This window comes from Malaya genurostris, chromosome 3 (assembly GCF_030247185.1).
Source record: "Malaya genurostris strain Urasoe2022 chromosome 3, Malgen_1.1, whole genome shotgun sequence".
Lineage (NCBI taxonomy): Eukaryota > Metazoa > Arthropoda > Insecta > Diptera > Culicidae > Malaya > Malaya genurostris.
The window spans coordinates 178,460,105-178,585,641 of NC_080572.1; the positions used below are offsets into that span (position 1 = coordinate 178,460,105).

The 125,537-nt window shown below is 37.3% G+C and overlaps 9 protein-coding genes across 15 annotated transcripts; 4 read left to right on the forward strand and 5 right to left on the reverse strand.

Annotated features, from left to right (window-relative positions):
* The first annotated feature begins 10,752 nt into the window (after window positions 1-10,752).
* On the forward strand, window positions 10,753-18,943 carry LOC131436896 (UDP-glycosyltransferase UGT5-like). The gene is made up of 4 exons (XM_058605870.1): window positions 10,753-10,977; window positions 11,043-11,130; window positions 11,199-11,384; window positions 17,546-18,943. The coding sequence occupies exons 1-4, from the start codon at window positions 10,816-10,818 to the stop codon at window positions 18,670-18,672; spliced, it is 1,563 nt and encodes a 520-aa protein (XP_058461853.1). The 5' UTR covers window positions 10,753-10,815; the 3' UTR covers window positions 18,673-18,943.
* Window positions 18,944-24,559: 5,616 nt separating this feature from the next.
* LOC131438458 (protein SHQ1 homolog) lies at window positions 24,560-26,098 on the reverse strand. The gene is made up of 4 exons (XM_058608509.1): window positions 25,861-26,098; window positions 25,630-25,807; window positions 24,876-25,571; window positions 24,560-24,815 (listed from the first exon to the last, which is right to left on the reverse strand). The coding sequence occupies exons 1-4, from the start codon at window positions 26,013-26,015 to the stop codon at window positions 24,570-24,572; spliced, it is 1,275 nt and encodes a 424-aa protein (XP_058464492.1). The 5' UTR covers window positions 26,016-26,098; the 3' UTR covers window positions 24,560-24,569.
* An 11,185-nt stretch (window positions 26,099-37,283) lies between these two features.
* LOC131436130 (peroxisomal membrane protein PEX14) lies at window positions 37,284-39,904 on the forward strand. 3 transcript variants are annotated; one of them, XR_009230585.1, is made up of 7 exons: window positions 37,285-37,492; window positions 37,554-37,779; window positions 37,846-38,163; window positions 38,880-39,103; window positions 39,170-39,367; window positions 39,450-39,609; window positions 39,681-39,904. XR_009230585.1 is itself a non-coding variant. In XM_058604635.1 (6 exons), exons 2-6 carry the CDS (start codon window positions 37,696-37,698, stop codon window positions 39,454-39,456), a joined length of 831 nt encoding a protein of 276 aa, XP_058460618.1. In that variant the 5' UTR covers window positions 37,285-37,492; window positions 37,554-37,695; the 3' UTR covers window positions 39,457-39,904. The 3 variants fall into 3 exon arrangements, 2 of the variants coding, with proteins under 2 accessions (XP_058460619.1, XP_058460618.1); XM_058604635.1 differs by having other exon boundaries at window positions 39,450-39,904; XM_058604636.1 differs by having other exon boundaries at window positions 37,284-37,492; window positions 39,170-39,904.
* A 403-nt stretch (window positions 39,905-40,307) lies between these two features.
* LOC131436129 (probable tRNA N6-adenosine threonylcarbamoyltransferase, mitochondrial) lies at window positions 40,308-46,165 on the forward strand. Its single transcript, XM_058604634.1, has one exon. The coding sequence runs from the start codon at window positions 40,972-40,974 to the stop codon at window positions 42,163-42,165; it is 1,194 nt and encodes a 397-aa protein (XP_058460617.1). The 5' UTR covers window positions 40,308-40,971; the 3' UTR covers window positions 42,166-46,165.
* Window positions 46,166-52,413: 6,248 nt separating this feature from the next.
* On the reverse strand, window positions 52,414-76,134 carry LOC131435557 (CTD nuclear envelope phosphatase 1 homolog). 3 transcript variants are annotated; one of them, XM_058603574.1, is made up of 5 exons: window positions 75,458-76,133; window positions 62,338-62,586; window positions 56,633-56,815; window positions 56,371-56,565; window positions 52,414-54,195 (listed from the first exon to the last, which is right to left on the reverse strand). In XM_058603574.1, exons 1-4 carry the CDS (start codon window positions 75,560-75,562, stop codon window positions 56,374-56,376), a joined length of 729 nt encoding a protein of 242 aa, XP_058459557.1. In that variant the 5' UTR covers window positions 75,563-76,133; the 3' UTR covers window positions 52,414-54,195; window positions 56,371-56,373. The 3 variants fall into 3 exon arrangements, with proteins under 3 accessions (XP_058459557.1, XP_058459555.1, XP_058459556.1); XM_058603572.1 differs by having other exon boundaries at window positions 62,338-62,595; window positions 75,458-76,132; XM_058603573.1 differs by lacking the exon at window positions 52,414-54,195 and adding an exon at window positions 55,596-55,996 and having other exon boundaries at window positions 62,338-62,595; window positions 75,458-76,134.
* A 595-nt stretch (window positions 76,135-76,729) lies between these two features.
* Window positions 76,730-78,019, reverse strand: LOC131435790 (charged multivesicular body protein 6). The gene is made up of 4 exons (XM_058603988.1): window positions 77,797-78,019; window positions 77,631-77,740; window positions 77,086-77,516; window positions 76,730-77,022 (listed from the first exon to the last, which is right to left on the reverse strand). Exons 1-4 carry the CDS (start codon window positions 77,869-77,871, stop codon window positions 76,982-76,984), a joined length of 657 nt encoding a protein of 218 aa, XP_058459971.1. The 5' UTR covers window positions 77,872-78,019; the 3' UTR covers window positions 76,730-76,981.
* Window positions 78,020-81,218: 3,199 nt separating this feature from the next.
* Window positions 81,219-87,420, reverse strand: LOC131436402 (esterase B1-like). Its single transcript, XM_058605111.1, has 4 exons — window positions 87,082-87,420; window positions 82,920-83,057; window positions 81,976-82,857; window positions 81,219-81,917 (listed from the first exon to the last, which is right to left on the reverse strand). Exons 1-4 carry the CDS (start codon window positions 87,220-87,222, stop codon window positions 81,456-81,458), a joined length of 1,623 nt encoding a protein of 540 aa, XP_058461094.1. The 5' UTR covers window positions 87,223-87,420; the 3' UTR covers window positions 81,219-81,455.
* A 10,237-nt stretch (window positions 87,421-97,657) lies between these two features.
* LOC131435873 (esterase B1-like) lies at window positions 97,658-99,830 on the forward strand. Its single transcript, XM_058604125.1, has 7 exons — window positions 97,658-97,923; window positions 97,988-98,125; window positions 98,185-98,335; window positions 98,407-98,798; window positions 98,856-99,200; window positions 99,260-99,514; window positions 99,572-99,830. The coding sequence occupies exons 1-7, from the start codon at window positions 97,780-97,782 to the stop codon at window positions 99,770-99,772; spliced, it is 1,626 nt and encodes a 541-aa protein (XP_058460108.1). The 5' UTR covers window positions 97,658-97,779; the 3' UTR covers window positions 99,773-99,830.
* LOC131435872 (uncharacterized) lies at window positions 99,746-112,384 on the reverse strand. 3 transcript variants are annotated; one of them, XM_058604122.1, is made up of 7 exons: window positions 112,141-112,384; window positions 105,210-105,382; window positions 104,631-105,150; window positions 104,250-104,576; window positions 103,943-104,193; window positions 101,475-103,887; window positions 99,746-99,885 (listed from the first exon to the last, which is right to left on the reverse strand). In XM_058604122.1, the coding sequence occupies exons 1-7, from the start codon at window positions 112,178-112,180 to the stop codon at window positions 99,815-99,817; spliced, it is 3,795 nt and encodes a 1,264-aa protein (XP_058460105.1). In that variant the 5' UTR covers window positions 112,181-112,384; the 3' UTR covers window positions 99,746-99,814. The 3 variants fall into 3 exon arrangements, with proteins under 3 accessions (XP_058460105.1, XP_058460106.1, XP_058460107.1); XM_058604123.1 differs by having other exon boundaries at window positions 112,115-112,384; XM_058604124.1 differs by having other exon boundaries at window positions 112,102-112,384.
* Window positions 112,385-125,537: the final 13,153 nt, after the last annotated feature.

Sequence of the window (125,537 nt, forward strand, 5' to 3'; positions counted from 1 at the left end):
AAGTTAGGTGACTTACGCCATTTTATTACACTCCAGCTAGAGAAATGGATGATGCTGACTAAGGTAGGACTTTTTGGTTCGTTTCCAGCGAATTTCAACAATTTATACTGGAATTATAAAAGAACTGGTTATTTACTAGTTCTGTACATACGAAAAACTTGAAGATTTGAATTTAAATATATCAGTCATATAATTTTTTTATTTATAAATAAACTGAAAATCAGCGCGAAAAAAGGGAAAGAATAAGAAGAAAACGAATTGACAATTCAGTCCGCATCTTCTCACTCAATTCCGACAGATTGTCGAATCAACCGGTTGTAGGCGAAATTCATTCGGAATCGGTTGTGGAGGTGGAATTTATTCGGAATTCCACATGATTCCCATATGGAATTCCGAATGATAATTTTTCGCCGATTGGGAATTGATTCGGAATTCATTCGGATCTGATAATGTGGGTAGCAGCTGTAGTCCTTTACTGTATCAAGGTCACGTCTTCAACTAACGCGGTCCATGGCTGCTCGTCGCCAACCAGTACGGATACTTTGTAAATCACCCTCCACATGATCGATCCATCTTGTTCTTGTTTCAACCGGATGGGATTAAAGAACCATTTTCACTGCACTGTCGTCCGAGAAACTATTGCAGATCGTGATTGGTTTTTCATTAGATTGAGATTTTTGCGCGGCATGTTTTTACTCTGTTTCCATTTTAAAACTACCAACCATTTTTTTGTCGAATTTGAGAGTAATTTGGTGAGTTCTTGTCCTATGGAACGAAAGTAATATTTTTGGAGGAATATAAATCTACCGTTCATTCCGCGTAATAGTAAGACGCAGTATCTAGTTAGAGGGCAGTAGGATCTATGCTGGGCCTCGAAGGGTAGCAGTCGTTGTTGTCCGCTACGTGTTCCATTTGCACTCCGCTATAGATGTTCCGTAGCACCTTTCTTTCGAAGAGCGCGTTCATCCTCGTCCAACTTAGTCCAGATCTTGTGGTCATAGAAAACAACCGATCCAATGAGCGTATTTTGTTTTCGACCCATTTATAGCCAGATACACCGATACGCCTAGCTTTAGCTTTCAGTCTGATGTATGTTTCCATCAACTTCTCAAGGTCGTCAGCGAAACCAAAAATCTGTACGGACTTTCGAACGATCGGACAACTCGTGTCGATCCTCGCTCTTCAAATCACACCTTCCAAAGCAACATTGACCAAGAGACAAGAGAGTCCATCACTTTGCCGCAGCCTTCTTCGAAATTCGAAGGGACTTAAGAGCGTCTCAGACACCCGGACGTAACACATCATTCTATTCATTGTTGATTTGACCAATCTGGATAAACGTATTCGTGCATAATCTACCATAGCTGTTCTCTATCGATAGTGTCGTATGCCGCTTTGTAGTCAATGAATAGGTGAAGCGTGGGTACATTGTATTCACAACACCTCTGGAATACTTGTCTTATCGCAAATATGTGTTTCGTAGCTAGTGGTGATAGAGGACGGCAAAGGATTTGAGAGAGTACCTTGTAGGCGGCGTTCAGCAATGTGATTGCGCGGTTACTGCAACACTCTATCTTATCACCCTTTTTTGTAAATGGGACATACCACTCCTTTCATCCATTCCTGCCGTATAATCTACTCCTCCCGAATCCTCGAAATCATCCAGTGCGGCGCTCCAACCAGTGCCTCTCCTCCATGTTTGAGCAGCTCGTCTGGCATTTGGTCATTGTCCGCGGTTTTGTTGTTCCTCAGCTTGTCGATCTCCTCACTTATCTACGACAGATCAGGTGTAGGGAATCTGTCGTTTGCTTAGCGTGCGCCCAGATTGACTCCTATTCTCTGCATCTTGTGTTCCACCATTCAAATGCTCGTCGTAGTACTGCTTCCACCTGTCAATCAACTTACAATCGTTCGTGAGAAAGTTACCACTGATATCTCTGCACATTTCGGCATGTGGTGTGTGACCTCTACGTGAGCGGTTTACCTTCTCATAGAACTTCCATGTATCATTTACGCGATACAGCTGTCCCATCACGATCTGTTGTCCGCTAACAATAATTTTTATTTCACTATTCAGTTGTAATTAAGGACTGAGAAATCTTTCCGCAGCCACAAATACCTTACCAGACTATAGCGTTCTTGCCTAATTTCACGACTTGACTCGATGTTTCGGATTGGCTCAGTTCTTGCCCTTTTCGCATCGTATAAAATTGTGGCGTCGTAGGTTTCGTCGTCCATTAATATAAACTTCGAATTTTCAGCAAGCATCGCTTCGCACAACTTTCTAATTCTTGGCCTGAACAATCCTTTGGCTGCTTCTGCTGTTTATAGATTCAAAGATTTCAATGTTCTTCAGCACTGAGAACATTTGACTTCAAAGTGACAACATTTTCGGCCACATTCCGTACCGAAACCAGTACCTATGAATACTTCCCACGACGGAGAACGCCCGTTTACCTTGAACTAAATCTCGGTGACTACTGTCTATCGAGTCTACTGTAGGTTGACAATGGCTCAATATTGGCATGACATGCAGATGGGAAATTTAGAGTTGAATATCATTCCCCTAGTTCAACCGATCGCCAGTTTCAGGAAATTCTATAAAACTGGTGGGAAAATTTTGTAGATTTTAGTAAACTTAATAATATTGCGAGAGATTTCAACGTTTATTTGCTCTGTGATCAGAGTTCGAATCGCTTGAAACTGTTAGCAGAATTCTTCAGTTTCAAACAAACTGTGAATGAATTTACAAGAATTTCGAAACATAGCAGAACTTTGATAGATCACGTATATTCCAATTTGGACGGAGTTTTATCGTGTGCGGAGACCGAATGATTGGATGGCAGCCGATCAATGCTAGGATGTGTAAGTTGAGAATTAAAGGCCGTTTTTTCAATTACAGTATCATCAACGTGCACTACCCACATGAAGGGAGACCCGATGACGAGAAAGAAGCGTTCTACGTGCAGCTGGAACAAGCCTATGACGGCTGCCCAGGCAGAGACGTAAAAATTGTCATCGGTGACATGAATGCCCAGGTAGGGAGAGAGGCAATGTACGCGCACTAGGTGTTTTTGAACGGAAGGTGTTGCGAACCATCTTCGGCGGAGTGCGGATGGAAGACGGTACGTGGAGAAGGCGAATGAACCATGAACTGCACAAGTTGCTGGCAGGACCAACCCTCGTCCATCAAATCGATCAAATTGAAGACGACCTGCGGACCCTTCGCAGCTGCCAAGGCTGGCGGCGAACAGCGATGAACCCAGTTGAATGGAGACGCCTCCTGTATACAGGAGAGACCCGCGTGGTCTACGACTGAAAGAGTAAGAGTAAGTGAGGAGACCGATTGCAAGATTTCAGATCATGAGGAAATGCAAATTACATAGCGAGTACCCCTAGAGATGGGAAAAACACAGTGAAAATTAAATGTTGGAAAAAATATTCAAAGCAAGCCATGTCTCCACTTGTGTCAAGAAGCTCGTATTGTACGTAGTTGACTGAAAATTTGCATCGCAGGGCATCTGTTCTTACGGACGTATTAAAAAAGTGTACTAATAAATTAGTAACTGGAAAGTACGTTAGTTTGAACAGCTCGAGTAGCTGGTACTCAATGCATCTCTTACGATTAAAACGAGAGAGGGATAAACAGTACAAGATGTTCTGTAGAACTAACAATGAAAGTCACTGGCGTGCCTATACCAATTCACGAAACATTCATTCACGGGCCCTGAAGAAGACTAGATGTGAACATGTTCAGAGGAAGATCGATCAGAATCAGAAAAACAGCAAGGAGTTATGTAAAATTCTTAAACAATTACTAAAACCTACACATAGCTCAGCAAAAACCTTAACATTTAAAGGTATAGAAGAGCACTCAGAGCAAGTGAAACCAGAAAAATTGAACAGTTATTTCATAAATAGTGTACAACAGATCAATCAAAGTATTGATTTGGTGTGTGAACCTGTTGAAATAACACAGCTGATTAGTAATTATTGGAAATTTTTTGAATTTCACCCAATCACTTTTGAACAATTGAAACATATTTGTTTTAATTTAGAAAAATGCTGCTCGGCCATCCATGGAAGTTGACCATCAATGTTAACTTCCCTCTCTGAGCAGCCTAGATAGCCGTGTAGTGTCGGTAGCGGTTTCCCAACTGGCTAAGAATAACGCTACGGTCCACCTGTACCGGTGGTATAAGTCCACCAAACAGGTAAGCCGTGTGGCATCCGGCGGAATTATTTTTTACCAAGAATTGATCCACTGGTTTCCTGTTCCATGTCGTAAAAGGCCACAAAAATAGGAACTCCTAAGTCAAGGTGTATTTCCGTGCCGATGGCTGAATGGCTGCAGGAGGTTAAACATTGCAGTCGTGAACGGAATATCTTGGGTTTTTCCTCAAGGTGGTTTACTATCCCCACTTTTATGGAACCTAGTCGCTGATGGTTTGTTAAGGAAACTTAATAATCTTGGATTTCCGAATTATGGTTTTGCCGACGATTATCATATATTGATGACCGGTATAAGCATTAACACTCTCTTTGATTTAATGCAGCAAGCCCTGCGATCTGTTGAACAATGGTGTTGTCAGGTTGGATTATCTGTAAATCCGGGCAAAACATCAATGGTGCTTTTCACTCATCGTAGGATAATTACAGGAGCTCGTCCGTTGCAGTTCTTTGGTTCAGAGGTCACTGTGGTCGATCAAGTTAAATACGTCGGGGTTATTCTTGACTCAAAACTGAATTGGTCTGCTCACATTGACTTCAGGATTGAAAGAGCTTGCATGGCTTTCGGCCAATGCAGACGAGCTTTTGGAAAATCATGGGGACTCAAACCCAGATATATTCATTGGATCTACACAACTATTGTTAGACCAATTTTAGCATATGGATGTCTTGTATGGTGGCAGAAAGTAGAAGTCGCGACAATTCAGTCAAAGCTAAATCATCTCCAAAGGATGGTCCTAATGGCGATGACAGGAGCATTCACGACAACTCCTAATGCTGCTCTAGAGTGCATACTGCATACCGTCTTAGGGTTACAGGGCTTTGGAACAGTAACCCATTAGATTATGCTACCAGCCACACTCGCTTGTGGTCTCAAATGGTTACGTGGGATGAGTATTTACTCGCTCCTAGTGACCTAACTCTCACATGCAGTTTTCCTTTTAAAACATTCAATGTGAGCTATCCTCTTCGTTAGGAATGGTTGTCTGGTTGTCTGGAACGACAACTTGATGAACACACAGTTTGTTTTACGGACGGTTCTCTGTTGAATGGTCGTGCTGGTGCTGGTGTCTACTGTCGTGAAATGAGGCTGGAGCAGTCTCATTCACTTGGTAGATACTGTACTGTGTTCCAAGCAAAAATCTACGCAATTATGTGTGGAGTACAATCGGCACTTCAGCAGAGGATCTGTGGTAAACGTATTTATTTTTGTTCCGACAGTCAGGCAGCCTTAAAAGCACTCAGTTCGAATGACTCACGGTCGAATCTAGTGATCGCATGTCGAACTCAAATTGAAGACCTCAGCATTTCAAATGCTGTTTACTTCTTATGGGTACCCGGCCATTCTGGTATTACTGGAAATGAATGGGCTGATGAGTTGGCTAGAGCTGGTGCAACGAATGATTTCGTTGGTCCTGAACCAGCTTTACCACTTTCAACTAGTTGGATAAAGCACAAGATACGTTCTTGGGTTGCATCCAAACATGCCAGCTACTGGCGCAGCTTGCAAACTTGCGCTCAGACAAAAGCATTTCTACCAGATTTAAATCTGAAAATGTCAAAGTGTCTACTGCATTTCTCCAAGTATCATTGAAGTATTCTGGTCAGAGCTCTGACTGGACATTGCAAACTCAATTATCACATGGCTACTATTCAACGTGCTGAGTATTATTCGTGTACTTTGTGTAAATGCGATTATGGTACTTCATATCATCTGATATGTAACTGTCCCGCATTGACGCAGCTACGTATCCGGGTTTTTGGTTCTCCATACATGGTTGAGTCTGTGTATGCGGAGCTAAAATTGAAGGATATTCTCTCGTTTCTCACCCAATGTGGTAAGGAGCTATAGTCAGAAAGGTTCATCGTTCTTCCTGGAGTGAATGAATCCCTTCTGTATTCACCTTAAATAGGGTTTAGCAGATTGTTTGGCATCCTTTGGGGGGTGCCGAATTTACTTCTGCTCGTACATACTGCGAGTCGTTCTGCATTCTTCCGGGAGTGCAGAATGGTGTCGCTTTTGTAAGATCTCTAAATCCTCTCGGGGGTTGGAGGTTTTATTAACAGCAGACTGTTCGGGACCTCGTAGAGGTTCAGAATTTCCTTCTGCTTCCACTAAATGTGATCCTCAGCAGATTGTTCAGCATCCCTTAGGGGTGCAGAATTTACTTCTGCTTTTATGTGTTTTTGTGTCGTCAATTTTTCTCATCCTCCTAGTCCAACCCTTACCATTTCCTTTCAATCCTTCCCTCTTATATATCGGGAAAATGATGCTAAACACAAATTTATGGCAAGGCACAAATCTCCAAATATCAAGGGGAACGTGCCATTTGAGCCAATTTGTTCTGATTCCTGATTCCTGAAGCAAGCCATGTCTCGACTTGTGTCAAGAAGCTCGTATTGTACGTAGTTGACTGAAAATTTGCATCGCAGGGCATCTGTTCTTACGGACGTATTAAAAAAGTGTACTAATAAATTAGTAACTGGAAAGTACGTTAGTTTGAACAGCTCGAGTAGCTGGTACTCAATGCATCTCTTACGATTAAAACGAGAGAGGGATAAACAGTACAAGATGTTCTGTAGAACTAACAATGAAAGTCACTGGCGTGCCTATACCAATTCACGAAACATTCATTCACGGGCCCTGAAGAAGACTAGATGTGAACATGTTCAGAGGAAGATCGATCAGAATCAGAAAAACAGCAAGGAGTTATGTAAAATTCTTAAACAATTACTAAAACCTACACATAGCTCAGCAAAAACCTTAACATTTAAAGGTATAGAAGAGCACTCAGAGCAAGTGAAACCAGAAAAATTAAACAGTTATTTCATAAATAGTGTACAACAGATCAATCAAAGTATTGATTTGGTGTGTGAACCTGTTGAAATAACACAGCTGATTAGTAATTATTGGAATTTTTTTGAATTTCACCCAATCACTTTTGAACAATTGAAACATATTTGTTTTAATTTAGAAAAATCGGCTGGTATCGACAATGTTAACTCAAAAGTGATACAAGATTACTTTCATGTTATCGATCACGATCTGCTGGACTTGGTAAATCAATCGTTATACACGGGGTATGTACCAAAAGTTTGGAAAGAATCGCTGGTGGTTCCTATCCCCAAGGTTACTGGAACGGATAAAGCAGAGGAGAGGGATGGAACTCCTTAACATGTTGCCCAGGTTGGAAAAAAAATTTGGAACTTTTTGTTAAAGATCAGCTGATGAACTATTTGAACTCTAACCGGAACTATCGGGATATGGATATGGTTTTAGCAAAATGGAAGGAGAAAATAGAGATTAGAGAGACTGTTTTTGCAGTGTTCTTGAATCTCAAACGCGCTTTCGAAACAATTTCTAAACCTATACTGTTACAAACACTACAACGCTTTGGTATCGAAGGAGTAGCATATAAGTGGTTTGAAAGCTATTTATTGGATAGAACCAAGAGAACTGTTTTCAACGTTGTGTCTAGTTTCCAAGGTAATTCACTTGGTGTGCCACAGGGTAGTGTTTTAGGACCGATTTTGTTTATTATGTACATAAATGACATGAAGCGAGTTTTACGGTTTTGTGAAATAAATTTGTTTGCTGACGATACTGTTCTGTTCATTACAGTTAAGGATTTGGATGAAGCGGTTGTACATTAGAACGAAGACCTACATGCTCTGGCTCAGTGGTTAAAATTCAAGCAATTAAAACTGAATGTCGCAAAAACTAAATGTATGGTTATTTCTTCTTTAAGCACTGAACATGAAGCCAATATTGAAATTGATGGAGAGATTACTGATCGCGTTGGAGAGTTGAAGTATCGTGGAGTCATAATTGATGAAAAGCTTACATTCAAATCTCACGTTAACAACGTCGTCAAGAAGGTTGCTAAAAAGTACGGTGTCTAAAAAATGATTTAACGACCAGTAGTAAAATTCTCCTGTATAAATCAATAATCTCTCCTCACGTTGACTTCTGCTCATCGATTCTGTTCCTTGCTAACAACACGCAAATATTGAGACAACAGCGATTGCAAAATAAGGTCATGCGATTGATTTTAAAATATAATAAAAATGCTTCCGCTAATATTCTATTGATACTTAAAAATCTTAAATGGAATGCAGCCTCGATATTTGTGTGATCGGATTGAAAGAGGAAGTGACTTGCATAGGTACAATACTAGAAATGCTTCTGATGCGAGAACACCAAGATCGCAAAACTCGAATATAAATATGACTGGAACTGGATATGTTCTCTTTTATTTTTGAGAGCTTTAGCATTCTGCGTGTCAAGTTCTCATCTTGGCTTTGTAAGATTTCATTAATGATTAATTGATTATATTTCGGAAATAATCGGGATCGGAAGTTGTTGATGGAATTGGGCTTGGCTTGGCTCATCCGCAGTCTCGTTACTCCATCGTAGCTGATGTTTGTAGCGTGTGAGCGTTCTGGTAAAGAAAGTATTAAACTAATATTGAGGGACGCTGATGTTCCGGTGGCGAATCTATGTTTTCACGAATCAATCACAGCACCATCTGGTTTCTCTAGCACTCGGCTGTCACAATTTCCATTTTAGTCGATGGCTTCCTGCAAACGAAACAGGTAGCTTGTGTAGTAAGGGGATGACAAAATTGAAAAGAGTACTGTAATCAACTTATCCATTACTCAGCAACGATTGAATTGGAAATTCTGTCTAATTTCGATTCCAAGCGTAATTTCATCGTGCTGCGTTCAAAACCCCTACTATTGAGACATGGCGGAAAAATCGCCTACACAAAAATATCCATATCTCCGTTAATAATTAATGGATTCTTACAACCTCCCACTTGAGCGCGGCGGCCAGATTTCCCTCCAGACGACTGGCTATGTCTGCCAGCCATTTTTGCCGGAATTCTGGCAGAATTCCGGCAAAAGTCTGGCAACAATGCAACAACCGTTTCCGGCAGAGAATCTCGCCTAGCGGTTATTAACGGTTCTTTTTCTGTCGGATTCTTGCCATACAAGATTGGCAGAACCGTTTTGAATCGGTTCTACATTTCTAGCGTCTTGGTTCTATTTTTTCAATAAAAAGTACATATGAAACATATGAAATATTGCCCTTCATATATACTAATTATGGAAAATGTGATTGTCAATAACATTGCTTTCTCACTAGCAAACATACCCATAATTTAATCTTATTTACCTCGTCTCTGGATTCGTTTTTTGTATGTACATGCAGGATTGACGAATATCAAATGAAGTCGAATAAAAAAATAAAAAAGATGGAGGAGAGAAAAAAACAAGACACGTACGTCGAGATAATGACGCAATTTCGCCTGGACAATTTTGACAGCAGCCGGAATGCAGCCAGCCTTCTGACGGTTTCCAGAATTCCTCACAAGCGGGCTATGGCTCGTTTGATTGGTTTTACGATAAGGTATCTAAATTTAAAATCAGTTTTAATGTTCAAAGACGATTGGGGCAGATATTATCAAATCTAAAAATAAAAACAATAGCGTGCATACTTTCAGGAAGACCTCTTATTAGCAACTAGTTTGGTCAAAAGCATCGTCCCGGGTTGGCGGTTCAATGCATAGGGCGCTGGTCTTACAAACCAGTTGTCGTATGTTCGAGCCCCGACCTGGAAGGATTCGTAGTGTCAGTAGAATCGTAGCACTAGCCATGCAATGGTTCTGTACATTCTGAATCGACTGCGAAGTCTGTTGAAACAGAAGGTCAAATTCCACTACAGGAATGTAATACCAAGGCTTGGTCGAAAGCGGCCCAGCCATCGCTGAGAAACATGCCGTTAGTTTTGCACACACATACAAACACACAAATACACAGACATTTGCCAGTTATGCTCGTTATGCTGAATCGATTGATATATGAAACTCGGCACTTTTTCTAAAACTTGAGCGAATTCTATACCGAAAAAATCATGATAACATACGGTGATATTTTGTTATGTAGTCAACTCCGTTAAAACACAGTTAAAAAAATTTAACATGGTACATAACTTAACACTGAAACAAGTGACACCGTGAATCAATCAATCAATGTCTGAGAAACGAATTAGTACTTTGTAATGCGGTTACGGTTCCAGTAATCATCTCAGCTCCAGTAGTCATATCATATACGAAATATATTAGTTAGAGTGAGAACTGCTGACCTGAGATGCATTCACTTCGAGTTTTCGTGTCGCAATAACAGCAGTATTGAACAATTTTCGATCTATTGTTGCTGCGGTATTGCTTCTTACAATCGAAGCAAAGATATTGTATCCGATTTTAACTCAATTCGTTGATTGAAAATCGAGTAATCGGCAAAATAATATGACGACACTGCCAATGAGCTGACAATTGGTACAATAGCCCTGGATAAAATTGCAAAGAATATTTCTGGCGACGTCACAATCTTGCACTTTCCAGATTCAAATTTGAAACCAAACACCTACACTTCGACAGCTTTGGTTCTCTAAGATAGCATATCTTGGCAAGGTTAATCAATTTGGACTCAAAAATAAAAATAAAGGAACAGTTATCGCATAAGAGCTTCGCTGGCCTGTTGTTTTTTGTTTTGAGCTCTGAAATATATCGCAAATTAGAAATGAAATTATTTCAATTAATTGTTTTGTTGACCACAATTGTCATAATCCAACACACAAATGTTGAAGCGGCGAAAATTTTGGGAGTTTTTCCTACTACTTCCAAATCTCATTATACAGTAGGATCTGCACTGATGAAAGCCCTTGCTAAGAAGGGCCACGAGGTTAACTGCCGAAAAAATTTGCTTATCATCCGAGAAATAATATACTATTCGTTTTCTATTCAAAGGTAACTGTAATCAGTCCATTCCCACAAAAGAAACAGTTGAAAAATTATCATGATATTACAACTACTAATGTTTGGAAAGCAATGGAGCGTAAGTTGATCACAGTATAGAAACCGAATATCATTGAATATTTAACGATATATCATCTATTCTGACAGCTTTTACTTCAGGCTTCCTAAGTAATATCAACAAGGGACCAATAGAAACAATTTTGCGAATATATACCTTCGGAAAAGTTTTGACCAACAGCACCTTGACTGATCCGGCTGTAACGAAGTTGATCAATTCCAGGCAACATTTTGATTTGGTCATACTGGAGGTGTTCATGACCGATGCGATGCTTGGTAAGTACGGGAAAAAGAATGCGGGAATATTTTTCTACGATTAATGTCCCTTTCACTGCTGGACCCAAAAGTTTACGCGGAATTCTTCTCTTTCATCCGCTATCACGCTAACCCAAGGAGCTCGTATCTCTGAACGGATATCTAACAAAATGACGGCCGTCTTCAGTGCACATAAAAAACGTTCCTAAACTAAAACCGGTCAATCAATCTTCATCGTTATTGTTCGATTTAGTTTGTGTCGAAAACTCAACTCTTCGGCGATTCAAGAAAGATCATACAATGCGGGTTGCGCGCTTTACGTTATTGATTTGTACTTTGATTTGTCCATTTCCCATGAAAAAATCAGTCCATTTCCCATGAAAAAAGCTGCTCAAGAACCTAAGGCATTTGGCAGGCCGTAGAACGTAAATAAGATCTTCCGTGCTCCAGAATACGGGAAAATACTAAAAAATCCCCGACAAAACTAGCCGTAGAACGTAAATAAGATCTTCCGTGCTCCAGAATACGGGAAAATACTAAAAAATCCCCGACAAAACTACCCCTTCAGGAGTGAAAAAACAGCCTGTCCCATACATGGGGCATTGTGCATTAAAATATCTGAAAATCACGAAAATCAAAAGTTAATTTTTTTTAATGTGGAACACATTTTTGTTTTCTATATAGCGATGCAAACTAGTGCAAAGTTACGTTACCAGGCAGAAATGGTGCCACCATAGAAACGTACTTACCATTACAAAAATAGCATTCATTTGATTTTTATCGCAACAACATATATGTTTTTATGCGCTAATCGTATCTAAACTAAATTATCTAGACATTGTCAGGATAGATTTTTGATCCATGCTTTTGAAGGCGAGATATTCAATGAACAAATTGAAAGTTGCCGTTTTCAGCTATGCAAAATCTTCCTTCAGAAAAAAGACTTTCCCGACCAAATAATCATTCTGACATTTTCACAGAATAATCTAAACTATTTTTCTAAGAGATTTTTAGTTGGGTTTTTTTATATTCGTCACCATTTCTGAGAAAATCAGATTTGAAACGTGAAAAAAAGGGCTAAAACGTCCTAAAACACACTGGCCTCAGCCCTTAATTGGTATGCTCTGATCTTGTGTCATGCAAGCTCGGAATTCCATGTTATGTCGTTTTCCCATGAGAAATTGACAGCTACCCCTGGATAAATTTTGAATGCTTAAGATTAATTTCTAATTTATATTAGATGATCTCGATTGATAATGAGAAATAGTTTATCGCTTCAACCGAAATCGCAGAATGGTAGAGAAACTTAACGCTAAAAAATCTGCTTGCATAAAAAACTTGAACACAAGCTTGGCGAAGAGAATCTTAATTATCGAAATCGCAAGTATGTACAAAGATATAATTGCATATGTTTGGGATAATGGTGTAATTTCGTCGGTCATAAAACAAATGCAAATCAAGACAAATGATGTTCGGTGTTGGTTCGGATTGATTCAACTTTTTGATTGAAGATTTTGGTTGCCTTGTTCCACATCAATGGCTCGAACAACCCCATGTGGCTGATCCTTGTAGTTTTTATTAATAGTATATGGTAGTAACCAAAATATTTTTTTCAAGTTATTTCATAAGTATAGAGCGCTCCTGGATTTTTTTGAAAATAGCAGAAATCAGCTTTGTTCGAAATTCTCGTTTTGTTCGCTCGATATGAAGAGAATACTATGAAATTTTTTTTTGTGAGTTGAGAATGCATCCCAAATATGGAACATCATGCAATTGGTGAAAAATATACATTATAACGCTTTGCAGAATTTTTTGAAATGTGTGTCCCATATTTGGGACTCAATGCAATTAAGGGTTTTTTTACAAGGTGAAATGCATTTACGCACAGAGTGTGGGACTCTCCATAGAACTATCCACTGAAACACCTTGGATTTCCAACTCTACCTCTCCGGAACTACCGTTAGGTATTACTTCGGGGTGGAAGGCAATCGGTGCTCAAAGCTCCCTTCCCGGACTTATGTATCGTCATGGACGTCTGCGTCGTTCTCTCCTACTTTTGGGTCATTTATCACTCGACTTTGAGTCACTTGTTTCGCTACAGGGGATCGACCAGGAGGATGTCGAGGTCAGTCCGGCGATTCCGGTCGGAGCTTAGCTTTCGGTTCGCTGGCGCATTGACGACCCAGGGCTGGTCTACGTCACGAACTACTCGGCTAATTCCTGACGATGGAAGTTTCCCAGGGACCGACGCTCCGGTTCACTGGCGCCCCGACGATCTATACCGGAGTTACGTCGCAATCTACTCATCTAATCCCCGTCGAAGGATCTAGACTACGCTGACGAAGAGCTCCCCGACGAAAGAGTTTCTCCCAACACCAAATCTTGTGTTTTGCCACACGGGACACTCGAATGAGTGCCGAGGTCGATCCTGTGATTCCGGTTGGAGCTTGGCTTCCGGTTCACTGGCGCCCCGACGTTTCAACTTCGATGCTGTGGCTTCTACTCGACTAGTCCCCGGCGAAGGATCTAGCCTACACCGACAGAGAGTTCCCCGGCGAAGGAAGTTCTCCCGACACTGACCATTCATGTTACGCCACCGGGACACTCGGATGAGTGCCGAGGTCGATCCGGTGATTCCGGTTGGAGCATAGCTTTCGGTTCACTGGTGCCCCGACGACTCGACTTCGGTGCTTTGGCTTCTACTCGGCTAGTCCCCGACGAAGGATCTAGCCTACACCGGAGAACAATTCACCGGCGATGGAAGTTCTCCCGTAACCGTCGCTTCCGATACCCGTAAACGGATCGATCGGCAGGATGCCTGGGTTGCTCCAATGATTCCGGTTGGAAGATGGCTTCCGGTTCACTGGCGCCCCGACAAGCCATACCGGAGCTACGTCGCAATCTACTCGTCTAATCCCCGGCGAAGGATTTAGACTAAACCGACAGAGTGTTCCTCGACAACGGAAAAACTCCCGAACCGACGCTTGTTTGCTGACCCCTCTTTAGCTGCCGGCAGTCGCGGCTGCCTGTTGTTCTACACTCCAATTCCACTGCAAGATGCCCGCGTCGACACTGCGTTCCAGTTCTCCTCGCTGTTGCCCATCCTCTCGACTAGGTTCTCTGGTGTAGTTTCTCTGCCACATACATCAGACCATTACTTTGTGTCGCAAAGCCTGGACAGGCAAACAGGACGTTTTTGCCGTCTCAAGCTCATTTGGGCAGCCAGGGCAAGCAGGAGATGCCGCGTGGCCGAACCTATGGAGATACCACCTAAAACAACTGTGACCCGTGAGGAACTGCGTCAGGCCAAAGTTTACTTCGCCGTGGAATCTGTCGATCCATCCGGAGACTCTTGGAATGAGCCGATGTGTCCACCTGCCCTTGGTTGAGCTGTCCCATTTCCTTTGTCACTCGCATAGGGAGGCTGCGTTGGCAGTCCTACGGGCGTTCCTGTCCCTCCGCGTAACATAGCACTCAGCGTCCTCCTTGATGAGCAGTCCAATAGGCATCATGCACGCCACCACGCAGGCTGCATTTCCAGATATCGTACAATACGCACTGATCACACGAAGACATATCAGATTGTGCGTGCTCTGCAATTAAGAGTTAAGAAAACATAATTGTATGGGTCACCAACGCAGGGGCGGCAACTTGGGGAATTTATTGGAGTGGCCTGCCCTCCCAATATTTTGTCAACTGGAATAAATATTTGAAAATTTACTAGAAATATCTTACGATATAACACTTTTTTTTATCCCCGTAGTTCGTCTCCTCCGTAAACGTTCATATTTTCTAGTTACTAAAATTTTTAAACTAATCTACTACAATGTGTTCGATACCGAACGCATAATGCAGGGAAAAAATCACTCATGTCTTGTCTTTTCCCAAAATGATTGTTTTGTCATACATTCCCGTTCCCATATTCCCCACTGAACTCAAATTTAATCCAATAGCTTGTATCTGATCCCTAAAATTCACACGCATTGATCATGTCCATTCATGTCCGCACAGGAAAGTCTCCCCATACAAGCATTCTCTGCTAACACGCAATTCGTGTTGTTGTATTGAAAGGGGGTGGGGCTTAATCCTTGCTGAATGAATGCACACGCCGAACTGAAAAATAGTATATAAGAAATCGTTTCACGCACTAAAATTCATTATTGTTGTAACCATTGTACAGTAAACATCGCGAAACAAAATTAAAGAGTTAAACCTGGAATTTCTTTTCTGCCACCGAAAGAACACCATTTGAGGTTTGGTATTAGAGACGTGCAAAACAGCTCATTTTGGTGAACAGCTCCGAACCGATCAGCTCACCAAAGTGAATCGATTCGATGTATCAGCTCATCAGCTCTTTTAGTTTGAACTTAAGGTTAATTTTGTGCGCCGTTTTTTCTTATACACCGGTTTTTTTTCATATGCATGATCGAAATTGAATCATTGATTTGCAATGATGCAATGAATGCAATGCGAATTAGTTTATCTTTAATTGATGTCGACTAAATTGAATCTCTTAAAGAGCCGAAGATCCGATCAGCTCGTAGCGTGTTCCCTTCGTCATAATGCAGTGAACTGGGTAGCAAATGAGTGAGCTGATGAGCTGCGGTTCTTTTGAAAAGAGCTGTGAGCTGTCAGCTCACTTCAATGATTCGATTCACTGGAACAGCTCAGGAGCGAATTGCCCATCTCTATTTGGTATGCGCTGCTTGAGTGAGAATTCCGATTGCTGCTGCTTTTGAGCCTGTCGCCATCGAGTATAGTTCGTTTCAGCGTTCTGAGTCGCTATCGAACTTCGTCCATCCGTTCTGGAGCACCGCCGAGAGAACCACAAAAATTTGTCTATCGATCCGATCCTCAATCAGACCCTACCCAAGGTAATCTGTTGTGGACACCGGTTCGAACTGTACGGACAATTTTAATTCTCTGGTGTGTTGGTGTTAGCCGTAGCGGAATTAGATTGCCCACTGAAGAGATTTGTTCCTGTGCCATTATCCCTACATTGTACGCCGTACACAATGTGCAATGTGCTATATTTTACCACTTTCGAATATTGATTATTACATGAATCGTAAGGAAAATGTTTGTGATCGTGTCTATTTATTTGTTTATTTGTTTGTTTGGAGCAGGGTAAAGCCCGCTGGAGCTGAGATTCTTTAAACCTCTTTCTCCAACAGGCATAAAACTTTCTCGTCTTTTGTATCAACAGATTACAAATATCTAACAGATACATTTTTGGCTTAAAAATACAACTATCGCTAATCTTTATCTCAACATAATAAAATTAAACAATAGATAAATAAAGTAACATAAAAACTATAGCTGTGAGTATTCAGGAAACGTTTTTTTAGCAGTACTACGCGACAAGTGGAAATCGAAAACATCAGAACAGCGATTGAAAAGGCGACACATGCTGAGGAACGGTTCATTATATGCATAATTATTCTAGCACGATGTAACCTCAGAAATGGCTGGTATCGAGGACTGCGTTGATGGATGTCGAAATTCAATTTTTGTAACATATCTGGACAATCAATTCGTGATAATATCAAATCAGAAACAAAGACTGCTTTTGAGACATCACGGCGAACGGATAGCAGGTCAAGATCAATTAGCTTACAACGGTCCTGGTAGCTGGGAAGGTTATGAGCGTCGTTCCAAGGAAGACGACGAAGTGCAAAGCGAACGAAATTGCGTTGGATAGATTCAATACGCTGGATGCCGGTATAATAGTACGGTACCCAAATAACGGCAGCGTACTCGAGAGTAGATCGAACCAAAGTGCAATATAGCGCTTTTAAACAGTATATATCAGTGAAGTGCTTATTTAAGCGGAATACGAATCCAAACATTTTAGAAGCTTTTGAGATAATGTATTCCATGTGTTCCTTGAAACTTAGTTTACAATCCACAACATTCGAAAGAGAAACTAAACTTGATTGCTTTTTATTTGCTCTAGCCTCTCCGTTTCCTATACAAAAATGTTTTATATATTGCAATACATTTAATGATCTGTAGTAATAATTTTTTGTGCCGATATTTTTTGCAACACGACTACCCCCCTTGTGCACATAGTGAGAGCGATCAAAAACATCATTTCTGAACTCAAATGAAAACTTTTACCCATCCGTCACACTCCCCAGATTTGGTCCCTACCAAATAATTTACTTCATCTCATATTTCAGGTTTTGCGCATCATTTCAATGCACCATGCGTCGGTATATCGTCATTCGGAGCCAGCAAATGGACAACGGATTTGGTTGGAACGCCAGCCCCTCCGTCCTACATTCCGAACCCATTCCTAGCATTTACCGATCATATGAGCTTCAAAGAACGACTGATGAACACTTTGATGAGTGTAACGGAGTCCCTAGTGCTCAGATTTGTCGATCAACCGGTGCAGATCGAGATCTATCAAAAAAATTTCCCCGATCCAAAGCCTACGCTGAATGAGTTGAAAAAGAAAGCGGTATCCGCTGTGCTGTTGAACAATCACTTCTCGCTCAGCTACCCAAGACCGTATGTCACTGGAATGATCGAAGTCGGTGGAATGCACATCAACCGAAATCCGAATCCACTACCAGTTGATATTCAGAGTTTCATGGACAACGCTACAGAAGGAGTAATATATTTCTCAATGGGTTCCAACATAAAAAGCAAAGATCTGCCATTGGACAAACGCGAAGCTTTCCTGAATGCGTTCTCGAAGTTAAAACAAAAAGTGTTATGGAAGTGGGAGGATGAGAACATGCCGTCTAAGCCGGATAATGTTCTTATTCAAAGTTGGTGGCCTCAGAATGACATTCTGGCTCATCCCAACGTGCGTATTTTTGTAACCCACGGAGGTCTTTTGAGTACTATGGAGGCACTTTATCATGGAGTTCCGGTGATTGGTATTCCAATATTCGGCGATCAGCACCTAAACATGGCCAAAGCTGAGCGCGGCGGATACGGATTAACTGTGCCTTATCTGGAGATTTCCCAAGAACGCCTAACTCAAGCAATCAACACGATTCTGGGAGACAAGAATTATAAACAAAATGCCCAGCTTATTTCTCAACGATATCGAGATCAACCACAAAATCCATTAGATTTAGCCGTGTATTGGGTCGAATACGTCCTTCGACACAAGGGTGCCGCGCATATTCGAACTGCGTCGATGGATCTAAGTTTTGTTCAATACCATAACCTGGATGTGTTAGCAATCCTGCTAGGAGTACCTGTGCTGCTGGCGCATGTATTGGTTTTGATGGTGTGTAGAAAAAAGTCGAATAAGCCTAATCGCTATGGAGATGACAAAAAACGTAACTGAACAAAGTCGCCGTGTATAAACATAACGTATGAACTACGGAAAGTGGAACAAAAATGGAACAGAATATGAATCCGTTGTATTCAAACGGGCCGTCAGTTTGCTAGCTATTTCTGGCATGTACATTTATATTTACTCTAGTATTCAAAGAACTACAAAGATTGTTTATGCCTAAAATGAAAAATGAATAAAGTTGCTGTGAAAGCAACGTTATTTTATCTTATTTGATATCAAGAATAAAAAAAATTGCTGTCGGTGTTAGTCAAAATGAACATTGGAGCTGCAAATCCAAATTGGTTAAGAAATTACCAACATTTCGAATAAAATTTTTCGAGTTACTACCAACATTACCCATTGAATCTCATCACTCTCCTTACTCCCATTCTGGTCTGAAATAAAGCATGAAGTATAAGTATAATCTCAAATGCTAGTGCCAGTATTCATTGTGGCTCAGTTTCTCAGCTTCAACCTTGTCCAAATGGCCTCTACACATAAGTTTCTAATTTTTTCAAAGTAGGTGGAAGGTTAGATAACTATGTTTTCATAAGTTCCTATCTCATGCCTCCCCGTGTGCCTATGGTGATATTAGTTCAATAAAACGGTTTTGATTAGGTGCTATTACCTTGATCGATAGCAGCCGAATGAGAGGGTGCTGTTTCTTTTCTTGAAAATTGGACCAAATTTAGTCAGACCACTTTTTGTGTTTTTATAAGATTCTTCTTTGACATTTCTAGTATTATTTATTGAAGATACGAGCGCGTCCCACCAATCTTGTTCTTATCTTTAATGAATTCAATAATACAAAATACGTATCATTGGTAAAAGTATCTGTTTGGGTAGAAACTCTGACAATAAAAAATGCCACAGGATCTGAAAAAAACTCTTCCTTGAAGCTTAAAAATACACATGGAAATTTTGAAAACTTGAAGGTACCCCGCTTGTGAGGAATTCTGGCAACTGTCAGAAGGCTGGCTGCATTCCGGCTACTGTCAAAATTGTCAAGGCGAAATTGCGTCATTATCTCGCCGTACGTGTCTTGTTTATTTCCCTCCTACTTCTTTTTTCTTTTTTTTTATTCGACTTTATTTGATATTCGTCAATCCTGCATGTATGTACAAAAAACGAATCTTGAGACGAGGTAAATGAGATTGAAATATGGGTATGTTTGGTAATGAGAAAGCAATGTTATTGGCAATAACATTTTCCATGATTAGTATATATGAAGGTGAATAACTTATTGCCTTTCATATGTATATTTTATTGAAAAAATAAAACCAAGACGCTTAAAATGTAGAACCGATTCAAAACGAGGGAAGTTTTACTTTTCTGTTACAATTCGAAAAAAAATGCAACTGAAGCGCATCGAATGTTTTCAGAAACTTACGGTGATGCTGCTCTGAGTAAAAGAACGTGTCGGGAGTGGTTTCAACGTTTTAAAAATGGTGATTTCGATGTCGAAGACAAACATGATGGTGGAAGAGAAAAAACCTACAAAGATGAATAACAATTTACTACGAGCTCTTAAAACCGGGTGAAACCATCACAGGAGATCGCTACAGAACGCAACTGATGCGCCAAAAGACAAAAAACCACAGTATCAAGAGCGACATGACAAAGTCATCCTCCAACACGACAATGCTCGGCCTCACGTCGCAAAAGTGGTCAAAAAGTACCTGGAAACGCTGGAATGGGAAGTCTTGCCCCACCCGCCGTATTCCCCAGATGTCGCCCCTTCTGACATCCACCTATTCCGTTCGATGGCACACGGCCTGGCAGATCAACATTTTCAATCCTTCGAAGAGTTGGAAAAATGGATTGCTTCATGGATAGCGTAAAAAAAGGACTCCTTTTTTCGAGCCAGATCAACATTTTCAATCCTTCGAAGAGTTGGAAAAATGGATTGCTTCATGGATAGCGTAAAAAAAGGACTCCTTTTTTCGAGCCGGGATCCGAAAATTTCCGGAATGGGAGAAAGTTGTCCGAAAATTTCCGGATGGGTGAAAGTTGTCGACGGACAATACTTTGAATAATACATCTGTACGCACTTTTTCGCTTCGCAATAAAGGCGGAGTGCAGATGGAAGACGGAACGTGGAGACGGCGTATGAATCACGAATTGCAACAGCTGCTAGGAGAACCACCTATCGTATGGACAGCTAAAATCGGACGTCTACGATGGGCTGGGCATGTCATAAGGATGTCGGACGACAGCCCAGTGAAAATGGTTCTTGAATGTAATCCGACTGGTAGAAGAAGAAGAGGAGCGCAGCGAGCAAGGTGGATCGATCAAGTGGAAGGTGACCTCAGAAGCATCCGTGCCTTGAGTAGCTGGCGACGAGCAGCCATGGACCGAGTTATGTGGAGACGTATGCTTGATACCAGGCGCGGCAACTATGGGGGGGGCAAGGCACTTTTTGCCCCCCCCAAAAGATTTATTGGAGAGGCCATGTCCCCCCAATATTTTGACAACTGGAATAAATATTAGAAAATTTGCTAGAGATATCTTATGATATAACACTTTTTTCTGTTATCCCCGTAGTTGGTCTTCGTAATCCTTCATATTTCTTAATTAAATTACTAAAATTTTATAATTAATATACTGCAATGTGAAATGTGCTATACTTTACCACTTTCGAATATTCTTTATTACTGGAATAGTAGGGAAAATGTTCGTGATTTTTACTTGGTTGCTTTTTATTTGCTCTAACCTCTCCGTTTCCTTTATAAATTTTTTTTATATATTGCAAAGTTCAATGATCTGTAGTAATAATTTTTTGTGCCCCCCCAATATTTCATGGAACTTACCGCCCCTGCTTGATACAGCAAAGGACACTCCAGGCCTATAGCTGTTAGGTAAGGTAAGGTAAGTATTTATAGACATTATAAGCATAAGACATTGGCTCCCATAACTCTGTAACTTCGCATAAAAAACCGCATAACTCTGAAAATTCGCATAAAAAAGATCGCATAAAAAGGACCTTAGTGTATAGATATACACTACACTGGAAATAATCATGTGCAAAGCATGATACTTGTAGAACACATGATATTTATAAAAACATACACTTAACTCATAAAATTGTAATTGTAATTGTAATTTATCAGCCCACAACCTGGCAGACCGTGTCCGCCCATCTGCTTGAGTGAGGTTCACTTCAAGCTGGCTGTGAGCCTACTAAAGCCTGACCGTTGATATGCACTAGACCGTATAGCACACCGGCTTCCTCCACCAGCAGGCGCTGCTCTGAGTCCCACTGGTTTCAGATACATTAGGTTAGGGATAGTGGAGATAAATAGGGAAATATAGCATTTAGAAGTTTACTAACTACTACTAACTACTGTCTTTGTGGCTGAAAATAAAGCGTACGGAACAATAATAATAATTACAATAATAACAATAATAATAATAATGGTAATAATAATAAAGTGACATTAAAAACAATAGTGCACTTACCCCTCTCTCCCCACCTTACCTCAGCTTAACAAAGGTCAAGTTATCACTCAGTTACCACCTTTTCGTCGTTCTCTGGAGACGCCCCAGGGTTCTTCTTCCTAAAATTTCCTTGCTCTTAGGCCTTCGATGACAGTTCCTTATTTCAACATTCCCGTTTCATTGCGCCCCCACCATGAAATGAAATAAGATAAAATAAAGTCAGGTGTTAGTAAGTCTGTTGGATCATATGATGCAAGGTAAGGATGCGCATTCAACACCAGATTGTCCAGGGAAGCCACAGTATGTACACAATGGCACGATTGCTTAAAATGTCTTCACACCTGCCCTGATCAGTTTCGCCGTCAATGCAACCTGTATAACATCAGTACCGATATCGAACCGGATCGGAAGGTTTGAAACTTCCCCAACGGTTCATAAGATGTCAATCCGCTCCTATTCCTAATCAGAGATGCCAGAACCGCAGATATGTCTGTAAATCTGCAAATTTTACAGACTTTTGAAATTGTCGCGACCTTTTTTCCAAGTTCGTTTAGTTATAGATCATAGAGAAATTTCTGCAATATTTGCTAACAGCAGATTTGTTTTCAGATATACAGACTTTTGCAACGCTGTCTGAAGATATTTGAAATTTTTTTCTGGCATCTCTGATAATAATAAGTCCACTTTTTGAATTTAATTCACCTGTTCCGGACGAATGTGATATATTAATCACCCCCATTCTGCATCCCGATCGAGTCGGACCCCGTCAAACGAATGTAAAAACCTGCACTCTGTAATTCGATCGAGTTATGCCTTTGTATGGAGAACTCGATCGAGCTACAGAACGCAAAACTTCACACCCGATCGAAACAATCCGACTCGAACAGAACACAGAGCCGGGGTGAATAAGCATCCCAATTGCATCAGTAATGCCTGAAACAACCCAATGGCCCATTGTCAATTTCAAGCAGTATCAGTCATGTCAACTCTGTGATAAATACAGATGATATAATAAATTCGTTTTACCGTTTTAAGCGAACGATCGATCTCGGTATGATCCGACTTGGTCAACACGAAGTGTAAATTGACTCCCACCCTCATCCGCCAAGCAGGGTACGCGCCCTGTAGTTTATCATCCTAAGCTCAGGGCAATAGGATAGTTACTATTAATAATATAAAATTTATAATTTTTTTAATAAAAGTTTACATGTTGCACACTTCCCACGTTAAGAATATTAGCAACAGTCACAAAGTGGGTTGATAATCGAGACATCTATAGTAAGATGTTAGTTCCTTATCAACAGTTGCACTCTGTCCCACCGCTTGCTAATACTCCGCACCTCCTCATTCTGCTAAAAACAGGAGTCACCAGTCATCATTTGACACCGTGTAGGCATGAGGTCGGGGCTTGTGACGACCAGAGCTAAGTCAATCAAACTGCCGATACAAACAGTAAGATATGATATTTGTCGCTCCTTCCAGGATGTCGTGCACCTTTGACCCCCTACACTTAACTCATAAAATGAATGTAAAATCTGTTGATATTAAATGGTAATCATGCTACATTTATCTGAAATGCACATCAAAACGATAGGATATATCGTTACCTCTAGATTCTCTATGAATTTCATATGAATGTCACTTTAGTACAATATGCAATTCGGATTAAACGTCGATTATCGAATATGTTGGGTTACGCGTCGTTGAAGTTCTTCGACATAACCTGTTATGACTTCTCGACAGAGAAAGCAGGATCTGGAAGGAAGCTTTCTACATATAATCAACACGTCTCCCTCTTGGACTAATTGATTTTTTCTAATGACTACCAGAAATTTTCTCCGAAATATTTCGTCAGAAAATAATTGCGTAGTTCTAAGCAAAAATGTAAAACGTAAATGACAGTTGTAAAGCCGAATTTCGGCAAACGCATTTGCTGGTCTCGGGATAATTGTTAATCAGGGGATGGGTATAGTGTGATGGGTAAGTCCATGCCTTTCACGCAGCCCGCCTGGGTTCGATTCCCAACCCCGCACATAGGGTCAGAAAGTTTTTCTGATCCGAAGAGGCGAATGACCTCAAGGTTAATCTCTATAATCGAAACAAAAAAAAAATAATTGTTAATCACCGATAAGTTCAGCACAAAATTTTGCCAAATCTCGGCAAATAGACGTCCTTTGCCGAAAAATTAGCAAATTTACTAAACAAATCTCGGAAAACATAATATTTATTTGTCTTTACCGAGATCGAGAATTGGGTTTAAGTGTGTAAATGCTTCTTAGAGCTGAAGCGAAGATATTTTATTCGATTACGATTCGAAAATAACATACCGACTCTAATGACTATTGGTACAAGAAAAGCAAAAAAGTCACTTTTGATCACAATCGAGAGAAATATGTGAGCCAATATGCTAACGGCAAACCGACCGACCCCCAAAGTTACACTAACAAAAATCAGTCCACACGGTTTCATTAGGGTTTTAATTTCAAATTTTTTAACTTATCAAGTACACTTTCTTCGGGCTGATAATGAATGACCTCATCATCACTGGTTGTTGTACTGCTGTAATCCGACTCGGTTTCATCATCCTGGTCTGAATTACTAGTGTCATCGGAGTCGGTGGATTCATAGTCTTCTTCCATTACTGATTTTATAATTCTGAAAGCAACAGACATCCTTTCCAGTCCTAATGAACCCCCACGGATTGATGTAGACAGCTATAGTTTAAAGAAAGCACATTGCAGACAAACATGATGTAGCATTTGTTAAATACTCACCGCTGCAATATCCTTAGTAAAAGCTCGTAAAGTATCACTCACATAGCAATATTGAATAAGCTTCACGTAATCTTTGATATAGTAATGGTTGAGCACGACCGTGTCATGCGATTTGAAAGACTCATAGCAATACAAGAGTTTTTCCAGGATCCATTCATTTGAATCATCTTGTTTTAAAGCATTTTCCAACATGGTAGTACAGGTATGGGCTAGATTCTGATTTCGGTACAGCGGATAGATACAGCATCTTCGATAAAATGCTACGAGTACCTCTTGAATCGAATCAAATTTTTCAAAGTAAGACAGCGTGGCCGATATCCGGTGAATGTTGAAATGTGAAATCGCTTCGTTAAGCTCGTTGTGGTTGATCAGTTTATCGTAAAGCACCGCTAGTAAAATATCAACCAAGCTAGTAAGGATGGATGGTTGCTCATGTAAACCGCAGTAATCGTCGATTTTATGTGATTTTTCCTCCATAAGTAATTTGATGCAGTATCTTTGGTTATCCGTCAGTTTTACATCCAAAGGAATAACAACCGATTCTAATCCGAACCTATCAATAACGTATTGAACATAATCCATGCCGTAATGCTCAGGATTAAAATCGTCCTGCTCGTCTTTAATGCGCTTAGCTCTTCTTTCTTCAAATGAAACATTCTCAGGGTTTGTCAATGTTTTGAAATCTTGACTGTTTTGCTGTGTACGAAATACTTTTTCAACTTTGATGAAACTCGAAAAAAAAGTAAGAACTTACAATATTCAGCACGGAACAATAAAAATCGCCAAATCCATATTTAAAAATATTTTGGTTTGATTTTGTGGGTTCGTCACTGACTGTTTGCAGTGGAATGTGATAAACGATGGAGGATTTCTCATAATCTATGCTTTCGGGATACACATCTGTTTTCACAAGGTACTTGTCGGATGATATTCTGAAACATGATATTTTTAAATCTAAATCGCTTTACATATTAGCACATGATACCTCAAATGATAGGGCGGTGCGGTGAACACAAGCTCCTTTTCGTGCACTTCAAGATTGATAGAATCTTCATGTTCCACATCTACATTTGGTGTAGTAACAATCAAAATTGCATGAGTTTCACTGTATTTCAAATTGTAGGAAACTACGTCGCTCATTTTATGAAATCACAGCAACAAATTCACCGCCATCGTAGCATGCTTACTCAAAGCTTTGTTTTGGACCTGATCAGAGTTGCCAGGCCATTTTTTCAAAAAAAATTTTCCAACCCGAAAATCTTTCCCAGAATCTCTACACTGCTAAAAATCGACACCTTATTAAAATATGTTTCTCTACATACATTTCAAGTTCTACCCGCATAGCGTTTTGGCTACCTGGGCAGCCATGACCACCAGACGGCTACCAAAATTGATTCAGTGACGGTTGTCAAATCCAATTTGACAAAACAAAGTCGCCTGTATCTAAGTTAGCCGAGCGTTTTCATCCTCTCAACTTCGCTGAAAATGTCAAAGATTTTGATGTGGAAAAATCCTTGTGGATACGGTTGTATCGTATGGGTTGTATAGCTGGCAGCGGTGAGGCAGTCGGTCACCAGAATGTCTAACAGCCATATTTTTCCAGCTGGTAGCGTTTAGTCAGCCATCTGGCAGTCATGCGTATGCGGGTATAGACTCACTAACATATCAACGCTAAATTTATTCTTAAGCATTCTAGCGCATATAAGTAAAGTGTGTCGTAATATGGCTCAATCAAATGTCATCACATATTAATATTAAGTGCAGACATGTTGATATAGAATGTCTTGTACATGAGATTAAAGCGTGTTGCTTTATGACAGAGATTAATGTTACTACATGTCAGTTTGAAGTGTCGCTGTATTGATGTATATATGTTTTACTAATAATCTTTATATTCCCTGACAATTACGGCAATACTAAGTATCAAGCATATAATATAACGGTTTAGACCAAAATGACTAGAAGAATCTTCGTGATAGGGTCAGGTTTTCTATCACATATGCAAGAAATATTACACAGTAAGTATATCCATTACATTTTCGGTTACTTTTCAAAACATCGTACCAGCAAGTGACAGTTTGTTCTTATTTTCACTTCTCAACTTCATCCATGAAAAAAAACAAGAAATCATGAACTAACAGTTGGTATTTGAGAATAATGAACAAATATATAATCGCATTGCAGTAATGGAAAAATATCCCAACTTTCATTTGTTGATACGCCATTTAAAAATTCCCCATTCAATATGGGTTTATTTTTATTTGTATGACTTATAAAATTTTCGTGTTTTCAGGTAATGGAATTAGAGATTATCATGATAATTAGGGTAACAGAGGTATTTTGGCCACTTCATATATTTTGGCCCACCTAACAAACTTTATCGATTTTATCCATGTTAAGTAACCCATGTTGCATCAATTTGATGCCTATCATATTAAATTACCTATTGCGGAAGGGATTTTCAAAGATATCACAACATTTGGTGGATATTTGTACAAAGTGGGCCAAAATAAAATCAATCCTAAAGTGGGCCAAAATACCTCTGTTACCCTATAGGTATAAATCTGTTGAAATTTAAGCGTTTACAAGAGCTCACATTTATTTGTGACAGTTCGATTGTAAGTGTCGAACGTATGTATTCAGGCATACACTCAGGCAAAAAATATATGGAATTTCATAATGATTTCGTATGGTTTTTAGCCACAAGAATATCGTAAGCGAATCATAAGACCGCCTTATGAAATCACGAAAATTGGAATTCCAATAAAACGCCTTATGAAATTAATACGAACTTTTTAGGAATATTGTGCGAAATTTCTATAACAAACATAACTTCTCTCATATATTGTGGAGTTCATAAGTTGTTCGTATGAAAACTATTATAGTGATAGATGAGATGTATGTTGCAGAGGTATATTGTTCATATTAATCTTATGAAATTATGATTTTGGTGATTTTTGATGCATCATAAGATTTGCCTTATGATTTTCACTACTCAATTTGCTTGAGTGTACATCTGAAATAAATCAGCTGTTTGTTTGATGGAATTCAAGTGCATTATCAATAGAATCAATATTATTTGATTTGAATCAGATTTGAATCGACTTACACTTACAATTAAAGTGTCGAATCAAATGCGCCGAAACTAAGTATAAAACACATCAGTCCAGCGTATCGATTTTTATCAGTGCAGGTTATATTTACCTACACTCTCATTGAATATAACTCAAAATTGAGTGACACACCACTCAAATCCATTAAAAAGTGCACGTACTCTGAACTTGAGTTACCATCTATCTACTCAATTTTGAGTAAGGGACGAATGTAGCAAAATTTGAGTATATTTTACTCAAAATAAGAAATAAATAATTTTTTCACAATTTAAGTGAATTTAACTCAAAATTTGAGTTTTTTGCACTCAAAATAAATACAATCTTTTTCGTTAATGTTTATATAAAAGGATTCCCTGATTAAAATCATTCTTCTCTCTTTTGAATAGGAAGGGCAAAAAATGATTGGAAACCGTTCAATTTGACAGCATTGGAGTCAAAATTGAACGATTTGGATATCTTTATGTAGGATCTCTCACTTAGCATAATTGAAACCACAAAATTACTATTGAACACATCTATGATTGATGATTCGTGATTTCAAAAGCCGGATCTAGAAACGGTAATGAAAAACGACGTTTTCTTGCATTCTTAAATTCGATAAGAATATTCCGAAAATGAAAACTCACTGAACTGCTAGAAGTATTTTTTTCACTCAAATGTTTGAAAACTCAACGCTTACTCTAATGTATGAATAAATGCGAGAGAACTCATGACCTTAGTAAATTTTACTCAAATCCATACTCAAATTTTGACATGGACACGCTCTTTGAACATAACTCATGGCTTGAGTTGCGATTACTCAAATTCATAAACTGGAACAATATGTCAAAATTTGAGTATGGATTTGAGTAAAACTTATTCATATATTAGAGTTTGAGTTTTTAAACATTTGAGTGAAAAAAATACTTCTTGCAGTTCAGTGCTTTTTCATTCTCGGAATATTCTTATCGGAATAATAAATGCAAGAATACGTCGTTTTCCATTGCTGTTTCTAGATCCGGGTTTGAAAAAATGAATCAACGTCAATAATCGATGTTTTGTGGTTTCAATTATGCTTAGTGAAAAACCCAACATAGGGATATCAAAATAATTCAATTTTGACTCCAAACCATTCAAAAGGAAACGGTTTTGAATCACTATTTTGCGCATTCAAAAGAAAGAAGAATAACTTTGTATATGAAAATAACGAAGAAAAATTTCTTCATTTTGAGCGCAAGGAACTCAAATTTTTAGTTGAACTTACTGAAATTTTTTTTATTTTGAGTAAAAATTACTCAAGTTTCGACAATTTCGTCCCTTAACTCAAAAATGAGTAGATAGGTGGTAACTCAAGTTTAGAGTACGTGCACTTTTTATGATGTTGAGTGATTTGTCACTCAATTTTGAGTTATGTTCAATGAGGGTGTACTGTCTTGATTCAGTATATAGTTTAAAGCGGCAAATTTCAAATGATACATGGAAACTTCAAAAATTGATAATGAGTAACTATTACTCTAAATTTTAGTTTACGTAAGAACTCGTTTGTAGGTTACTATTCGAGAGATCAGTCATAAAGTCGTAATAACCTTTTGTAGCAACAGGCGCCATTTTTTGTTAGTGGGATCGCGTAGTTTTATTTAGCTGTTCATCTGTATCTGGATCTGCAAGAGTGAGTCGCTTAACATAAACGGTGTTTTGTTTGCAAAGACTGGAATGATAAACTGTGCCCTTGGTTGTGCCATCACCGCAGATATTGTATCCAGGAGTGCTCCGTATTGTGCTTCAGAATGGAAACGAATTATGCTCTAGTGTGTCATTTATGAGGAATAAGTGTCTGATTGATGCCTGAGCATTACTGATATGTGTGTCAAGGCACATACTAACAGACAGGACACTTAAATTAGATTCTTTAATCATTTTAACGGTCATTTCGAATATTCCTTCAGTTGGGACAGTACTCGCATATGTCACGATGGCGCCACGTAACCCTATCAAAAACATCCTGTCTGTCATCTAGACTGTGTTTATTTTTTCATTTACATACAGAGTTGCCATTCATACAGATTTGATTTGTATACGTCCATGCGAATTTCATACAGGATACAGATTTAATACATATTGCCAAAACAATATACAGAATTGTGCCTACTTACTTTCGGGTGAAAATTGCCAACACAATCAAAAATAGTCTAGATGAACTACGTTGAGAAAATAAATGGTTACCTTCCAACATCGCTAAAAAAATTAATTATATTATCAACGTAATCTAATAATTTATTGTGACGATTCATTTTCAAATATTATGATGAAATCAGGCATCCCATACAATTGCATATTGTACAATATAGGTGGAACTAGTGCATCACGAAGAATTATTTTTATTAGAATTGACTCATACTGTCATGTCTGTTAGTCTGTGGTCAAGGTGCGATTGACACACTACTCCAAGTGACTGCCACTTGATATGATGTCTCGAATTCAGAAATCAATTGTAAACAGAATAATAAATAAACACAGTAGGGTTTTTTTAAGTATTGAGTATCAATTACTTAATATTTAAATACAATAAATTCAGAAAAAGAGCAATGTTTACGCAAATTGGATGCATGTGAAATAAAATTTGAGTAACTAAGGAGTTTCTATACATTAGATTTCTCGGTTGATTTTCCAGAAGGCCGTAACAGCAAGTGACAGTTTCTCTTTGTTCACTCTCTCTTTCGATTATTGTGATGTGATCTAAAAAGAATTTCTTGGATTTCAAAGTTCTGTTTGGAAGTCGAACGTTTTGAGCATCATTCTATGCAAAGAGTTAAGTGATAAACATGTAAACCGCTTGGTAATTAATAGAAGAGAAAGTAAACAAAGAGAAACTATCACTTGCTGTTACGACCTTCTGGAAAATCAACCGAGATTTGTTCCACTTTTTCTATAGATGAGAGGGGTCCTACTCATTTTTGAGTAACTATTCTTAAGCGTGTAAGTCAATGATACTGCCCAGGGATGCCAGGTTCACAGATTAATCCGAGGGGAACGACACATCTGAATTATCATAGCTATCAATGCAAAATTGCATAAAAATTCATATATACGATCGAAGCACCTTCTATACAAATTACTAGATTCAAATACTTGTTCATGCATTGTTTATACGCTACTATTCACGATCTATACGTCTCATTAAACACATATACACATCAAAGCAGCCAATGTTTCTATAATAAATAAATCTAGAATTACACAAATGTCAACACTATTTTCATTCACAATCTGATAATATTACAACTAATTATGACGCAAAGTTTCAACAATTACAAGATAACAAAATACAAATGTGAAAAGACTTAGCATAGATTATCAGCCTTTTTCTAAATTATTATTTAGGTGAATGATTAACAAGATAGCAAATAAAATTAGATGAGCTATGCTCCCGGCGAACGAATTAGTTATCGGAAAATCTTTTTCGCTGCTCTGGAACGAAACATGAAAATGATTCCAAAAATACAACACAAATCATATCACACCGAAATGAATAAGATATATCATTTCACAAACAGCTTAATAGTGAAAATTTTTAATAGGGCTTTGCTCAGTGGTTATCTATTATTGTAAGAGAAATAAGAACTCAACAGAACATATTTTCTAATTTTTAATATTTTGAATATATGAAACAGTTACTCCTGAATAATATAGTAAAGCGGAGTTTATCGATGGTTGTATTAAATGCGATACATAATTTTGTATATCAACAGATTTACTAATGCTAAATAAATCTAAATTGAGATCATTATCAAATTGCACAATTTCAAAAAGACTCCCCAGTAATTCCACGCCTTTAGATCGTGCACCCTCAGGAGCTTTTACTGGAATCGTAGCTAATGAGCACGAACTTTTTTTCCTGTTGAGATATCTGAATCCGTAAACCTTACAAACAAGGAAACGGTTTTTTAATCTTAACAAAATGAATTCTCCTACTGAAATTTCTGAATATACTTCATTTGAATCTCGTACTTTTTGAATCGTGGTAGATCCTGAAATCGAATCGTGAAATCGATACAGTCGGTCCGTCGAACATTTTTGTAATCCAGATGTGATCATCCAAACAAAGGTTGTCTTCTTTACATGCACTATTTTTCCATTTCTATTTCTCACTTTGAAAACACGTTTGAAATTTCTAGCATCTTTCAAATTCATACTTTCTCCAATGTTGGGAAACAGTTCAGTCGAGTCATGTACTTCATCTTCATTATAAGTTCTCAGTTCATCTGGCACAGTGACGAACTCAAACTCGTATTCTGATTTTTGTTTCGGCTGTCTTAAAACGATGCTTTCCTCGAAGGAAATATCACCAGAATCAAATCCTATTTCAAGCGCTAATTGTAAAGCTGCTTGCCGAGCTTTTTCTACAGTAGTAACAATTTCATCGTTATTAGGAAGTCTGTTCTCGTAAGTGATATCTGAAGAGACCTTTAATCGTGGAAACGCAAGATTTTTCTGTTGTCTTACCGTGATGTCTCTTTTAGTATGTATTTTATTGAGACGAGCTTCAAACCCTTGCATCGTGAAATTCACTACAGTAGATTTTGTGGACGTGAAAGAACGAGCGTCTCTGAAGATTCCTTCGCAGGTTTGGCTTTGCAGTAATGTTATAGCGAATTCCAGATTAGTTGTTCTGCATAGAATGACAAAATTTATCAATGTGTGTGCATTTATTTCCAGTCCCCAGTAGGCATTCGTTGTTATACAGTTTTGTATATTGTTATTTTTTAACATGCACCAATTGCGCCAGCACCTTACAAAAAAGAGAGCTTTCCTGTGGAATTGAAAAATCTTTGGAGTAATTTGTTAAAGTTTTTCTAGTTTGTGAAAGAGTTTCATGAACGCATAATATAGAACTCAAGTAACTGCCATTTAGAAGGAAATGTACTAACCACACATTGTAAATTCGCTGGAGCGGCATCAGCGATGGGTCCATGAACGATGACAGAATAGGGTAACATAGGTATTTTGGCCACTTCATATATTTTGGCCCACCTAACAAACTATATGGATTCAATCGATCTTAGGTAACCCATGTTGCTTCAGTTTGAAGCTAATCACATTAAATTACCTATTGCGGAAGGATTTTTCAAAGATATTTAAACATTTGGTGGATATTTTTACAAAGTGGGCCAAAATAAAATCGATCCTAAAGCGGGCCAAAATACCTCTGTTACCCTACACGAAATTAGTCTCAAATACACCACTGTTCCGTTAGAAAGAGGAATAAACTTCTGTAGACTTTCAATGACTGGATCTGACGTTATTTTTAGAACAGGTCGAAATTTCATTTTGTCCTTGTCACTAAGATCTCCTTCGGCTAATCCATGTTGATCTTTGGACACATTGCGTATGAGTTCTTCCAAGTGTATTACAGATACTTGGTATCTGCCTGAAATGTACCAAATGTGTTGAACTAGGATTCTAGCACGAAATAACAAATATCGAGTTTTATACCGAGTAATAATTGTTTACTCCGATTAACAAGCCGGTTTCGAAATTTATTTGCCAAATGCGTTGGATCCTGAATGCATAAACATTCATTATTTGTGTTGGATACGAACCAAGTTCCAAAAGTATTATTGTTACGACTAGGCAGCTCCATCTTAATCAACATTGATCCAATGAAACGACTATCACCATCAGTAGCCTTGCAAATAATTTTAATGCCTTCTTTATACATTTCAGCATGGATAAAGTTCCACTTGTTTAGGACATCAGTTGTGGAAAATCTGTTATTTGTACAATAGTAAAGTGCACAAAACGGAGCTGCGTTCATGCAAATGGGTTGAGCCATGCATAATTGTACGTTTCGTCCGATTGGATAATCTTGAATATCTTGTATTATTTTACGCGGTGAAGAACATGTGAATAAGTCCATGATAGGCATTCCATTAGCACCTAGTGGGGCTACCAGACCAGAGAGTTTGTCCTCAAAGGAATTGTATTCAATACCACCAGTTATTCTAGTCGCGTCTTCACTCCAGCAAATTACGAGGGGGTATTTGTTTCGTTCCAAGTATTCTTTCAACTCCTTTACCATTAGCCGTCCCTCTTGAAAATGTTCTGACGTCTTTTTCAAGTTACGTTGAATGGTACGAATATGCGGTAGAGGTGTGTTTGCGCGATCAAACTCGTACAGCTCTTTGCCTCCTTGTATGTATCTATAGTGATATTTTTGAATGTATGTTTATGCAGTCGATATGGATATATTATAGACATATTACCTGTATGTGCATAGATCTTTTTCTAACAATGAATATCGCATGCCCTGGCAAGGAGTATTGACGCTACGGGAAGCAACATTTAAAATTATCTCGATCATGCTTAAGTTTTTCATAGTAGTGGCCTCTATAGCGCTGGTGCTGCGGTTGGCCGCTCCGTAGCACGATACGAGTTTAACGTCTCTACATCAGTTGATCTTGAAACGACTGTGGGTTCAAGAACGTCGTCGGATTCATCATCATTGCAGTATGTTTTACTAAGCTCTCCAGTTGAACAATTAACTTCATTATCTGATGTTTTTATCAATTCATGATTCACTTCATTTGGTGCATTTGTCCATTCAGTAGATATATCATCCAGCAAGTTTTCATTTAGAGTTTCAATAATTATGGATTCAGTACGTATTTCGTCGGTCATGCGTCGTTTAGCTATTTCGGGCTCAGCATTTTCTGAACTCAATATGTCCGACCATGCACGCTTCTGGCTACTACTATCAACCACAAATTCTACTTTGTGTACGTTTTTGATGTGTGCAAAGAAGTTCGAAACTCTCCATCGACCAGTTTTCTCGGGACGGCAAACAATATAATTTTTGTCGTGAATACGACCTACTTTACTATGGGGCGCCTTTTCAAAATTTACCCTCTGACAGAGTGATAAGTTTTTGATCGTGAATATCTCTTGTTGTATCTACCGAATCAACATAATTTTTGCTACATGCCATCGGAAATGTGATCACAATTTTATGATAAAATTTTCAGTTGTGTGACATAATCTCAAATAATTCAAAATTAAACTTTTTTGAAATGTTTGGTATAAACCAGTATCAAAGATGATAATTCATAAGGCGCGTTTGCCTTTCTCGTATTTTTAAAGCTCATAGCTCAGTGATCTGTGAAAGGATTTATATAATCTAACTACCAATAGAATCGAAGTTTTTCAACTTAAACGTGTATAGCAACAACATTGAAGAATTTCAATAGTACACTATTGAAAAACCTGTCTCATTTGACCCATGTCAACACCAGCCAATCAGCACGCGTTCTGAGGAAGAGAACAAAATATCTGCTTCTGTACAACAAATCGTTCGGGAGAAATGCTCCGAAGAGTGTTTAATATCGTAGTGAGTTCCACAATTTAGTCCTTCTGAAAAGCAGGAATGAATCCCGTACAGCATCCTGATAGTTTCTTTCAATGAAATGCAAATCCGAAATGAAATAATCGACATTGAAATTCTGTTTGCGGTTTTTTATTGCCGTTAGGACCGCCCATTAGTGAATAAGCTACAAACGAAACCACGTAAAAAGAAACCAGCTAACAAAAATTGGATCAGTTTGGATTCTATCGCCAATGCGAGCACCAGTTCTTTGCATTGGTGAAAGCCGCCAGTTCTTTGCATTGGTGAAAAACAACGGAAATAGGACAACGGTGGGGAGTATCGCATGAAATCAGCCGTTCTAATGTCTCTGAAAGTTTTCTAAAGAACTATTAGGATTTCTTGCTCGCAAATCGAAGGGAAAAACCTTCAGTTTAGTGAAAATCTAGAACTGTTTGATAAGATTTGTGCACTTTTCGCTGTGGGAAATTTACAGTAATCGAGATCAAGTGAAGCCTTCTTTGTTTTTGCGAAAAATGTTAAAAAGGGGAATGCTTGCATAATTCATACAATTGATCAACTCATTGATATTTGGAAGTGTTAAGGAACATGTCAGTTGTTTTCGCATTCACGACATCCAGTTATGTCTCTGACATTACCCACCCGCCTTTTTTCTGTCACATAAATGACATTGAATTTCTCCGAGAACTCCATTATCGTCTATACTAATACGGATGTCTATTGAAGCAAGCGAATTTAGAAACAATTCCTGGCCTGTAGATCCACCGAATCTAAGAAATCACATCAAAATTAAAAATTTTCTACATGTATTGATGTTTTGACCATTTAACCTTTTCTGGTAGAACGCTATAATTTTCTCGCGCACAGAATTCTCATCACCTATCGTTTGTGTTTTCCCAATTAAAGAATGGTTTCTCTGGCTTCGCTTAATGTAGAAGTCAATGCCTTTCTTTTTAACGGCGTTTGACACCAATTTAATGATGGCTTTTTCACCAGCCATAAAACTGAAATCAGCTGGTTTGCCATCGAATCTTTGAAAACAATGACGTAATTCAGCGCTAGCTGATCCAAGAGAAACACGTCTCATGTCGTTCTCGATTTCTCGTATTTCGTTGTCGTCTATATTACCTAATGCGGCGGTGATGTACTCAGAGTACTCCAAACAAACCCTAACTGTTTCTGGTATTGGCCCGACATCTTTTTGAATGTAATTCCAAAAATTATCCTGATAATAATCAAACTTAGTTTTCCTTATCTATAGTAAAAGCGATAAAACTTACCATGATAAAGGATATCAAAAACAATGCACCGAAACTTGATTCGAATCCCGGGCCTAATGAAGATCCTGGTAAAATATGCTTTGAGCTCAGTATAGATTGACAGAACACACAGTGCACATCGCGATGCTTGCTATGATTGAAATACGTTTCAATAAGTGCCTATCAATCTATCTATACGCGACAATACGTATCATATTGATACAGACTACTATATCAAAAAAATATTTCGTTCAATCACGTGCGATACTTCTGTAAAGTTGTGTTATAATATCAATAACAGGTTTAACCAAACTCATTTCAACGGTCAATGCGTATGTGTCGTTCCCCTCGGATTAATCTGTGTTTCACAGATTTTCAACTTTCTGCACAGATTTTGAAAATAACACAGATTTTCACAGATCTCTGAAAATGATCACAGATTTTAACAGATTCTGAAATTAATCGCAGATTTTTGAAATCGATCACAGTTTAGCACCAAAAAGTACAGAGCGGTTGAATAAAAAGGTACTGAGCGGTGTCTGTAGTGAGATCTTTTTTTTTGCTCACCAAAATGATTCCGATCTGCCATTATGGTACGGGAAACGTGCACAGATTTTCACAGACTGGTTTTTGCGATTTTTGGCTTGATCACAGATTTTTGAAAAAATGACTTGGCATCCCTGATACTGCCAGGCCAGGCGAGAATAAAAACAAAAATATTTCATCCCATTTGTATTTAAAATTCTATTGATTTTCTACGCTAGCTTTTTTGAGAGAAATTTTGAATCTTCAACGAAAACTCGAAATTATATTACGTTTACTTGTACACTAGTAAAAATAAGAATATACTTCAAAATAATTTCATTAGGAATTATAAAAACAAGTGATGTAAGCTCATTGCATTTTTTTTATAGTTGGCTCGTAATCTATGTAAGATCATATTTATCAGTGTGCTACATTTAACAAACTGACTGATAACAAGAGACTGTTGAGATTAGTACGCAAGGGGTAGCGTACTTGCCAGAAAATTCAATTTGACGCTTGGTAGCATTGATACTCATCTCAACATTAATCTCTCGGTGGAAATCAATATGAGCGAAGGCGAAGGCACTCCACCTGCTGCATTGATTACGGAGCCGGTGGCTCCGCCAATTGTGCCACCACGAGAACATTTGGTAAGTTTTAGAACATTTGTTGTGCCGACAGCAAAATGCAATCGTTTAATTAACTATTCATGACAGATATCCACCGCAATTAAGTTCCTCAATAACCCAAATGTATTGCGTAGTGCCATCAATCAGAAGCAAGCGTTTTTAAGGTCCAAAGGTCTCAGCGAAGAAGAAATACAACTAGCGTGTGAACGGGCAGGAGTTTTCACTAATGATCCGAGTATGCAAAACCATAAAACGGTGATTAATATGGGTGTCGGATCGACCGGCTATTCCGCGGCACATTATGCGATTCAGCCACATCAGACGTGGTTCGGCAAGATCAAGGAAGTGCTGAGCTCGGTAGCACTTTTGAGTGGAGTAATGTACGGAGTTTACCTATTCTACAAGGTATCTAGGAAAGCTTATTTTACACAACAATTTCTTCGCTCATGGTGATGGGTTTTCAGAGGTCGACTAGTTTATGCTTTTTTAAGTATGTTGAAATATATAAACTGTGGTGTACTTCCAAATCTAGGTGGCTTTTGATTCATGCATGGATATTTCTCAGATTATGTAAGTGCATGGGAAAATAAGCTATTCTAATCAGCAGCAAAATAAGCAGTGATTGATTTAGATTAAGAACTTTTTTTGATCAAAATTTTATGTATAACACATGTGCACTTCAGAATATTTAACTTTCGATCAGTTCATAAAATATGCAAACGCAGCTACATTTCTGGAAACATGAAAATGAAATTATGTCTATTATAAATTTCTATTTTAAATGGTATTCGTTGTGTTAGTCAATGTTTTAGTGAAGTTTTCGAATAGATGTAATTACAAATATTGCTCAGAGCTGCACATTTAAATGAAAAACAGATGATTTGATTCGATTCTCATGCTTATTGAGGCGTGTTAATTCCGCTTTTAGTCTTTAAGCACATGAAAGCATTTTCAAAACTAATCAGAAAAGTTTTACACAAAATTACTACATTGTTAATACCTCATGATTATTATTATTGATATTTTATTTACTAATCTGTGGCACTAGTTTTAAACTTACGATAAAAAATCTATAGTAAAATTTATATCAACTGGTTATATGTTTTTGCCTTTATCAACAGAAATTCGTAGAACCTGTGATTTTCCGAAACAAAAAGAAAAAACCGGTTGATGAACAAATCGCTGAGCTGAACAAAACCGTAGAGATAAAAATAGACAAACTTAATTCAGAGTTAATAAAAATCAAAGACGAGCTCAACCGTGTAAATCAGTCCCAGTCAGCCACCAAAGAACTTTCAAATTTCAAAACAGATCTAGATTCCATCAAGGGACTGCTCTTGAACAGGTACATAAGTTGAATGTACTCTAAAAGTATTATTGATTAAAAACTATTCGTTTTTTTCGGCCACAGGAAACAATTTGCATCTCCCAATCTTCCAGTGTTACCACCTTCTATCCCGGCATGGCAACTTCAATCGCAGTCGCAAGAACGAACTCCTAACAGTGAGGGCGAACCGGATAAGAATGACGATAATGACACTGGCTCAGGATCCGGTTCCAGCGAGCACGATGCGGTTCTGAAAAACAGTGACAGCAGTCTAGAGATAATGTAATGTTTTGCTCCGACAGTATGCTTACTGCTCTGGGGCAGGTGCAGGAATGAATTCTTTTCTTTCTTTCTTTCTTCACAGATCATAAATTTTGAAAAAGGGAAATGTTAAAAGGAGCAGAATAATGCTGCGTAGAGGTGGAAGATATGGATGGTAATTTAGAAGAACGGTTTATTTTAGTTAGATCAATAATACGATATTCCGATTGGTAGAAAAACAAGTGTTTTCAAACCGCATTCAGGTATAGTGTAAAGTTTTGTATTTCGAATTCGAATCCCCTTTCGTTAATTGTGCATTTAATTTGAAATACAGCCAGGAGTGGTACGATAGTCTAGTATAAAGATGGTAAAATTATAAATATGAGTAAAACCCATAGCAGTTGAATGACAAGAAATAAACTTACTCGTTAAATTCCGTATAATAACCGGCTATTTTCATGTCTACGACTACAAAGTAGTGCAAAAAGGATAAGTTTTGCTTGATACAAGCCAATTATTCCAATGCTGAAATAAATGTGTTTTTTGAGCGATAAATAATTTCAATTTTTCATTTTTACTTTACAGTTCGATTTTCTATGATTTTCCAGTCCTACACAAAACATAACCTCCATACTTTGAGTATTGTGTCAGAGCAGTTCTTTTGGATGTTTTCAGATGATTTAATTCAGCCTCTAGCCACGGCGGTTGGTAGGAATGCCGGACGGATTGTCACAGATTAACAGACAAGACACTCAAATTGAATTCTTTAATCATTTTAACGGTCATTTCGAATATTCCTTTAGTTGGGACAGTACTGGCATAATATGTCATTATGTCATGATGGCGCCATGTTGCCCTATCAAAAGCAATCAGTTATCTAGAGTGTGTTTATTTTTTTCATTTGCCAACATACAGAAGTGAGCTGTTTTTCAAAGAGAGAGTAATCTAACATTGTCAGCAAATAGAGAAAAACATCGACCTTTTTTGATTTGTTTACTTTTATGCTTCCTGCGTGAATTATGAAGTTTCATGAAATTGGCTGCTTTCCGCGACTAAGACAAATCTGCGAGTAATTTTATTGTCTCATTTACTATTTCCAGTAGTAAAAGGTTCGGAAATCATCTAAAAGAAAATAAATAGTTTCGCCCCTCCTTACTAGCACTGGAACACGGAGGACGAGACTTACGTAAACAAATGGAATGACAGTGTCGTCCTTTACAGTTCTTTGTATTACTAAGATTGAGATTTTTGTAGAATCCGCTTTCTTACGCAAAATTATAGGATTTTGAAGCATTTAGGTATTGGTAGGAAAGAGAGAGACTCGATTGGTTTACTTTTGTAAGATTCGCCCTTCCTTGAAAACCAGCTGATCTCAGGTAAGTGAAACAGTAAACTTGCATCTTATGATGTCTTTGATCTTACTGAATTTGCACATGAAATCTTAAAACAAATAACTTTTTTAGATTGAAATGAAAAAGCAAATTAAATTAAAATGCTATTAACATATAAATCTATCGGATCTATTTTTGATTAGTGTATATAGGTAAATAACAGAAATAAACGTCAAACATCCCGTTCAAAGTTTACTTGCTACCGGCGAATTAAAACAAAATTGTGGTGTCGTGATGATAAAATCAGTATTCCAAATACACAGGAAGTGTGTTCGAAGATGGTGCCACAATACGGCACGCCGTCCCTATATTCTTGGTATAGAATCTAGTTGCGATGATTGCGGTGCTGCGATTGTTAGTAGTGACGGCAAAATCCTGGGCGAATGTGTGATGTCGCAACAAAATTGCCATTTAAGATTTGGTGGAATTATTCCTCCTGTTGCGCAAGATTCTCACCGAAATCACATCGAAAATGTTGTCAAACAAACATTCACTCAAGCTGAACGAACATGCGAGGGAATTGATGCAATTGCTGTTACAAATAGACCAGGCTTACCCTTGAGTTTGTTAGTTGGAGTTCGCTATGCTAAGTATCTAGCAAGAAAGTTTGACAAACCCATTATTCCTGTTCATCACATGGAAGCACACGCATTGATGGCAAGAATGACCAACTCCGTTCCGTTTCCATACCTTTGCATACTACTAAGTGGCGGGCATGCTATTATCACATTAGTCAAGAGTACAAATGACTTTTACATCTTAGGAGAAACAGTCGATGATGCCCCAGGAGAGATGTTCGATAAAATAGCAAGGCGCTTGAAACTTCGTAATATACCCCAATATGCCTGGTTGTCCGGAGGTCAAGCGATCGAGCAAGCATCATCCAAATGTCACAACCCTGCAAGTTATGACTTTCCAGCACCGCTTTCGCAATACAGGGATTGTCAGTTCAGTTTTGCAGGATTGAAAAACTCTGCAACACGACAAATTATATTGCAAGAAAGGGTCCTAGATTTACCACCGGATGTTGTCATTCCAGATTACGAAGATTTTTGTGCTGGTTTAATGAATGCTACAGTCCGACATATTGCTCATCGAACCAAGCGAGCTATACGGTTTTGTGAAGGCGAAGCCTTTTGGCCTACCGGTACCAAACGGTGTCTTGTGATTTCTGGAGGTGTTGCGAGCAATAATGTTATCTTCAACGCGATATCCAACTTGGCTGCAGCATATAATTTCGAAACAATTCGACCCAAGCCAGCGCATTGTACAGATAATGGAATAATGATAGCATGGAATGGAATAGAAAAATACATTACTGGTCAAAATATTACAAAAGTCTATAATGACATTGATATTTTTGGTAGAGCTAATTTTGGCACAAATCTTATTCAGAAAGTCAAAGATGCTAACATAGCCTCCCAGTGAAACCAAACAAATTGTTAGGTAATTTATAGAACGTAACATAGTTAAAGGTTAAAGTCTATTTGTTTTTATCAAATAAAAGTTTATTTTTTTTTTCAAAATAATACCCACAAGTTTTTTTCAGAATTGCCCTATTTGCTTAAATCCAACCAAACCATTATTAGTGAAGTTCATTTTAATTAGAAACATCATATTGCCTTTTCACACACAGCAGATGAATACTTGTATACTCTCCGACCCAATCAGTGCTTTAGCAGTTTATTTTGAACTATCAACATTACCATACGGTTTAAACACAACCGGCTAAGACCGGATGGATACTATTCATCCATCAATCGATCGATTTTTCCGTTATATGGTATGGCGTACGTTTGTGATTTCAGTCTTTAACTCTAAAATCTCAAAATATTACGCCAAGTATAGAAAGCCGAGAACTCATGCAACTGGCATATCTCGTTCAACAACTGGCGAAAGATGATGATCTTGTCGGAATTTTCAAATTAAAAAAACAGACGAATTAGAAGAATTTATCAAATTGAGAAGAAATGAAGAGCTCATGTCTATGTTTAAGCGAGATAATGCGTTGAATATCTCAAAGAACAAGTTGTGGTTATAAATAGAGAAAAAATCTGTTTTAATCCACCTAGTGGTGTGATGACGCCTTTCTCATGTGACTTGTATTCTCAGAAATATTACTATGATACACTGAGGTCTTTTTTTACGCGGGGATACGCACCGCGTAAAACAAATCATAAAAACCATAACTTCGGAAATATGCGTAAAAACCGCAAAACTAATTAATTTTTTGATTCCAAATATCTTAGAAATGCATGAAACGTCCAGATCTGGGGTAATCTAAAAAAACTGCTCATTGAATATAAATAGGGAAGTTTGTTCTCAACTAGCATAGTCTTAAAATAGAAATAGTTTTGAGCCAACATTAGAACATTTTTCAATACTTTGCAGCATCGGACTAAATGACGGTTTGAAATTTTAAACATATTTCTCGCTGTATTCGGAACGGATTACTTTTTTTGCTTTTGTTGGTGAAAATCGGTAGAACCATCGCGGAAATAAGTGAGTGTGTGCTCCGTCAGTGCAGAGCAGTTCAAATTGGCCTGCTTAGTGCAAAAACTTAGACAGCTCAATTTGAACCGTGTCCTGTTTTTGAGCTTATGGCTACAATTTCCGGTACTTCCGGAACCGGTACATCCGACCCAAACAACCAGAAGTTCCACAATTCCTTAAAAAATCCACTCTCTTGCTGTTTAACAGTACATGTGGAATTTTTGAGAACTTGAAAGTACAGATCAAGTTCCGCGTGAACTTTTTCGCTGCATAGAAGCTGAACAATGTATTTTATAAGCAGTTTAGAAGTTCGTTCGGTTGCGTCGCGCGAACTTTCAAGTGTGGATAATTACTTAAAAAATGGGCTGCTTAGAATGCTATTGATGAACTTTGAGAGCTGTTTAAGCCAAATCAGTCCCTTTTAGCCGAACTTTTGGTTAGTTGGGGAATTCGGTTCATATGGTCAGTAACTAATATGATCTACAAATTGGAGGTTTTGGGCACAAGTTAGATGAATGTTTCCTTTTTTGCATCGTCGCACTGTTCGACGGCTTGAAAATTCCATTACCGGAATCCAGATCCAGATTAAATTCAGAAATTCTGAAAATGACCGTAATGCCTTTCATTTGATTCTAAGTTTGAAAAAAAATCAGTTGAGGCCGTTGGAGAAAAGTGCGCTAGTTCCATTTTGGAGTTTTTTACCACTATTTCCGGTACTTCCGAAACGGATTCCAGTGACCGGTATAACAGAAGTTGATTTATATGGTCAGAAACTTACATGACCTACGAACCTACATCGTCACCCTGGGACGCATAGCCATACGCTACAACTCCAGGCACTCAAGCAACAGTTTCGGACAAATCTTCCATTCCGGTGTTATAACTAATTGTATGAGAAAATATCAACACAATGAAACGCATTGTGTGAGAAACCGTCGTGGGCCGAATGTGACAACTTCTAGTAACTTTACTATTGCCGGTTCGGACAGTAAATGGCAAACGACCTTTGCTTTTACTTTCTGACATATCAGAGACTCGGATGACTCGTATCGCTAAGATGCCTAAGTTCGACTCCTCCGGTAGAAGGTAAAAGCACAGACTAACAGACAGGACACTCAAATTAGATTCTTCAATCATTTTAACGGTCATTTCGAATATTCCTTTATTTGGGACAGTGCGCACATGTGTCATGATGGCGCCACGTTACCCTATCAAAAACATCCTGTCTGTCATCTAGACTGTGTTTTTTTTTCATTTACCAACAGAGTGGCCATTCATACAGAATTACCTGTAATGTATTGATTTGTATACGTCCATGCGAATTTCATGCAGGATACAGATTTAATACATATTGCCAAAACTATTTACATAATTGTGCCTACTTCTCATCCTCCAACGCAAGACAAAATCGAACCCGTTTTGGTACATTATTTACTTGCTTCTGGTCTGCCGCCACTTAATTTCGGGTGAAAACTACCAACACAATAAAAAATAGTCTAGATGAACAACGTTGAGTCAAATAAATGGTTACCTTCCAACATCGCGAAAAAGTTAAATATATTATCAACGTAATCCAATAATTTATTGTGACGATTCATTTTCAAATATTTTGATGAAATTAGGCATCCCTGCAAGCAGCTGATCGGTGTTGACAAACGAGGGGAAACCAACTAGTAAAAAAACTTTTACATAACACAAGGGGTGTACAGATAGTAAATAGTTCGCGCAGTACAATATAGGTGGAGCTAGTGCATCACGAAAAATTATTTTTTATAAAAATTTACTCATACTGTCATGTCTGTTAGTCTGTGGTAAAAGTTTAGATACGAGAAGCCTTCTGTTTACTCAAATGACCCTTGTCACGTCTCACTTTTCCGCACTTTATTCTTCACATCCTTGCTCTTCCTTGAGTGCTATGGCTCTATGATTTCATATTCTTTCTCCTCTTATAATCTAGTTAGTTTGATATCGTTAAAAAACCGAAAAAAAACTACATCGTCAATTTCAAACACTCATAACCCTTCAATTCCGGAATTCACTTCCAAGTGATCTTCAGCAATTTCATAAATGACCGTGAGTAGGGATGTCGAGATTTTCGAATTACTCGATTATTAAATAATCGAGTATAATTTTAAAACTAATCGATTGAAATTTATTCGATTATCTGGTTTATTAATCGATTACTCGATTATTTATTCGATTATTACTGTGAGATTTTTTTTAAATATTCGATTAGTTCAATAATCGAATACTAGCAAAGCCTTGGTATTACATTCCTGTAGTGGAATTTGACCTTCTGTTTCAACAGCCGATTCAGAGTGTACAGAACCAGTGCATGGCTAGTGCTACGATTCTACTGACACTACGAATCCTTCCAGGTTGGAGCACGAACATACGACAACTGGTTTGTAAAACCAGCGCTCTATGCATTGAACCGCCAACCCGAATACTAGCTTAAAGCTAATCGATTAAATATTACTCGATTATCTGGATTATTAATCGATTACTCGATTAATCGATCGATATTACGACATTCCTAACCGTGAGCCCTTTCATTTCATTCAAGGTTAAAAAAATCGAATGAGCGTCGCGATGAAATGTGAGGTCTGGAACTCCATTTTGGTGTTTTCGATCACTATTTTCAGTACTTCCGAATCCGAATTCCGGGAATATGTATATCTGATGTGAGTTTGTGTGGTCTTCAACTTACAAGACCTGTAAACTAAAGGAATTAAATTACTATTTTTGAAAAACGAGATCATCATTACATCCGGGCCTCGGTTCAAAAGTCGGTTTTCACAGAGATTGCATAACATTTGAATGTGAGAAAGACAAAAGGAAAGGTTCTAAAAATCGAGGATAGCTCGAATACATCGCAATGAAAAAAAATATTTTTAACTTGTAGGATACAGAAGTAAAAATAATCAAATTAGGGTTTCACGCAACCATTTTTTTAATTGAAATAGTGACAAAAGAAAACCTGATTTGATATAGCAAATATTGTTGCTTGAAACTACAAAATATGACAATCAATTTTTCTCAGCCGATGAGTTTGTCTCAATCAATACTGTGATAAACATAATCAATATTTTACTCGAGCGTTCTTGTAAATAATTCAACATTAAATTGTATTTGAAAATTAGTTGAAAATAAACGAACTTTAGACAAAGTTGATAATTCACAAACATTTTAACTGATATTACGAACATAAATTTAGTTACTTCAACGAACGATTTTGTTTGCTAAAGTCATATGTTTTTGTTGATTTTTCAAAATTAAATGGTTTCTTTCAATCTAATTTTCAAGGTAATTTTTGATACTACCCTTTTGTCGATTTATATTTGTTTTCAAATTCTTGAATTGTTGAAAACCCCTTAGGAAAGTAAAGACGCAGATACAATTTTACCTGTGTTATAGGTACAAACTTTATTCGCGAGGGAAAAACTGCTTTGGTTTATTCGCAGGGGAAAAAATGAACTGTTTTATAAGAAATAAATGTAATACGGTTAATTTAAACAGTAAACTTAGTTGTATCATTAAGCAAATAAGATCATAGATAAATTGAACCAATTTTTTTTCTTGGTATAAAGGTATAGTATAATAGAATCAACATAGACATCGCCGATAACATCAACTCAACTTTGGTTGACATGTAATAAATAGTTAGTTTATTGCAACAACAAAATGAGCCGAAGCATTTTTTTTTGTAAGGTTAGACAATTCAAATCAAACAGAGATCATTGTTGATGTTGAAGGAAGAAATTATTTAATTATATTCTAGCTTGAATTCAACATCAATCAAATTTCAAAATCTACTAACTGTTTTGTTATTTTACCAAATACCCCATTTCTCTGCGTGTTTAACATCTCGATAAAATATTCCATTTTGATCTTGTAGGATCAAGACATCTAGTTTTCACGTAGAACTACGTCTATTTTGATTTTTCTCAAGTGGATGCTTTTCAAAATTATCACGACACGAAAGTATAACAAAATAACTACAAAACTGATGTTCTAATGACGTATTCCCCGTTTGAATATTTTCTTTAAGGGTTTTGTTATATGAAAAGAAAAGACTATATTTTTTTTTTATTTAAAAAATATTTTTATTCAGGCCGATTTGCGTACAAGCTTTACGTGGCCGAATTAGCCGAATTTTTAAATAAAGAGTTTTTTGAAGTGGATCTCGTTGTCCCTCTTTTTCTAGGAGGAGAAGAGCTTCCATTTCCCTCCTGCGAGGGTTGAGGGGCACTTTGTTCGTGGCTCGTCTCGTCCTCCATTGCCGCATCGGTGGTTTTGTTGTTGATTTCTTTTCGTTTTCCTTGTTGTTCGCAGTCTTGAGCTCGTTGCTAGTTGCTGTAGAAGCGCCTTGTTGTACATTGGTTGCAGTTGTTGGTTGGTTTGATGGTAAAACAGGAGTACTACGCTCACTAGTTTTCGTTGTTGAACGGTTGACCTTGTCTTTGGTTGAAGATGTTATTTTCGCAGTTTCAGTGTAAGGTTTACCGTAGTGTGCAGGTTGTTCACAAAACTGACATGTAACCAGCTGATTTTCATAGGTAATCAGCGTTTTACACGGATGTGTCCCACCTTGACCACAAATGATGTAAGATGGAATTGCCTTACGTAGTTGCATACGTACCATTCGCACGCCATTCCGGATGCCGGGGAAAAAATTCCGCCATACTTCCCTTTCGGTGTAAAGAATTTCACCGTACTGCGACATGATCTCTCGAACGGACTGATCGGTGGCCTGCGGGGGAAGGTCATGCACGCGTACTTCTATGGCATTGTCCACCATGTGCACAGGGATTTTGTATTTAATGTTGTCACACTCAACGCTGTGCACCTCGTTGTTAACCGAAGCGAAAGCAAGTGCATCGCTTTCACGTTTAAACATAATGTACACACAGTTAGACGCCTTGTTGAATTGAATCTCACTTACATTATTAGTGTCTAGATGCATTCGTTCTTTAAGTAAGATTTTAATTTCTTTTTTCTTGCTGGTCTAACTTTGCAACGCTTGAAATCTACACAAATTGAATTCGGTCTTGCAGGCCAAGTTTCTGGCTTTGTTAAATCGTATTTGACCATTCCGTACACTCTATTGTTCACTGCACTGTATTGTCTTTGTTTCTTTTGCTTCGACCGCAAACGATTTTCGACTGTGTTGGGTGAGATGCGAGCACGAACTGAGTCGAAAAGACTATAAGATTGTTGTGAATATAACGTTTATTAAGTGAACGTTGTTTAAAATAGCAAAAAAACAAGTCTAAACTCAAAACAAAAAAAAAATTAACTGAATCTATAGAAAAAAATTGACGAAAACACATGATAAATTTTGAAGGTGTTTCAACGCGAAATTCCGAGATTTTTTCGGTAGCTGGCACCATAAACCAGAAGTGATATCAAGAAAACTCCTGTTTTGCCAACCACTTTCCACTATGCAAAATGGGCTTCCCCGGAAACTAACCAATGCACAGTGGTCCGAAACGGGAAATTAGCGTGACAAAAATATTTTTGCTATCGAATATTATTTTTTGGGGTTGTTTGTATGTAACTGGCGCATCTTTTGATGTAAAATATCATCAGGGTGGGCCATGATTGGATTCAAATCAGAATTCTAACTTCCTTAATTGAATTTGAAAATTCACACATCGCAGCAAAATTGTAGAAAATTATATTTTGAGCAACTTTGCTGAAGAAGCCATCTTCCTACCACTTTTGATCAAGTTGCATCAATTTTTCGAAGTAAAAGTACGGTGGCTCTTAAAAAAAACCTAACATTTTTGTGAAGTTTCACGAAAAAATTGTGTATTTTGGAATGGGTTCGACGAGTAGGTTTCAAATTTGATGGTTAAAGTCACTATTAAACCCAATTTATTAGTTGCCAAGACTTTATCGAGGTTATTACAATACTATTATTTTTGGTACGGGTATGAAGAATTGATGCCAAAAAGTTTGGTTTTGAGATATTTGCAAATGTAAGATGGCGACTTTCTTTGTTGTCAAGGATTTGAAAATTGATGTTTTAAGTTATTCCAAGAATCTAGATGGTGATTTTCGGCTTGTCCATATTGATCATATACCTAATACAAAAAATCTGCATCTCCAAGTTCCATTAGCATGTGGTAGTAAACAATACTATATACAAACCATTGTGTATCCATGTTGACCTTGCACTATTGTTTCTGACATTTCCCACCGTTAGTTTTGCTATAGTCGGAATGAAACGACTCGTTAGATCTTTTATAGTGGTTTTCAGCTGGACATAGAATGCGACGGAATCGTCGCAGGATTGCGAAATAATGAGCGTCAGAACCACTGATGCCAGGTTTGCAGATTGGTATGTAAATTTGCAATTTCGTTTGTTAGCAGACTTTGTAATTAAGTCAACTTTTTGCAGATTTTCGAAATTTTTATAAACAATGGTCCATTTTAATGACTTTTGCTATTACTGTAGGGTTTTCGTTTGATTTTTTTGTCATACTTCTAAATATTGAGGTCGCATAGGACCATTTCTAATACGCAGACGCCTAAAATTTCACCTGGCATCGCTGCCAGAAAATTGGACAGTTGTTTTAACCCCTTCGCTGACTGTTGTATTGAAATTAACTAGAATTAGAGCTAAAAGAGAAATTAATCGGCTGTTGCATTGAGGCCAATTGCATTTTCAACTGGTGAAATTCCTTAGCGACAATTGTTATTTCATTGTTCATCGAAAGCATCAACAAATGTATATCTGTCAAAGACGACCACCTTTTTAGAGTAGACAAATAGCACAATCGATTAAAGCATGAGCTTTTGAAAACCAAGGCGTCGATTAATACAAAATATAAATTAAAAGGGAACATACTAAGCACAAAATAATCATTATGTACGATTCAGACGATCCGTCTTCTTTTGTCACAGTCAATCTCCGTCACCGGCACCGTCAACATTAATTACATGCATTCTTATGGAGCCATTCACACGTAACGTCACCGTCACGGAACGTCTTGACGGACGGAACGTGTGAACGTTTCGGTAAAGAAAGTATTTAACTAATTTTGACGGAAGCTGCCGTTCCGGTGACGGTGACGAAAGGATGCGGATCGTCAGAATCGTACATTGTGTCAAATAAATAGCACACGCTTAAAAAATCCGTGCAAGTTGTAGCCGTAATCTGCCACATACGCATTATCAATATGAATTAATTATGACTGAAGTTTTCTTAATAATAAATAAAAAATTAGTTGTTGTAACGGTCAATTTAAAAAATATTTTTTTCTGGCTTGTGGTCTCGAAGAGGTTGAATCGATGCGAATGACAGTTTCGCTATCTTTGCGGCATTTTATCGCTATCTTATCGCATCGCAATCTTTTCTAGTCAACAGTAGAGGTGTGCGAAACAGCTCATATTGGTGAGCAGCTCCGAACCGATCAGCTCACCGAAATGAATCGATGCGATGTATCAGCTCATCAGCTCATTTAGATTGAACTGATGGTTAATTTTGTGACCCGTTCTTGCTTCGTGAGAGGTAAGATTTCTTACTGGTAATGTCTCATTCAATCCGTTAAAGAAGGATAGATGCAGGCATGATAGAAATAGCGAAACTTGGTGCAAACATTTTTTCTCGTTTAGAGCTCGCTCTTCAAGAGCCGAAGATCTGTTCAGCTCGTAGCTTATTCCCCTCTTCAAAATGCGGCGAACTGGGTAGCAAATGAGTGAGCTGGTGAGCTGCGGTTCTTTTAAAAAGAGCTGTGAGCTGTCAGCTCACTTTTATGATTCGATTCATTGGAACAGCTCAGGAGCGAATTGCCCATCTCTAGTCAACAGTGAAAATCACTATATTCAGACAAATCAGAGTAGCTTAAATAGAGCTTCGAATATCGTACAGCATCAGTGATTTCAGTTTTTTATCTGACGTCAATCTGTATTGTATCGCAATATAATCGGAAAATATTATTATATCGTTTAAAACTCGGAAAATACAGTATAAGACAATGGTTCGTCACGTAGTACTTATTTCTAAGGAATAAATGCAGTTAGCAAAAAGTAGATAAAAAAAAATCGAAATATAAATATTTTTCTTTAATTTGGGATTCAAAAACAATAATAATTGATAATTGAATAGTTCTCAATTTTAATTTTTTGTAGTTTTCTGAAAAAATAAACCAAAATACATAAGTTCTAATCCGTAGAGAAAGCAGAAATCGGTAGCAATGCATTAGCGTTGGAAACATCCACAAAGGTTTTTCGGAAACACCAATGTTTTGTGGACTTCACGTACGACCATTATTCAACTTTACTTAATAAAAGGCATCACACATAGCAAACAAATAATCGTTGTCGTGATCAGCAATCTCTCTCTTAGCACTTCGGTGCTTATTACAAGTGTGTTGCAAATAGCAATAACTTTACGTCTGCTTAGCGGTTCAAATTGAATTGTTTAAGTTCGCAGTAAGCAGTTCAGTTTGAACTGCTCTGCACTGACGAGTCTAAGACGAAACGTAAAGATAGTGAATCTCTATTTATCAACGGGAGCGGAAGTTTACAAAACAAACTTTTGCTATAAATATTATTCTAAATACTTTTTGAACGCACTTGACGTAAGATATTGGTAGCTGAAGGTTCTAAATTCCTAAAATTAGCTTTAGAAGCCTAGATAGTGTTTCACAATTATCTCCCAATTTTTCGAATTTAAATCAACAGATTGGAGAATTTTAAGATAACATTTTAATGTCATCATGAACGGTCGTGTCTCGTATTTTTTTTCAATAGTTTCAGCTAGACATCAGTCATCACTCAATGTAGAGAATAATAGGGAAAGATTGGCGATATTGCCGCTGTAATCGGAAGAGAATAAATAAACGACAAGAAACTGTTATTTGTAGGTCAGACTTTTTTCAACGTACCTGTTTGCCTTCATACCATCATAAACAATAAACATGTAACCAATTGAAGAAGTAGAATGAAGGAATCCCAGCATTTGTTTTAAATACCTAATTTGTATCTTGTCGGAAATTCCTATTTAAAATCAGAATAATTACGACGAATCATTCTCTTGGTTATGTTTAGTTATGATGAATTCACAAGTGATTTTTTTAAACAAGATTTTTGGACATTAATGTCCTTGTTAACAAACAAGCAAGAATTTCGGAGAATTTTAGACCCAGTCCCAGTAAGCAACTTTGTGATAGCTAGGTTGTTCATTTACTGCTTTTTATTTGGGATTTGTTTTCTGATGATCATTCTATCAAACTATATTTACAAATTAATACCTATTACTTTTTAGCAGTAGTTGTAGTAGTTGAATAATTCATTATTTGTTTGTGTTCGCTGTGTATGATTTTTATCCAGCTGCAAGAAAAGTTTTCATATTTGCATTGAATCCTGGATGACACAAATAGCTTTCTTTTATCTGTATTTTTTTTAGTTTTCCATGATTACATTGTTTTTCAAAATAGCTCTTTACTGATTTGCACTTATTTATTTTTCACTAATGCTAGTATCAAAAAATTTCGCCGCTGTTAAATTAACCGTTCCAACCCTGACGAACAACTTTCTTAGTAGAAAAGTTAGAACAGTTTAAAACCGATAAGAATTGTAGATGTTGGAATAAACGTAACTAATAATGAAGAGAAAATAACGACAATCATTAACCATTAGTAAAAAACATACTTCCAAAGACCTAATCGTCCTCTCCACCTTTTATAGGACTGGAAATGATCAGTTTCACGTTTATGGCAAATAGTAGTAATCAATTTAAATAAATTTGTATGCTTTTTCGTCAGAGTTCGTTGATTCGGTTTTTACGAGTAATGATAGCCTCTTGGATTGAATGTAACTCGAGAGCTGAGAAAAAATTTACGGAATTACAGTTCACAAGATAATACAGATTATGCAATACTTTTTCATTCAGTAACAGAAGGACTAAGTCATGACGAGGACGTTATTATTGCAAATTCAGAAAGAGGAAGAGTTAGCTCTTTTAGCTTCTTTCGGACACAACCAATATTGTTCAATAAGTTCGTTTTATTTGGTTTCAGCAAACGAATCTACAACTATCGATAGTACTGACTCGAGCTATACCCGACATGATGACATGGATAGAAAAATAATTTCTACATGAAAAATGTTGTTGTTTGCTTTGATTTTAAATTCCGGAGGACTTGAACTAACATGAATTTGCTTTCAGTGTTATCGATTGATGAGTGGTTCCATGTCTGTAAGATGACTTAACTACTACAAAAGATCTTTATCCTTTTTATTTTTCATTTTGTTCAGACATAGAAGGTAACGTTACAATTCTAGTTTGAGTCATTCCATATTCAACTTATCAATACTCACATTTTGTTGTTCTTAAGTATTCACTGTTTTTTTGTTTCTATTATACACTCATGAAATGGTACAATCATCCGTATAAATAAATTTGTCTTCAACTTGTTCTTAGCTATTCAAACAAACAATCAAGTAAGCTAATCGATCAATGTCAGTGACACATATATGTTTAACCAGCATTAACGTGCTGTTACTTGTTCATCGTTCAGATTTCGAACGATTTTCTTTGTAATGCCATTACTAGAACGGAAGAATTAGGATCCGAGTTGTACTGTACTCGATTTTCATGACGGAAACAAGACTTCTTGAATCGACTGCATAATGTGAGTTATAAACGTAATTCATGACTGAATGAATGTTTAAAACAAAAATAATAATAATAAACGAGCACGACGACGTTTGTTGGTACGAACGATCAAATAATCAATAATACGAAATACACTAAGTATTATTATTTAAATTAATAGGTTTTCATTTTTCTTTAGTTTACTATTTGTAGTTTAATTATTTTTACTTATATTTCAGGTGTTTTCATCGACGAATTTTGCTCTTTCATCTTAGGATGAAAAATTAGAATAAAATAAATGAATATTTGTAAGATTTTAGAAGTCTCACAGCGCACCACAAAACATTACTTAAATTCTGTAAGTAAAGCAGATAAAGAAATGCAGATTAGTTATCAAATGCCTAAATAAAAGTGTTTTTAAATGACAACAGTACATAATGAGAAAATACAAAACACGATTCGCAAAAGACACTGATGTAAACATGTGGATAAGTCATGGTCATGATAAGTCCGATTTAAATTAAAATCACACCAAGCATAGTTGGACACTGTTGGAAAAGTAATAACCGATATGCGCGTCGACTTTTATGTTTATTTCCTATCCGATTTCAATCAATATAATTTGCAGATCAATTCCAGAAATAGGTAGAACTTCATTAGATTTCACATAGCCTACGATTTCTGTGTGACAAACAATCTGTTTTGCATGGATGAAGAAACCATTTCGACTGATTTTATAAATAAGGATAGACTATTTTTACATGAACTTCAAATTCAAACCGTTGTAACTCGAAAACTCTCCTAATAAATTACAAAGATTCGCAAAAAAACGTTTCGGATAATTTTAAATCCTGATAAGTTTTAAATAAAATTATTGTACAAATCAAGATGGCTTTTTGGTCAATTGGTTTTCTCGTCAAAATATTTCTTTTTCGTTAAATGCCAACGTTTCGAAAATGATACCTTCGTCTTCAGGGCAAAACGACTTCAAATAGTTTTCATCAAGCATGGTGTAACATTTATAATTGTTGGTTGAAAAACGGCTACTCTACAACAAACACTTCCCACGCACATCGACTTCGATTGAGCACTGATGTGCGTGGAAAGTGCTTGTTGTGGAGTAGCCACAACTATTATAAATGTTACACCATACTTGACGAAAACTATTTGTAGTCGTTTTGCCCTGGAGATGAAGGTATAACCTTCGAAAGGTTGGCCGTTGAACGAAAAATAAATGTTTTGAAGACAAACCAATTGACCAAAAAGGCATCTCTTTATTTGAAACAACATTGATTGGTTGCACCCGCATCAAATAAATTATTGTACAAAAACATATATTACAAATGTTTTGCAAGTAGCATTAACTTTACGTCTGCTTAGCGGTTCAAGTTGAACTGATTAAGTTTGCACTAAGCAGTACAATTTGAACTGATCTGCACATATGAGTCCAATACGACACGTAAAGCAAAATAATGTTAGACTTTCTTTTTTTTGTGTTTAATTTTTTTGGTCGAATTTCTAACACTCAAAAAAGCGTTCATGCTTTTTGCGGAAACCTTTGTTACAGTGATTAAATAATTTATTACCACATCATGTTTGAATTTTCTATGAAATTTTCAAAAGACCATATAAGCAAAAAAAAGCTCCCGAAAAAAAATATGAACGCATTTTCGAGTATTAGTAATATAACCAAAATAGATAAATTTGAAAAAAATAGAACGTCTCATTTTCTTTTAAATATTTTTTTCTTAAACTCGAATTAATTCGTTGCGATTTTAAGGCAAAATATTTAGGTAGACACAATATGGTCCTAATTAAAATTTCCAGTAAAATAGGAAGAATTTTCAAGTATTCTACTGCGTGATAGATTGATATCAAATCCTAATGCTACGTGATTGAATGATCTTTGTAAACCAACAATAGCATTGTTAGCACCGTTATTAGTTCGTCGTAAAGAAAGTCGAAGAAATACACTGTTGCGAAGAGCACGGCGAACGTTGGAATTAATTTCAACAGGAGCAAGACAGGGCAGTCAATCTTATCATTCAAAACATTTGCTATTAATAAAGCACGTGCAACATCTCGTCGAACTTGTAGAGTATCGAGACCGATTAGTGACCCGCGACTTTTGTAGCTTGGTAGTTGGTGCAGTTTCAGCTATTGGGAGAAATTTTCATGCAAAAATACATATGTCAATCTTGAGTCGAATTGGTCTCTTCACCCGTGAAAAAAAGTGTTTGTTTTACTGAAGACATATAAAAAGTTGTTAATTTTTGTAATAGCTAGATGTTGATCACACATGACCATGAACCTCGTAAATGTAAATGTAAATAAAATTTTCCTGTTTTAATGAAAATAACCGATTTTCTTGTGTAAACGGAAAGACCACTTTTTATAAACCAGTATCGGGAGATACTGTTGTAATGATTTTCTGTTTCTTTACAATGAAACAAATAAAATTGACCATTTTTCCAAACCTTCGTCGAAACCGTGATTTTTAATCATATACCTAAATTCGTCTGCTAACTTACCTGCTACCATAAACGGTGTAGATGTAGATTTCGCGATAGCACTGATCGTACGTCGTTGGTGAACCTTAGGGCGTCTAACAGAGGTAACAGTGACAGTAAGCAAATGTCCATCGGGTCCGAGAACCAGGATTTGATCGGTATTGCATTGTTTGGAAAACATCGATACGCACCGGGCGAATTATCTATTATGAATATCTGTAAAAAGCAATGCACTTCGGTTAAAAGTACTTGTGGAGAGGCAGCTACTGCTACTGGTAATTACTCTATTCAGATCGCCGCATATCGCCGACAGATCTTTTGTGTACGAGCCAAAATCGGGCGTACAGTGCTGCCGGTAATAACGCCTTTTCAGAATATTTCGTCCGTTGTCCAACTTGTCGGCGACCGCTGCGCCGTAAATCTCCATACTGGCGGTGAAGACTACTAGATCGTACCATTGCGATACCTGAAAAGTTAAGCCAATTCAAATTATGACAGAAGAAAATAAGAACAATCAGTTCACAGTTCAAATCGTTTCAACCGGATTACTTACAATTCACTGCTATCGGTTACGGTAGCAAACAGCGATAAGTGTATCAATAAACGTAATGGTAGATGTATCAAACGTCAAACAAATATGAACAAGATTGACATGGCGATTGGCAAAACGTGTTTTAAACCAAATTATCTCCGAGTATATAATGTGCAAACAAGACACGTATTTGTATCAGTAGGTTGTAATTTGATTAGATTTGTCGATCAAATAAGACAATATGGGAGGTAATGGTTTTACGTTGTTGAATGTCAGTAATATGTAACCGATTTTTTTGAAAGAATATGTTGGATCACAAAATGATGATCTTAATTTGGGAATCATTAGCACAACCTCGCGAGAGATTGAATGAAGCCGTCACGGTTCCAGCGGTTGTCTGTGTCCTTACTCAATGGAGAGAGATGTTCATTAGCGTTGAACAAAATTAAGAACACCGCGAACTTTTCGTGTTGCAATTAGGAATTTGCAAAATTTGAGCTTGATAGATGAAACTATATTTTCGCAGTTTCAAATTAGTAGGAGATTCAGTATGGAGAAACTAGCTTTGTATGAACAAATCGTCACTAGAAATATGACAATGTGTAGTCATAAAACAACCCAACGGTTAAAAAAAATCGTTATTAAACGTTAATCGATTAGTGACCTAAACAATGGACAGTATGAATGAAAGTAGCAAGCGTGAATTTCGGTAGTAAATGCTACATGTGGATCGCGTTCCTGTCAAAAGCAGAGTCTTTACTACACACAGAGATGGCATTTCACCAGAGTTATACACGCTAGAGTCAGATTTTTGCCACACCAATGATGAAAAAAACGAAGCACCGCACAAAGAGGAAAGCGCACTTCTTCTCAGTGTCGAATAGACAGCATTTGAGTGTGTGCTTGTGGTTAAAGCAGCTGGCGCGAGTGAAACACATTCTCTCCGCACGAATCGCTCACACGTGCTCTTGCCTAAATACACCCAAGTGATCACTGGCGCGTGATTGTGAGCGAACACTTCTGTGAACTTCAATTAAAAGAGAGTAGATCTGGCCTTGCTATGAAAAATTTGCAAGGAAAACCGAAAATTTTACGATATATTGTTTTATTTTGCTGATTTTGCGTGTCCACGCTTCATCTACGAAAACCATACAGCAGAGTGCTCACCGGCGTGTACACCTCTGTGAAAGTATCTGCATCCACCTCAGAGAATTTATTAGCTAATGCTCTAGCACTTTGGTGCGATTCAGTGGAAGAGGTAAAAGGAAATAAACAAACGCACTCATGATGCGTGCACACTTACACAACAGCGGTGTATAAATGTGAAAGAGAAGAGCTCTCGTTGAAGTTGTCAGTGCGAAGGGAAAAATTTTGCTTGCTCTTCGTCACACAGAGGAGATAGACATCTCTGACTACACAACAACTTTCGAACATGCTACAAACTGTAGTGTTTAATACAATTTTCGGTAGGTAGCTCTAGAGGTTGCTACTCGTATGTTTATTGATAAAGTGAATTAGAAAAATTGAATAAAGTGGCATTTTTGCAGCAGTTCCTTATGATCAAAAAAGAACCGGAATTTTCATTTTAAAATTCCCGCGCTTGTCCAATCGGTAAACTTTTATTCTCTCAACGTTGGCAACACTTTTATACACATTTTGTCGAATTTTGACGCATATCGTACGATTAGTTTTTGTTTGGTGTCTATACAAAAAAGTTGAAAAATTTTCGTGTGGCGATTTTTATAATGGATGAAAATTTAGAACAACGTGCGTGCATCAAATTTTGTGTTGCAAATGGATTTAAGTGTTCCGAAACGTTGAAAATGTTAGAAAAGGCCTTTGGTGAATCGTGTCTAGGAAAAACACAGGCATACGAGTGGTATAAACGCTTCAAAGGTGGTCGTACAAGCTTGGATCATGATGAGATCCCTGGCCGCCCAACAACATCTGTTACTGAAGAAAACATTGAATCGGCGAAGCAAATCGTGTTACAAAATCGTTCTGTACCGATTAGAGAGATTGCTGTGTTGTTGGGCATCTCTTATGGATCAGCCGAACACATTTTAACTGATGATTGTGTCGCAGTTTTTGGAAAAAAAAACTCAACCAATATCATCAACCAAGCACCGTACTCTCCAGATATGACCCCGTGTGACTTTTTCCTCTTCCCCAGACTCAAATTGACATTGCGGGGAACGCGTTTTGAGACCATAGAGACCATAAAAGAGAATTCGCTGCGTGAACTAAAGGCCATACCATCGGCGGCCTATAAAACTTGTATGGAAAATTGGATCAAGCGTTGGCATGCATGTATTGCCGCAGGAGGAGAGTACTTTGAAGGCGATAATAAAGAAATTTATTAAAAATTGTAATTTTGCGTTTTACCTACCGCTCAAACTTTAGAAAAATTTTCCGAGGCCCGGAGGGCCGAATGTCATATCCCAATCGATTCAGCTCGACGAACTGAGCAAATGTCCGTGTGTGTATGTGTGTGTGTCTGTATGTGTGTTGTCAACAAAGAGGTCGAGATCTCAGAGATGGCTGGACCGATTTTGATCAAATTAGTTTCAAATGAAAGGTCTCCCCGTCACCCTGAACGCTATTGCATGGTTTTGAGATCGGATGTTTACTTTTTGAGTTATACGAAGTTTTATGTCAAAATTTCCAGTTTTTTGACAGTATCTGTCACAATTGACCTTGAAAACAGAATATATTTTCAGACTTAGATTTCGCACGGTAATAGCTATCCAACAAGCCATAGATTGTTAAAATCCGTCCATTTTTAACTGAGATATCGAAATTTTTGTGTAAGCGACTTTTTCCCCTATTCCAGCAGTTGAAGTTTTGAGCGCTGTCTGGCAAAGAAATGCTTGGGAGCAATATAAAACACGACATTCATTTGTTTCCAAGTACCAAAAAGGCTGTGTACAGCATGATATTTCGCCTCGGACCGATTTTAGCACGGTTCGTTTTTGGCAACATAATCGTTCGAATATAACAGGTCGCCTGAAAAGTTCGTATCGTTTCTATGAGAGGGCGCCACTAGAATTAAATCCATACCATTTTCAGTTAGTACCAACCTTCAAAAGATACGTGTATAAATTTGACAGCTGTCTGATTATTAGTTTGTGAGATATTGCATTTTGAGTGAAGTTACTTTTGTTATTGTGAAAAAAATGGAAGAAAAGGAATTTCGTGTGTTGATGAAAAAAAGTGCCACCGATACCAAAAAATGGATTGATGAGTGTTACCAAACTCTGCACCGGGCGAAGCAACAATTCGTAAGTGGTTTGCAAAATTTCGTACTGGTCATATGAGCACCGAAGACGATGAACGCAGTGGACGTCCAAAAGAGGCTGTTACCGATGAAAACGTGAAAAAAATCCACACAATAATTTTCAATGACCGTAAAGTGAAGTTGATCGAGATAGCTGACACCCTAAAGATATCAAAGATATCAAAGGAACGTGTTGGACATATTATACACGAATATTTGGATAGGAGAAAGCTTTGTGCAAAATGCGCGTGAGCTCACAATCGATCAAAAACAACAACGAATTGATGATTCTGAGCAGTGTTTGGAGCTGTTATATCGAAATAAAACCGATTTTTTTCGTCGATATATAACAATGGACGAAACATGGCTCCATCACTTAACTCCGAAATTCCCACTTTACACACGAAATTCCTTTTTTTCCATTTTTTTCACAATAACAAAAGTAGCTACACTCAAAATGCAATATCTCACAAACTAATAATCAGACAGCTGTCAAATTTATACACGTATCTTTTGAAGGTTGGTACTAACTGAAAATGGTATGGATTCAATTCTAGTGGCGCCCTCTCATAGAAACGATACGAACTTTTCAGCCGAACTGTTACCTTATGTAAACCAGATGATGGCAGAATTTTAGAGTTGAAAGCAATTCCATATTTATATTGATTTAAACTACTTACAGCAATAAATGTTGGAAGAACATAACTTCCATATACCATACGACTCAGTTCGTCGAGATCAGCAAATGCGTGTGTGACATATAATTTCACTCAATTTTCTCGGAGATGGCTAAACCGTTTTCTACAAACTAAGATTCATATGAAAAGTAGTATACTCCCAAACAAGGTTCCTGAAAACCTTTTGGATCCGACTTCTGATTGCGGAACCACAGGATGATATGTGAAACGAAATTAAAATAATGCAATTCATTTTTCTCGTAGATGGCTGAACCGATCTAAGATTCAAATGAAATCTAAGAATCATCTATGATTCAAATGAAAGGTCTGAAAATCCTATAAAACATCTTACTTTTTAGTCAGATCCTACTTCCGGTTTAAGAGATACAGGGTGATTAGTATAAAAATGTTCATTTCACATAAATTAATCAGGTTTATCGGGTTTGCAGATTTGGATAGTCAATTACCAAATAAATTTATTTTAGTTTAAGCGGTATTCGTTTTTGGATTCGGAATGTAATCCCAAATTTTAATTCGCACTACGATTTGTCAAAGATGTCTACACACTGTTCAGGTGAATTTAACTGATTTCGGCTACACCGATTCTAGAATTCCAGTTCCAGTATCGAATCGTTTCTCAAAGCTCAATAATTTTCTCAAAAAGGCCAAATCGAACTTCAAAAACAAAACTTCAAATTAAAGGACTTGTGGTCCCATACAAAATTGGTAAATTTTATCCAATTCTGGAATTACAGGATGGTGAGTTTTTAGATTTCATACAGATATAGAAGATGTGAATTGTTTGGAGTATTAATTTATGGTCATACGAATCATTTTGGGTTATGCTAGTTCCTGAATACCGGCTCTGGAAGCACCATAAATAATAGCGAAAAACTCTAAAGTGAAACTTACTTCGACATCTCATGGAATGTTCAATCGATTGTCACACGTTAAGATTGAAATTCGATACGATTTGCAGTTTCGACAATACAGGGTAATGAGTGATTAAAATCTCAATTTGCCGTTCAAAACGACGATAATTAAAATAATGTCATGAGAACTAAAACACCGAAGAATGTCCATGCAAAAACCACATGCGGATTGATAAAAAAAAGGTATCATCTCACTGCTAGGTGGATTAATCACGTTTTTGATTCACAATTGGAAATCTTGATTTACATTTTCATGCGCAAAATAGGCTTATTTCCACCTCTGGTTTAAATTGTGTTTTGAGGAGTGAATTAATTTAGATTTAATTTGTATTATGTTATAACTTTTTTTGTCATTATTATTTTGTGCGTTCCATTCAATGTTAATTGGTTTTTTGGTTAACATTGACTTTCGTCTGGTCTGGAATGGAATGATTTTTCTGCTCTCCAATCTGTTTAACGTTTAATACTTTAAATCCCCGTGTTACATTTGTTATTTTTTTTACTCAGAATATTAGCAACCAATATGGTGTATACCTACTAAACTATGAAACCAATAAGCAAAATACTTACAATATCCAGAAAATAGTCCACGTGGGGTCGCTTGTGGACGAAGAAGCGCACCGGGTGCCGGTCGATGGTGACCTTGACGGTGAAGTCGTGCGGCGTGCCGGGTTTAACGGTGTTCCGTGGCATCGCATCGTGGTGTGAGTGTATCAGTGTTTCGTCCAAATCGAGCACCAGGGTTTTCCGCTGGACCATACTGAGCCGATGCCGGGAAACCGGTGACAGGGGAAACAGTTCATATTTGACCGGTTGATGCTGTACAAACTAAGTCAGTTGATTATCGTAGGAAGAGAAAAGTCAAATCATTTGGTGTAATGGTGGTGGCAGAGCGTGGTTTTTTGTGTTTTTCAGTTAATAATTAATCGATTTCAATTAGCAAAAAAGCAGGAGGTGTTGATATGAATACAAAACAGTATAAACACAATACTAATTCAGCATTGAGTAAATATTTTCCGGCGATTCTTTCTCCATTGAAACTTATATGCGATAGTAACTAATTTAAAATGATGTGCATTTATTCTTTTATCAAGTCATGCATAAAAAAATCTCTAAATTGAGTACAGTAAATTTGAGTAGCTATTAAACAATGGTAGGTTTTTTTCAAATTCAATAATTTTTGAATTTTAACAGCGATTCAAATGCTACCTTCAACATGGTTAATTTCTGAGTTGGCCTCATTCTAATCGGAAGTCATTGTGGTGCTTTTCACTCATCGCAGGATAATCACAGGCGCTCGTCCGTTACAGTTCTTCGGTTCAGAGGTCACTGTGGTTGATCAAGTTAAATACGTCGGGGTTATTCTTGACTCAAAACTGAATTGGTCTGCTCACATTGACTTCAGGATTAAAAGAGCTTGCATGGCTTTCGGCCAATGCAGACGAGCTTTTGGAAAATCATGGGGACTCAAACCCAGATACATTCATTGGATCTATACAACTATTGTTAGACCAATTTTAGCATATGGATGTCTTGTATGGTGACAGAAAGGAGAAGTCGCGACAGTTCAGTCAAAGCTAAATCATCTCCAAAGGATAGTCATAATGGCGATGACAGGAGCATTCACGACAACTCCTACTGCTGCTCTAGAGGCGCTACTGTGTATTAAACCACTACATGTGTTCCTAAAACAAGAAGCATTATCTTGTGCATACCGTCCTAAGGTTACAGGGCTTTGGAACAGTAACCCATTAGATTATGCTACCAGCCACACTCGCTTGTGGTCTCAAATGGTTACGTGGGATGAGTATTTACTCGCTCCTAGTGACCTAACTCTCACATGCAGTTTTCCTTTCAAAACATTCAATGTGAGCTATCCTCTTCGTGAGGAATGGTTGTCTGGTTGTCTGGAACGACAACTTGATCAACACATAGTTTGTTATACGGACGGTTCTCTGTTGAATGGTCGTGCTGGTGCTGGTGTCTACTGTCGTGAAATGAGGCTGGAACAGTCTCATTCACTTGGTAGATACTGTACTGTGTTCCAAGCAGAAATCTACGCGATTCTATGTGGAGTACAATCGGCACTTCAGCAGAGGATCTGTGGTAAACGAATTTATTTTTGTTCCGACAGGCAGCCTTAAAAGCACTCAGTTCGAATGACTCACGGTCGAATCTAGTGATCACATGTCGAACTCAAATTGAAGACCTCAGCATTTCAAATGCTGTTTACTTCTTATGGGTACCCGGCCATTCTGGTATTATTGGAAATGAATGGGCTGATGAGTTGCCTAGAGCTGGTGCAACGAATGATTTCGTTGGTCCTGAACCAGCTTTACCACTTTCAACTAGTTGGATAAAGTACAAGATTCGTTCTTGGGCTGCATCCAAACATGCCAGCTACTGGCGCAGCTTGCAAACTTGCGCTCAGACAAAAGCATTTCTACCAGATTTAAATCTGAAAATGTCAAAGTGTCTACTGCATTTCTCCAAGCATCATTGCAGTATTCTGGTCAGAGCTCTGATGGACATTGCAAACTCAATTATCACATGGCTACTATCCAACGTGCTGAATATTATTCGTGTGATTTGTGTGAATTCGATTATGGTACTTCATATCATCTGATATGTAACTGTCCCGCATAGACGCAGCTACGTATCCGGGTTTTTGTTTCTCCATACATGGTTGAGTCTGTGTATGCGGAGCTAAAATTGAAGGATTCTCTCGTTTCTCACCCAATGTGGTAAGGAGCTATAGTCAGAAGGGTTCATCGTTCTTCCTGGAGTAAATGAATCCTTTCTGTATTCACCTTAAATAGGGTTTAGCAGATTGTTTGGCATCCTTTAGGGGGTACCGAATTTACTTCTGCTCGTACATACTGCGAATCGTTCTGCATTCTTCCGGGAGTGCAGAATGATGTCGCTTTTGTAAGATCTCTAAATCCTCTCGGGGGTTGGAGGTTTTATTAACAGCAGACTGTTCGGGACCTCGTAGAGGTTCGGAATTTACTTCTGCTTCCACTAAATGTGATCCCCAGCAGATTGTTCAGCATCCCTTAGGGGTGCAGAATTTACTTCTGCTTTTATGTGTTTTTGTGTCGTCAATTTTTCCCATCCTCCTAGTCCAACCCTTACCATTTCCTTTCAATCCTTCCCTCTTATATATCGGGAAAATGATGCTAAAAACAAATTGATGGCAAGGCACAAATCTCCAACTATCAAGGGGAACGTGCCATTTGAGCCAATTTGTTCTGATTCCTGATTCCTAAACAAACAACGAAAAGGAAAACGTTGGGGTCTGGTTTTTTATATTTTGAAATTGTATGCAAAATTTGAAAAAAATTGGCGCAGTAGTTTATGAATGACGACACGGACTTTCAAAACATGCTTTCGAGAATAACGCGTTTAAAGTTTATTGTCTATAAAATCGAAGGAAACGATTTATTACTCAAGGGAGCACGTAGGCTCTAACATTCTCTAAAAGCCATATTTTGTCTTTTGTTTTTTGTTATAATGAAACATTTCGAGAATGTTTTGTTAAGTTTTTAAATCAATCGAAGCGGAAATCTTGGGCCTGTGTGCGCAGCTCTTATTTCTTCGTAGTATGAGATCGGCAAAGATAAAGGCCCATAACTAACTGAGTTTTGTTCTGACAGGCTTCAAAATTTCACAGAATATTCTTGAAATGGTTTTACTATCAGAAAATAGAAAGAAAATAATGAATGATATTTCAAATGTTCGATTTAAAACTACCTGCAAGCCGCTAAAAATTGATGGACGAGACACGGGGTGTTGGCCCAATTTCCAATGGACAATAAGTTATTTCAACACTTGTACTGAACATTTCGCACTAACGCAAAATTGGGTATTGTCTCTTACTCTTCGATTGTTGAAAAAAATAATTATGCTAACAACTGTTACTCATAGGTGAGCTAGTAATATTTTTCCCGGGTTTTCACTAAAATTCCCGACTTTTTCCCGGTGAAATCAAATTCCCGACTTTTTCCCGGTTTTCCCGGTCACTTGCCACCCTGCTATATAGACTTATAGAAGTACTTGAAAAAATAAAAATAATTGGGAAAGAAATTCAAAACCACCGTAACTAATTGGCAACTAATTAACAACAAACTATCCACTGGGTTTCGATTTGTTTCCAAGCTTATTTAGGAGGGATGCTTCGTTAACTTCATATGAACTTAGAGAAGTACTCGAAAGAATTAAAAAAATTGTGAAAGAAAATCGAAAGCGTTGTAACTAATTGGCAACTAATTAGCAACAAACTGTCCACTGGGTTTTCGATTTTTTTTTTCAAACATATTAACGAGGGGTGCTTTGTTAACTTCATATGCTATACTCGAATAAATACAAAAAATAGGCAGTTTCAAAATCACCGCAACTAAATAGTAACAAACTATCTACAGGATTTCGAATCGTAGCCTTCATATGAATTAGGCGAAGCATACAAAAAAATTGAGCTACTAATTCAAAATCACCGCAGCGAATTAGAAACAACTTACCCATCGGGTCTCGAATTGTTTTCAAGCTTTTTTAGAAGAGGTGTTTCATATGAACTAAGCGGAGTACTATTTAGCAACTAATTAACAACAACTTATCCACTGGGTTTCGATTTTTTCAAGAAGCTTATTCAGGAGGGGTGCATTGTTAAATTCATATGACTTTAGAAGACAGCAAAACAATACGACATTTGTAGAAAAAGTTATTAAAGGAAAACCGACTCAAGGTCCGAGCAATGGCTCACTCCTTAATATATCTAGCACCACTCCTGCTAGTGGTAGTAATATGATTGTGCTTTCTTTTATTACGCTATAACGGTTGATTTTAGTTGTTTGATAACTTCACAAAAGTTTTTCAGCTGAGTATGAGGATTATTTTTAAGTGACAAGTCATGTTCCAAGACTCACTGTAAAGACACAAAAAAGTCTAACATTTTAATTTGAAGAAATAGGTTTTAGGAATCTTCTACAATATTTTAGATAAACTCAAATCCAAGCACATTAAAGGGAAGTCACATCATGTTACTTTCACTAGCAACAGTGGTGCTAGATATATTAAGGAATGAGCCATTGTTCAGACCTTGTGTCGGTCTTCTGAAGTTTTCTTCCTCGTTACTTTAAACCGTGGGCGCGAAAATATAGTTTCTCCGATCGGGCTAAAATTTTGCATAGTGCTTTAGGGACCCATAAGAAAAACGAAAAGTTTGTTGGAGCAAGAAAATAAACATTTTCATCTTTTTCCCATACAACCTTGTCCCACCCTAGTGTGCATTGAGGGGCTCAAATATGAATCAATTCCTAATGTGGAGCAAAGCAAATTTAGCAGAAATATGAAATAATTTATAGTGATTTTAGTGGCTAAATTTGGCTTTTGAGGTAACGTCACTACAAATGAGATGAGCCGTTACCTTAGTTGACGACACAAAAAAGTACGAAATTTTCGAAGCAGATTATAAAACTATGGGACCTGGTTATTTAATGGCCCAAAAAACTTACAGCAACTATGACAGTCTCCCGATTCCGGTTCCGGAAACAGTTATACAAAATGTCCGATATGAAACTTGCATCGATTTCCCGTGAAATGTTATTGAGAAAGGCACCGTTACACCACTAGGTGGATTGAAACCGGCTTTTTTTTACTGAGAGTTTCAAAAACATCCAACTTCAAATTAACTTTAGGTGATAATTTTTTTCTGTTGCATTTTAATCGAGTACAGTCTTTAAAATGTATGTTATCTTATCAGTTTATATCGAAAGCTGAAACAATGAAGATAATAAGTAAAATCTTCGCAAGATATTTTGTTAGTTTTTGTGTTTCTCAAATAAGACTGACTTGCGATTCGTGGCAGCGCGGTGCGTTAGAACTGATTACATAAAGTGTCCGTATATCACACGAAAAGCGACCAAGCTACTGGAGTTGGGAGTGAAGCATTGTAGAATACACACTGCTGAACTCGTTCTAGGTACCCTTGACGATGGATAATGAACCCCGGCGGCATTGCCACTTACAACTTACTATGCAATCGGAACTTTTCTTACTACTTATCATTCATTAATGCAGCGCAGCGTACGACATACAGGTGTTTCCTCATGCTAGTAATTAAAAATATTCAATAAGCGTTATGAACACATGTTCGGTTTGTGGGTAGCTCCGATATTAAGTCGCACTGGGGCTTATCCGTGGAAGTTGTTCGTTTTAATCCGGCGTCAATTGAATCGATCGTTTTGTACCGAAATTATTGCGCTGATTGGTATGATTAGTATGACGAGAAAAAAAAAATCACCTATCAACTGGAAGTTCAGCTACTCAAAAAAATACTAAAAATAGCTATTTCATATACCGGCCATCTGATATAACAGAAAAGATAACACACACAAAAAGGTGTATGCCGTCGTGTCAGAAGATTTGTTCAGTAAAATGAAGGCTCAAAGTCCGTCACATTGCGTTTGAATTTAGCAAAACATTCCGAAACAAACCGAATCATTCCGGCGCATATGAAAAAATCATGTGAAAACAGGAAACGACAACAATCAAGAATATATGCGAAATATGCTGCCCAAATAGAAAATAGCCGCTCATCCCGCTTTCGTGAAGTCAGTCCCACATGTCCCACTGATAGCGGAGAGATGATTAGAGCGACCGATCACAACCGGTGTCGAGGTTGGCGCGTTGATTGAGGTTTATTCTTTGTTTTGCTTGACGTGATGTGACTTCTGAACTTTGACGAGCGTAACGGAGTGCATTTGGTGGCAAATACTATGTAAGCTATTAATATTAGTCTATATTATTCTAATTTTAATTGCTAAGTGATTTTACGGTATCCAATCAATCAAAAGGGTTGTTCGTATGCGTGTCCTTTGGAACATGTACTGTTTTAAGTCGAAACACTTCCCGCGTGGTTTAACCAGAAGTTTTTCAATTTGTACCGCTCGATTTAACTGTACCAAGTCCCAATTTACTGAAAGCTAAGCTGTTCGAAAAAACAAAACAACAACATAAAAATAGCTTTCGCACATTACGTTTTAAGCGACTGCCACACATTCAAATGAGTATGATGATATACCGGCGCGTAGCGGCTAACAGGAATCGAGTTAGAAAAGGCTTTGTTTATGCGGTAGATTGCTTTCATCATGCACGTGCTGCAGACGGTGCTGCAATTCAGGTACCACCACCGACTCTTTCCGAGCATTGCTTTGCACAACACAAAGCATTTGCTCCTACCGCTCCTGACTGGGGTTGATGGGGGTGTGTGTGATTTGTGTTCACAGGATGTCCTGGCAGTTTATTTATAATTTATAAAATCCATGCCGGGTTGTTGAGCATATTCCAAAGTCGCATCAGATCTGGAACAGGAATATTACCCAATAACTTACAACGAAATAAATTATTGATAAACTTTATACTCCTTAAGGTGACAAGACATGCCCTTTGTTAGTTCCGGGAATACAACTTATCATCTGAATCTAATCAGATTGACCATGCGAGACTCGGCGGATCGAAATTAAAGGTAATGGATGGATTGAAGCAGGGTGTCGCACTCTATAATTTATGGTTAATTATAGCGTTCAAACGTGTGCGAAGAAATGGATCCTTCGCCTATAAGTCCCTTTGTTTTGCGAACTGCATTGATATAACGGGTGTTGTTCGCAGAATTTAGGTGAAGACTCTGGAGGATGCTCAACGAGGAAAATTAAATGAACACACGCGTAAGCAGGGTCACTTACGCGTATTCCACGGGAGTGAAGCATCTCCTTCGAACAGTTACATCCAACCATGTAATCAATAGGGAAATATAGGAAATTTACAATCATTAGTCTTATCGGCCATTATCTGATATCTATCTTTACGATACTTCTACAATGCACAGTGAGAAAAAAACCAGGAAACCCGCAAAGAAATCGGGAACCATGGAAAAAGTTTCGGCTACACCGGTTTTATGTTCCCGGGTTGGCGGTTCAGGGTATGAGGCGTTGGTCTTACATGCCAGTTGTCGTATGTTCGAATCCCGACCTGGAAGGGTTTTTAGTGTAAGTAGGATCCATAGTACTAGCCATGCAATGACTCTGTACGCTAAGAATCGGCTGCGAAGTCTGTTTTGAAACAGATAGGTCAAGTTCCACAAAAGGAATGTTATGCCAGGACTTGCTTTGGTTTTATGTTCCCTGTTTCGAAAAGAGTGGTCGAAAACTCAAAAAACTCACTTCATTTTCTCAGAGACGGCTGATCCGATTTTCTGTTTTTTCGGCTGTTTACATTTTGCAAACGTTTATGTCCAGATATTCTTTCTTATTCAGGATTCGATAATTTTATTCTTAAGAATCCCTTAGTAATGTTTATGAAATTACACTCCGCTGGTTCGTTCGTTCTGGTAGAGGCAGATAGTGCAAAACGCATATGGGAACAGATTCTAAGCCAAGTCAAGAAGAATCCGAAGTTGATGACGTTCCGTTATATCCAAGAAACCCTTCAGCAATCAGTTTCCAGTCGAACTGTTCATCGCTGTCTCGTAGCACAAAGATTGAATAACAAAGTTGCATGGATCATTTATCAGCAAAATAAACAAATTGAAATAGTAAAAATTCGCTGAAGAGAATTCAGATAAACCTCTAGAGCTCTGGAAAACGGGTCTTCTAATGGACGAATAAAAACTCAAGGTGTTTAAAAGAAAGTGACTAGTTCGTTTGTGGTGCATGTCGGGTAATCTCATCCAAGGATCAGTGCAACTTGGGAGAGGAAATGTCTGGTAGCCTCGAAAAAATCAATGGAATAATGAGCGCAAATTTTTACTTACTACAAAACTTTCTGGAGGTTTCATTGATCCAGACGGTGCTATCGTAGTGTACAAAGAGCATTTCGCTAGGAGTTTTGCGCTTTTCTATCCGTCGTTTCCGGTGAACGACCGTAACTAGGTTAAAGCCGGGTATAAATAAACGACATAAATTAATTTATCTTTCGGTTATTCAGTAGGTGTGGAACCCATTTACCAACCTTTTGATTTTTTCCCATTGCTCTCAGGTGATCGGAAGTAGCTTGTCGATTGACACTCTACTACACTCAAACTTTTTTTGAGTTATATAAAAAAAATCATTTATCCGGTGGTTTATGTTGAAGACAGTTACAAGCGATTGAGTTAAACGTATGGGTTATCACATTAAATTCGAAGTTAATGTAGAGTTTCCAATACAAGTTTTAACACGTCACAGTCGAACAAATATGTTGTCAGAAATGAACCGAGGTCAAATCGAGCCAAAATACTACGCTGAAGAATACTGTATTAAATCTTTCAATCACTCAGAAACGATTGTATTTAAAGTTGTGTCTAATTTTACAGGGTCCGGCACTCGAAGTGTAACCAATTAAAAAGGCCATAAATTCAGTTTGGAAAATTACTTTTACTTAATTCAAAGTACAAAATGTGTAAAAATAATACAAAATTCAGAATCAATTCACTTTTGCTCGATATGACCACCTTTTGCCTTGATTATGGCCTTGAGACGGTCAAAAAACGAATCGCAAGCTGCCCGAATGTGACTTGGAGGTGTATTTTGGCCCACTCGCGGACAATAACTTTTTTCAGCGCCTCGAGACTGGTGTATCTTTTAGTTCGGACTTTGCTCTCCAAAATGGCCCAAAGAGAACAATCCATTGGATTCGCATCTGGTGAATTCGAGAGCCATTGTGTGGACGTGATGAAGTTCGGAACGTTGTTTTTCAGCCATTCTTGGTTCACTCGAGCTTTGTGAGACGGTGCCGAGCCCTGCTGAAACGTCCATGGTCTGCCACCGAAATGTTTGTCTGCCCACGGCTTCAAAGCAACCTACAGAATACTTTCCCGATAATATGTCGCATTTACCTTGACTCCAGGCTCGAAGGTCTGAAGTTGGTTACACTTCGAGTGCCGGACCCTGTAATTCCAAGCGTATTTTTATCATCCTTCGTTCAAATTTTCTACTATTGGGATATGGCGGAAAAATCAAATTTTTGACTGGTATTACAATAAGAGATCTAAAATTAGAATTAGAAACCATATATAGCTTTCAGCGTCGATTGTGACAGATATTGTCAAAGAACTACAAATTTTTACTAAATAGTTTGTATAACTCGGAGAGTAATCATCAGATCCAAAAACAAAAACAATAGCGTACATACTTCCAGAAAGACCTTTCACTTGCAACTTATTCGGTCAAAATTGATCCAGCCATCTCTGATATCCACAACGTTTGATCAGTTCGTCGAGCTGAATCGATTGTTATATGATACTCCTCCGAGTTTCTCGATATATTGAACAAGAAAATCATCACATGCCACGAATGATTATTATTGGACTGGAAATTCAATGATCAAGTTCAAATGTAAAGGGTGACTTTTTGCTGGTACATTTTTGGCTACACTGTTTTTGGCAGATCATGCGTTAATCATGGCTTGTGTCATTGCCAAAGTTGTACAGTTTGATATATAATTTAAAAATTGTGTTTAGCGTAAACGAAGCTGATTTCTGGTTGAATGGATACATCAACACGCAAAATTGTCGCATCTGGAATGAAGACCAGCCAGACGCATTGCAAGAGCTACCAATGCATTCCAAAAAAGTCACTGTTAAGGATCAAGAGTAAACCAAATTAACTTGTGTTGGTAATTTGTGTATTATGTACATTTTATTTGGTACGTATGTCATAGATCTATGTATTCATATATGCAGTGCAACCAGTTTATCAAAGTGGCTTGCTCGATTGAGTTTCAAACAATCTTTTTTAGCAATAATTTATTCTCAAACGAACGTTTTTGGATGAAATACCAGTTTGATAAATTTTTCACCAACGTTTATTGGAAAATTGCTTACATTTTATGAATGTAGATTTCAATTCTCTAATAAAAAAGTTGGCAACACTTCTTCAATGGATTTGTATTAGATTGCGCTTTCATGTTTTAAATTAAAGGTTCCTATTTTGTGGGTTTACTTAGAGAAGGTAAGTAAATCTTTATATCGCAATAATTTCTGCAAGAGGAAATTCATACATGAATGTGTTTGTTGCTAATTAACTGTGATAGTGGATGTAAGCTGAAACTGAAATATTTTTTCTCGAGCAGTTTCAAGGAAAGCGGAAGAGTTTTAGACTAAGATTTCCGCTTTTCTTGAATTGCAATTTTAAGCAGAATGATCCGATTGGTTTTTTTTACCATATGGCAGATTTATTGATTAAAATCAGGAAAAGAAGCACCGGAATTTGTTTTTACGCACACATTGTTGACATTACTCATACTCTTGCAAAGAGTCTTGCTCCTTAAGTGTAGAGTATGGGTCGGTGGCATTATTCGTGAAACGCCAAAATTGGACCTTGCGCATGGGCCACCTAAAGCAGAGCCGCGGTCAACATTTTCATGAAATCATCTTCGAACATAAAATTATTCTGATCGTTCTATCGATTCCAATAAAGATTTCATCGATTCTCTCATTTTTTAAATAAAATTTTATACCTCTAAAAAATCACCCTTTATTATTACTGATACTTTTGGTTACGGGAATATTATGGAATAAGGGACGCAGGCACTGAAGCGTACTTTTGTGAACTACCCGAATCAATCTGATTAAATTTGTGTCTAAAACCAGTCCAATTTTTTTAGTAAATATTCCTATGAAAAAAAAAAATGTTTTGATGAGACTTATTATTATTATATCGTTTATTTATCCCCGGTTTTAACCTAATTTTAATGAGACTGTTTGAATGATAAGAGACAAGAGAATCACATCGCAAAGTGAATTAATAAGAGTTCTGCCTTTCTCTATAGAAAGGTAATAGAATTTCTGGAAAAACGGACTTTCGATCGGAGCTCCGGAGACCCCTAGTGTTATATACCATTCGACTCAGCTCGACAAGATCGGAAAATGTCCGTATGTGTGCACCTCTTAACTGATTTCAACAAGTTTAGGCTTGTTTGAAAGCTACTATTCGGTCATTGTTCAAATTCGAAGATCAAATGGCCATCTCTTCGGGTTCAAAACTCATTACTGTTCAATTTTCTTGTCTATGGATTAACCGATATCAACAATTTTAGGCTCGTTCGAGACCAATTCTAGTGTCATCTCAACAAAAAGGCAAACAATATTTTAATGAAGTTTGGTCGATAAAAAGAAGGCATTGCCACAGGACTAGGTGGTATAAGAATAGATTTTTTTTCATTCCTATCATAAAGATTTTAAGCTTGTAATCATTGATTCATCTGAACCGAGGTCAGATAAATTATCGGACCCAATGTGAATCCAGGTAGAATACGTGAAAGGGGACAGTCTTACCGATGCCTTCCTAATGCTATGACTACCTCTGAATATAAAATGTACGATCAGTTTAATTTGTCACGAAAATGGTTATTAATAGTATATTCTGTATACAATCCAAAACAACTCGAATGTAATTTAGGAATATTGTTGCCATGATCTAATAATAAATATTTTTGTTAGCAACGAACAAATGTGTTTGAAGTCATCATTCTTTCTGTCTTGCGAACATCTAAACGGCTTGACTAAGCAGCCAGAACTTGATTAATCGCTGGTTCGTTAGCGAATGCACATAATTGGATTTATTTAAATAAATGTTATTAACTCTTTAGTGGAAAATAACGTGTCAAATAACGCTTGACATAAACATACGACGGGTTGTCTGGTGTGTACGTTATCTTTACACAAAAGTGACTTAGGTGCGAAAGAAAGAAAATAAAAACACTTCTACTCAGCAAGTCGATTATGACAAAAATTGACCGCAATAAAATTCCGCCCGTCGTAAAATGCTGATGCTAGCAGAGCGGTTTGTGAATGGGAATGAAAAATGTGAATGAGTATTTTTGATCTACCGTTGGCAGGCTTACTAATTTAGATCCCGCTCTGCCTTCACTTCAAAATTGTCCGCCAATAGCGCACTACACATGCATAATAATGATTCCATTTCAATGTTAATTCTATACGCGGTGAAGAGGTTAAAATGAGTAAATCCCACAAATAGCATAAAAAATTGACAGAGATTTGCGTTCGTATCTCCACTTCGAGTCAGTGGTGATCATTCGCTTCCGCAAATTAAGAACTTCATTATTTCAGATGTAGGGAAATAATTCAGTGATTTTCTAGAAGTAAGCCATAAATTGATCGCCAGAATCATCTTTTAGAACATAATGTATTAGTTAGTTATAAGAAGCGATTCAATCATTGAAGCTGAATGATCGGCGACAAGATCACACATCACAATGAGGAAAAGCCGCATTTGACATAACAAAAACTCGTTCAATTATTCCTTGTAATTATTTTTAACCTAAGTAAATAGAGACACTGGGACTAAATGTTATTGAGCGATTACAGTAGTTTTACCTAATTAATGAAGGCATAAATTAAAGTCTGTGTCGCTTTTTTGGCAATAAGGCGAAACTAACCAACGCGAGGGAACTGATCATCTTTGAATACTTGACACATTATTTGCACATGGTATTGAATTTGGATTCGATTGGAGAAAGAACCGTCGGGTAACCAGTAGCATAAAAGATTTAGAAACTATCAAGCAAGCTTTTGAGCGTTTCGATTAAGAGAAAATTCATCTATGGAAATGAGATAATAATTACAGACACAAACTCATCTTCGTCTAGGTACGGCAGAAAAGCGCTTATGAGAACGTTAAGCAATCGTTCAACTTACCGCCCTAACCTGCCGGTTAAACATATAACAGAGACAGGTCCATATTTTTGATGCCAGCACCAGGAATGCTCGAAAGTTCATTTGAAATTGAGACAACATTGGCATCGTCCACCAGCACAGCTCCTGGATTTTCCCTCTTGCCCGGCCACGGCTCTCTGCGAGGGAGTTGATGCTCAGCTTATTATCCTTGCTTTACAGGCTACCAAAAGTGGCAAGTTTTGTTCCCCAGCTGGATTGTTTTTGTAGAATAATTCGCACAATTCACTGATAATTCAAACTGACTGAGACGCAGACGAAAAGAAAACTACTCGCGCCCGTAAGGAAAATCACATCTTCTTCTTCTCAACTTCGTTGATTGCGGCTAAAAATCGCAGACCCTCTCACACAGCAGGCAGGATGATTTTTTGCGAAAACTTGAGCACTTCTCGATGCAGGTATTTCAGTACACTTTTTCACTGATGACACTCCCGAAAACAAATGTAGCTATACAAAATTTTCCACGCCGCACAGAGACGAACTTGGCTTTAGAAAAAAAACAAAAAAGTACTAAGAAAAACTTTTTTTCTTCGACGAATAACTGAACCGTACTCCTGGTGAGAAATGTGTGACTTGCCACCAAAAAAACTGTCTATGGAAGAAACTTTTGCCTATGGTCACAGTAAAAGCAAAGGCAACAGCAATAGCAACCAGCAGCCAAACGCGCTAGTGTTAGTGAGATCCAGACTATTTTTTGCGATTGGGAGTGTGCGGCGAAATGACAGTTTTATGACAGTTGTTGCAAAAAATTTGACAGCTACTCCCATGTGGTAAATTAGAACGATCATTTATTGGGATTTCTGAAGGGCTTCACACTGGGTTAGAAAATAATCTACGGTATTGGCATATTTTATCAGATTTTAATTTCTTGCTTGCTACGCAAGTAGAGTTTTTTGTCTTCTTAGCGGATCATATTGAACCGACATAACGGTTGCCTTAAACGCTTTTCATGCCGTACCAATCGGAATAAACGGTGCCGTTATCGGCTTACAATTAAGGCTTCAATCGAGTGTCATTTGACTTCAATCTTTCACGGAATGAAACAAGGGCCAACTTCTTACTTAGTATTAGAATTGATCATTAGCACCACTTTATGTCTGTTGATTTCTCAATAAATAAATAAATAAATAAGCACAAATATGTTCATCCCCAAAATGGCCACCATTTGAATCGTAAGTGTATGATCAATATTCCGCGAATTGCACAGCCTGTCCCTTAACTTAGCGACTGTACAAGAGAAAAAAATTATTTGATTTGGTCCAGTACCAAGAGAAACTGGAACACAGGAATATTTATTTGGGTGATTGTATTTACAGTGTGTAAATTATTGTTCGGCAACGTTGCGTTGTGTCAAATATACTATTATGTGTATGTTGCACAAAATTAAAACAAATTAAGTATTTTTTTCCAAAACTTCCAGATCAACTGAAATGTGCAACTGTTAACATTTGACGAGAACCATGTCATGCAGCGATTGGGATTCTGTATTTATGCTTCGAGGGCAACTTTTTTTGCTGAACGTTGAGAATCTGTTGAAGGTTGAATAAATTTGATTACAACTAGAACTAATTAATTGAACGCTTGAAAGATACCCTTCTCTTTTCGCTTCTTCTCGCGAGCTGGATCGTCTTCCGGGACATCTGGCAGCCGTTCACCAATATCTTCTGGTTCAACATCTAACCGATCTTCCGCGTTTTCTTCACCTACAAGTTGCTCCAGTTCTGCCAGGACATCGTCCTCATCATCATCTGTGAGTACTCCGTTAAGCAGGGAGTCAATTTCCTGCTGCTTTTCAATACTTTCTCGCGTTTCATCCATTATCTGTTCAACTTCTTCGATTGATAGCATTTCGTTAACCTTTTTCAGCGCTTCGTTGCCAACCTTAAGACCGTTGATGACTTGCGCTTCCACCAGAGCGAACTCGATGTCAGAGGTAAGTTTTTCTATTGTTTCAAGTTGCGCATCGGCATTCGTGAGCAACTTCTCCTGGTATTTTTTCTTGCGGAGCAAAGTTTTTGCTCGTCTGAAATAAAATTTCAAAAATGAGTAATTGAAAATATAGCGTTACAATCAATAACGAGTTTCGGTTTATTTGATAACAATCGACAAAATTTGTAATATCAATTTTTGTACTCACTCTTTTCGTCCCATAGCCAAACATTTCCTAGCCATGTCACGATCCTTTTCTAATTGTAGTTCGATTCGTTTTTGATATTGTTTCAGTTTGTCTCGTTGTTGTTTCAGTTGCTGTTGGTAGAAAAATGTTTAATATAGATATCTTATCCGGTTTATTGTTCATTTACCAAAATCGCTTTGTCCTGTTCGGTCACTCTGCTCACTTTGGTTTTACTAGCTGACTTTCCGAATAAATTTCCCATCCTTCGTGGATAACTGCGAAATCGTTTCTCTAAAGATCACAGATTTTACTAATTTAACTATATTTCCTAACAAACGATTGAAACAAAGCAGAAAACATTAATCGAATTGAAATTGATGAATCAGGAGAATCCTACTGATTGTTTTGACATTTTACAATGTTTACTACATATTCCTATGTGGTAGATTTAAGATAGATAAAAGATTTCAACATGCAATAGGGTTAGTGTTTTCTTAGACTATTGCTACACTGAACCTAAAGTCGTTGAATATTTTAAAAAATTTATAAAATATAATATTTCTGCATAAAATGTTCAAAACGACGTATGTGACATTTCAACTGAACCGAGAAAAGCGATGTTGAAAAATAATCGCACAATTTTAAATCCTATTTAAAAATGAGTAATTGAAACAACTTCATCTCTTCACTAAATCGTCCAATTTGTATGCGTGCAACGTATCATAGTGACTAATTCACAATTTTCAACTACAAAGATAACTTTTAGGCAAAAACGACACTTACGTCGTTTTGTAATTTGATCATGTACATTGGACAGTAGCATAGGTCGTTTTATTCTGGTTGACTTGACACATAAGTCGTTTTGCTTCTGTTAGTTACGTCGTTTTGCGAAAGTCACAGTGTTCATTCGTCGTTTTGTTACTCGCACTTGTGTGAAAGTCAGTTTTGCTCGAAAACAAGAGCTAGTTTTGCATATCAAGTGGAAAAAATGACAGTCGACTCGTTTTTAGTGTGTTTTGATAATTTTCGCTTTTGTTTGACGAAGGATTCATAACGGTTTCTACGATTGGAAACAAAACAGTTTCTTTCCAAATTAATCAGCGTATTTTTCAACAAGCTTAATAGCAACTCAATCCCAATAAATATCTCCAACTCTACAGCAAGTCTCATCTTCATAATATCACACTAGATCTGCTTTTTCGTGAAAAATTATTTTGTCGTAAGTCCGCGCATACACTTTTGTTTATGCTTTGGTACATTGGTCAAAACATTGCCAATTGACGAAAGTAGCATTAATGATTATTTTTCATTGATTTCGACATACGTCAAATGTGTTGACAGATTTTTTAGTGGATCTATAGTGAATCGAGAAACGGTTTTCGGGTAGTGCGTGTATTAGGACATTCCTAACAAAATGTAATAAAAAGCTCGGTTTGTTTACTTTTGTTACTTAGGTCGTAATGAACATTTTATACAGATTTAATATAAGATATATAAACAATTTGGGCAAACACTTATTCTACGCTTTGAGAAATATTTATAATTATTATTTGATGTTCTGTTTTCATCCCATGTGTTGAACTCATTAATAAGGACTCTTGAATTCAAATGGTTTGAAAGGTAGGATCTAGTGGAAAATCACTCCGCACTTCGGCCGAACTCAAACAAGTTCACGCCCGGAAATTCGAAGATTTAAAAGTTCTTATACCTAATAATAAAAAAAAATCAATCGTCCAAATTTGTGAATCGTTGCGACATATCTACAAATTTTTCCGGATACTTATACAGGGTGTCGAAACGCTTCGAATTTCAAAATGCAATAATAGAAAAAAAAAACAGTTTTATAGAGTTCAATGATTATACATTTACTTGAAAGGCGGATTCATGGAATGTTCATGAAACATAATTTCGTTCAAATGATCCCCACGGCTGGCTTGACAGTTAGCCAATCCGATTTACCCAATATTTCAGTAAATTTTCAAATGTTTCTGGGCTTATGCCATCAATAGCAGATCTTCAGTTGTTCTGGATGGTTGGCGTAACATTTCGACCGTCCCACAACAAAAGGGCCTAACTGCAAATGACAGTTTCTCTTTGTTTACTTTTTCTTTCACGATTTACCGAACTGATTTTATATTTGACGCTTTACTCTTCGCGAAACTTTCGAGGTTAAATTACAAGCTTTCGATTTATATTGGAAACTTTAGAGAATTTACAATAATGGCTCCGTGATAATCAAAAGAGAAAGTAAACAAAGAGAGGCTCTCATTTGCAGTTAGGCCCTTTTGTCGTGGCACTATCGATTTGTTTAACTGCCACACAAAAAAAAACTCAGCGGCGTCAAATAGCAGCTTTTTATTCGATTTTCTAAAATTGTTCGCAGAACATCGATTGTTTTTTGACTTTGTGGCACGTAGCTCCGTCCTGTTGATCAGAGATGCCATTTATACAGATTTATCTGTATTATACAGATTTTTACATGCGCATACAGATTTAATACAGAGTACAGATTTTATACAGATTTCTCGAATTAAATACAGATTTATACAGATACCACAAAAAGTAAGAAAGAAATAATGAAACTTTTCCGTCTGAGCGTGTTTGATTGCCCATATTAAAATGAAATTTTTTTCGTGCAGCTGTTGAATGATGAACGCTGAAATACATTTATATCATAATTTGAAACCAATTTGAACTGATGTTCAAGGAAGTCATGGCGTCATGAAACTTTATTGCCAGACTGAAAAGTTGTATAACCTGACTTGACGTTACGTATTGGCCGTTTTAATTCCACGTTTGAATTCCAAGTCATCATTTTCAAACGAAAAAAGTATATGGATTTACAATTCAATTGTGGTTGATAACAAAAATAATTAAACTTCCTCGTTGAATGTTCTTGTCAGTGCGTCAGTGCAAGGACTTACGATATAAAGGAATGCTCCTTGCATCTGCCATTCTATAACAATAATCTAATGGAATAACATCTTTAAACATCATTTAATTTCCGAAATTTCCTTTCATTAGTGAATACAGATAAATACAGATTTTTTATACAAAGCAATACAGATTTTCTATGAAAATATCTGGCATCTCTGCTGTTGATACTAAACATTGTTGGTTAAAAATAACCAACAAATGATGTCAGTTGATGTTTAATAAGGTTAACAAACGACTGTACATGTAATAATTACCTCTTACACATTGATAACCCGGATTGGCGGTTCAATGCATACGGCGCAGGTTTTATAAGCCAGTTGTCATATGTTTGAGTCCCAATCTGGAAGGATTCATAGTGTCAGTAGGATCGTAGTACTAGCCATGCAATGATTCTGTACGCTAAGAATCGGATGCGAAGTTTGTTGAAACAGTAAGGCCAAATTCCACAAAAGAAATGTAATGCCAAGACTTTGCTTTGTTTTACACATTGATAAGTGGAATTAACTTTCATTCCAATTTTTCAAAGTAAAATATATTTTTTCTCTGCGGATCTCTGTAGTTAAGTGATGTTTTTCGAAGCGAATAAAACTTTGAAAAAAGAACATAGAGGAAACGGGTAAAATATGAATATGGGAATATGAATTAAATTTAAAAAATTAAAAGGCTAAAATGTACATTTTTTAAATTGTTTTATTTACATTTCTTCTTTGAACACAAACCTGTAATATTTTGAAGCCTTTTGATCCTGGAAGCCTGATTAGAACGGGTGAACACCGATACAGAGGATATCGGAAAAAAACTTAATGTTCTGCAAAAATAATTGTAAAAGAAACATAAAAATGTAATGTTTATCTGTGTATCTCTGTTAATGTTGAAATGATTTATTCCAACCATAATTTAACATCTACATCAGAATAGAGCATTATTCACATAAAAAGAATCCCACAGATCCATCCTGGTAGCATCCGGAAAATCTATGAAAGCAATACCGTCATGCGTGATATTAAGGCACTTATAAGTTGGCTTGGTTTGTTTGACCGGTTCCCAGAGAAGTTCTTTCGTTCGATCGCAGTTGGGATCGCTCTTAATGGCAAACGATGTGAAAATATCTACCATTGTTTGCAGTGCCCTGTACTCGAAGGTATCCTTGTTGGGCACATCTTTAGTAAAGTTAGAAAACAAATACGATATTTCATCGGCATGAGAAGTCCCGCGCAGATTCGGATCTTCGATCATATTGATTCGGTAGTGGTTGAAGAATTTCGAATCAACACAGAAACGATAGACGAATGTCCGGGTAGATAGAGCTTTGCTGGCTCGGGCTAGAATTGAACGATGTAAACCATGCCAGAATGCTTTGTCGGTCATTAACTGAAAATGATCAAAAATTATTCAGTATGTACATTGTTATTAAGATTTAAGTTTTTACATCTACGTATCCGTCTTTGTTTTCATACGAAGGATCACTGTTTGGGTAGTACTGTTGCTTTAATTTTGAGGCAAACTCCATTCTCTGTTCCATTGTGATTTTCAAACCAGCGGGAACCATTGCAAGAAGTAATTGGGGATTTTGTAAGAACTCGGGGTGTGGAATTATCTTCTGGAGAGCCAACAGACCTTCTTCCGATGTCCCCCCGATCATTAAATCGATATTGTTACTCCAAGCTTCTTTAGCCATTTCTATTGGATGCTTAGGAATAACACATTGCTTCGTGGAATACGGCTCAATGGTAGGACCAAACGGAGTGAAAACTTCATCTTGCACATCCTGTGCATCGAGTATCTTCTCTTGGTGGTTTACTATATCTTCTGGTTTGACAGTACGCAAATACTTCAACGCTTCAGATTCACCTCCTTGCTCGTTCCATCCCAAAGCTTTAGCCAGCTTTTCTGGCCAGTTTCTTTGTGGTGACAAAGACCACTCACAAAAAGTGCTTCCAGACATCAAGATAGCCCGTTGAAACAGTTTCTTAGAACCTGACGAAATCATGTGGTACTGCACTGAAGCACCGCCGGCGCTATGACCAAAGAGTGTGATGTTTTGTGGATCACCCCCAAACGCGGCAATGTTATCTACCACCCATTGAAGTGCCAATTTCTGATCCTTCAAACCGGCATTACCTGGTACTTCATCTTCCGTTGACTGACAGCAAAGAAAGCCAAGAGCCCCGACGCGATAATTCAAGGTTACTAATAAGATATCTTTTTGTATGAGAAAGTCAGGGCCATAGAGCTCAGTTCCACTGGTTCCCTCGGTGAAACCGCCACCATAGATGTAAACCATAACCGGGAGAGGCTTGGCATGGGTGATCTAGTTGTGATAAGGAAGCGTGTTTATTTTTTATTTTTATTTGCGTACAATATCGATCTTACACTTTTGGTGAATACATTGACTTTTAGACTGTCCTCACTGCCAACAATTTCCTTAACGCGCCGATCGAAGTGATAACAGGGTAAACTCTGTTTAGTGCAATCCAACGTTTCTGTCCATTTGATTGGTGGCACTGGATCCTGTGGAAAGAGTTGTGAGTATAGATAGATGCTTATGACTTCAGATTATGATTATATACTCTTAGTGAAACCACGGCGAAAAATCTAATGGTTTAAACCGAGGCGAAATAAACCTTACAATTAATCAATCTTGGTGAAACGCTATGTACTGAAGTGTTTTCTCAACAGTCAACGGACATGGCAATACTGTCATATAATTTGGTTTTAAATCGTTAAACCTATAGCCTATTCTGAGTATCAGTAAAACAAATCGGCAACACAAAATTTTCTAGATTAATTTGTAATCTATGCGTGGAAAAAGTTAACTATTTTGCTGAATTTTAAATCAATATGCTAACTTTTGTCGCAATTCGGCAACACATTCGTCATCTTATGTTATTGGTTGAATTTGAATCGCACCACGTCATCATTTTGGTGGAACTGGAAAATATACACATTGTTGCGATGCTTAGCGGAATGAAGGACGAAGCAAAATCAAATATCTATCTAGTAAATAAAATTTACCACACTTAGATTTGAACACTTTGCCGAGATTTGAAAAGCCGAGTGCTCGTCAATCATCTCGGCAAACATTTTAAAACAACTGAAATTCTCGGTATTTTGCTTTTACCGAGATTTTCGGTTCGGAGAAAACTATAAATTACCGAGATCTTCGTCGCTTTTGGAAACAAATTACCGAAGGTATCGGTTTTCAAGCATGTGGGCTAATGCCGAGACTTTAAGCAATTCATTAAAATAAAATTGTAAATATGAAATAAACATTCCAGTTTAAACTCGTTATCATTGATTTATTTATTTCAACATTATGCTGGCTGTTAAATTAATAGACTTGAAAATGTAAAATAAGAAAAAAATATTTCCCATGAAGAACATACTGCTAAACGTATAGGCCGTATAATGGATGCACTTCTATGTTATTTACAGTAGAGAACACAATTCAATTTTCCGCAGAAAAGCAGATTCCGGCTACAACGAAAGTAATGGCTCAATAAAACATTGAATATTTAAAGATATGTGTCATACCGGTGTCCGATCAATTTCATGCAGTAGATTAGCGTTGCGAGGATCTTTATTCCGTAAGAATGCTCTGGGAGATTTCTTGTCGCGCATAATCATCGAACATTGAACAAATTTGTTCTTAATATCACGAAACATATCGCTATATTCGGATTAAATTTTTATTTACAACTAATTCCACATATGAACACATGCACTTATTTACATCACTTAGTTTTGCACTGAAGAAAAATGGCTACTTTGAAGAATCGCCGAATTTCGGTTGTCTGAAAGTTGTTTACCGAGATTTCGGTAAGATGGTTAATTTGCTGATTTCGGCAAAACTACCAATTGCTGGTAAACACGGTAATTTACAAAACCTAATATCAGTATAACATTTTGAATTGCCGAAAAATCGGAAATAATAAATCGAGAATTTTGGAAAAAGCTATCTTAGCCGAAATTTCAGTAAAACATCGCTTTGCTGTTCATTTTCAGCATTTATGTTCGCCTAGATAAAAATTAAGTTTTAAGTGTGAATACTAATTAGATACTTATTTATTTTAATGTTGCTAATTTTCAATTTGCACATTTTCAAAAATAACATCGATAAAACATTGTACGCCCTAACAATGTTTTAGCCGTTTTAGTTTTGCAAATGTTTTTCATTTATTGTTAATATTAGGAATTGTATTATTAATTACTTTTAAGGAGGGCACTACGAAACGATTTTGAAAAGCAGATTTTTTTTCAAAAAATTTTATAAATTAAAATGAACATTTAAACAAAACACCGTTAGCCGTCAAATGATGTTCATTCGGTGAATTGTCTGAGGTTGTCCTGTTCCTGAAAACCTGATTTTTTCCGATTCCGACTTCTGATTCTGACATTACAGGGTGATAAGTTTTCAAACTTCTAACCGTCATAGAAGATAACTATACCAAAACATCTTCAAAGTTGAGCTCAAAACTGTTGGAACAGTTGTTGTTCGTCATATCAATTCATCGCCTTACGAACCGTTTTGGATTATGCTGGTCACTGAATATCGGTTCTGGAAGAACCGTAAATAATGCCCAAACACTCTAAGGTGGAACTCACTTCGAGATCTAATGGGATGCTTAATCGATTTTTCTTTTCGTTCCGATTTGCGGTACCGAAATTACAGGGTAATTATGAGTGGTGTAATGATGCCTTTCTCATATTTATAATACTGTGGTATTCTTTTCAAAATGTTTCTCTTCGATTTTTGAAAGAAACCAAGGGATTGTTTGTGTTAGCCTTTCAACGAATTACATAAATTTCATATTTTTTTACGGTGATCATAATATTGAATTTGAGATAACATAACAACACATGCTGCTAGAATTAATTTCTGACAAAAAAAGGGTGTTCATAAAAATACTGATTTACAGTATTTCAAACACTTCCCAGTGTCACTGAGAACTTGCAGGATTGATAATTTTCTGCAATCTAATTATTTGACATATTTGATAACACATAGTGATAAAGATTACACACTTTAACGTCAATATTCAGGTACTTCAGATATAATTTAGAGGTTGTGTGGCATCCGGCGGCAAATAGTTGTTCAAAATAGCTTCACTGGGCAGATCTGCTAAATGTCACTATCGACTAGCAACTTTGCACGACGAAAATTGGAAAGTTTATGTCACTTGACTGCTGCCAACCAGGCTCTACCAATCATCATATATTGAGTGTCTGAGAGCCGATCTGTCATAACTTTGATTCTTTTGATATTATATTCTCCAGGACGCTCATTGATTGCCAATGCGATTGATATTATCTTCATTTCTCCTGTTGTTTACGATGTGACTAAATATTAATCAAGCAGCATAAACATTGAATTAAATTCATGTACACCAACAAACTCCCAAATCCGATGACTTTTTACAAGTAACAATGAACTTTATCAATTTATGTTTATGTTAGTACTCTCATGGAATTTTTTTACTTTAACAGGGAATAGGAGAATGAGAGAGAGAACAAAATGCGTCACCTGTCTTTGACTGAGTATACTTCTACTTGGTCATTGAACTATCGAGTATCTCATTTGACAGACACTTTGACCGTACCGATTACAGTTGACGATGATTTTAGTCAGTCTGTCAAGGTCATTTGACATGACTGACAATTTGCAGCTCTGTCACTGGGTTCCTGATTTCATGTCGTAAAAGGCACCAGCCATGCAATAAATCGACTGTGAAGTCTGTTGAAGCAGAAAAAATGGAATACCATAAAACGACTACCAGCTTTTCGGAGTGTGGCAAATTTTTGCAAAATAATCGTTTCGTATATATATATATATATATATATATATATATATATATATATATATATATATATATATATATATATATATATATATATATATATATATATATATATATATATATATATATATATATATATATATATATATATATATATATATATATATATATATATATATATATATATATATATATTCTCATATATATAAAAACAATTTCAAAGCAGTTTTGCCCAGAGCAATACACACATGATAATATTATTTAAAAATTGAATTACAGCGAAAATATTTTTTGGTAGCTGAATCAAGCTTACCGCACAAATTTTGAGCGAACCCCTTGTCGATTTCCTATGCTAATTTATTTCGTAGTACTAAGACACTCAATTTAGAATTGATTTTCAATTTAATTCATGCAATCATCATATATCATTAGATCGCAATTGTGGTATTCTCAGATAAAAGGTAAATATACAATCTATGCTTTTGCGAAGAAGGGTGGGATAACTACTGGACTGAGCACACTGTTTACCTCAATGAGTAGACATTTACCCTTTATCAATGTGAAGGGTGTTGACTCATGTACTTTGAAACTTATTCAAACTACCGGGTCTTCCATATTAGAAGGCAGTTGTTGAAGGTTAATTAGCCTCAGTTCACAAGATTAGCTAGTTTAGTATATTTATCACTTCGTTTGACTGATTATCTTTACTCTCTTCTGATTCCATTATTGTAACTAACCTTGAATCTAAGCTCCCCGATGGGTGGTCGGGCATATGGAATTCCTTGGAAACTCACATATTCCTGGCCGAGTAAAGAGACTTTCTTGGTTCCTTTCACTGGCCCGTATTTGGTATCAACGACTAAACTATCTAAACTCATTTTTTTTTTTCTATTTTTCGTTATCTTCACGGCGCTTATGACTGGGTGCGGTATTTATTTGTCTCAATTGTGTTTACTCTTCTAGATGATGTGTAAGTTATTCACTGCTTCGTGCCGGACTAGCAACAACCGAGACTAACTTGATTCGCTGTTCACATTACACTAACCGTGTCGACCGGTTGAGCGTGTGTGCCAAAATTTAGCTTCTTCCTATGATAACGGGGAGTTTTATAGACCGCAATACATTGATGAATTCCTAGAAGAGACGGATTAAGTAGGGTGTCGCATATTTGTTTAATTCTAAATTTTCAAAAATATCTAGATTATTAAATGTTTGAAACATTTTGCTTTTTTTTTATTTAAAATTCCGTTTTCTCTTCCGTGTGTCTTCAAATTCTCTGATAAAATAAAGCTACATTCCGGCGAATAATGTACCATAGGAAATAAGCTTGTTATCTGATGGTGTTTATAAGCATATCAAGAGATATTAGAAAAACAGACGATCTGCATCCTCGTACCATAACTTTTGTCTTGATAAGGTAAATAGTCAATAAAAAAGAAAAAATATTACAAAATATATCGGAAAAGATTGGACACCCTTAAAAAGATTGAAGAGGTATTTGATTAGATTGCAAATAAGTTATCAAATACAGATTCGTCATTTACGCTAGCACAGTTCTTATTTACTTTCAAGAAAGCTTCTGATTCAACAAGCCCATCCTAGAAATTCGTATATGAGAAAATGATAATTACTCTAAACAATCGTTGAAAGATGAAGGGCTTGTATTTTATAACAAGTAATTCTTAAGGCGCAAATGTTGTACAGTACTCTATCCGACAATTTACAAAATACACCCTCGGGTTGTAAAAATCTTTTTTTTTGTGGAAACTACGGATAGAATTCTTTGCATGATATGCGGAAAGCTTTTCTCTTGCTTTAACAGACTTCGCATATATGTCATCATTGTTGGTGTTAAATTCGTATTTACTATAAGAATCCAAAAAAACTAATTAGTAATTCTTGTGATTTGATCTGATCATGTGAAATTTTAAATCGTTTTGTATGAGATAAATTTTTGGAAAGTGGAATAAACTCATAATCTTCCATTTACGCAAAGCCAATAAACGCCGAATAACACTGGTAAGGAATACCGCGAAATTCATTGACACTGGATGGTTCCGATTTGATGGATTTCGTGCTTTTTTCGGTGAATACATACACGAATCCGATTCAATAGATCTTTTGCCTCCCCTGTATCCCCTGTCACGAACACATAAATACCTCAGCTTGGATACTCAGAAACAGTAAAAAAAGTTCGCGATACTGACAAGCTAAGGTTTCTTGACATTTTCAGTAGTGGGGAAAGTGATGAACCATTTACACTATTTAAAAACTTCTGGGGGAATGTGACTAAGACTAATGTGTACTAAGCCTAATTCTTATTTATTTCATAAGGTAACATACAGTCACAACGGTTTGTACCGGGTTGGCGGTTCAATGCATAAGGCACTGGTCTTACAAACCAGCTGTCGTATGTTCGAGCCCCGACCTGGAAGGATTCGTAGTGTCAGTAGAATCGTAGCACCAGTCATGCAATGGTTCTGTTCACTCTGAATCGGCTGCGAAGTCTGTTGAAACAGAAGGTCAAATTCCACTACAGGAATGTAATATCAAGGCTTTGCATTGCACAACGGTTAGCATTTAATAAGTCCCGAGACTAACAATGGAAACAACATTTTTTGCAAGTTTTTTTTATTCATCAACATTATCACCTTTTAGGGTGATACAATGGTTCCAACGTTTTTCCAATTTTTCAATACCATGTTTATAAAAAAAATTATCTTTCGCTTCAAAATAAGCTTCAGTTTCAGCGATGACCTCCTCATGTGAGCCAAATCTTTTTCCCTGGAGCATTTTTTAAGATCAACAAAGAGCCAGTAGTCACTGGTGGCTAAAACCGGCGAGTATGGGGTGTGGGGAAGCAGATCAAAGCCCAATTCGTTCAATTTCGCCATTGTTTTCATCGACTTGTGGCAGGGTGCATTGTCTTGATGAAAACGGATTTTTTTCTCTGCATGTGCGGTCGTTTTTTTGCGATTTCCTCCTTCAAACGCACCAGTAATTCAATATAATAATCACTGTTGATCGATTTACCTTTTACGAGGTAGTCAATGAAAATCACGCCATGCGTATCCCAAAAAACTGACGCCATGACTTTGCCAGCTGACTGCTGCGTTATCGGACGCTTCGGACGGCTTTCGCCAGCTGTGCGCCACTCAGATGACTGCCGCTTCGACTCTGGAGTGTAGTGATGTATCCATGTTTCGTCCATGGTCACGTAACGACGCAAGAAATCTTTTTTGTTGCGAGTAAATAGCGATAAACTGCTTTCTGAATCATCGATTCGTTGCTGTTTTTGTTCCACCGAAAACAATCGCGGCACTCACTTGGAAAAAACCTTTTTCATGCTCAATTTTTCATGAATGATATTAAATACACTTCCATATGATCTCTGTGTCATCTCAGCAATCTCACGGAGCTTTACTTTACGATCTTTCATTATAATTTTTGTCACTCCACTCACATTTTCCGGTGTAACGGCTTCCACAGGTCTACCCGAGCGTTCCGCGTCATTTGTGTCGGTACGACCACGTTTAAACTCGGCGAACCACCGACAAATCGTTGCTTTTGATGGACAAGAGTCCGGATAACATTTTTCAATCCATTGTTTTGCTTGCACGGTGTTTTTACCCATTAAAAAACAATGTTTTATCAAAACACGAAACTCGGTTTTTTCCATTTTTTAAACAAACTACAAAACGACTTTACTCCAACCTCGATAACTCAGCTGTTTCTGGTCGGATCGACTTAAAATTTTGACCCGTTTCAAGCAAAGGTTAGTACTCTAGAAAGACGTGGTTACTGGTTTACTACGATCGCCATCTCTGCTTTAGTCTCGGGACTTATTGATCCATGTGTTATTACTATTAGTTTCCTTAAATAGTATACCATGTTCTTAATAAAATGATGAAGAAGTTTCATGTAGTTCATGACAAGCATGAATGTCGCGAACTGAGACATTGGAGCCGGGACCCAGACCATAATGATGTCATAATTATTATTCAATATGTTCAGGTAGTGCCCTTATTTTGCCCAAGAAAAAAGGTTCATTTTGCGGGTTTCAACAGTTTTGTGCTCAGACTGTCTGTGAAGAGTGAATAATGGTTTGGAGATAATGTGACGATTACACTCAAGCTATAATGAATTGCTGCTAACTCTGCTATATAAACAAATGCAAGTTCTTGAAACCTATATGAAGCCGAAACATTGGGCCGTATGAATAAAGCGTAGCATGCTTGAATTTCGGTAGTAAATGCTACGTGTGGATCACGTTTCTGTCAAAACATGCTACAAACTGTAGTATTTACTACAAGTTTTCGGTAGGTAGCTCCAGAGGTTGCTACTCGTGTCAGGCACGTACCCAGAGGGGGGGCCGAAGGGGCCCGGGCCCCTCCCGAAATCGAAGTAAAGAAATTTTCATTTTGGGATTTTTAACTTTTATTTCCGGAATCAGGAACAGAAATGAGTTTTTTGGTTATCCACTAACAAGATGTGCTAATTAGAAGATCTTACCAACCAGTTTTCAATAACCTGCTTCTTTTTGCAATCGAATTTATTTTCGAGGCTCAAAAGTCGGGTTTCACAGTGATTACAATCAATGTCAAAATGAAAGGAAATGGTACTGGATGATCAGAAAGTGCCATGAAGACTAGTACTGAGCAAACATATCATAGTTTTAGCAAGATTCTGCGAATGAAAAAGATGTCCTGCCACTGGATGTTGCATTTGCATACTCAGGATAAAAAAGTTGAACGCGAGCACACTTCAGAAGCATGTTCGTCTATGCTGATGATGATGGTGTCGGTTGGTTACTGTTGACTTACTCCATTATTATACGCCAGAGAACAGGACATTACCGATTTCGGTAATATAAGTATAAGTGTGAATTATTGGAGCGATTGAAAATCGGTGGGGGCTCTGAGAAATTTATGTGAGTTCCGTTTTGGAGTTTTTGAATGCTACTAAGAAAATTTTTCTTTATTTTTAAATTTTATACTCATCACCCTGTAAAATTTCAAATATATTCAAAAATTTAAACTCGAAAAAAAATCCGCGAACTCCAAATTTTCTTCAAAGAATGAAGCACGGAATTGGTATAGCGAACAAAAATAAAATCGCGGCAATTTAAAAAATCGGTAAATTTTTCGAAACGTCTTCTAAAAACGTGGTTTTCAAAAGTCTACAAAAAAGTCTGCAATTGAAACATGTCTACAGCTTATTTTATAAAGCTGCTGATTTACAAACAAATCGGCAGGCATCTCTGATCCAGACACGGAAGTTGACTTGATGAAATTAAATAGGATCACGTGGGATTATAAGGCACTTCATTTGAATATAAATTTGTTGAAATCGGCTTGACCATCTGTTCGAAGAAACCAACAAATTTGGCAAAACTAGAAGAGCTTACTGAATAGTTTCGAAATATTTTTTCCTTTTTACATCGTGGCTTATAAGAACACACCATTGAAATTGAAGGTTTTAATACTCATCACTCAGCTTTCCCTGAACTAGAAGTCTAATCCGAACAATGGGACTAGGACTAGAAGAAATGTAAAAATCGATCCCTTCCCTTTGACACATAGATAAAAGATAGATAGATAAAGATCCTTCTTCAATGAAAAATAAAACAAAAAATACTAAAGGCACAATAATTATCACTTAGACGCATTATTTCATATTTGTGGGCCCCTTCCGAAACGAAATCCTGGGTACGGGCCTGACTCGTGTGTTTGCTGACAAAGTAAAGTAGAAAAATTAAATAAAGTGACATTTTTGCAGCAGTATGTACTTTTCTTGCTTTGTGCATACTTATTCCAGCTTTTCCGGCTCCGAGTCGATACGGCATACAATAAATGCTCAAATTCGAAGGTAGCATTAACTACATGTTCGAACTTGTTTTTTTATTCATACCAAACGTGTTTTACTCTGTGGACTATGTTTTTGAGAAGATACTACAAACAACAGACTTTACTACATTTCATTCATACGGCCCATTATTGTTGAATATACCAAACTCAGTAGCCTCTTCAATTCGTGATCCGTCTGTGTAAAACATTTTCTCACTGTCAAAATACCTGAACTTGCTTGAAAATATTTTTTTTTGGATTCCCATCGAGCGTAAGTGATCCGGGATTCCACGTACTTCGCGCTACATGGATGTGTCGTAAAATAAAGTTTAACCAGGGACATTTAGGAGCCCAACACGGATAGGAATATATCTTAAAGGGTTGGTTTCCTGTGACATATGATATAAATATATTTATAACCAGGGGATTCAGTAGCTCACATTTTACTAGCAGTCGTGATGAAAGCTCCCAAAAGCGATCTTTCAATGGAAGAACTCCCGCCAGAACTTCAAGACTCATTGTATGTGTCGAATGCATGCAGCCTAAGGCAATTCGCAAACAACGATACTGAATTCGCTCAAGTTTTATAACAAACGCAAACGCATCCATATTCCATCACTGAAAGTATCGTTGTCTAATACAATTTTATTAGATCTTCCGGATGAGCACCCCACCAAGATCCTGTTATTGTTCGAAGAAAATTTACTCTTTGTTGGCATTTTGCTATCAGATACCTAATGTGTCCTCCCCACGTGCATTTGGAATCAAACCACACCCCGAGGTATTTGAAAGTCAAAACCTGTTGGATCTGCCAGCTCTGTTTTCTCCACAGAGAATTCGATACCCAGATGAGCTTTGGGTCCAGTAACTGAAACCACGCCATTATCTGACAATTGTCTTAGTGTGCATGGGGTTACTAGACAGCTGTCGATGTATTATAGAGGAGCGGACTGAGACATAAGCCTTGCGGGAGACCCATGTAGCTAATTCTGATTGTTGGATACCCATGTGAAAATACATGCACATCTCTGACAAAAGGTTGTGAAAATAATTATTTATAACCGCTGGAAATCCATGTTGGTGGAGCTTGTCTGAAAGAGCATCAATGGAAACTGAATCGGATGCTCCTTTAATGTCCAAAAATGCAGATGCTATTTGTTGTTTTGAGCGAAGGCAATCTGTATGTCAGACGAAAGTAATGCATGGCAATCATTCGTCCCTTTATTTATACGGAAACCAAATTGTGTATCTGACAACAAGCCGTTCGTCGAAGAATAATTTTTTCGAACAATTTTTTGATGCAGGACTACATTGAAATGGGTCTATATGAGTTGTGATTGGAAGCTGGTTTCCCCGGCTGTTGAATGGCGATAACTTTCACTTGCCTCCAGTCAGGTGGAACAATATTTTGCTCAAGAAACTTGTTGAACAATTCCAACAAGCGGCTTTTTGCGAGGTCGGGCAGATTCTTCACCAAGTTGAATTTATTTTTGTCCAACCCAGGAGCGTTATTGTTACAAGACAAGAGTGCTATAGAAAATTCCATCATTGAAAAGGGGCTATCAATGGAACCATTATTTGGGGTAGACTCTTGACAAATGCTCTGCGTAGGAACAGAATCTGAGCAAACTTTCCTAGCAAAGTCAAATATCCATTGGTTCGAGTATTCCTCACTCTCATTTGCTACGTTACGATTCCTCATTCTTCTAGCCGTGTTCCAAAGAGTGTTCGTTTAGGTTTCTCTAGACTAACCTTCGACAAAATATCTCCAACAGCTACATTTCTTGGCCCGAACTATGCTTTTGTACTTGGTTTCTAAAACCAAGAATTTTTTAAAATCCGGAGGAGTTTCTCCTCCTCGTTTTAAAAACGTCTTGCAAGCATTTTGTTTCGTGAGTTTAGCATCTGAACATTATTTGTCCCATCAAGGGTTTGGAGGCCTTCTGTTAGTCGTCGGACCAAGAAATTGTTTGGTTTGGGCTTGTTCTGCGGCCTCCAGAATCGAACAAACAAGGAAGTCATATTCTTCCAGAAGGGGGAGTTCTTCCATTGAATATAAGACATATTACTTTGGTATTTAATCCAATCAATATTTTTTGTCAAATCATATGGAATATTAACTGAATTAGCAATGCATTTGTTACTGCTAATTGAGATGATGATCGCTACCGTGTAAATCAGGAAAAACTTTCCAGGTGCATTCTAGTTGAATTGAAGCAAAGAGATAAATCTAATGCACTTTGACGTGCAGAAGGTCTTGGAATCCGTGTCATGCTACTCATATTTAATACCGTCATGTTAAAATTGTCGCAAATATTATATATTAAAGATGATCTGCTATCATTGTAAACGTAACCCCACATCATTCCATGCAAATTAAAATTTATCAAAATAATTCGTGGAGCAGGGAGGGTTTTAACCACTTCATTAAGCTGTCGTTGTCCAACTTGTGCTCTTGGAGGAATACATCGCAGCTATATAAATGTCTTTTCCTTTAATATTTATTTGAAAAGCAACAATTTCTGTACTAGAAGTCGAAGGTATGTTTAATCTATAAAAGAAATAACATTTCTTAATTCCTGCAAGCAGTCCACCATACGAAGAGTCCCTATTGAGACGTAAAATGTTAAAGTCATTAATATTTAAAGCTATGTTCGATGTAAGCCATGTTTAGCACAAAGCAAATATATCATATTGTTGACTATGCAATAAAACTTTAAATGAATCAAGTTTTGGCATGATGTTTCGACAATTCCACTGCAAGACAGTGATTGAATCATTTGCGGCGGATGATAAATTATCCATCAAATGATACAAACGCTGAGAGAATTGGCCATTGAGCTGATAACTGTTTCAATAACGTTCTAGCTATTGGGAGAAATGCCGTTATGAGGGTCTTTAGGGGTTTAGCAATATTGAATGCTGTGAAAATCCATTCTATAATTTCCGAAAACTTTAGTAATCCTGTTGGTGGTAGTGAAACGGATTATTGTCTTTTTTGTGCTAGTTCCTGGGTTGGTTTGTGAATTTGACAAACCAGGAAGCACAGTTTTTGGTTTGAAATTTTGCTTTTTAGATTTACCACGGGGATCTTGTTTTGACGGAGTAATTTTAGGTGCATTTTTTGGTAATTTAGAGGAGGACTTCTTCCTCTTAACAGAACCTTGAGTAGTGACAAACGGTGTACCTTCACTATTTTCATCAAGGTCAGATTCCTCTGACTCTAGTTTCGAAAAACTATTTTCTGTTTCGAGAGGGGGACATCAATGACTGTTTTAAGCATTTCTGCATATGTGCGCTTAAACCGTGCTTTTAAAGAAAGCATCATTTTTTCTTTGCGCAACTTAATTGCAGCTCATGCTGAGGAATCGTGAGGACTCTCCCAAAAAAAAACACATTTTTCTATGTCTTTATCACATCGGATACATTTAGGTTTATTACTACAATAAGTAGCTGTATGTACGAATTTTTTACAGTTCGTGAAATTCATAACATTCGGAATGAAAAGCCGGACAGGAAGACGAATTTTATCGATGTAGACATGGCTTGGCAACGCAGATCCGCCAAATGTCACTCGAAATGAATTTGAGGGACGATAAGACTTGATTCCATCATTAATAGATGCTGAGTACAATTGCTTACACTCGAGTATCTCAACTCTCTCAAGCATAGAGTTTTTAAAACGACCAACTCCATTTTTAAGTAAATCATCGACTGTTAGGCTTGATTCAGTGACAACACCGTCAATTTCCACATCCTTCGATGGATGTTTCCATCCTCGATACTCAAAACCGAATAATTCACAGGTTAAAATTTCGTTTGCCTGTTTCAAATCGTTAACACCAATTCGAATTTTATCTTTATTAACTTTAGAGATTTCTACAACTTCAGAGAAATTTTTTTGTAATTGGCATAAAATTTGATGCCTTTATTTTGCGTCGAAAATAGACTATTCATGGCCCAGTGGTACCCTCTGGATAATGCTTAGTCCTGGGAATATTTAAGCTCTTACTAGTATCCGGAATCGGATTCGGATGTTCTTCCATGAGATCATCCATTACATTAACTGATTTGTTTTGAAAATTTATAATGTCAGAATGAAAACTTATGTATAGTAAAATTTTAGTTACAAGAGAAAAAATAAAATTAAATTAAATTTAATCTACCTTATTGCTGTAGTCTCTGTTGCTCTGTCGTGAAGAACGACGTGACTTAATTGCTCGCCCAACAGTTTCCAATTCGCAGTCTTTTGGTATCGGTTTTCTGCTATCTCCGTTGCTCTGCCGTCGTGGTCACCACTGAACTTGGTGTGTGCTGCAGGCTTTGTAAATTGAAGCAACGAATATTAACAAAGGAGTTTCACTCTCTGTGCTATTCACACGCACTCGTATGTTAGGTAGAATTGACAGCGCAACCCAAGCAAGGTAGTTCATGAAGATGTGCGCTAGCTGATGAGTATGTTTCATGAGATTAGCATTTGATGAATGTTTCTCATATTGAAAATGCCTATGAGAAAACTAGATTCATAACTTTTAGTTCCGATTAATATTAATTGAAAAAAATATTACTGTTTGTGTTTCTAGGATATCTACACAGTGTAAACTCCAAAGAAACAAATTGATCGTTTTGAAAACAGGCTGAAATGCATAATTTATGCTATACAATGTTTGAAATATTTTTAAAATGTGATCAAATTGGCCTTGGAGTACAAATGATATGTTCAAAAATGATTTATGTAAACCTACACTGAAATCTTGTTTCCAGTCGGGAGACGCCCCGAATATTGCCTTAGCGATTAGCACCAGAAGGTTATCTACCTGCAGCTTAGAGTTTGTAAAAAGAGATTACGTTTTTTGGGATTTGGTTCGTAAAAAAAATTACATAAAAAGAGGTAACGTAAAAAAGTGTTCGTAAACGGAGGTTTGAGTGTATATAAGGTAATTAACAAAGGTTTTTTTGAAGAATCGAAGAGAAACATTTTGAATAGAATACTACAGTATTATGTATGATAATTTCATTGATATGAGAATGGTATCTATAAACCACTAGGAGAATTAAAACAGCATTTTTTAAACCTTTTATTCAAATTTAATAGTATAAAAGTTAAAATTTAAGCCACACTCAACGAAAAAATCGTGTAACTTTACATTGACATACGTGACGCATTGCGGTGTTCTACATTTTATTACATGTAGTGTTTTGCCATCATATAAGGTAATATGGTCTTTTTTGTCATGTGTAATTATAGAGCTTTCTAGGAGTTCAAGCTTCGTAGGTTTGCAGCACTTTTGAGGACAATTAAGAATTCGAACTAAATTGAATAATTTTTAATGCTTTAGTCCGTGTATCCCAGGTTCTGTTGCATAACCTCTATTCATAAAAAAAAAACTATATCATCACAGAATCGGCACACAAACATGCCCGATAATTATAAGCACAATCTTTATCAGTAGTCATCCATCATCATTCACAACAACAACATCTCGAGATAGTGTTTGCTATCTGATGCTCAAATTCAGTTATTAAAGTAATCAGTGTTCGTTTTTTCGATTGGTGGTTTGATTAATCAGCACAGCTCAACTCGTGAAAATGGACGCGAAAAATCATCCGATAGTTTCGACGAAATACGGCCCAGTTCGAGGTATTCAAAAGACTGCTGCTACCGGTGTAGACTATTATAGTTTTCAGCGCATTCCTTACGTGAAATCTCCGATTGGAGAGTTGAGATTCAAAGTAATTATTATTCATGTATAAACATTTAGATTAGGGAAGGTTTAATTTTTCATAACGATTTCAGGATGCTTCGCCACCAACGCCTTGGGTGGAGACTTTGGATTGTACCGCACAAGGACCGGGCTGCTATCAGTACAGTAAATTGCAGAACAAAATAATCGGCAGTGAAGATAGCTTGCATATGAATGTTTTCACCAAAAATGTGTGTTGATCGTCATTCAACCGGAACTTTTGATCAATGTCGAATGTTTGTTATTTCAGCTGGACAAAAATAACCTATTGCCAGTGCTCCTGTATATCCATGGAGGAGCATTTATGCGTGGTTCTAGTGGGGTTGAAATGTACGGTCCGGATTATCTAATCCAGAAGGACATTGTATATGTCAACTTCAATTACCGAATCGGTGCACTTGGTATAGATGAAAATTATTTTAAATCAATTTTATCGCTTTGATTAAACACATTTTTGGAATCCCTCGAACAGGATTCATTTCTTTTAGCTCCCCCGAACTAGGGTTGCCGGGTAACGCAGGATTGAAGGATCAGAATCTAGCCCTCCGATGGGTGGTTGAGAATATTGCTAACTTTGGAGGTGACCCGAACAACATTACGCTTTTCGGTGAAAGTGCCGGAGGTTGTTCCGTCCACTATCACATGGTTTCCGATCAGTCGAAGGGTCTTTTCCAACGTGCCATCGTCATGTCCGGGTGTGTTTTGAATTACTGGTCAGTGATCCCACAGCGACAGTTCAGTGAACGACTTGCTACTGCACTAGGATGGAACGGTCAAGGAGGCGAAAAAGGTGCTCTGGATGTTCTCATGAAGGCAGATCCGGTTGAGATTGTTCGGCAGCAAGAGAGTATTTTAACGGAGAATGTGTGTTACTCTGGCATAATCCGGCATTTAAAGTTTTACTAAATTTTATTTTTACAGGAACTTGAAAATCGAATTCTTTTTGGTTTCGGACCAGTTATTGAACCGTACGCTAAAGACAATTGTTTTATTCCAAAAGACCCATTGACAATGACTCGGGAAGCTTGGAGTAAGGATATAGACATCATTATTGGTGGAAACTCTGAAGAAGGACTTTTCTGTTTAAGTGGAATCAAAGAAAAGCCATCAATAATGAGTAATTTAAAGGATTTCCAATATCTGGTGCCACTGGATTTGAATCTGGTGCGAACTTCCCAGCGTTGTAAAGAGCTTGGATTAAGGTTGAAAAAGTTCTATTATGCAGATAGTGACCCATCTTTCGAAAACCGAGACGGTTATCTAACGGTTGGTTACAATCATTCACAGATTTTACGACACTTACGTAACTTTTCGATGACTTTCAGTTAATGTCAGATAAGCTGTTTTTGCATGGAATTCATCGTACTATCTACTCTCGAATCAAAACCAAGAAAAATGCTAACACTTACGTTTATCGATTCTCGGTTGATTCGGATACTTACAATCATTACCGAATATATTTTTGTGACAAAAATGTTCGTGGCACTGCCCACGCCGATGATCTTTCCTACATCTTCAAGAACGCCTTCAACGACGCTCCACCGAAAGATTCATTCGAATATCGAGTTATGATGAAAATGGTAAATTAAATCGGTTCCTTGCTAATGCTTTCGTTTCTGATCAATTATTTATTCTAGGTTGATTTGTGTTCTACATTTGCCTCAAACAATGGCAATCCTAATGGAGTGGCTACTAGCGAATGGAAACCGGTCGGTAGCGAAATTGGTCCTTACAAGTGTCTCAACATCGCGAACGATGGACTAAAGTTTATTGATTTTCCGGAAACGAAACGAATGGAACTGTGGGATTCGTTGTACCCTAAAGATCAACTTTATTGAATTTCCCGATATAAACCCATACATAGTAATACATATAAACGTTTAGTGAAGTTTGAAACAGTCCAATTTGGTTCCCGCCAGCAAGCAGATTTCTTCAGGTGTTGTTGGTGTAACTAAAAACAAAAGTGAAGAAATATTATGAGTTATTTTACATTTAGTAACTAGATTTCTGATATAGTCACGGAATTCAATTCTGTGAAAATTTAAAAGGAATATTAAAATATCAGAACTCTTCATTTCCGAGATGTCGCTCGTGGATTTTTTTTTGTACCGAGTAATTAGGTTATATCGCAGTTATCATTTCCTAGCAGAACATGAATATGTATTTTTGTTACAAACTGCTCATAAATATGCTACTGCAACAACACAACCTATTACTTGGGATGTTGAGGGCGAATCTAAACTGTTTCGGACATAACGTAACCAACTTTACAAGATTTCAGTTATTCAATTCCAGTCTATACAGTCTTTCCCGTATTTCCAATTTTTCCCGTGTTTCCAATCTTTCCAGTCTTTCCAGTCTTCCCAGTCTTCCCAGTCTTCCTAGTCTTCCCAGTCTCCCCAGTCTTTCCAGTCTTTCCAGTCTTTCCAGTCTTTCCAGTCTTTCCAGTCTTTCCAGTCTTTCCAGTCTTTCCAGTCTTTCCAGTCTTTCCAGTCTTTCCAGTCTTTCCAGTCTTTCCAGTCTTTCCAGTCTTTCCAGTCTTTCCAGTCTTTCCAGTCTTTCCAGTCTTTCCAGTCTTTCCAGTCTTTCCAGTCTTTCCAGTCTTTCCAGTCTTTCCAGTCTTTCCAGTCTTTCCAGTCTTTCCAGTCTTTCCAGTCTTTCCAGTCTTTCCAGTCTTTCCAGTCTTTCCAGTCTTTCCAGTCTTTCCAGTCTTTCCAGTCTTTCCAGTCTTTCCAGTCTTTCCAGTCTTTCCAGTCTTCCAGTCTTTCCAGTCTTTCCAGTCTTTCCAGTCTTTCCAGTCTTTCCAGTCTTTCCAGTCTTTCCAGTCTTTCCAGTCTTTCCAGTCTTTCCAGTCTTTCCAGTCTTTCCAGTCTTTCCAGTCTTTCCAGTCTTTCCAGTCTTTCCAGTCTTTCCAGTCTTTCCAGTCTTTCCAGTCTTTCCAGTCTTTACAGTCTTTACAGTCTTTCCAGTCTTTCCAGTCTTTCCAGTCTTTCCAGTCTTTCCAGTCTTTCCAGTCTTTCCAGTCTTTCCAGTCTTCCCAGTCTTTCCAGTCTTTCCAGTCTTTCCAGTCTTTCCAGTCTTCCCAGTCTTCCCAGTCCTCCCAGTCTTCCCAGTCTTCCCAGTCTTTCCAGTCTTCCCAGTGTTCCCAGTCTTTCCAATCTTTCCAGTCTTTCCCGGCTTTCCAGTCTTCCCAGTCTTTCCAGTCTATCCAGTCTTTCCAGTATTTCCAGTCTTCCCAGTCTTCCCAGTGCTCCCAGTCCTTCCAGCCTTTCCAGTCTACCCAGTCTTTCCAGTCTTCCCTATCTTCCCAGTCTTTTCAGTTTTTCCAGTATTTCCAGTCTTTCAGTATTTCACTTTTACAGTTTTCAGTTTTCGTTATTCAGTTTGTTAAATAATTTTCACTACTGCATTGTATCAACTGATAGTGTTGTTTTCTAAGTGTTTGAGATGGAGTTAATTTTATCACATAAACAAATGAGGCTTGGCAGTTTGTGAAACTCACTTTTATTAGAGTAGTCAAGGAAAAACATTTATACTCACCCATTGTATACCAGTCATTAGACAGGCCAGCATCTTTTCGGGCAGAATTCAATGCCTGCCTAAGGGCAAACAGTAGCGCCACAGTCAAATTCAAAGCAGGTTCTCCGGTAGTTTTAGATCTCAGTATGAAGTTTTCATTGAACGTATTGTGCAGTAGTTTTATTCTGAAATCAATTGGGATGTCCTTTGCGCCCGGCAAATAGTAGTTCCATGTACGATTTGTAAGCAGTTGACCATTCTCCTCACTGTAGATGAGATTTTCCGTGAAATATAATCCTATCCCCATAACAAATGCCCCTTCGATTTGACCGATATCGATGCCCGGGCTAACACTTTCTCCAGTGTCCTCCAAAATATCCACGCGAGCAATTTGCAAATTTCCCGTAAGTACATCCACTTCCACCTCAGCACAGCACAAACCCCAAACAATGTAGTCCTGGATATCTCCATGTTTGTACTGGAATAAAGCGCACAGATCTATGTTTTCTTTATAGCATCGTTGAGTAATCTGCTCCCAGGTTTCCGTGGGGAACTTTTGTCGAATTGGTTCCATGCGTTTTACAAGAACTTCACAAGCCTTCTTGACGGCATAACTGGCGGCATCACTAGTCATACTACCACCGGAAACCGATGCATTTGGTGATGTGATGTTGTTCATCGCCTTAATACTGATCATTGCTGTTGAAATGCCTAAAACATGTCCTGCAACCTGAGCTATCTTGGTATTTACACCTTGTCCAAAATCGATTCCTCCCGTTGTAATGGACACCGTCCCATCCATATGGTAGACCGATACCAGTGCATGCATTTGTCCGAAAAACGCTTGAGGATATTGCATCGGAACAACCGCTATTCCTCGCTTCTTCCATCGGTTCGATTCGTTAAACTGGTAGATCTGGAGCTTCCGTTTTTTGTATTCGACATCAGTGAGAAATTCAGGAAGCAAATCTCTTATCTTGCAATCTGAGCTCATATTCTGCAGTCGAACCTCCAATGGGTCTTTATTCAAAACATGTGCTATATGCTCCATGATGTTCTCGATCATCGAGATACCTTCATTCGTCCCAGGTCCTCGACAGTAAGTATTGCTAGCTGAGTCAGTGACGGCCGCTTTACCAACCAACTTCCATCGGCTTGCATCATAGCAGTTCTTGTAAAATTGTGCCGTAACAGCTTCAATCGGTTCATTCAAACTACAGCCGTAGTCTTCTACGTAGTTATTTAACAGCTTGCTGATTTGGCCGTTTTCGTTAACCTCTACTTGATAATTGCTGATACAGGAGGCACGTTTTCCTATGGCTTCCATGTTTGATTCCAGTGACATTATCAACCGAACCGGACGCTGACTGAAGTGAGCGGCGATTGCTGAGGCACAGGCGATTTGCGATGCACGGGAAATTTTTGCCCCAAAGGCACCTCCCAATCGACGAATGAAGAAATTCAAACTATTTTCCGGAATGTTTAGAGCTTGAGCGATCGCAACCTGGCACAGATCAACCCACTGCGTTGAGCTGTACACGTTCATACCGTCCTCGATCGGAACGCAGATACAAGTTTGCGGTTCCATTGAAAAGTGAAATTGACCTGGTAGTTCAAAACGACCCGTAATCTTCCTGATCGAAGGGAACGTTTTACCGTAGTCTTCCCCTTCTTTATCGTACGATTGATCGTGAATACGATCGGTGGCGCTAGCTGCTAATACATGTTTCAAAGTTGGTAGTATGGGTTTACCGTCCGATTTACCGTAAGTAACTTCTACGAGCTTTGCTGCTCGATGAGCTAGATCGAATGTTTCCGCCAGGATGATCCCAATCGGTTGCCCGTGATAGAGTACTTTGCTACTGCAGAAGATCTCCTCCGTTTCCGGATTATCAAGCTCAGTTGGCATGAAGTCATTCCGCCCCGGGATGTCTCGGGCGCAATAGAAGGCTTCAACACCTGGCAGTTGCAATGCGGCGCTAGGATCGATGTTCAGAATCTCTGCTCTGGGATGGGTCGCAAGTACAAGAGCCCCGTAGAGTTCGTTAGGTACTACTGGTAGATCTTCTATGTACTTTGCTTCCCCAGCCGTTTGGGTTAGTCCTTCAACTTTGGGAATGTTCTTCGTCAATGGCCAATTCTTCTCGATGGTTTGGAAGTTCTGTTGACCGGTGGAAAGTGGTCTGTGAAGAGCAGTAGCCCCCGATTTATACCGAGAGTTTAGTTCTATTTTTCTACCACTGGAAATGCTCAAAATCGCACGGTATAAAAGCGAAAAGGCAAGTTGCTGGCGATACTTTGATGGTGCAGAGTTTGCTGATCCGTTACATGTGCTTACTTCATTGGACAAGGTGGAAAGGGTCTCTTGTAATACTTCGTCGGAAAAAATGTTTTTTCCTCGAATAAAGTCTTCTGTTTTGACTGCATGGGTAAGCTAGAAAAAGGTGGGTATTGGTGTTATGTTTCGAGAACTACTTTATTCTTTTTACCTTCGAGCTGATACCACCGAAGCAAATTGAAGCTGATTCAATCGTCGGATTTTGGGTATTGAACTCAAACAGGACAGCTGCATTTATATATCCCGGTGCACTCTGAGCTCGAGGCATTATCTTGTAAGATCTTAACTCGAACGTTGTCGGATTCAGTGGAGGAAGGACAACATTCAGTATAACTTTTTTGGTCATATCTAGTGTACAGATATCATGAATTGAAGTGATGTTGGTTCTTCCGTTGATTTCCGCTGAATATAAAAGTATAATTATTACGTAAATCAAAAACCATATTCCATAGACGAACCAATAGTCAATTTCGCTCCTACAGCTTTAAAAATAAGATAAAGATCGGATGGAAAGTCAGCGTGTTGATTTTTGATACTCAAATTTCCTGCAATTGTTCCGGAACTTCTCACCGGAACATTGCCTATCCAGTGAACATGTTTTGCTAAATCCTTACAATAGCTAAATTCTGGATTTCCTGAAGCAGCTTTATACAGTATGGTAATGAGTTCAGCTAGAGTTACACCAGCCCCAATCGTCAAGTTGTTTTCAAGTGAATAACTCTTCAATTCTTCAATTGAGTTGACATCAATGAATACTTCTATGTTTGTATTTCTGCGATAAACACCTGGGAAAAATCCGTTAGTATTAATCCATAGTTGAGGCTACCAGTTCATATTACCATGGGCTGTGTTTCCTGCTACAAGCATATAAGTTCGGTTTCCAACATTCCTCAATGTGGCAAATAGGTTCTTGATGTCGAACACCTTATGCCACTCTCGTTTGTCTTCGAAAACCAAATGAATTTCTTCTTTGGTCATTGTACCACATGATCCTCCACAAGGTTTTCCCGTATTGTGACAAATTTTCGGAAACTCTTCAATATCTTGGCAAGCCATTATTAACTTAGGGTCGGCATCCTTGGCCATCGATTTGAATGCATCCAAAATCGGTCGATAGCCAGTACACCGGCAAAGGTTGCCACCGAACGAGTTCTCCACATCCCTCATTGTGATTTGCCCTTTGTTAGATTCCAAAAGACCGTACATGTTCATTACCATTCCAGGCGAACAGAATCCGCACTGAGTTCCATTGAAATGAGCCAAGCGTCGTTGAATGGGGTGAAAACCATCCGTTTTGTTCCCAATACCTTCTACTGTAACAATATCCAATCCATGACAGGAGTACACCGGGAAGAGGCACTGGAAAAGGAAAGAGTTTAATGGACCTGAAGAGAAAATGTCAATTATCAGTTACTCACAGAATTGATGGCTCTACGGTGGTGTTCCTTCGTGACTGGATGCTCTCCTTGGACGTTGACAATACATGCACCACATCCGCCTTCGCGGCATACCATTTTGGCTCCCGAGAGTTGGGCATTTTTCCGTAAAAATGTCCCCAGCGAGGTGTCCACCGGAACAACGTGTGGATTTACTGGAGTTTCAGAGAAAATGAGTACTTTAATATTGTCCCATTCGCTTTTAATTAGAATATCACAAATATTGGGGAAAGATGCTGCTCAGTTTTTATAGAGAACTTGATTTTGTTTCATCGCCATCAAATTGGTTCGATTGTCAAGTGTAAGCCATTGATACCCAGTCAAAGATCTGTTTCGATACAAAAAAAAAATCATGCTAAGGTAAGGGCTCTGGAATTTAAAGTCTTTGAAGGGCATATTGTGCCTGGCACTTAACACTGCATTATTCAATCTTAACTCAATATTTCAAAATCGGGCGAAATCTTTGCCAATCGAGTAGCTAGAGATTAATATCAATGAAATCCTTCCAGTTATCTCTGTTCCACCGCAGTGTCTTTCGACTCTAGTGGCAGCTGACCAAATCTTATCTGTTCATTGTTGGGCGTGTTTTCGATCCACCGTTTACCAACGCTTTATTCTTTGTAGAGATTTGAATTTACAGGCTTATTTGTGAAAAAACTTACTTTTTTGTTTTCAACTGAAAATTGCTAACATACTTATCAGGTAATAATTTTTGAATTTTATGACTGTGTATGAATACATTGTACTCAACCTGAAAAATTAAAAACACATTATCAAAAAAACAAAATTTCTTCTATATTTCTTCAAGCTGCGCAAAATCTATCGTTATACACTTTTCTCTGAGTGTTAAAATAAACCCTGAGGTCCTGTTTCAGCATTCGGATGTAATCAATTCAATGATTTCGGTGTATTGATCATAAAACAATGTTCAATTCCTGGTTTTATGCTAAGGGCACATAACCAAATGTATTTCTCTCGACTTTCGTCTTCAAATTAGTACACGATACACAGTTTATGATGAGCTGCAGTACCACCCTGCAGTTCAGAATAAATCACTAAGCAAAATTCTTGATCAGAAAAGGTTTATTTCATTCATTCGTAAAAAAATCAGCTCAAGAGATTTTCGAAAAAAATCCAATGGCTGAAAAAATCCTAGATTTTCATTCTTGAGACAAGCATCCAAAAAATTTTGAACCTTGAAGTTAACAAGTGATTTTTTGTATCAGCGAAACTTGATGACGAATTTTCACCCACAGAAATATCGTTCAAGAGATAATGAAAAGGAAGAAGAGTCTCGGATGATATTTCGATGTTACATTCCCACGACGCTACAGTGATTCGTGTACGATTCAATTATATTATTTTCATCAATAAAAAAATCTCTGCTGAATAAAATTGCACCTGAATCGCTGAATGAGAAATGATGACTACGATATTTTTGATGCACCTAGAGTGGTCAATGTGAACAACAATATTTTTTTCTACATTCCAAATAGTGATTATAGCGACAAAAAGCTGTTTTAATTCCAGCTGATTGATTACACAGCACTAATTAGATTAAACCCAATTAAATACTATTTAGCATGAATTTGATTTATAGAAGTAACATGAGCGCAGCATTGTTCATTTTTCAAACACACAACAGAAGCAGCGTTTGAATTAGCGTAGTGATAGCCTGCGCTCCTGCTACTTCAAGCAAAGTTGGCTAATATTTTTTAATCAGCTGCATAAAATGCAGTATTAACAATCAGTAAGTTCTGTACTGCTTCTATTGATGATATTACTCCACCACCACACTTTTGTCTTTCTGGTCCTTACATGTGAACTATTTCAGTGGCGATTTTCGAAATTTTAATTTTTCCCAACACTGATAAAGAGTAACATCGAATTCAAGACAAAGCGTAAAAAAATAGCTTTATTACGGTGAAGTGTTATAATATGCCCCCCTTAAGAAAATATTGAGATATTTTTCTGTGCTGATATATTTTCTTCGAGAATGTACGTATTTCTTTGCAATATACCTGAGGAACATAATTTTAAATGATTTCGGTAGAAGTGATGAGAATTGAGTGATAGAAACACATTTTTCAAAATGACCACACTCTCAGTTTTTTTCGCTTGCCGTAGGCATAATGCCCCAGTAACCGCATATTATGCCTCACAACAAATTAGTGGTACGCCCCACAACAATGATGCAACATGCCCCTTGAAATGTCGATATAGAAGAAAAGCAGATTAAGAAGATGTTCTTTGCATCAAGACCCAATTGCATAATCAATTATCTTATATCTTTAAAACAGTATTTTATCTTGAAGCATACTGTTGAATCGAATGTGGGGAATAATGTCCGTAGAGTTCGAATATCAAAGGAATGGGTTTGCTTTTGTTTTGGATTTTTATACTGTAAATGGAGACATTAGCACAACTAAAAGTTAATTACTAAGTAGAAACCGACCATTAGACGTTTAACATGGTTAAAACGCTTGTTTAATCGAAGTAAAACCTTACATCGAAAAGCTGCCTAATGATATTTTCAGCTTTTCCATATTTTCCAGCAAACTACAACTGCCAAATATGCATAGCAGAAAGATCCTACGAAAATATAGTGTTAGTGATCAAACTTTTGTTTAAAAAAGTCTTGAATACTTAAAAAAGGGCGAGGAGCGTTTTTGCCAGCAGGGACGCTTTATAATACTTTCCTCTATTTTTCGTTATATAATTTTCTATTGTATTGCATTGAGATTACTGACGTCGCGCATTTCTACTCTCATAGCTCTGTAAGTTGGTATATTTTTGCAATTTTTTAACATACGCACGGAACGACCGAAATCAGCATTTTCGCGAAAAATTTAATTGATTTGCTGATTTTAGTTAGCTATTTTTTGAGACAACTAAAAAAATCTTACTTTTGCTAATTTAGATTTTTTAATCTCATTCCCATATTTATATTAAAATATTTGTTGAAATGACTATTTTTTTAGTTGAATTGCCAAATGCTGTCATTTCTTAGCCTAGGCACATTTCATTTCCACTCAACTAATTTTTTAGTTGAATTAAAGAAATAAAATGTTGTTTTCAACCAATATGAATGGTTGAATTGGCTTCTGCAATCTGCAGCTATATGGCGCCCTGTCACCGAAACGGTAACACCGTAATGACTACTAGCCACTAGATGGCACACTACTGCCGAAAAAATTTCAGACGCGGTTGTCTTTTCTATATTGGCAGGTATAAATACGATGTTGTATTTAAGAAAAAGACATAAACGAAACATAAACATCTTTTTGAATTTCTTTCTTCTAAATCACTGTTTTCTTCATTCTCACTGAAAACTTTTAGCACTCGGAAAACAAAAACCGAATACAAGTAGTACACCGGACGGCGCAGCTCGGAAGGTTTGAAGATACAAAAAAACTTCATCACAATTAGAGTAAAACATTCGAAATTCACTTCACTGTTCCGCGTAAAAACATTATTACGCACAATCGCTTCAAGTGCGCACAAATTCTGAATAAATACGATTTCCACTAACAGTTTACGACATTTTTACATATTGGTTTAGAAATTTAAATAAAGATATATCGAACACATGCGAAAAACATCAAAACAATTTTCAAGCAGTTTCAATAAGACTGTCCTTTTTAGTTTTTTAATGGATTGTTTTGCTTTGACACTTCTCATGAGTTTTTGGCTAATAAACTTGTTAATAATACCCATTTCAGTTTTGTTTTCTTTGTGCTGTCCTTCAGTAATGATGGTGATAGATAAATAGAAACAAATTTTCTGATTTTAATAACAAAATTAGTTGTCAATGAGAATTTCGTGTTGGATTGAAATATTGCTGGTTTGTGTCCAGGATATTCACCAACTAAACACATTCTCTAAAAATAAGAGTTTTTTCAGCAAAGTAAATTCTCAATTTTAACTAATTTTATAGTTATTTTGGAAATTTTGTAGTTAAAATCAACTTATTCAAAAACAGTAATACGAATTAGGCGCAGAGCTAATTTCGGTCGTTCCGTGCGGTAAAAATAACGTACCCATTTATGTGGATCATTAAACCCATTCCCGACAAAACTGGGTAAACACATTTAATGGGTAAATAACATTTTCGCAGTAATGGGTAAATCAAAATTTAAAATTTTAATAGCGATTCAGAAATTAAACATGGTGTAGTCAGGTCTCTCAGTCCCTGCTATTGTTTTTGGATTAATACCTTAGTAATATTTATGAAAACATAAGTTATATGAGAAAGGCATCATTACACTATTGGGGGAATCAAAAAAGGTTTTTGTCTTTCTTAAAGAGAAAAAAATGCTTGTTTGTTTATAACAGATGTGCACCATCTTTTCATTGATTCTTGTACAAATACAAATAGATGTTTGTGAAATACGAGCTAGCCATCTCTAAGATCTCTCTGGTGTGTGATTAATCCCCCCAAAAGTGAGATAAATATATTATTTTAGTTCAGAGCCAACATAGGGGCTAAGTTACTTCGACAAAGTTATGCTGAAAGTTATTTCAAACAAATTTGCTGAAGTTACTATTCCCGTAATTTGAGTGTAATTCATTATATAATGTATTTTCTGAAAAGGGTGTCCTAAAATCAGTTTTTGTAAGAAAACATATATATGTTCAATGTATATGAGTTTTTAATGTAATACAAAGTTTTCCATCATTGAAAACTACACAATTTTCTCAAACATACTATGCTGCTATCATTTAAGTTTAAAGAAATAAAGCCAATTTTCATGTTTTTTTACAAAATTTTAACTTGTATATCATCAAAAAAAAATTAATATCTCGCCAGCAGACGATCGCAGACCAGTATTTCAACCACGGAATGAAAGCTCTTTTGAAGTAGTTTAATATGTAAGTAGTCTCATCTGCACCTTTCTGCGCCTTTTGATGACATACATGTTGAAATTTCGTAAAAAAGACATGATAAATGGATCTATTTCATCAAACTGAAATGATAGCAGCATATTATGTTTGAGGAAGTTGTGTAGTTTTTAACGATGAAAAACTTTGAATTACATTAAAAACTCATTTATATTGAAAATATATGTTTTACCTTTTTTTATATATATAAAAAATAGGTATAGAATGCGCTTAAACTTTAGAAAATTTTTCCGAGGCCCGGAGGGCCGAATGACATATACCAATCGATTCAGCTCGACGAACTGAGCAAATGTCCGTGTGTGTATGTGTGTGTGTCTGTATGTGTGTTGTCAACTAAGAGGTCGAGATCTCAGAGATGGCTGGACCGATTTTGATCAAACTAGTCGCAAATGAAAGATCTCCCTGTCACCCAAAACGCTATTGAATGGTTTTGAGATCGGATGTTTACTTTTTGAGTTATACGAAGTTTTATGTCAAAATTTTCAGTTTTTTGACAGTATCTGTCATAATTGACCTTGAAAACAGAATATGTTTTCAGACTTAGATTCGGCACGGTAATAGCTATCCAACAAGCCATAGATTGTTAAAATCCGTCCATTTTTTACGGAGATATTGAAATTTTTGTGAACTACTCAGGTGAATGTATCTGACTTCGGCAATACCGATTTTAGAATTCCGGTTCCAGTATAAAATAGTTACTCAAAGCTCAAACCTTTTCTCAAAAAAGCCTAATCAAATTTCAGAAACAAAAATTCAAATTAAAATAAACTTATATACAAAATTAATTTATTTCATACATACATACAAAAATTAATTAATTTTATCCAATTATGACTTCCGGTTCTCGAATTACATGATGATGAATTTTTAAAATTCAAACCGATATAGAAGATGACAATCTCAGAAAGCTTCAAAGTTGGACTCAAAACTGTTGTAATTTATTCGTCATATGGCCATACGAATCGGTTTGGGTTATGCTGGTTCCTGAATACCGGCTCTGGAAGTACCTTAAATTACCGTAAACTCTGAAGTGGAACTTACATATCATGGCATGTTTAATCGATTATCACACTTCTAGATTCAAATTCGATCCGATTTGCAGTTTCGACATTACAGAGTAATGAGTGATTAAAATCTCAAATTGTCGCTTAAAACGACGGTCATTAAAATAATGTCATGAAAACATAAACACCGTAGAATATTCATGCAAAAACACATGTGGAATGATAAAAAAAGGTATCATCTCACTGCTAGGTGGATTAAACACGTTTTTTCTTACAAAAACTGGTTTTAGGACACCCTTTTCAGAAAATACATTATATCATGAATTACACTCAAATTACGGGAATAGTAAAAGCAAATTTGTTTGAAATAACTTTCTGCACAACTTTGTCGAAGTAACTTAGCCCCTATGTTGGCTCTGAACTAAAATAATATATTTATCTCATTTTTAGGGGGATCAATCACATAAATAAAATTTGCCAAAAGATGGCTTCTATCATTCTGAGCAACTTTGCTGAAGATACTGTACCTCAAAAACCACGTTCCTATCAGTTATCAATTAAGAGCGTGAAATTGCGCTTTTGAACCACTGTGCCTCGGTTCAAAAGTCTATTTTTACAATGTTTGCAGTAGTATGTTTATAGCCAAAATCCTCGATCTGCGGATATAAATGATATATCCTGACGGCTTTTTCCAAATTATAGTCGAATAATTATACACACTTATAAGAAATAGTGACGTGATAAAGATCACAATGTTATCACAAGTTTACTTATTGTGATAAATAAACTGGTAAACAAAAATACGACTGGGCGCTGCCTTATTTCACATTCTGGAAATGAATGACTTTTTTCTTTGATTGATAAGCATTAACTAGAATCCCTGATAAAACCAATCTTTGATTGACAAGAACAACCCATATATTATTGAATCAATTGATAACTAAACTACTATTTACATTTGTGTTAACCTTTTCATCTCACCAGAAAATTCATATAAAATTATGAACCTTTGAATAATTTTCCGTTGATTGTGAACACCGCTTCCATGTTTCTATGTTTGACACTTTCTTAGGATACAATCAAACGAATAAAATAACACTTCTGATTTTGGCTCGATCAATCGATTGTTCACGAACTACTAATTTGAATTTTCGCGCCTCATGCGGTGCCGTATTACCCGAAGCACTCTTACTTGCAAGCTCAGCCGGCATCTAATTGACACTGCCGGTCGTAGATTGCGTCCAGTTAAATACCAATTCGAAAACACCGGCCGACTAGAATTGTGTGGCACGACTACGAGTGATCGCTTGCTTCTCACACTTGAACTTGATTCATTTACGTAGGTATGTAGGGAATGTTTGTAGTGCCGCTTGGTTAGTAGTTGTATCGTTTGGTTGACCACGAAAAAATATCCACGCGTTCCGAAATGGAATCATCGGCTATAGCATTTCAAGAGATTTGTATACACCTCTATCGAAGAATGGCTCAAACTCAACGTTTCTTTCAATGCTTTCAAAATTTTCTATAAAAATATAACTGCTAATAATGGTGGTGGTGTTCAGTTTTTGCTAACTAACTTTATATACAAGGAAAATTGGAAATTTTTGCAATATAAAGCTAGCATAAGAAGATGTTTTTTCAGAGGAATTTGAGCCAAATCACAATTTCTTGGTGGGTAATTTCACATGTTCTGTACAATGAAACGGAGTGCATTAGAAACTCCAACTACGTTTTCGACAGTTTTGTAATAGTCGGATGAGAATTTGTCATCCACTATCATCTAAAACGTTTGTGGATGGGAGCCGTAATGTATAGCCGAGTTTTGTCGTGATGATGAATCACTAACTCGAATTTGATTTCATTAAAAAAGTGTGCCAAAATATCTTAATTTTTTATCTCGTCGTTAATGTTGCGGACATAAAATGTCACCGTTCGATACCTTCTCAAAATCCATGCGGCATCCATTTTTCAGCCTTTTGAATGATCTCAAAAGCATTTCATATCACATATTGCATTATTCAGTGCGTTCTTCTTGCGTTCAATTCGGATTTTCATACAGCAAAGCCTGTAATTCTTCGTCTTCACCAAATTTCAGGAATCCGGAGCGCTCAAAGCTCTTGAAAATCAAAATGCTCATAATTGAACTGTTTAAACTACTCATTGGTGCAATGGGTTATACATATGTTTTCAGAAGCATTTTCCTTATCCCTCAGAAGCACGTTCATTGTAATTAACGGATAAAAGTTGCCCTTCACACCAAATAACATTTATTCAACTAATTGAAGGATAAAAATTACACAAAAAATTACGAAAATTAATGAAATCTTGGTATCGATAGAACGATCAGTATAATTTAATATTTGAAGATCATTTCATGGCTCATGCGCAATGTTTAATTTTGACACTTTCTCTCCAACATATCGGCTGATATTTCACGAATAATGCCACCGGTCTATAATCCACACCAAACAGTGACTTTTCTGGGATGCATTGGTAGCTCTTGCAATGCTTCTGGCTAGACTTCACTCCAGAGGCGGCATTTTTACTTGTTGTATCGTAACATTAAACCAGAAATGATATTCCTCCAACTTTGCCAACTCATGATTAAATTTTAGACCAAACGACGATTCATGATAAAATTATAGATCAAACTGAACAAGTTTGACAATGACACAAGACACGATTCACGCGTGATCTGTTAAAAAACAGTGTTGTCAAGAAGTTATCAGCAGAAAGTCGCTAAAATTTAAGTAAACAAAAAGTAAACTACTTTAATCAATTGCGATGATGTGAACAAATGAAATGATGCAAAGTTTCAGGTATGCGTTAAAATTTTCAACGAGGTATCTCGTAAATCTAACATTTCTATCGTTAATTTCATTTCAAAATCAATTTGTTTTGTTTCGCCGATACGTAAGCCAAAGGATTTAAAGGTGTTCCAATGAGATGTCTCCAGTAACCATCAAATCCCATGTTCGCTTTACAAACGTATGTAAAGCAGATATAAGACAATATTGCCGTGTGTTTTTTAAGCTTATATGATGCTACTGAAGTTATCTTAAGTTGCTGCGAATATGAAACGTTTTTGTAAAAGCCTTATATCGCTTTAAACTCGAAATAGCTTTGTAAAATGCTCAGGAAAACTTTTTTTTTTTAAATACGGCTAAAGGTTTTAACTTCTTTGAGTCGGTTAAAGAAAAAAAAGAAATTGTTTCAAGAATCTAAAATTCTTAAAAATAAATCAATTTCTAAAAATTAAGGAAAAAGTTAAAACAAAACACAAAGCTGGCAAATTTAACAACAATTAGCTTGAAACTCTCGTCTCGATAGAAATTGTTTCCAGAGTCATACTGACTGATCCAATTACTTTAGGTAAATATGATCACACAATTGAACAAACTTATATATTTGAAAAAATATCTAACGGATTGAATTTAGTCTTTTACATCAAATCGATCATGCTTCTTCACTAACTGTTGAATCTACTATTAAAGTTATAGCTTAAATCCACACGAAACGACCGAAATTAGCTCTGCGCCTAATTCGTATTACTGTTTTTGAATTAGTTGATTTGAACAACAAAATTTCCAAAATAACTTCAAAATTAGTTAAAATTTAGAATTTACTGTGCTGAAAAAACTCTTATTTCTAGAGAATGTGTTTAGTTGGCGAATATTCTGGACACAAACCAGCAATATTTCAATCCAACACGAAATCCTCATTGACAACTAATTTCGTTATTAAAATCAGAAAATTTGATTCTATTAATCTATCACCTTCATTGCTGAAGGACAGCACAAAGAAAACAGAAATGAAATTGGTTTTATTAACAAGTTTATTAGCCAAAAACTCATGAGAAGTGTCAAAGCAAAACAATCCATCAAAAAGCTAAAAAGGACAGTCTTGTGAAACTGCTTGCAAATTGTTTAGATGTTTTTCGCATGTGTTACGATATATCCATGTATAAATATCTAAACCGATATGTAAAAATGACATTAACTGTCAGTGGAAAGTGTATTTATTAGGAATTTGTGCGCATTTGAAGCAATTGTGGGTAATAATGTTTTTACGCGAAACAGTGAAGTGAAGTGAGTTTCAAATGTTGCACTCTAATTGTACACGTCAAATGATGTTTTTTGTATCTTCTAACATTCCGGGCTTTACCGTCCGGTGTACTACATGTGTTCGATTTTTATTTTCCGAATGCTCAAAGTTTTCAGTGAGAGAGTCGATTTTGCGAAGTCGAATGAAGAAAACAGCGATTTAAAAGTAAAATTTTCAAAAAGAAGTTTATGTTTCGCTTATGTCTTTTTCTCCAATACAACATCGTATTTATACCTGCCAATATAGAAAAGATAACCGCGACTGAAATTTTTTTCGGTAGTTGTGTGCCATCTAGTGGCTAGTAGTCATTACGGTGTTAACGTTTTTTCGCTGACAGAGTGCCATATAGCTGCAAATTGCAGAAACCAATTCAACCATTTATGTTGGTTGAAAACAACGTTTTATTTCTCTAATTCAACTAAAAAATTAGTTGAATGGATATGAAGTGTGCCTTAGCTAAGAAATGACAGCACGTTTAATTGTTGAATTCAACTAAAAAATAGCCATTTCAACAAATATTTTATTATTATTAAGGGAACTAGAATTAAAAAATCTAAATTAGCAAAAGTAAGATTTTTTTAGTTGTCTCAAAAAATAACTAACCAAAATCAGAAAATCAACTAATTTTTTCGCCAAAATGCTAATTTCGGTCTTTCCGTGCATGCATCCCGAGTTGATGGTTTAATGCACAGTACGCTGCCTTACATGTCAATCGTCTAATGTTCGAGTTCCGATTTGGAAGGATTCTTGGTGTCAATAGATTCGTTGCACTAGCCATACAATGAATCTGTGAGCTAAGAATAGGCTAATGAGTCTGTTGAAATATTGTATCTTTTTTTTTTTTTTTTCATAAATACGTTTATTTCTTAAGGCAGTTTACATAAGTTTTTCTTCGCCGTAGCATCACTTTTACATAATATTCTTATCCTAATTTAATTCTAACATAGTCACAACGTTTTGCATTTATTAAAACATATTCTCTTATTACTTAAATATCATCTTAGGTAACTCGTCATTAATTATGAAATCTACTCGGAAATATTATTTGAACCAAACGATTAACTTCTATAAATTATAAAATAAGCTGTTATTTTCAGACATTTTGTTAATAATTTCATAAACTGTTTCGAGTTTGTTTGTATCATTACATTATTTTTATTCTAATTTAGCTATTGGTTGAACTCATGGACGCAGCTGGGATCAGAACTAAGTCTTGAAAGGGGCCTTTATTAAATTGAAACTCCAGTTTTCTTTATGAAATGATAAATAAGTTTCATGTATGAAAGGTCACGACAAGCAAGAATGTCTCGAACTGGGATATTGGATAGTCTACCTTGGGTACGCTGGCAAGTGATCTTTGGCGAGACGAGCTATAGAATTCGTTGAAAGCAATTGGTCTCTCATAAATTTCACCCTCAATAGCACCACGTTTGGCTAAAATATCGGCTCTTTCATTGCCAGGAATGGAGCAATGAGCCGGGACCCAGACTATAGTGATTAGATAATTATTGTTCAATATGTCGTTCAGGCACTGTTTTATTTTGCCCAGGAAAAACGGTTCAGTCTTGCCAGTCATGTTTGAGCGAATGGCTTCAATTGCACTCAGACTATCTGTGAAGAGGAAATAATGGTTTGGAATTATTGTGACGATTACACTCAAACTATAATGAACTGCTGCTAGCTCTGCTATATAAACAGATGCAGGTTCTTGAAGCCTAAATGAGGCCGAAACATTATTGTTGAACATACCAAACCCTGTCGCTTCTTCAATTCGCGATCCGTCCGTGTAAAACATTTTCTCAGAGTCAATATGCCTGAACTTACTTGAAAATATTTTTGGGATTTCCGTCGAACGTAGATGATCCGGGATTCCACGCACTTCGCGCTGCATGGATGTATCGAAAAATAAAGTTGAGTCAGGGACATTTAGGAGGCTGACACGGATAGGAATATATCTTGAAGGGTTGATTTCCTGTGACATATGGTTAAAATATACTGTCATGAATTTTGTTTGAGATCGAAGCTCGACTAGTCGTTCGAAATTATTAATTACCATGGGATTCAGCACCTCACATCTTATTAGCAGGCGTGATGAAAGCTCCCAAAATCGATCTTTTAATGGGAGAACTCCCGCCAGAACTTCAAGACTCATTGTATGTGTCGAATGCATGCACCCTAAAGCAATTCTCAAACAACGATACTGAATTCGCTCCAGTTTGATAATATGAGAGTTTGCAGCGGAACGAAAGCAAACGCATCCATATTCCATCACTGAAAGTATCGTTGTCTGATACAATTTTATTAGATCTTCCGGATGAGCACCCCACCAAGATCCTGTTATTGTTCGAAGAAAATTTACTCTTTGTTGGCATTTTGTTATCAGAAACCTAATGTGTCCTCCCCACGTGCATTTGGAATCGAACCACACCCCGAGGTATTTAAAAGTTAAAACCTGTTGGATCATTCTTCCCATCATATGGAGCTGAAGCTGCGCGGGATCATGCTTTCTTGAAAAGACGACTAACTCTGTTTTCTCCGCAGAGAATTCGATACCAAGATGAACAGCCCAATCGGACAAGTTATCTAAGGTATCTTGCAATGGTTTATGCAGATCAATAGCTTTGGGTCCAGTAACTGAAACCACGCCATCATCTGCCAATTGTCTTAGTGTACATGGGGTTACTAGACAGCTGTCAATGTCATTTACGTAAAAATTATAGAGGAGCGGACTGAGGCATGAGCCTTGCGGGAGACCCATGTAACTATTTCTGAGTGTTGCCAAATCGCCATGTGAAAAATGCATGTGTTTCTCTGACAAAAGGTTGTGCAAATAATTATTTATAACCGCTGGGAGTCCATTTTGGTGAAGCTTGTCTGAAAGAACATCAATGGAAACTGAATCAAATGCTCCTTTAATGTCTAAAAATACAGATGCCATTTGTTGCTTTTGAGCGAAGGCAATTTGGATGTCAGACGAAAGTAATGCAAGGCAATCATTCGTCCCTTTATTTCTACGGAAGCCAAACTGAGTATCTGACAACAAACCGTTCGTCTCGACCCAAGTGTCGAGACGTCGTAGAATAATTTTTTCGAACAATTTTCTGATGCAGGACAACATCGCAATGGGTCTATATGAGTTGTGATTGGAAGCTGGTTTCCCCGGTTTTTGAATGGCGATAACTTTCACTTGTCTCCAGTCAGGTGGAACAATATTTTGCTCAAGAAACTTGATGAACAATTCCAACAAACGTCTTTTTGCGAGGTTGGGCAGATTCTTCACCAAGTTGAATTTAATTCTGTCCAACCCAGGAGCGTTATTGTTACAAGACAAGAGTGCTATAGAAAATTCCATCATTGAAAATGGGTTATTAATAAAACCATTATTTGGAGGAGATTCCCGTATAATGCTCTGCGTAGGAACAGAATCTGGGCAAACTTTCCTAGCAAAGTCAAATATCCATCGGTTCGAGTATTCATCACTCTCATTGCCCACGTTACGATTCCTCATTCGTCTGGCCGTGTTCCAAAGAGTGCTCATTGAGGTATCTCTTGACAAACCTTCGACAAAATGTCTCCAATAGCTACATTTTTTGGCTCGAAGTATGCTCTTGTACTTGGTTTCTAAAACCATAAGTTTTTCAAAATTCTGAGGAGTTCCTCCTCCCCGTTTTAGAAACGTCTTGCAAGCATTTTGTTTTGCGAGTTTAGCCTCTGAGCACTCTTTGTCCCACCAGGGGTTGGGAGGCCTTCTGTTAGTAGTTGGCCCAGGAAAACGTTTAGTTTGGGATTGTTCTGCTGCCTCCAGAATCGAACAAATGAGGAAGTCATATTCTTCAAGTGGAGGGAGCTCTTCCATTGAATTCAAAATACTAGAGATACTACTTTGGTATTTAATCCAGTCGATATTTTTTGTCAAATCATATGGAATACTAGCGGAAGTAGCAATGCAATTGCTACTGCTAATTGAGATGATGATTGGTAAATGATCGCTACCGTGTAAATCAGGCAGTATTTTCCAGGTGCAATCTAGTCGAATTGATGTTGAGCAAAGAGATAGATCTAATGCACTTGGGCGTGCCGGAGGTCTTGGGATCCGTGTCATGCTACCCATATTTAATACCGTCATGCTAAAATTGTCACAAATGTTTTGTATTAAAGATGATCTGCTATCATTGTAAACGGAACCCCACATCATTCCGTGCGAATTTAAATCCCCCAGAATCAATCGTGGTGCAGGAAGGGCTTCAACCATTTCATTAAGCTGTTGCTGTCCAACTTGTGCTTTTGGAGGAATATAAACCGAAGCTATGCAAATATCTTTGCCTTTAATGTTTATTTGGCAAGCAACAACTTCTATACTAGAAGTTGAAGGGATGTTTAATCTATAAAAGGAATAGCATTTCTTAATTCCCAAAAGCACTCCACCATACGGAGAGTCTCTATCGAGACGTATAATGTTAAAATCATTAAAATTTAAAGCTATGTTTGAAGTAAGCCATGTTTCGCATAAAGCAAATACATCACATTTTTGACTATGCAATAATATTTTAAATGAATCAAGTTTTGGCATGATGCTTCGACAATTCCACTGCAGGACAGTGATTGTATCATTTGCGACGGGTGATAAATTATCCATCAAAAGATACAAAACCTGAGACAATTGGCCATTGAGCTGATAACTGCTTCAAAAAGGTTCTAGCTATTGGAAGGAATGCCATTATGAGGGTCTTTAAGGGTTCAGATATATTGAATGCTGAGAAAATCCATTCAACAATTTCCGAAAACTTCAGTAATCCTGTTGGTGGCTGTGAAATGGAGCCCACTGGATTATTATCTTTTTCTGTACTAGATCCTGGATTGGTTTGTGAATTTGACAAACCAGGAGGCACAGTCTTTGGTTTTGACTTTTTTTGTTTAACACGGGGATCTTTTTTTGAAGATGAAATTTTAGGTGTCTTTTTTGGTAATTTGGAGGAAGACTTCTTTCTCTTAACTGACCCTTGGGTAGTGATAAACGAATTACCTTCACTATTTTCGTCAGAGTCAGAGTCCTCTGGTTCCTCTAGATTTGAAAACCCGTTTTCGGTTTCCAAAGGGGGGACATCAATGACCGTTTTAAGCATTTCTGCATATGTGCGCTTAGACCGTGCTTTTAAAGAAAGCTTAATTTTGTCTTTGTGCACTTTAAATGCAGTGCATACTGAAATATCATCATGAGGACTATTCCCACAATAAATACATTTTTCAATTTCCTTGTTGCAATCATTATCTTTATGAGGCCCTTCACACTTAATACATTTTGGTTTATTACTACAGTAAGTAGCTGTGTGGCCGAATTTTTTGCAGTTCGTACAATTCATTACATTTGGAACAAAAAGCCGAACAGGGAGGCGAATTTTATCGACATAGACATGGGACGGCAACGCAGACCCGGCAAATGTCACTCGAAACGAGTCTGATGGGCGATAAACTTTTTTTTCCTCTTCATGAACTACTGAGTACAGTTGTTTGCACTCCAGTATTTTCACACCCTCAAGCATAGAGTTCTTGAAACGACCAACACCATGCTTGAGTAAATCATCTACCGAAAGACTCGCTTCGGTAACAACACCGTCAATTTCGACATCTTTGGAGGGTATGTAAACTTTATACTCTTTATTGAAATGTTCCGAAGAGACAATATCATTCGCGTGTTTCAAATTATTTACCACAACACGAATTTTATCGTTATTTACTTTTATGATCTCTTTGATTGAAGAGTATCGTGATGTCAAACCTTTATTAATTTGAAAAATGTTTAATGGCTTTGATATACGTCTAAAAAAGACTATCCAAGGCCCAGAAGAGCTCTCCTGATATTTTTTCGTTCGTGGGGGTATCGGATTCATGCTAGGATTTACGTCCATGGATTCATCCATTACATTAAAATTTTTAACTAAACTTTAAAATAAAATTTGAAACCAACACTACACAGTACTCAATCAAAAGGAAAAGAAAAAACTTCTACCTTGAAATTGTTGTCTATCTCCGTTGCACTGCCGTGTAGATCCTCGTTGCTCTAGATGTTCTTGTTGGATGTATCTGGACGTTGATACAATGCTGAAGCTCACTGTAGCGATAGAATATGATGTGATGCTACTGCTACCTGACATCCAGCACCACTCGAATTCCGATTTGCTTTCGTCTTCGCCAGCTGTAACCAGCGCAGGTCACCGGTGTATACCTGCGTGTTATATGGCAGTGGAAAGACCGAGTTGTCTTGTCTCCTTCTTCCTAGTGCTCCGCACCGATATGCTTCTGCACCGAAGTGCCTTCGCACCGGTGTGCCTTTGCACTCTCCTGCTTCTATGTGTCTTTGCACTCTTCCTCTTCGATGTGCCTTTGCACTCTCCTGCTCAGCACTTGTGGCTGTATATTGCGGCCTGGGTAGAGTTTAGGAAACGCCCTTTGTTGTTTCCTTCACCAGCTTGGCCCAGCACTAGGGCTCTCTTATGCAGCACGACTATACGTTTTAACGGCTGCTGCCAACAGGTTTCTACCTGTAGTTCAACCGTTGTCGTATTTAACGCGTGTAAACCAACCAGCGTTATTAAACTGTACGCTTCTATACACAACCTTCTCGGTTGAACGGCTATTACTGAATGAAATATTGTATCTAAAAGTATCCAGTTAAAAAAAAATTTGTGAGAGCTGTTTGTGGGCTTCTTACAATATAATCGGTTCCGTTTTTGATGTAAATTCTCGGTTGATTTTCCAGAAGGCCGTAACAGCAAGTGACAGTTTCTAATTTGTTTACTTTCTCTTCTATTAATTACCAAGCGGTTTACACGTTTATCACTTAACTCTTTGCATAGAATGATGCTCGAAACGTTCGACTTCCAAACAGAACTGTGAAATCCAAGAAAATCTTTTTAGATCACATCACAATAATCGAAAGAGAGAGTGAACAAAGAGAAACTGTCACTTGCTGTTACGGCCTTCTGGAAAATCAATCGAGAATTGAGAAATAAAGTCTATAGGCCTAAGTTAATAATACAGATTAAAAAACATTTGAAACAATCTTTGGTTCAAATCATTCCTTTCAATAGTATTGTGAGATGTCGGGCTAACCCGTTGCTCCCCAAATTGGATCTGTGTTCTATGCAGTTGATATCAATTTAGCGGAAACCGTTTGTTGATTTTGTGTTAAGTAGGAACGATTCTGTCACTGCTTTAAAAGGCAAGCGGCGTTCATTGAGTTAGGGTTTCAGCTCAATAAAGATTGCGACAGTAGAAATCGTGTCCTGAAATCATTGTCGTTTAAATACACTAAAACCTTAATTTACGCGACTGTTTTACGCGTTTTATTCGAAATAACGAGATTTTTTTTAATTTACGATGATAGATCGATGACCAGTTAGGAAACAAGTGCACGTAAGCTGTATGACACATTACTAGAAAAATTTGACTACGTGGTTATGAAATGAAACAAACGTCAAAGCTGACATCAATCAGGCTTTAGCTCTTGAGTTTTATATTGAATTGGAACGTGACAAAGTTGACGATCATTTTAACGCCAAAAAATGTGTAGAAGTACTCTAAAAAGTACTCGGTTTGGCAGTCTATGTGTAATTATGGTTTGAAGGAAAAAATCTAATTACAGGAACGACTATATACTGAGTTGGTTTTACAACTGACATTGAATATTCCATTCCTATTCTAATTTCTAGACCTCTGTATGGTCAAATAGACTGTTATCAAAACATGTTACACACTGTAACCTCAATTTACGCGCAGAGCCGGGGTGCGTGAATTAAATTTCGCGTAAATTAAATAAAACATCGCTTTATTCCAAAATTTTTTGTGTAAAAAAGGTTCTTCTGATTTTCCTGTTAATGACACGAACAATCCTACTACGTCCGATGCTTTAGCTCCTGAGGACCCTCTGAGTATGTTCTGAGACTATGGAAATGCTTAAGGAATGTGCCAATATCCAAGAACTACTTAAAGTATTGTCCTTAGGAACTACACTGTGCCACAGCAAGAACTGCAACGACATTATTACCATATATCATTTCATTTAGCACAAAAAATTTCTCTATAAAGTGAACGGAAATAAGTTGATGGTGTATAAACAGGAATTACAAATTATGCCAAATTTTAATTTAAATGTGCCTTGCCCCCCATAGTTGCCGTGCCTGGTCGCACTAGCTGATTCTCTTGTTCAGGGACAGAATGGCAATCATGAATATGAATCAATTCGAAGAAGTTTGATATTGAGCCTAGTCTACATAGTAAAGTGTTTTACGATCAAACATTTTCCAAACAAGAATTTAAACTTTTCATTAAAAAGTCAAATCATATTTCTTTTTAAGTTTTTATTCAATTTTTTATTTGAGTTTCCAGGCCTTCGTATAACTCCTTCCACCAAGTTTTTCTTGCCGCAGAACTCGAGTTTGTAATATTTTTTTCTATTAAATAGGCTTTAACATTAATGTCATTCACCTCTTCGGGCCAGAAAAACTTTCTGACCCTATGTGCGGGGTTGGGAATCGAACCCAGGTGGGTGTTTGTAATAATTGTGTTGCATTAAAAAACGCAGCAGACGTGTTTCGAGGCACTCATGCCTGTGAATATGGCTCCTCGAGCCACGGGAACAAATTGCGTTTTTAAAAGCTCTTCTACCTTTCCTGTTCCACATAACGTATATTAGCCCTGTTAGGGAAGATATTTTGAAGTTTTTGCCTGTTAAAAATAAAGCTTTAAACTAATATAACTCCAGTGTGCTTTTCTATGCTCAATAATGAGTCTCAGGCATATTGTCTTCGAGAAAATATTTTACAAGGACGGATCACAAATTGAAGAGGCTACTGGGTTTGGTATATTCAACAATAATGTTTCGGCTTCATTTAGGCTTCAAGAACCTGCATCTATTTATATAGCAGAGTTAGCAGCAGTTCATTATAGTTTGAGTGTAATCGTCACATTATCTCAAAACCATTATTTTCTCTTCACAGATAGTCTGAGTGCAATTGAAGCCATTCGCTCAAACGCTGCTGGCAAAAATGAACCGTTTTTCTTGGGCAAAATAAAACAGTTCCTGAACGTCATATTGAATAATAATTATCAAATCACAATAGTTTGGGTCCCGGCTAATTACTCCATTCCAGGCAATTAAAGAGCCGATAGTTTAGCCAAACGTGGTGCTATTGGGGGTGAAATTTATGAGAGACCGATTGCTTTCAACGAATTCTATAGCGCGTCCCGCCAAAGAACAACTGCCAGCTGGCAACCTTCTTGGGATAAAGATGATCTGGGTCGGTGGATGCACTCAATAATTCCTAAAATATCGACAAAGGCATGGTTCAAGTGACTGGATGTGAGTAGGGACTTCATTCGTGTGATGTTCAGACTCATGTCCAATCACTACACGTAAGATGCACAGTCCACTTTCCGAGACTAATCATTGTGCTTGTGGTGAAGGATATCGCGATATTGATCATGTCAATTGGACATGCGTGGAGTATCGTGATGTCAGATCTCAACTAATAAATTCCTTGCGTACCCAAGGTAGACTATCCAATGTCCCAGTTCGCGACATTTTTGCTTGTCGTGATCTTACATACATGAAACTTCTTTATCATTTCATTAAGTTCATTGGAGTTCCAATTTAAATTTTATTTTATGTTAATTTGAGTCGGCATTTGCGATAGTTCTCTTGCCGATTTATTCTGCTTACAATCACGATTTCGTCTACCTGACGTGCGAGTAGTTTGGATTTTAGCGTTGCAAGATCAAAATTTGACGTTTCGATGTCTATTTTACAAGTGAAGATGTAAAATGTAAAATTCTTTGTAATGTGTAAAATTCTTTTTAAGGTACGATTAAGTAAATAAAGGCGCCAAGTTTAAGTTGATCATTATTTCCTTTCTCAAATGGAAAGGTTATGCAATTACCGTGAAAACCAATTTTTGAACTAAAGAGTGTCATATACAATCAGTTCGTTCAAATCAGCTAATGTCTGTATGTTTTTTTTTTTTTTGCAAGAGATGGCTGAACCGATCTTCACAAATATAGATTCAAATGAAAGATCTCGTGGTGATCTGTGTAATGAAGGAAAACTTGTACACTAACTTTTCTTAGAAATGGCTGAATCGATTTTCACAAATTTAGATTCATATAAAAGATACTAAAATGTCACACGCAACGCTAAAATTCAAACTACTCGCACGACAGGTAGACGAAATCGCGATTATAGGCAGAATAAGTCGGCAAGAGTACATACAGAACTTGTAAATTTTATTCTCGGATTCGAATAAAG

Coding starts and splice junctions, on each gene's coding strand:
- LOC131435790 (XM_058603988.1), bottom strand. CDS start 77,871: ATGGGAAATTTATTCGGAAAGTCAGCTAGTAAAACCAAAGTGAGCAGA. Junction 77,741..77,796: donor AACAGGACAAAGCGATTTTG/GTAAATGAACAA, acceptor TTCTACCAACAG/CAACTGAAACAACAACGAGA. Junction 77,517..77,630: donor TTGGCTATGGGACGAAAAGA/GTGAGTACAAAA, acceptor ATTTTATTTCAG/ACGAGCAAAAACTTTGCTCC.
- LOC131436130 (XM_058604635.1), top strand. CDS start 37,696: ATGAGCGAAGGCGAAGGCACTCCACCTGCTGCATTGATTACGGAGCCG. Junction 38,164..38,879: donor GAGTTTACCTATTCTACAAG/GTATCTAGGAAA, acceptor CTTTATCAACAG/AAATTCGTAGAACCTGTGAT. Junction 39,104..39,169: donor AAGGGACTGCTCTTGAACAG/GTACATAAGTTG, acceptor TTTCGGCCACAG/GAAACAATTTGCATCTCCCA.
- LOC131436896 (XM_058605870.1), top strand. CDS start 10,816: ATGAAATTATTTCAATTAATTGTTTTGTTGACCACAATTGTCATAATC. Junction 10,978..11,042: donor TTGCTAAGAAGGGCCACGAG/GTTAACTGCCGA, acceptor TTCTATTCAAAG/GTAACTGTAATCAGTCCATT. Junction 11,385..17,545: donor CATGACCGATGCGATGCTTG/GTAAGTACGGGA, acceptor CTCATATTTCAG/GTTTTGCGCATCATTTCAAT.
- LOC131435872 (XM_058604122.1), bottom strand. CDS start 112,180: ATGGAAGCGGTGTTCACAATCAACGGAAAATTATTCAAAG. Junction 104,577..104,630: donor AGCAGGAAACACAGCCCATG/GTAATATGAACT, acceptor GATTTTTCCCAG/GTGTTTATCGCAGAAATACA. Junction 104,194..104,249: donor AGGAGCGAAATTGACTATTG/GTTCGTCTATGG, acceptor TTTTATATTCAG/CGGAAATCAACGGAAGAACC.
- LOC131435873 (XM_058604125.1), top strand. CDS start 97,780: ATGGACGCGAAAAATCATCCGATAGTTTCGACGAAATACGGCCCAGTT. Junction 98,126..98,184: donor TGAATGTTTTCACCAAAAAT/GTGTGTTGATCG, acceptor TTGTTATTTCAG/CTGGACAAAAATAACCTATT. Junction 98,799..98,855: donor AGAGTATTTTAACGGAGAAT/GTGTGTTACTCT, acceptor TTATTTTTACAG/GAACTTGAAAATCGAATTCT.
- LOC131436129 (XM_058604634.1), top strand. CDS start 40,972: ATGATAAAATCAGTATTCCAAATACACAGGAAGTGTGTTCGAAGATGG.
- LOC131436402 (XM_058605111.1), bottom strand. CDS start 87,222: ATGAGTTTAGATAGTTTAGTCGTTGATACCAAATACGGGCCAGTGAAA. Junction 83,058..87,081: donor TCGGGGAGCTTAGATTCAAG/GTTAGTTACAAT, acceptor CTCTTTCCACAG/GATCCAGTGCCACCAATCAA. Junction 82,858..82,919: donor TCAATGTATTCACCAAAAGT/GTAAGATCGATA, acceptor TATCACAACTAG/ATCACCCATGCCAAGCCTCT.
- LOC131438458 (XM_058608509.1), bottom strand. CDS start 26,015: ATGAGCGACGTAGTTTCCTACAATTTGAAATACAGTGAAACTCATGCA. Junction 25,808..25,860: donor GCACCGCCCTATCATTTGAG/GTATCATGTGCT, acceptor ATCATGTTTCAG/AATATCATCCGACAAGTACC. Junction 25,572..25,629: donor ATTGTTCCGTGCTGAATATT/GTAAGTTCTTAC, acceptor TTTCGTACACAG/CAAAACAGTCAAGATTTCAA.
- LOC131435557 (XM_058603572.1), bottom strand. CDS start 75,562: ATGCCAATGTTGTCTCAATTTCAAATGAACTTTCGAGCATTCCTGGTG. Junction 56,816..62,337: donor TGGACTATTTTCTGGATATT/GTAAGTATTTTG, acceptor TTAACTTTTCAG/GTATCGCAATGGTACGATCT. Junction 56,566..56,632: donor TATGCGGCGATCTGAATAGA/GTAATTACCAGT, acceptor TGCTTTTTACAG/ATATTCATAATAGATAATTC.